General features: G+C 35.7%; 7 protein-coding genes and 1 pseudogene across 27 annotated transcripts in view; 4 read left to right on the top strand and 4 right to left on the bottom strand.

The window, feature by feature from the left end:
- The window catches only part of LOC113503543, a 36,854-nt pseudogene extending 30,383 nt beyond the window's left edge, over window positions 1-6,471 (top strand).
- Window positions 6,472-6,615: 144 nt separating this feature from the next.
- Window positions 6,616-8,446, bottom strand: LOC113503515. Its single transcript, XM_026885539.1, has 3 exons — window positions 8,098-8,446; window positions 7,764-7,982; window positions 6,616-7,363 (listed from the first exon to the last, which is right to left on the bottom strand). The coding sequence occupies exons 1-3, from the start codon at window positions 8,296-8,298 to the stop codon at window positions 6,665-6,667; spliced, it is 1,119 nt and encodes a 372-aa protein (XP_026741340.1). The 5' UTR covers window positions 8,299-8,446; the 3' UTR covers window positions 6,616-6,664.
- Window positions 8,447-10,772: 2,326 nt separating this feature from the next.
- Window positions 10,773-31,222, top strand: LOC113503314 (alpha-tocopherol transfer protein-like). The gene is made up of 7 exons (XM_026885170.1): window positions 10,773-10,804; window positions 22,246-22,331; window positions 25,846-26,005; window positions 26,430-26,685; window positions 27,882-27,992; window positions 29,285-29,421; window positions 29,830-31,222. Exons 2-7 carry the CDS (start codon window positions 22,250-22,252, stop codon window positions 29,957-29,959), a joined length of 876 nt encoding a protein of 291 aa, XP_026740971.1. The 5' UTR covers window positions 10,773-10,804; window positions 22,246-22,249; the 3' UTR covers window positions 29,960-31,222.
- A 67-nt stretch (window positions 31,223-31,289) lies between these two features.
- Window positions 31,290-45,847, bottom strand: LOC113503315 (alpha-tocopherol transfer protein-like). Of its 3 annotated transcripts, none has more exons than XM_026885171.1 (7): window positions 45,470-45,847; window positions 40,969-41,047; window positions 33,740-33,899; window positions 32,875-33,118; window positions 32,428-32,538; window positions 32,014-32,147; window positions 31,290-31,568 (listed from the first exon to the last, which is right to left on the bottom strand). In XM_026885171.1, the coding sequence occupies exons 2-7, from the start codon at window positions 41,045-41,047 to the stop codon at window positions 31,457-31,459; spliced, it is 840 nt and encodes a 279-aa protein (XP_026740972.1). In that variant the 5' UTR covers window positions 45,470-45,847; the 3' UTR covers window positions 31,290-31,456. The 3 variants fall into 3 exon arrangements, with proteins under 3 accessions (XP_026740972.1, XP_026740974.1, XP_026740975.1); XM_026885173.1 differs by lacking the exon at window positions 45,470-45,847 and adding an exon at window positions 45,276-45,431; XM_026885174.1 differs by lacking the exon at window positions 45,470-45,847 and adding an exon at window positions 45,301-45,431.
- Window positions 45,848-50,714: 4,867 nt separating this feature from the next.
- On the bottom strand, window positions 50,715-73,082 carry LOC113503419 (alpha-tocopherol transfer protein-like). 4 transcript variants are annotated; one of them, XM_026885383.1, is made up of 9 exons: window positions 72,949-73,082; window positions 72,039-72,203; window positions 71,685-71,850; window positions 61,799-61,897; window positions 58,654-58,813; window positions 54,665-54,914; window positions 52,317-52,427; window positions 51,712-51,848; window positions 51,016-51,129 (listed from the first exon to the last, which is right to left on the bottom strand). In XM_026885383.1, the coding sequence occupies exons 4-9, from the start codon at window positions 61,887-61,889 to the stop codon at window positions 51,033-51,035; spliced, it is 846 nt and encodes a 281-aa protein (XP_026741184.1). In that variant the 5' UTR covers window positions 61,890-61,897; window positions 71,685-71,850; window positions 72,039-72,203; window positions 72,949-73,082; the 3' UTR covers window positions 51,016-51,032. The 4 variants fall into 4 exon arrangements, with proteins under 4 accessions (XP_026741183.1, XP_026741184.1, XP_026741185.1 ...); XM_026885384.1 differs by lacking the exon at window positions 72,039-72,203; XM_026885382.1 differs by lacking the exons at window positions 71,685-71,850; window positions 72,039-72,203; window positions 72,949-73,082 and adding an exon at window positions 68,232-68,433 and having other exon boundaries at window positions 50,715-51,129.
- LOC113503417 (casein kinase I) lies at window positions 70,175-102,566 on the top strand. Of its 15 annotated transcripts, none has more exons than XM_026885367.1 (15): window positions 70,175-70,271; window positions 70,954-71,260; window positions 77,977-78,134; window positions 82,253-82,363; window positions 83,568-83,731; window positions 84,871-84,985; window positions 87,193-87,312; window positions 87,506-87,654; window positions 89,024-89,194; window positions 92,513-92,593; window positions 93,308-93,373; window positions 95,007-95,144; window positions 95,804-95,857; window positions 97,295-97,419; window positions 98,445-102,566. In XM_026885367.1, exons 2-15 carry the CDS (start codon window positions 71,199-71,201, stop codon window positions 98,518-98,520), a joined length of 1,590 nt encoding a protein of 529 aa, XP_026741168.1. In that variant the 5' UTR covers window positions 70,175-70,271; window positions 70,954-71,198; the 3' UTR covers window positions 98,521-102,566. The 15 variants fall into 15 exon arrangements, with proteins under 15 accessions (XP_026741168.1, XP_026741169.1, XP_026741170.1 ...); XM_026885368.1 differs by having other exon boundaries at window positions 70,177-70,263; XM_026885369.1 differs by lacking the exon at window positions 70,175-70,271 and adding an exon at window positions 70,278-70,475.
- A 552-nt stretch (window positions 102,567-103,118) lies between these two features.
- Window positions 103,119-124,184, bottom strand: LOC113503416. Of its 2 annotated transcripts, none has more exons than XM_026885364.1 (8): window positions 123,870-124,184; window positions 121,773-121,951; window positions 112,617-112,855; window positions 110,944-111,402; window positions 109,621-109,885; window positions 107,588-107,687; window positions 105,811-106,000; window positions 103,119-104,233 (listed from the first exon to the last, which is right to left on the bottom strand). In XM_026885364.1, the coding sequence occupies exons 1-8, from the start codon at window positions 123,990-123,992 to the stop codon at window positions 103,731-103,733; spliced, it is 2,058 nt and encodes a 685-aa protein (XP_026741165.1). In that variant the 5' UTR covers window positions 123,993-124,184; the 3' UTR covers window positions 103,119-103,730. The 2 variants fall into 2 exon arrangements, with proteins under 2 accessions (XP_026741165.1, XP_026741166.1); XM_026885365.1 differs by lacking the exon at window positions 123,870-124,184 and adding an exon at window positions 123,195-123,787.
- A 6,109-nt stretch (window positions 124,185-130,293) lies between these two features.
- Window positions 130,294-132,046, top strand: part of LOC113503415 (furin-like protease 1) — a gene marked incomplete at its 3' end in the record, with an annotated part of 160,866 nt that continues 159,113 nt past the window's right edge. The window contains 1 exon segment of the mRNA XM_026885363.1: window positions 130,294-130,525.

Below are 132,046 nucleotides of genomic sequence, written 5' to 3'. Positions count from 1 at the left end.
GACGACGGACACGCCGGACACACGTAACTAGCTAGACATGTAGACACACACGCGGGAGGCGGGCGGCGAGGCGGAGGCGGGCGCGGCGCTGCACGCGGCGTGGCGCGCGCGCCGCCGCCAGCACCAGCGCTCGCGGGCGCTGCAGGCGCTGCTGCTCACCGGGGACGACGGACACGCCGGACACACGTAACTAGCTAGACATGTAGACACACACGCGGGAGGCGGGCGGCGAGGCGGAGGCGGGCGCGGCGCTGCACGCGGCGTGGCGCGCGCGCCGCCGCCAGCACCAGCGCTCGCGGGCGCTGCAGGCGCTGCTGCTCACCGGGGACGACGGACACGCCGGACACACGTAACTAGCTAGACATGTAGACACACACGCGGGAGGCGGGCGGCGAGGCGGAGGCGGGCGCGGCGCTGCACGCGGCGTGGCGCGCGCGCCGCCGCCAGCACCAGCGCTCGCGGGCGCTGCAGGCGCTGCTGCTCACCGGGGACGACGGACACGCCGGACACACGTAACTAGCTAGACATGTAGACACACACGCGGGAGGCGGGCGGCGAGGCGGAGGCGGGCGCGGCGCTGCACGCGGCGTGGCGCGCGCGCCGCCGCCAGCACCAGCGCTCGCGGGCGCTGCAGGCGCTGCTGCTCACCGGGGACGACGGACACGCCGGACACACGTAACTAGCTAGACATGTAGACACACACGCGGGAGGCGGGCGGCGAGGCGGAGGCGGCGCGGCGCTGCACGCGGCGTGGCGCGCGCGCCGCCGCCAGCACCAGCGCTCGCGGGCGCTGCAGGCGCTGCTGCTCACCGGGGACGACGGACACGCCGGACACACGTAACTAGCTAGACATGTAGACACACACGCGGGAGGCGGGCGGCGAGGCGGAGGCGGGCGCGGCGCTGCACGCGGCGTGGCGCGCGCGCCGCCGCCAGCACCAGCGCTCGCGGGCGCTGCAGGCGCTGCTGCTCACCGGGGACGACGGACACGCCGGACACACGTAACTAGCTAGACATGTAGACACACACGCGGGAGGCGGGCGGCGAGGCGGAGGCGGGCGCGGCGCTGCACGCGGCGTGGCGCGCGCGCCGCCGCCAGCACCAGCGCTCGCGGGGCGCTGCAGGCGCTGCTGCTCACCGGGGACGACGGACACGCCGGACACACGTAACTAGCTAGACATGTAGACACACACGCGGGAGGCGGGCGGCGAGGCGGAGGCGGGCCGGCGCTGCACGCGGCGTGGCGCGCCGCGCCGCCGCCAGCACCAGCGCTCGCGGGCGCTGCAGGCGCTGCTGCTCACCGGGACGACGGACACGCCGGACACACCGTAACTAGCTAGACATGTAGACACACACGCGGGAGGCGGCGGCGAGGCGGAGGCGGGCGCGGCGCTGCACGCGGCGTGGCGCGCGCGCCGCCGCCAGCACCAGCGCTCGCGGGCGCTGGCAGGCGCTGCTGGCTCACCGGGGACGACGGACACGCCGGACACACGTAACTAGCTAGACATGTAGACACACACGCGGGAGGCGGGCGGCGAGGCGGAGGCGGGCGCGGCGCTGCACGCGGCGTGGGCGCGCGCGCCGCCGCCAGCACCAGCGCTCGCGGGCGCTGCAGGCGCTGCTGCTCACCGGGGACGACGGACACGCCGGACAACACGTAACTAGCTAGACATGTAGACACACACGCGGGAGGCGGGCGCGAGGCGGAGCGGGCGCGGCGCTGCACGCGGCGTGGCGCGCGCGCCGCCGCCAGCACCAGCGCTCGCGGGCGCTGCAGGCGCTGCTGCTCACCGGGGACGACGGACACGCCGGACACACGTAACTAGCTAGACATGTAGACACACACGCGGGAGGCGGGCGGCGAGGCGGAGGCGGGCGCGGCGCTGCACGCGGCGTGGCGCGCGCGCCGCCGCCAGCACCAGCGCTCGCGGGCGCTGCAGGCGCTGCTGCTCACCGGGGACGACGGACACGCCGGACACACGTAACTAGCTAGACATGTAGACACACACGCGGGAGGCGGGCGGCGAGGCGGAGCGGCGCGGCGCTGCACGCGGCGTGGCGCGCGCGCCGCCGCCAGCACCAGCGCTCGCGGGCGCTGCAGGCGCTGCTGCTCACCGGGGACGACGGACACGCCGGACACACGTAACTAGCTAGACATGTAGACACACACGCGGGAGGCGGGCGGCGAGGCGGAGGCGGGCGCGGCGCTGCACGCGGCGTGGCGCGCGCGCCGCCGCCAGCACCAGCGCTCGCGGGCGCTGGCAGGCGCTGCTGCTCACCGGGGACGACGGACACGCCGGACACACGTAACTAGCTAGACATGTAGACACACACGCGGGAGGCGGGCGGCGAGGCGGAGGCGGGCGCGGCGCTGCACGCGGCGTGGCGCGCGCGCCGCCGCCAGCACCAGCGCTCGCGGGCGCTGCAGGCGCTGCTGCTCACCGGGGACGACGGACACGCCGGACACACGTAACTAGCTAGACATGTAGACACACACGCGGGAGGCGGGCGGCGAGGCGGAGGCGGGCGCGGCGCTGCACGCGGCGTGGCGCGCGCGCCGCCGCCAGCACCAGCGCTCGCGGGCGCTGCAGGCGCTGCTGCTCACCGGGGACGACGGACACGCCGGACACACGTAACTAGCTAGACATGTAGACACACACGCGGGAGGCGGGCGGCGAGGCGGAGGCGGGCGCGGCGCTGCACGCGGCGTGGCGCGCGCGCCGCCGCCAGCACCAGCGCTCGCGGGCGCTGCAGGCGCTGCTGCTCACCGGGGACGACGGACACGCCGGACACACGTAACTAGCTAGACATGTAGACACACACGCGGGAGGCGGGCGGCGAGGCGGAGGCGGGCGCGGCGCTGCACGCGGCGTGGCGCGCGCGCCGCCGCCAGCACCAGCGCTCGCGGGCGCTGCAGGCGCTGCTGCTCACCGGGGACGACGGACACGCCGGACACACGTAACTAGCTAGACATGTAGACACACACGCGGGAGGCGGGCGGCGAGGCGGAGGCGGGCGCGGCGCTGCACGCGGCGTGGCGCGCGCGCCGCCGCCAGCACCAGCGCTCGCGGGCGCTGCAGGCGCTGCTGCTCACCGGGGACGACGGACACGCCGGACACACGTAACTAGCTAGACATGTAGACACACACGCGGGAGGCGGGCGGCGAGGCGGAGGCGGGCGCGGCGCTGCACGCGGCGTGGCGCGCGCGCCGCCGCCAGCACCAGCGCTCGCGGGCGCTGCAGGCGCTGCTGCTCACCGGGGACGACGGACACGCCGGACACACGTAACTAGCTAGACATGTAGACACACACGCGGGAGGCGGGCGGCGAGGCGGAGGCGGGCGCGGCGCTGCACGCGGCGTGGCGCGCGCGCCGCCGCCAGCACCAGCGCTCGCGGGCGCTGCAGGCGCTGCTGCTCACCGGGGACGACGGACACGCCGGACACACGTAACTAGCTAGACATGTAGACACACACGCGGGAGGCGGGCGGCGAGGCGGAGGCGGGCGCGGCGCTGCACGCGGCGTGGCGCGCGCGCCGCCGCCAGCACCAGCGCTCGCGGGCGCTGCAGGCGCTGCTGCTCACCGGGGACGACGGACACGCCGGACACACGTAACTAGCTAGACATGTAGACACACACGCGGGAGGCGGGCGGCGAGGCGGAGGCGGGCGCGGCGCTGCACGCGGCGTGGCGCGCGCGCCGCCGCCAGCACCAGCGCTCGCGGGCGCTGCAGGCGCTGCTGCTCACCGGGGACGACGGAAACGCCGGACACACGTAACTAGCTAGACATGTAGACACACACGCGGGAGGCGGGCGGCGAGGCGGAGGCGGGCGCGGCGCTGCACGCCTCGTCACGACGACAGACATGTGTGCAGACACAAACTATACATATACTACTTCAATGTCAGTTCGTCCAAAGTTGATAGTCCAATGAAACGGAGCGACTATCAGAAAAGATACGGAAAGTACAACAGGGTTGCATAAAGGGAGGGCATCGAAGATTTAATATAATGTGGTATTTCTCAGTTTCTCGCTTGCTTCGTTTCAATAGACAGGCAACGTAAGACGGGGAATCAAAACTTGTGTGGTAATTGGGCATGGTTTCGTTTTATTTTATCTTGCTGTTTCGAATAATGATTATATAGGATCTTGTTTCTTATATTACAGCGTGGCCCTGGCTGTTCTCAACGGCTTGCTGAGCAACGACCTAACTGACGGTCTGCGTAAACTCTCCGCCTGGAGAGAAAACACGTGCAGCAACAAGCGTTACCATTCCTTCTACAGGTAATTACTCGATTTATATACACGGTCAATGTGTCATTTGATAACATGTCTAAATTCATATTATTATAACACAGAGACGTGCTGTTCCTGGCGATGGCAGCACTGGGCGAGCATAACATAGATTTAGTCGCCCTACAGCGTGAGTACTCGCGCGCGCTAGAACAGTTGGGCGGGGCCCCGAGACCTCAAGACCTGCCCCCCACCCCCACCGCGCTCTGTTGCCGACACTACTTCAAACGCCTGCGTCTTAAAGTCGATGACTGAACAATAACTATCTGTATTCCTTTAAACAGCTCCGCTAGCATGGAAACTGTCCTCAAAACACATCAAAATAACACATTAAAATATCACCTAAGCCGCCTTCACATCAGCTGCACAGTAGTTACTTCAGCGTAGGCATTCAATGAGCGCACGACAACGAAACGCCAGTGTGAAGGCGTTACAGATGCGTCTACGCATGTTTGACCAAATTTGGATGCGACTGTTCAGTGGCCATGTTATATGTTGCTTTTGTTTATATACGTAATGTAAGAGCAATCAATCTGCGTATTTACAGACTGTACAGATGACAACTGAATTATTCATTTCAACAATAAAAATGATGGTATATTGACACCATTAGTTATAGTTTTCATATAAGAAATGAAATGGTAACTGTCGGATTGTGATCTTAATTTTTAATAGAGATCCATTTGATGCTTCTTGTCATCAAATAAAGCTTGAAAAATTAGTTTACGATGGGCTCAAACACGAGTTCCGGATCCCTAAGCCTTATTTTCATGCAATATTAACATTGAAACCCGTACAAAGTATGTGTACGAGTAGAAATGTATTGTTATTAAAAAAGAGTTATTATTTTTTCGTAGTTTAGTTTTGAGCGTTTTGTTCATTATACAACACTTGTAGGGTGTACCGTCCATTTTATTTTAGAACGATATAGTTTATCGAAGCATTACATTCGTGTATGGCTAAGACAAATCGGAACTTGACGAACTTCTTAAGCCCGTCCAAACGGGATCAAGGTATGCTTGATTCAATATTAACTATTGTATAGTTGAATCTATTAGGTTTCTTGGCCGCAAGGTCAGGACTATAAATAGGTGGAATACTGTGGATAAATTGTGGCCTAAGCTTCAATAATATTGCCCCAAAGTAAAATATTTTGATGTATCATTCACTCATAAGCAATCTTTGTAATAAATTCACCTTTCGGCATATCCATTAGTCTAGGATTGTGGGTGCTAAGTTAAGTAATCGGGACGGTGACCATAGTAACGTATGTACATAGAGTTGTTGTATAGAGTAGGTGTAAGGCCACGGAGAGCGGTATGTAATTGTGCTTAATTATGTGATGCCAGTGCAGTGATACGGTTGAATTCGTAAACGAATTGTATGAAGAGTTTGTGTGAGTGTTTACATAGTCACATTATTTATGTCTCGTGCACTCAGTGTGATTCATAATTACGACACAGTTTTTCAAACTAGAAAATGCAATCATTTATCCACACCAATATAATAACTACATCTTACAGAGACAGTAAATAATGTGACTGCCAAAATTCAAAAGTATTCATGAACGTGTCAATATAGTTAGTTAATATGATAAAATCATATTCATTTATTGTATTATCATACTGTTACTTCAACAAAACTTGTATGACTGCAATTTGTTCAGAGTAGCCTTGTAAAATTTAGTGATCTGTAGCTCTATTCAATTTGAACATATATATTATTATTATGTTAAATTAACAGTACCAGCAATTCATAGTGGACAGTATGAATTAAAAATAACTTGTATCTTAACATTTTTTTCCCAATTGGCAGTAGATCTATACTGCAACCAAGAAATACTCAGGATACTAACAGAAATATAATAATTTGCATTCAAAGTAATATTCAACACTATTTATTGAAACTAACCCTAGTTACTATGTAAACTCGATATAAAAGTCAATGAAACTAATTTGCGATCAAATTCTAGTGATTTTTTATTTATTTGAAATTGTGATTCTATAAATGTGTTACTGAGTTTTGGCTCATTATTTCTGTATCCAATGTATTAATGCGTAATTGTTTTGTGTACACCCATGATCATGTACAAGCCATATAGTTAGTTCCATATAATTGTACAATGACCTATGAAGCCACAAGAAGTATTTAAAGTTGTAAAATATTCATCATAAGCAAAATCAAAACTTATTTATATTACTACATAGCTACAGTAATGAAATACATAAAAATAACTCGAGGAAGTTCTGTTATTAAATAAAGATTATTTTATTTTGACAAGTGTAATGAAATGCATATAATTTTTTATAAAAAAAATATATAAGGCTTCAATATCAACTGTTTTATTTATCACCTAAACTAATACATTATATCTTAAGACATACCTAAAACTCTATATAAAAACTTGCCATCATGATCATAAAAGCAATCATTAACTTTGTATGTTGCCCCTTTCTTGTAAGCTTTCTTTGGGATTCTAATTCTTTCAGGGTAATTCATGATTTCTTTTGGGTCCTCAGCTTTATTCTTAAACTCTACAACACCACTTTCCTCATATTTATCATTGAATACTTCCATTTCATTGACCATACTTACATTAACAGCTTTCTTCTCTGTGTTAACCGAACCTGCTATCATTTGGTCATTAATATCTACCTCTCGACCTTTATCTAGTCTTTTTTTTATTCGCATAGTGAGTTCTTCTAATGTTACTACCTTGGAGTCTTTCTTTTTACTCTGTATAAACTTTTCATCACCATCAGAGGATTCTGCATTTAATTTCGCAAGTATATTTTCATTCTTATTTGCAGAAGCGTCAGTTTCCTTTTCTGCACATTTTCGGATTATCCTCTCAAATTCGCCAAGATCTTGACTTGGTGTGATATCAATTTTTATAGACTCTTGTTTTAATGGAGGTATCGACCTGTTTGAGAATTTAAGGAAATGTTTTTGAATTTCTGGCGGCATGCTTGATGTGCCTTCTTTCAACTCTTTCCAATTTCTCATGACAGACGCGTCGTGACGTGCGATGCGTTCTGCTGTAGCTGGTTTCCATGGATACTTAAGTAGTTTCTGCAAAAGAACAAAATAATTTAATTTTTAGGTATTTGCTGAAATATTTTGATTTGCAAAAGTTCATTTTTAAAGTTTGACATGTAATAAAGTTTTATTAAGAAGTTTCAATTATATCCTACTACAAAGGTAGATGCACAAGCAACCGCAATTAAATTAAAGGAATATTAGCTCATCTTTAACAAGGTTTAAGATGAGCTGAAAGTATTATGGTTGGAGTGCAATCTCTTTTTCACACCTGCAACAATATAACTTAATGAACTATAACAACATGAGGCCTCATGGGCTGACAAGCTTGCTAATATGTATTGTGTATGGATAGATAGCAAGACAGATTGAAGTCAAGTCTAGTCTCCAATTAATAATGATAACATATTCACACTAAACTATTTCAGCTAACCTTTACAACAGGTACTGTGACAGGAAAGCTCTCAGCTATTTTCTCCGGTGTCCACTCATCTGGTTCTGTATTAGCCAAATGCCGTATTTGTTCCTTCTCACTCCAAGTCAACAAGTTCGGCATGTTCTCTTTGAAGTACTTTTCCTTAACAATGCGATGACGGAGCTCATATTTACCCATTAAAGTTTCATTCATGTGGTCATCGTAAACTTGTCCGACCTGGAAAACGTAGAATGAACTGTGTTCTAGATTATATATAGTTTATGACTCTATATTGTATCAAAAGAAACGGTGGCATTACAAGTAACATGATTGTTTTGTCATGAATACATACATTGTAAAAGTCACTCTCAGACGACTCAACGAATTCTTCTAAATTTTCTTCTTTTACACGAAGACCGTCTTTCTCATAAGCTTTTATTTGATGGCTTAAACCTGGATTAGCACTTTTAGGTTCTAACCTCTTATTTCTAAGGGTACGTATAATGGCTTTGTCACATGTGCGATAAATCTGCCTTAAATGAAATGCAAACATGTTTGATATTTTGTTTTAGATAATCGAACATAAATTGTATTGTATTAATTATTTAAAACACAGAAACTATAAATTTTTGTAGTAAGCGCTTCTTTTTAAAATTCTTGACATTGACATTTGTCGAAATAAACATACGGCTTTGACAGCAGATAGACAGTATTGCAAGGGTCAAACTAAAAAACTGTTTTTTTTTTATAGGAAACTATTTTCGATAAAACCTAAACTTTTCCAAACCAGTACCGGAATGGTTTACAGAACCTTAAAACGATGTTGAAATAATTTGTGTAACTACCGCTGATCAAAAGTACTTAGGTGTTGTGACCTTGCTTTAGACGTATCGCTTCTTTAGATAGTTTAAAATATGATTTAAAAATCATCTAAAATAGTACATACATTACATAGCATACGTTACATTAAAATACATTTAAAACTAAGGACTTAATAGGTTTTTTGTAGTTAGTAATAAGTTATAAGAACATTGTTACTTTAAACTACCAAATACCGTCTGCCTCAACCATCTCAATCAGAATTTAACAAGTCCATTATTAGTAAACCACAGTTTTCTCCCAAACTGTACCTCATTAATATTCATTTACAAAACAGCGCACCGTTCCCTTACACTCACGTGCCGATCACCTGCCCTACTTAGCCCTCGGACCACATTCACACAGAATCAGGTTTTTTCTCCGGCAGCCGGTTGCAACTCACGTTTCTGAATACTCTTGCATTACTTTATTGTATGTCTTTTTATCAGCTGTTACGTTGTCAGGTTATTTCTAAACATGTCTCCAGCAAAATCTCATATATTTGCTCGTAAATACGCAAGATTAAGAGGCGTATCGTAATAATTTTTACTTAAATACTTACGTAAATATATATGTTTTGGACAAATAGGTATCAAAATAAGCATCCTCAATAATAACTGTTCAACACTGCTGACCTGTTATCCCTTAAAATCAATCAGTCAACGGTTCAGCCAACTGCAGGACATAGGTTTCCTCCTTGTCTCGATGTGTATTGCCCATTTGTTACCTACTAGATATGTGCAATAGATACTAGAAATTTACATCAACATTTTCTTAGCTTGGGCTTGTTTCATTGCCTCGGTAAAAAAATGGTCAATTATTGAGTATAACTATTTTCGCATCGCAATTAAAGAATAAAAAGTAGGAGCATAAGGAGGAGCTCATGGCTAAGCTATAACCGCATAAGTGATTCGATCACAGGTTAAGCTATGCTTGACGCGGTTGGTCCGTAGATGGGTGACCATCTATGCCATAACGAGTTCCTCCGTGTTTCGGAAGGCACGTTAAATTGTGGGTCCCGGCTGTTATTCCTACATCTTTGACAGTCGTTACAGGTAGTCAGAAGCTTGAAAAAGTCTGACAGCCAGTCTAACCAAGGGGTATCGTGTTGCCCAGGTAACTGGGTTAAGGAGGTCAGATAGGCAGTCGCTTCTTGTAAAACACTGGTACTTAGCTGAAACCGGTTGGACTGGTAGCCGACCCCAAAATATTTGGGAAAAGGCTAGGCCAATGATGAATTAAAGAACAAAAAGTCTTCACAAAGTAGGTGCCAGCTTAAGTATGTACACGATACTCATAGTCATAAATAGTTTAAATCGTTGAATATCCACAGTTTTTCTTACCCAATTGTGGCCAAGCCGAAGGGACCTTATGTTTTGGATTTGATGTACAAATTAACGTTGTCAGTTACTTTACTTAGTTAGTTAATCGGTAGAGTCTAGACAGTTTATTATCTGAACAGGCAACAGGTGATGCAAACTTACGCAAGAGGCTGATATTCAAGTGATAATAACGACGTGACAATAAATGTATTAATTAATTGCATAAGTTAATGTGCTAAGATTACTGTTCACTGCACTGTTAAGTACGTTCAAAGATAATTTCAAAAGTTAGAAGATGACAAAACCTTATATTTAGTATCTAGAAACTACACGTAGACTTATTAAAAGACTATTTTAAAGTTAGTAAGACGTAAAACCAAATGCCTTTGCGCAACTCGTTGCAGGTTCGATTTTCATGTCAGATGTTTCGTTTCGTCGAAAATATTGCAACAAATGTTTGTGCATGTTTGCAAATAATTTTAATCACAAGATATAACCTTCACAATAGTACCTACACTGGCATAAAGTCCAGAAAACTTGTCTAAATATGTTTCAAACTCTTTGTGGTACCCTATCCCAATACGACTCTGAAATAACCGATTTTCAAGGATGTATTGACATGTAAATAATAACATAATATTTCAAAATAACACTCGGACGTACAATCAGCGATGAAATCAGACTTCGGTGTCAGAAATCGCCGTCGTCAGTTGGTCGCGACTGTCCGCGACTATACGACGCACTGCGTTCGCGATACAGTTCAAAAAACAAACCAATCGCGCCGATCCGGTATAATAATTATTCTATTCATTGAAAAATAACAACAAAGAAAAGATTTTCTTTTCGTTTGGTTTTCAGTGATTCTTTTGATTTATTAACGTGAGTATTTTTTTTCGTATAAATATTATTATAGTCTATATCAATACATAGATATAATTTCGTATTTTTGTTATTTTTTTTTTAAATAATAGATACCTATATTGTGCTGCATCATCAGAGAGATTGAGATCATCATTCATCTAAAATTCTTAACAATTTATAAATATTAAAAAAAATGTAAAAGCGAAATGTAACTTTTTTATGATTTATTAACACTGGAAAGTTGTCAAAATCTATAAGTTTATTCTTAAAATAATTTCAAAACTATGTAGATATAGCATATAGCCTAATTCGTCTCTATTATCTATCCGGTAAATACCTATACACTAAGTTACAGGGTTAATCGTGGTTAAATATTTTGAATATCAATAAAAATAGTGGTTTCTTAGGTTTACGCGAATGTTAGACATTGAAATGAAACTACTTTTACGGATTTTATCGCGGTTTAATTTTGTGTCTGCCCGTGACCAAAATACCTGCAAAGGTGTCGAAACGTCGGGAACTAAAATCAAAAATTAAACCGCGATAAAATCCGTAAAAGTAGTTTCATTTCAATATCAACAAAAATTTAAACGGTAATTACATTATCCCCTTTCCGTTTATAATGAAATTACATTGAACCTTTTTTTTAAACAATAGGTCAGGTAGTTTTTAAACAAAGCCTTTCGGAAAATTTTATAGAGTAGAGCAGAACAGCTTGTAGGTATAATTTTAGTTTAACAAAACAAAAAAAAATAAGAATGACTAAATTATGCTAATTTTTGCGCTTATTTTGAAACAATTTCGCATTTACCTTTGCTTATTATATTTTTTAATAATTTTATAGTCTGTTTCTTTCAAGGTTATTAGGCAAAAACAAAAAAATAAACGTCCTTTTGTGTAATTTTATTAGGTAAGTTAGTAGTAGTAATCTACGTTTTAATTTTTTCAGCATAATTAATTTATTAATTAAATCAAGGTTTTAAATAGAAACCTTATTGACCTTAGGCGTAGAAGCTTAGACAACCAGACACAAAAATCAAAATGCATCGAAAATGGTTTGTGGTTTAGTAGTGAAAGCATAACAGAAAGACGAAAGGTTAACTACTTTCATATTAAAATATTCAATCAATTCGGATGATTGCCAATTTGTTACAAAAACACAAGCTCTCATATCAATCCACTTACTTACTCTCCAAAAAAAGGGAAATTTAAATAAAACTAAATTGAGTTTTAATGCTTAATTTGTAGATGAAATTAAACTAGAGCAGTGCGTGATACATCCCAATTACGGTCATCAATAACACTTGTATTATCGAAATACTTTCTAAACGTAAAACGTTCATGTTTTATGGAGAGTCGATTGCTCTGCGAAAGTGCAATTGAGCGGAAAAGTGATGCCTAATATATTAAGAGCATAAATACCTATTGTCTACACATAAACATAGATGAATTGTAGTGTCCGTTTGTAATATTGAAATAGCCATTGGCTACTTACTACATGCATATGAATAATAAAAAAATGACTGTTTCTTACGGCTAATCTCTGAAAAGACTTGATCAATTTTGACAGGCCTTTTATTGGCAGGTAGCTGATTTATGAAGGAATAACTTAAGCTACTTACATATTTTTAAGCAAGAAAGTATTCTATTATTATTCTACTATTTATTATATAATAACAAATGCGGCCAATTTAATTTTAACCTAATATTACCAGCATTTATAAATGAGGACGTTTGTAAATCAGCATCTTTAAATAAGTTATATTTCGACAATCGCTAACGTCAATAGAAAACGTCTTCGTTTCGATTATTAATGTGACTTGAAGCTGTCATTTTTACAGAGTTTTCCAATCACGCTCACGATTAACTCTTGGCCAGAGAGCTTTAGATAATATAAATAAAACCTCGTATGTGTATTACATATCGTAGCAGTTACTCTGGCCCATAACTGAGGTCATCGATGTGTTGACTTCATAGTATGGAATTTTCCGAAGTTAAAAATGACCATGATGATAAAACGATTCCATGGTATCGATATATATTAATACGTTTAGACATCAACATATTAGTATAACCACATCAGCCTTTCACCGTCTCAAAAAGCAATTTTTTATTGGTCTTTTCGTCAGCCTGCATTGGGATGCCGAAGATTTAAGAAACATATGTCCGATGTTCGACAGGAGAAATCGTTTTCTATAGTCGTTTGATTACACTGGGTACGGGATAATTCTGCAAAACTCAAAATTACCGTAAGAGCGACGTATTGCATAGCCATGGAACAACAATACTAAAATTTTAGCATTCAGGCAATAAAGATAGTAGTTTTGAATGTTTTTGATATTTTAATGAAGTAATTAAGTAAAAGCTTATTTAGTGACGTATGCGGGAAGTCCCCGAATTCGGGTAAACGACCGATTTATCGATTCTTCGTATCGATTTCGTCTCTTCCTTATACTACGAGAATACTTGTTTTTGCGGGTTAAAATATGGGCTATAATTTTTTCGTGGTACGAGTTGCCTCCATCCAAATTTTTGTCTATGGAGTGTCATAGAATGTGGAGTAAACGTGTTAGAGTGAATGTTAAGGATAAATGTGTATCAAATATTGTGAAAACGATTTGAAAATAGTGGTCGAATGTCACAATAATCCACCGAATGACCATATACTTATTACTGCATTCGTATGCCATACGAATAAAAAAGGTGTAAGATATATGAATTAAATATTTAATCAAGCAGCTCCACCCGCTGAAAATCGAAAATGATCCCGCTGCAATATAAAATTGAGGTGAAATTATCCTATTCTGGTTATAAACTATCCGTGCACTAAATTTCCTCAGAATCCGTTTAGTCGTTTTGACGTAAAAGAGTACCAAACATCCATCTAAATTTACAAACTTTTTTGTTTTATTATAAAAACGATTTCACACAGCCAACACTTAAAATCGCTACCAGGAAACATGAAATAATTAATTTAAATATACATAAATATAATTACATCACTTTATGTTCTCATATCCTATATCTTCTTATTATTGTAAAATAATTACGGTGATTTGAATGCAAACAGCAATATCCGTGTGATTAAAGATGTTTCAACAATGAACTATTGTAGTAAATTGTATTTGTATAACATTAAATTATTATTTTAATTGTGTTGTCCGGTTCACTAAGATAAAATCTTATTTAATTTTCATAGCCATATTTTTTTTTCTCGACGATTAACCACGTTTTTTTGACATTGGGTTCAATTAACCAAGCAGGGCCCCAATTCTGCTATTTACAATGGCCGATGAATGAATAGCAAATTGATTAAATTTGAAACTATTCCAATGCTCGTAAGCATTTTACAAACACAATAATTGGAAATTCATTGCGAGTCTTTGCTGCGATCTGAATTTTCAATTATTGTGTTCAAAAATACTTAGGAGAGTACGGATACTGTGATTTTAAGCCAATTTACATTCATTCATGTGTAAATAGCGGAATTTGGGCCCAGTTCACACAATTACATATTAACTGAAAAACAAAAACAAATCAAATTCAGAATCACTGCTTTATGTTCAATTGTTCTTACTATAAAATCATTATAAAACGAGTTTTTTATGTTAAGTTGAGTATTTAAAGAAACGTTATCTAATTTTAGAACAATTGAAAATATCTGTATCTGTGTAAATAACCTTGTATTTACCAACATGAAAAACGAATTTTACTAACTGCACATAAAACTGCTATTAGCAGTAATAAAACTGAATAATTTAAAATCTCGTCATGCCTAATATTGTGTAGTGACCTAAATATGAAGCTAAAACGGGTTTTCCATAAATGTCCTTACAATCTAAAAACTTTAAATTCACATCCATCGATAGACGATAAAGATGAAGTTAATTTAAACAGAAACCAATACACGCGGCTTCGCCTATGAAAATCTTTCTTTTTCTTTCCATACGGTTGGTGTACAACGAGGCCCACTATACCGCTATTTAACTTGCCAATGAATTCATAGAAATTGGTTTAAAATTTACACTATTCGTATTCTCTTAAGTGGAGTGATGATGTGCGCAAGATGGCTGGCAGGTGCTGGATGCGAGCCGAAGACAGATCTCGATGACCTGCAATTGGGGAGGCCTATGTCCAGCAGGGGAAGAATATGGGCTGATGATGATGCTGATGTATTGTCCTAAGCATTTTGCCAACACAATAATTGGAAATTCACTGTATTGACAGTGGGTGTTCCGCCCCGTACTGAATTGCATGTAGTAATTTGCAATTTGGCAATCGTAATTTGTTGGCAATTGTAATTAATTGGCAAATAACTGCAATACTATTATTTAAAACGATAATTTCTTTCGAGCTTTTGAACTAACTACATTTCGTTTATTCCAAAAAAAGAAAATTGTTTCTATATTTTACAATTATCTGCGCTTAATAAAAGAAAAATTGTTATATTGAGAAGACGTAAATACAGGATACATGTTTATATAGGTACACAAGTTATCAATAAAGGAAATAAACCAGACAAGTTCAACCGTCAGTTCACAATGTAATACAATACAATGGCGAAATTAATCGCCGCTCACAACTACCAGTACCTATAAAAAAAAGATTAAACAGCACGTTTCTGATGTGCACAATAACGTGATAAACATCATTGTTATGATATCAAGCTGAATCATAGTCCAGAAGTAATTAAAAATAATTATAATCCAAACTACAGGCATGTTGAAGTACATAGATAGTATCTATTTTCATGACCTTCGGTGAATTAAACTAACTATGCATGTTGGATGAGTCGATTAATTCACAGAAACTCTGGTCTGGTAATTTGATCCATTATTATCTTCTAGGAATAGATGTATAGATGTTTGTACCTCTTTCACTTAAAAACCACTGAACGGGTTTAGGTGAAAGAGTAGTACTCAGATAGTTTATTACCGAGACACATAGGATAGTTTTTATCCTGATTGTATGTTCCCGTGGAATTATTTTCTATTTGTAGCGGGCGGGCGGCAATTGCTACTCATAGTAGAGACGGACACTGAAAAAATATATTTATTCATCATTATTGTTAATGAAGCAAAAATACAGTTTATACAGTGTTATTCCCTTGACTTGATCTGACCTGATCTCTTGATCGAAAAAAGAACTCATTTCCACAGACAATTACCATCCACTATTCTAACGTATTATACGTAAATGAATGATATTAATTAACAAAGTTTTTCGCGTTGACTACAAATCAATTTTTACAATCCAACAGTCATATTTTAAAAGCTAGTGTTAGGTCCCCTGGACAATAATCTATTTTAACAAGCTAGGTTTCTCAGTGAGGTCTTCCAATTGACTTTTAAATTTGGCAAGAACTCTCTCTCATTTATTAATAGATATACCTACGTAACTCATGCATACATAACAACTTAAACACTGAGAAAAAGTCGATGATCGATTTCAACAATAATAAAAAGCTTAATAAACCCCCAATACACGTGACTTATGACGTCATATGTCATGATAAGTCCCTATTAGTTAAGCGTCGTATTTATTTTCGTAGAAATATTTTAATTCCTTGACTTTGACCTCGCGTTTAACTAATAATACTTATTTGGGGATTTCCGATACATAATATTGACTACGTGAATAGGTAAACACTTGACAGATAACCACTCGTACCATGATTTAGGGTTCCTTATGATGTTTAAGAAATCTTTTGGGACCAGTCAGTTTAGTTAATCCGTCAGTTAATTTTAACCATGAACTCTATTATCACAGATTTCAATTAACAAACAGAAAAGGATTTATGCTGTACTTATCACTTTCATTCCGTGGAGTGTTCTTATTACAGACATCAGATAACCTCATGTAGAGGGGCAGAGTCATACAACTTCTAATGCCCTTACATAATACTTCTTTTCCTGTATTGTAACACTGCGTTAAGGCCTCTCCTAAAATCCTTCAAAAGATCTTCATTGATTGTACCTCAAAGATGGCCTCTTGGTATGTGTGTAGTCATCCCACCAACCCTCCCTATACTCATTCTTTCGCTCAGCCAGGCAGGGGCCGGCAGAAGTCCGCAATCTGCTTATGAAGAATTGCCACGCGACCGACACCAAAACGCGGATAACGTATCAAGATGGCTTAGGTTTAGTCATTGGGAGTCTGACACTACCTGCTTTCTCCGCCTAGGAATCCAAGTGGCCACCTCTACGAGGATTCCTCTGCCAAACCAAAATAAAAATACAACGTGAATCATTCAAATTCAATTGTTATTAATCAATTTTTAACGTTCAAGAGAAGTACCAGAAGTATAGAAAAAACATAATTTAAATATTAAAATAAAATATCCATGTAGTACGTAAAACGTGTACCACAAATATGTACGCGCGACTACCACTGACATTTGGTCATGTTTACACTCTGTCCACTACGGAAACTATATATTTACGTACCGTATTTATATTTACTATACATGCATAAGTATTATTTGTTATTATATCGAGAATTTTAAATGAGTACCATTCATCAATACGCAATGTCAATATTTATATCCTGATTCATGTTCGTTCGATCTCAAAACTTCTGTTGTGTTATATTTATTCAGTTGTTTTTATAACAGGATTGAATGTTTAAACGCTGCGGAGAAAGTCGTTGTTATAGTCAATCAATTGTTTATTGATTTCCATTCTTCTTATCGTGTGGTTGATGCTTAAACGTGGCTTAATAGACACTTATCAATTTTATTTTTGCAGGTTTCTTTACAATTGATACTCTAGTTCACCGATTTTTAGCAAATTTGTAAAAAGCTTTAACGTAAAAAAAGTAAATAGTCCGAGGCGGGATTTGCTTTAAATTTGACTTTCATATGATAACGGTTTACTCACGCGTATTTATGGGGATAAACCGACTAGTTTCCAGTTAAACCAAACCTCGAAGATCAACTCGCAAACCCGTCGCCATCAACTTATGATTAATGACTCCGGTTGGGTCAGAAACTAGTCGGGATAAACCACCAAAAAAGTAATAATTATAAATACGGGTCATGAAAGTTTTCAAAAACAATCATATTTTATTTTTAAATCGTTACTTCTATTTTATTACAGAAGTGTTTTTTGCTGGAAACACAAATGTATCTTCTGTAAAAAAAAACAATTTAGTGGCCTTTAAACGACTTCATTCCTTCTTACCTCTATTATAAATATTTTCTCTATACATTCCCCAAACACTCGAAAACTCTCTTCTGTTGACAGGATTGAAGGCCTATTGGACAAATGTCCACGCATACATTATGACTTTGTGGAAAGCAGCCATCTTTTGTCCGGACTTTAAAGTGATTTAAACAAGGCACTTACCTCTTGGAAAGTTTGAATGTAAAGTGGTGAAAATCGATGACAATACATGTATGAAATACTAAATCTATAACCACGGTAGTTACCATAGCGGAATAATTGTAATAGTGTAAATTGTGAAGAGTGAATAGTTTTTAATCTGTTTAAAAAAGGAGGAGTTCTTAATTCAGCGTGTCTGATGTTATATATGATCAAAAACAGCAGTATAGATGTTAGATACGATTTTAATTCAAAAGGAAAAAGGTTTTCCACTTTGAAGATTCAATTAGGTTAAACGTCGTAAAATTATGGTCTGGCTACACTGTTGATTGATTAATAAAATATAATCGTTTTTTCTGAGTTTTTTATACTCTTCTATTCATATCAAAATATTTTTTATTTTAAATTTAAATAAAATTATAACAATGATGATTGTGAAAACAAAAACTACATATTTATATTCACTAGTAAGATCTACTGTAATAATTTGATATACGAATCTTATAACTGATATTTAACGGTTTAATAACTCGAAATAACGTGAGATAAAACTAGAAGATTACTAAACCAGTTGTGATTAGTTGAGCAAACGATTCGTAACCTTGGTTAGCATTCGGTTCAACATGCAATCGGCTAATTGGTATGTTATAATTAATGTTTGGTAATTCGCTTATTTTGAGATTAAATAAATTATGTTACTTTGTCTTCCGTGTGTTTCTAGACGTGTTTAATTAGATATTTAAATTTATGTTTGGCAAAAAATAATTACATATAATGCTAAGTAAAATAATAATGTTATTCTAGTAACATTTTGTTTAGAAATGATTTTAATTTGCGCAACTAAGAATTATTTTGATTACTAAAATAATAATTTTATTCTAGAAATACTATTTAGAGACAATTTTAATTTGCAAAGAAACTTTGTAAATGTTATGCATACTTGGCGTGTTAAATGACAATAAAATTACAATTACATTTGATATTATGCTATTCAGATCGATAATTTATTTGCGAACACTTTATTACGTACGTTTATAAAATACCTAATAATTAAATAATACCATCCTATAGACAACCCACTGCTGGACGCAAGCCCACCCTTCCATGTACGGGAAAGATTGGGGCATTGATGTCCACGCTAGCTCACTGCGGGATTCTGATTTCAGAATTCATTGTTTGGAATCCAGGCTTTCTAACGATATTTACCTTAACCATTTATGAATGGTAAATAGACTAATTAAGCAAGTACATAGGTATTACTTTGAAAAAGTCACATTTACACTCGCGTTGGGATCGAACTCGCACCGTCTCGCATCCAAATCCCTGCATAGAATCGCAAACCAGCACGACATCAAGTACCTCTTTATCAAATTAGATAAAATAAGACATCTTAATGGTTCTAAAGTTGTGGTAGAATATATAATTAAGAAATAATGCACACAAACTTCGAATTATATGTACAAACCACTTAAAACTTTAGAATACTTTAAGTATCATTCACTGTTTGCTGTAATTGTAGATAACCTTAAATAAATTGGATGGATATGTTTATACGATACGATACAACGTGGTACATATTAAGAGCGGTTTAGCCTTCACTTGTCCGGTTAGCTTGTATCAGTTAAGTAGCGGAGTAAGTTTCGTCAGATGTTCGAACGGCAACATGACAGTTACTAGGGCCCAAAGTACATGAGGCCACGCAAGTATCCGATACGGGACGACTTGGACAAATAATTTTGAACCAGTTTAATCTGAGCCCAGACGCTGACTGCTTTGGACTGTTTTACCTTCTTATACATAGAAACAGGTTGAGTAAATTTTAGTGAAGAATTTAAAGGATTAATATAATAATAATTACATAATATACTCCACAATTTTCACACAACTCCATCTAGTCTCAAACTACAAAAGTAACAAAGCTACTAAAGTAACTAGACGACCGAGAAACTATACCTACTTACACACGTATTACAGAGAAATTACACCTATATACAGAATATATGTACTGTTTTCACATAAGTCTCCTTCTCTTCTCATGATTGTAGATATGGTGCCTCAGACGTAGTTTAGCAAACTCTTCAATAATCTGGGGTCTGCTGGTTTCCTAACGATATCGTTCGTGTCTCATTCGCTGGTTCGATTATTATCGTTTGTTACTTCGAAACTACATTGGTGCATGTCGGAGTTTTGTCAGTCCATCGTTCAAGATCACTGCTAAATACATTTTGCAAACAAATGCAAGTGGCACTAACGGCAAAGATACAAAGTATCTATAAGGGCAAGTGCTTCAAACAGGACCACTTGACATTAAAACACTTTTCATTTTATCCAATAACCAATTCTGTAATACTTTAAAAGAGATCTCAAACAGTCCGCTTAGCTCATTTATATCTAATTTTATATAATACAGTAGTATTATAAGGTACGTTGTATTCATAACATGTATGAGGTCTCACGTACTTGGTGATGCGACATTAATCTCTCGTGAACTTGGTTTGACTGCGTGTTGGTATGGTCGAGGTAATATTGTCATATTTTGTACAGTTTTGCCTCGTATTATAACAATGCAGTTTGAAGATGATAAATCGTATCAAAGATGACATTGGCGGACATAACATAACAATGGCGGATGAATGAATTGCAATTGGATTCAATTTGAAATTATTCCTATTCTCTTAAGCATTTTACTAATAAAATAATTGAAAGTCGATTGTATTGACCTTGAGCACAAAGTCCTGCACTGAATTGCCAATAATTGTGTAGAAAAATGCTTAAGAAAATGCGAAAATTGACATTTTAAGCCAAATTTCATTCATTCATCGGCTGTTGTAAATAGCATAATTGGGGCCCTGTTGTGTTGTGCATATATCAGTGAGATAAATTTATACAGATTAAAGGTTAAATCCAATTTAATTTCCTATAACCCTTACGAAAGCTCAATTGGCATCTAGTCTTCTTTGTTACCCATACGCTTAGGTAAGTATTTGGGCGTGCGTTTTGTCTTGTGCAAATAGTGCATGTGTGTTTACAGTAATTTGTTTACTGGACTACAAATAAACTTATTACAACGCTTCAATAAAAAAATAATATAATTGGATTTGAATAAATACTCCTTGAATACAAGTTCAAATTGTTTCCTCATTACTATGATGTTTGAACTTGATCGGTCATCGAGGTCGAAGTAATTAAATAAGTTAAAATACATTTTGAACAATAAATTTAACTTAAATAAAATAAATAACTTGTATGGTATTTTAAGATTTTTTATACTTGTAAATGTAAATAAATGTCCTGTTAATTAACCAAAACTATCGGCCTGTACGGAAAAATTTACTTAAAATATCAGTAGCTAACAATAAGTGAGTTATAAAAAGACAATATGACATACTTTGGTGCGTCGCCATACCCATAATTACAGGAACAATGACATTATGACAGCAACGCCACAAATAATTGATATTCGCAGACCATATTGCTCAAATGATACGTATCGCGCAATGAGTTGAAAATGACTTAACAAAAGAACAAGATTAATATTCTTACTTATGCTTAGGTAATGTTGGCCTGTAAACGACTTAGAGGCCAAGTACCGTATCAACCCCTTGTCCATTATACAGAAGCTAAGGCACTTGAGAACCCGCTAGCTCATGGTGGCTCGTAGTGGCAGTTTTCGAGCATAATCCTTCTTTTTACCGATTTTTCCCTCTGGTTTCCTCATAACATATCTCGGAAGTAATATCAGTCAGTGGCATTCGCACATCCACCGTTATGGGCTGGGTGGGTATGTACACAACAATAATTTAGGTGCAGCGCATACGGCACACTTTTTGTGCGATCGAGTCTGCCGCGCTCAAAAATTCTGCATGGCGCGCGTGTGCGTTACTGCTTCTAGGTTCTATTTTCACAAACTAAAAATTGCGTCGTGAATAGTCTGTCGTATGCGCTGCACCTTACTAGTGAAATTCAGATTTGACAAGATCGAAAGAAAGTTAAACGGTATGCATCCAATTCCTGAGGCCTGATCCCCAAAGTCGAAATCCGACCTGTACTGGGCCATTTTCGGCTACCGACAAACTGTTAATTTAAATGGTTATCATTATTTATAATTGTTATTACAAAATATCTTTATTGTTACAGAAATATGCCTGAAGTAGATGAATGCAGAGAGCTTGCGACGATCAAGGATTGGCTTTGCAAGCAGCCACATCTCCCCAATGATGTCGGTAAGATCTTAGAACTTATTATAACTATTTTATTTCAGTGGATACCCAAAGACTTGTGTTGCATTCCGTATTGGTACATTCGGTATTGCGTAGAGCACACTCTTTTTTAAATAGCAAAATAATTATTTAATACTAAAAAGTAAAACGTCTGTAGTTGTTTCGTAACTTTCAAAACATTTAAGAAGGAAGTCCTATTAGTTATCCTGGGCATTTATTCCAATTGTTTCTTTCTACACGGTAAACTACCTTGTACTATAAATCTAAATAATGATTTGTCTTTTAAAACAAACACATTAAATAAATAAACGACTGATTTATTTCAGTGGTAAACTTTCGTTTTTATTTCTAAACTGAGTTTTTTGAAAGAGACACACCGTCTTAACAAATGAAGTATGACATACATATAAATTGCAGGAAATCCATAACTTTGATTATGAGATCCTACAATTGTATACTACGTAATAACAGTTACTTAATTTCCTCTCTTTGTACAGATAACGATAAAAGTCGATTAGCATTGCTGAGATTTCAACAGAAATGTTTTGTAAGATTTTGACTAATCGATATGGCAATGACAACACGTACAAGAATAATTTATTGACGTATTGATACTTTATCCGCAATTTTTATTTAATTATTCACCAGACAAGCATTTTTGTGATCCACGAATGGTTGTTCTGAGTCTGGGTGTCTCAGAGTATGTGACTTATATGTTTGTGAAACCCCCTGCGATACGAGGACTTAATTGCTCAATGCGGTCTTTTAAAAAACAAACTATAACATATCATGATAAGGACATACCTAAAAACTAAGCGTATAAAAGCAAAACATAGAATTCATAAACTTACAGTATAGCATTATGTAAACAGGCAAATAGTCTTTAATTATATATCATAGAAGAAATTGACTAAAATCTTAGCAGCTAAATGTCGTAATAACCGCATACCATAATCTTGAACGCATTCTCTACGGGAAGAGTCATTTATCATTTCAGGTTTTAAATATATTTCTAAATAACTTGGGTCAAGAAAGTATTGCTTTATCGAGCCAAAATAGGTAAATTTTACTTCATATTAATTAATATGTATCTTATTATAATAATATCGTAGGAAGTGAAATGTATGCATCGATTATTTTAAAAAGTTATCTAAAACTGCCTGTCATAGAACTTTAAAAATGGTTAAATGCATTGTGACACATGTGCCTAATAACTGTGAAATCTTTAGATTGAATGTAATAATTAAATTCGATGTGGTAATCATTGAGATTAATCGTTTTAACTAACCTTTACTAATACTTACTGCTAAAGAGAAACTATTAACTTTCAATAGGTTTTTATTTGTTTTGTGACCTTCTCTTTTGCGTGTATCGTAATTTCATTCGCATGAAATAATGTCTATGACCTGTATTTTTTGCATGTATATAAAGTGGATTAGCTAGTCCTGAAATCATATATTCATCGATTTTTACCGTTACTAAAATTCGTCTCTATTTACCTCGCCAACAAAACTACCTTTTTATCCAAATCCGTTACCATAGCAACGCCAAAGTAAAAATTTACCATAACAGTTATGGTTTATTCTCGTACCTTTTCGCAACAAAAAGTAAAAGTCGTTTTCAATTCTATAGTGTGTCATTAACCTCTGCATGGGCCTACCTTCAAAGTTTCGAAGACAAAAATATGTCGCAATACGTTACAAAATAGGTACAGACATAAATAGGTATACAAACTCTTTGTTGAGCGACATATGACGTCACTACTTGGTATATTAGTAGTCAAATCATGTACAGTCTGACTGATTAGCTTCGTGCAGTCAATGTTACGCCTCTGCATGAAGCAAGACGGGTTTCCCATTTACCTTTGTAATTTTATTGAATACTTATGCTAATTCATAAATTATAGACTGTCTGAATTCATAAAACATAATGCTTTTTAATGCTGAATTTACATTTTCGTCTTATCATTAAGTTTTGCAACCTAATGAAAAGTTGGGAGGCTATGGAATTGTAATGTCTACTACAATTCCATTTACTATCTTTGCTTACTATTTTTGCATTGATCAAATTGAGGAAGGAACAATGTAACAGGGTTTTTTGGAAAAGCTAACAATTTAATTAAACTTTTCTTAATAAAAATAATGTATAAACACTACCTAAATAATGCTAGGGAAGAGAAAAGTAACGTAGGTAGTCTACTTTTAAGATAAAGGTTTTCTTGTAAGATTCTTAAAGTTAAGTTATAAAGAGTATCTAACCACTTCTAATGAACATCATTCGTAATACTTTTAACAAACGGTAAACACATACATCTACTAAGTATTCCATATCAACAAAGATTGTAATCTCACACTCTTGGTATAATTTACGCTTTCTCCCTTGACATGCATGTGGTACGAACGAACTGCAAATAGATAGATCTCGCTGACACACAAACAGACAAATGTGATGAGTAAGCTAATAGCAATAATATAATGAATACTCAATATTTTGAAAATGTGTAGAAATAGTTATCATTCGATATGGATAAACAGAAGAAAAAATACCACCAATGAAGTAGTTTTCTTTCTCCTAATTATCCCTCGTCTTTGATTATTACTTTTGCCTTTTTTTAATCGCGCAAAATTTGCTCCTACCGAATGAAGTCCATCCAAAGGATGCCCGTAAACGATTGCTCTCGATCTATAAGACCGTACATTGTGGCATCATGTTACTATTTATATTTGTCGAATCCTATCCTTATATCGTGCGCAATAAAGAATATTTCGTTCTATTGGTTTTCTATTGGTTTTGTACACCTCCATCAAACTTAACACAGATTTTTTATCCAAGTATCTTTTTATCACCCTCGTTTACGGAGTAAACTCGTACCCGATCATAACCTTGTGTCTAGATTTTTTCTGTAATTCGCATGAGACAGAAAATAGATTGCAACAAAAAATGAACATGTTTTTATTAGTCTACGTGCGTAGTTTCGAAAAGTATTTTTTGCTATCAAACTTGTAATTCGTTTATAGTGCTTAAGACTGGTTTTTCTCTGCTTCTATAGCCGAAAGTTTCCATACATTCATATTCTCAGAATTGGGATCTCTTATGCAATGATTGAAGGCTCATTATGTGTACAGAATGCCATACAGACATGTTGACCTTTGTCGTGACCTAAACGGCAATACAACTTGATGGCAAGTTGGCTTATATTCGTGCGATGAGTTTTATTGCACCTTGCAGTTTTTACTTGCAATACATGTAAAATATTGTAAACGTTAGCTTTTTGTAAACGCTCAACACAAAAGAGGGATAGTTTAAGAGTGTCGGTATAGGTCTACGACATTGCATGCTTTTAAAACCAATCAGTTTTTTTCCGCTAAATTAAAAAGCCAATAGTACATTTTCCGCGACTATAGTCTTATAATCATATTCAAAAATCAAAATCATGATAATTGTAATTCTTAATAGTGATAATTAACTTCATTCGAAACATATTTTCCTAAATTCATACGTTCTTTTCTTCTTCCAGATGACATCCTACTCCGTCGCTTCCTGACGAGCTGTCACTTCAGCCTGGAGCGCGCGAAGCGGTTAATCGACCACTTCTTCACGGTTCGCGCCAGTGCTCCCGACCTGTTCTGCAAGCGAGACCCCTGGTCGCCGGAGATCAAGCGAGTGTTCGAGATCACGTGAGTGTCCGACGTTACCGGTAGGATTGTAAGCGAATGATGTAGGGATGTATAGAAAAATTACTTAACAAACACAACATCAACAGGACCAATAGACCCAGCTAAAGTTGTTTTTTGGTATGGCGTGGTAATCCTCAGGATATCCTCTAAAGACGGAACGGGTACATAATATCAGACTCTTCCTGATAAAACTTAATGGGAGCTAAGAGCCGGCCAGAAAACTTCATGCTATTAAGAAATTACCTTTTTCGAAAAAGAGAAATATTTGACATAGTTTACCATGCTTGCTCATTTGGAGTAAGATTCTGATTACAATAGGTACCTTAGAATCTTAAAGAAAGCTTATCAGTACCAACTACAGAGAACAGAACAGCAAGTCCACTACGGCAATAGCAACCTTCAAAAGCTTTATCATTAATTACAGGGACATGCTGCCTCTCCCAAACAAAACACAACAGAACTACAAAGTGTTCATCTACCGCCTGAACAACCCAGACTTGGATCTCTTCAACTTTGTGGACGCTGTCAAAACGTTCTTTATGCTGGCTGATACCAGGCTGACAGAAGACAATGATATACCGACAGGAGAAATCCCTATCTTCGACTCAGCGAACGTTTCTCTCAAGTTTATTAGCAAGATCAATCTCTCTGCTCTCAGAAAATACATGATCTACACTCAGGTATGTCATAAATACTTTCTTAACATGTTATGTTGTTTAATTTGTAAATCGTTGTCTATTATCGGATTATTATATTGTTAAGAAAAAGCTTCAATTAAAAATTTAATGGATTTTGACTTTTTTTATCTGATTTCAAAATTAGAGCCTTACTTAATTAGGTATTAAACAAATAAGAAGTTTTAGAAGTTCAACTTTTAATGTGTAGGCAGGCGTTTACAAAATGCTGTTGAAAAAAATATACTTATGTTACTAAACGTCTCAAACCAGCGTATTACGTTAGTTGTCACGGTTAGCAGTCTCTTGTCATAAATTGATTAATCACGTTTGTTGCAAATGTTTCTCAAATTAGATAAACATTTATTAGTAACAAGTTACATAATGTTCTAAATCTATCTAAGAGCTTACCGCTAAAGTATTGCTATTGCAGTTGTGGAGAAGAGACGCCACTCTACGCATTGTAGCGTAGTCTCGCTTTGACAATTGCTACATTTCTTCGTCTCGGCCGCAGGCGGGTTATACAATCTACACGTATAATATTTTGTAACTAATACCCAGTGCTGTAATTGATTTACAAAACTCTAAATTATATGCAATTCGTCGTGGTAATTTTAATTTTAGATAGCACGATATATTTGAACTCTAATAACAGATGATTATCTTAAAAAGTTTGCAACCGCAATTTTTAATGCAATTATTTCGAATTGAATTACAAAACTAATCGCGTAACCGTCCAAATAGATTTCAGAATGCATTGAAATGAATTATGGAAATTGCTGAGAAGTCTTGTTGAAACTGAATATTTCGAATTATTTTATACTGTCCATTCAGTCGGCATTGCAGAAGCGACAATACACACCACAGACCACATATAGCGGTATTTCGCTTTCTCTCCTGGGAACCAATTCTGCTTTTTACAATGACCGATACATTAATGGAAATTGGATTAATTTGACACTATTCGTAATCTCCTAAGCATTTTTCCGACACAAAAAATTCACTGAGGATCGGAACGGTCAATACAATGATCAGCCAATTCATAGGCCATTGTAATTAGCGGAATGGGGGTCCTCTTGGCTTACTGCCTTACTTCCGTCATTTGGGATGACGAGTTCTTTTTTCAGTGTCCGTATTGTAGTTCAATGCATTATGCAGGACCAAATTATGTTTTGTTTTAAGTCATTGCCAATTGATTCCAGGAAGCGATGCCGATCCGACTAAAGCAGGTCCACGTGATCAACGCGCCGTCCTACATCGGAAAGATCTTCGCTATCTGCAAGCCATTCCTGAAGGCCGAAGTCTCCAAACTGGTTAGTACATGTGCTACATTAAACGTTAAAAGACAAGTAACAAGTTTTACATAAGCGTGCAAAATTACATCTGAATTGAAAATCTGGAAGTGATTGAAATCCGATTTTGAAGATTTGAATACAGACAACGGGACAGCTGAATTAACATAACATAATTGAACATAATATTTTTTTAAAGGTCCAACCTATTTCACTTTTAATGAAAGAAGTAAAATAATAAACAAATTCGGATGATCCTCTCCTAAGTTCAGAGTTAACAAACATGAAAAAAAATCTTATGAATTAAGAACCTTCTCCATTTGAATTCGGTAGAAAACCTAAAGCAACTTGCGTCTAAAACAAAGTTCACAGAATCAAATAGTCTAAAAGCAACTAAAAGGTACTAACAGTAGCTAATGCTAATGTATTCCGTTTTACCACAACAAGATAGGTTTACGAAAGCAATTATCATATTTTTGAGAGCGTCAGTAATTGGTTTACTGTATTATTCTGACGTTAACGGTACCGCATTCCAACAGTTCGTGTGAGGGAGATAGTATGTTTTTTTATAGTACCTATATCAAAAGTACGGTCAGCATCAAAAGTCGATGAACAAAGTCGCATTTAAAGACTCCCCTTAACTTTAATAGATCTTTATCAATAGCTGAGTAATAGGTAGCAAAGAACCCAAAGTACGCGAAGTGTCGCGGGTTTGATCCCCGCGTAAAGCAACCGTTTGTGAGATCAAAATCTGGGAGTATTTGTGATGATACGAATGTTTGTGGAAGCGTAATAATAAAAAATAAGTTTTCGGACAATTTCTGGTTTCGAAGATCTCTAAGCTTGTCCAATAAGTCTTTGGTTGCTGACTGTACGTCTTTTCCGAAAGTTGAACTTTTACTGGGTCATCCTTACATATCACCGAGAACCACACGTCTATTGGAAAGTAATGTTTCTGATTGACATATAATGACGATTTGCTTGGCCTCATAGGAAATGTATGAAATTGCAGAGAATTGTAGAAAGGTTCTATTTGTTTTGAGTTATGTAAATTTGTGTTTTCCTGTTTATATGTAACAAGCATGTATATTTCGTAAGAAGGTTTTCGTAGTGAAATCAGTTCACATGTTCTATTTTGGCCTTACTCCATTTATTTAAGTACCTACTTGGAGAAGTGTACAATACTTTTGGTGTGCTTTTTAAGCAATGTCTCTTCGTTAGAGGGGCAGTACTTAGTTTTTGTGTTTATTAGCTTTTAGTGACTGTTAAATATTAAAAAAAAATCTTTATCCTATTTTCCTTTATATTTCCAGATAAAGTTCCACGAGCCGAACTCAGACACGTTATACAAGGACATTCCTCAGGAGATCCTGCCGACGGAGTACGGAGGGAAGGCCGGCTCTATCGAGCAGATCAAACGGGAGTGGATCAAGAAGATGGAGGCCAAGAGGTAATAATGGTATACAATAGAATACATTTTTCTTTCGGATGGGAAATCATAAAATTACTCCTTCCGCTTTGGTTTGAGTAGAATTGAGTGTCGGATTCCTACTGACCACTGAATGAGTCAGCCGATTGGTATAAGTCACCAGCCCAAACCCAAAGCATGCGACCTGTCGCGGGTTCAGTCCCCGTGTCGGACAAGCATTTTGGGATCTACGAATTCTTGTCCTTCTCAGGGTGTAATTATGCATTTGACTTAAATGTTCGTAGAATCCCCGCAACAGAAATATTAATTCCCTAGTGCGTGAGTCGTTTTCTTTTTAAACTTCTCTTCACTTCTCGTTTTAGCACGAATTTTCCTTTACAAATTAATTTCGCCCATTCCTTTAACTACATATATACCCTTCTTTTCCAGGGATTGGTTCCTGACAAACGACCAGCGATGGGCAGTTGACGAGTCGCAGAGGCCGACAGGGGGCCATGACGACAGGATGGACAAAGTCAGGGAGCTGCCCGGGTCATTCCGATCACTCGCTTTAGATTAACTTTAATATAGTGTGTGTTTTCATTTGTTATGGGCAAACAACTTGGGCATTTTCGTGTAGTAGCTAATATGGGACGGTTTATTTGTACGATGCTTTGAAAATTGGCTGATTGCATACATTATGAATATTTGGCCCACATGGCACATAGACTTTAAATATTAATTTGCGGGACTGACGGTTTGGTATCCATGTTCCATCGACTATCAAAGTCGTGTGATATGCTGTGCTAGTCTTGTGGTAAGACCACAGGACTCTCAAATCACAAGTTTTGAGTTCGATCCCAAGGTACACAACGACTTTTTGAATATTATGGACGTTCTAGCTAAAATATGTATACTTAACATTACTCAAGTTGTTTGCCTCTGGATAAGTAATTCGAAAGTATTGCTCATTTATTATCACCTCAGAGGGATAGAATATGTTTTAAAGGATAGATATAATTAGTTTAAAAGTAATGTAAAAGGTTACAGCGTTTATTGTTTGTTTTATCACGTCGTAATAGCAATGTAAAGTGGTATATAATAATGTAGGGTTGCCACTTACCAAAATATGGTGATATTTGTTACAAGAGCCAGTTCAAAGTTTCAAATGGGCATAATGCTGATATGTAATTAAAGACTTACTCTAAGACAAGATATCATGAGATTTTTGATAACGTTTTTTTAAGCAGTTACAAATCGAAGAACTAATATCTTTTTTAAAAATTGCTGAATGTAACTGTTGAGTTACTTTGTTAAAAAGCCTCATGCCTAATACCTGATTAAACTTTCTGAAAAAAAAAAGAAATAATATGGTGCGGAAAAGAAATAACCTGTAATAAATAAATAAACTTTGAATCGTAGAATCCAGTAAGAAAGAATTCCAAAAATTAAACCAAGTTTCGTTCTTCAGAACAAGTGCTGACCATTTTCCGACTTTAAGAGAAATTAGAATTTTAAATAATGTTAATATATTGTAATATACCTCGTAGTACGGTATTTTACCTATTTGCATGTGATATTTTAATTTACTTAATTTTTATATGGTTATGATATTAAATACATTTTGTAACATACAAAGCAGTTTAATTTAGCTATCGGCTGATGAATTAGGAAAAGGTAAATTAAATTAAATTATTTTAAGGGACCATTGAGAAACGGTAAAGTAGAACCTGGATTCAAAAATTTTAATTAAAAAAAAACCTCCCCGTGCACAAACCTGTGTCAAACATAGTCTGTGTCCACCTGTGGGACGTATGTATTCTGGTATTATTGTATTATAAATTGACATACACTTATAGATTAAAAAAATATTAAGAAAATCATCTTCTTGTATTAATAAAACGCAGACGTCACATAATAGCTTTATTAAAAATCTTAACTATAAAAATATAACTAGCTTTATTTATTCCGTTATGATCTTAAATATATAGTTTTTTTTTCTATTTGTATGTTAGGTATAATACTCGATTCCTTAAATATATTTTGTGCAAATCTTATTTCACCAAATATATTTAGCTTAATCAATAGCCAATGCTCTGAAGGAACCGCTCATCGCAGTATCCACTGTTCCATTCTTTGCTTTCTTGCTGAGATCCGCCTTCCATATGGTGTCGTCAAGGTAAGTTTTTCTGTAACAATTAATTCTGACGTAAGACCAAAAGATGAATTATTGAGAGGTAGGAAAATCAGAAACATTCCTCGAAGGCTACGGCGCGCGGCGATGGTATTATCAGTGTTCATCTGTATCTTTATTGATTAAAGTAATGATTTGGGTTAATTTATTTTTTAAATAAATACATATTCTTGGACCAGGAGATTATGTGAAGGGGTGTCGATAATGGTTTGTTTCAAAATTTTGAACGACTGCACAAGAAAAGATTGTAATGTCTTTCGAGTATATGTATGTACGTAAATAAATTCTTCTTTACGTAGATGCAAAGGAATTGATTTTTTTTCTTCCAACGCAATTAGTAAACGCCTAAACCGAACCAGCCAAAACAACCAAAACTAAGTTAAGCCTGAGTTAGAGTCCAACTCACTGACATTACAAATAACATTGAGTGCGCAATTTACCTTAAAGCTTTAATGTCTTCGATCCACTTCAGACTTTGTTTGATCATCTCTTCCGCCTCACCGCCGTAGTCCGAAGGCAGGTACTTCTTGTCGATATGCTGGTGCAGGCCGTTGTGGTCAGTGTGGAACTTGATCTGGAAATATTGCATTTAATTTTATTTTACTGATCAGGCTTTGAGGAAATCAAGTAATGAATTTTCTTCCAATAGCATACAACGTCATGCATTGTTTGAATTATAATTTCTTATAGAAGTTTTAAAAATGATACTATTTTTTTCAAGTCAAAGCAGGACGCATGATGAACTAATGATGAAAATAATCTGTCTGTAGGGTGTGACGCGGATGTGAGGAGCAGATCATAGCCGGTTTATGCAAAGAAACATATGTACGCTAAGTATAATGATGTGCACTTACCAGATCTCGTATATCCTGTGGTAGAGCCCCTTTCACAAGTCCATACAAGTAGTCAATGTAGGATGGACAGTTCACGACGTGCACTTGCTTCAAACGCACCGGCATGCCTTGCTGTCAATAAAACAAGAATATAAATAGGTATGAGTTCTAACACCATAGGGCCCTATCACCTATAAAAATTAGACTCTTACTGTTGCATGAGTGGTAAGGCTCTATTGGACGTGAAGTAAACTGTCACACTTTAAAGTAATATCTAGTGCTTTACAAGATGGCGGTGGGTTGACCCCACAGCATTTTGAATGGGCATAAGTTACACGCAAATCATCTAATCCATAAATAGATAATCGCTTAAATACAATATAGATAGGAGGATCAGGAAGTTTCATTAGCATAGAATATAATGATCCCCAAAACAGTTTTTATAGAATTTTCCATAGCAAATCTTACCAACAAGAATATCAGGAACTTTTGGAAGTAGAATATATTGGATTTCGAGATGATAGCAAGCGTATACTCCTTTATATCTAATACGATGATGTGGTTTTCCGGTAGCGTATCCCTTTCAAGTCTGATCCATTGGTCGGCTTGTAACATGAACGACTTTATGAGATCGTAGAACTCGAAGTTTTCCGTGCTCGTTAACTTGTGGATAAGGATTTCGTCGACGCCGGCTAAGTAGGTGGTGACACACCTGAAATTGTTAAAACGGTTGCTTAAAACTTGAGTGGGAAGTGTGGAAGGTAGATTGATAAGACTGCTTGGTTCCATCTTAGAAAGCTCTGCGTGCATTCTGATCCATAATACGACACTGCTCAAACATATCATTACTGTAATTAAACAGATATACTTAGGAGTGGGATAGGTATGCTTTTAAATCACTGTGAGCGACGCATTGCCTCGTCCTATGTAATGGACAAAGTAATGAGTGATCTAAAATGCTACTTCTGATAGGATATTCTTCGTGCAAGTAACTAGTAAAGATGTGCGTGTGATTTGAAGTCATGTGTTTGTGAATCTCTCCGCGACACTGGGATTGGATCGTTGTGTGGTACTCGGATTTTTTAATTAACCATTGGCTGTTTAGTCAAAGGTGACAGGTTCAAATCTTTCTTTTTTTCTTCTCGACGTTCCAACGGCTTTTTAAATTGATGTACGTAATAGAAAATTCTTATCACTTGCTAAAAACATGAAAAGGAAACGTAATCAGAAGATCAGCACTTAATCCACTTCAAAGGCCAACTGGGACGAATTTGAAACTCTGACATCAGGTTGTACGAGAACCATATGAAAAGGAGAAAAAATATAAACTTACGTATTAGCAAAAGCTTTTTGGAGTTTTGGGGATAAGGGATCCCTGTCGCAAAATACCTCCGTCATGTATGCGCGAGTGGTGCAGAACTCTTCGATACATCTCTTGGTCCTTTCCAAACTGTTATTACAACTGAACAGGAATTTTCTTAAAGCGATGTCATCTGGAATAGTATGTGAAATGGGTTTTAGTCAACAAGGCTTTACAAAATATTATATGTTTGCTGAAAAGGGTTAGAAAGATATAAGAAAGGGTCACTATCGAAGAATCAAAAATTCATCCTAGTTTTGTGTTTGTGAGTTTTTATGTACACTAACTTAACGGCTTAAGTGCTTAACGACATTTCAACAAAATAATAATACAATTTGAATATGTTTTTATTAATAAAGCGTTTCGGAACTTCCTATGATATAAGCTAACACTATGAGCATGAGCGTGTTATATGTAGGTTTTCCAAATAACTTTCTAAGTTTAATTTAATCTTGTCATTATTTTCATATTGCATAAAATATATAAAATATATTACTTATTCAATATTTTAATGCTGTTGTTATCTTAACTGCTTTACGAGTGGCTGAACACTTGACGCTTGCTATAAAAAAGAGAAAGCTCTGAATCATATACTTGTTTGTTTGTGTTATGCATGGGGGATTAATCACCACCTTAAAGCGAGATGTTGGACTTGTAAGAAGGAGACATAGCTCTAAACAACAACACATCTTGTATGAGCAAAAACAAAATCAAAAGTTTTTATTTCAATTATTCCTGGGTCATTTTCCAGGCCCTTTCAAAACGTTGAATCTAGGTTAAGAACCGACAAAAACAAAGTTTTTTACTTATTGAAGGCTATGATAGTATCCCTCTATTTCCGTGGCCAGTAACACCTTTATATTCTCTTGTTTTCGTTTTCTCTTAAAAATAATAAAACTGGATTTTATATCATGCCTTACTTATGAGGTGGATCCCAAATCGGTGTAAATTGATCGATTGTGCGGACCTCGAATATTCAAACCTGTTTTCACAATCTTGTCCTTTGATGGCAAAAAAGTAAAGGTCACAAGCATAACATACAGCTTTTAATGTGCCCTTAATGTCAAAGTTGCATTAAAATTTACTTTTTACATTAGCTTTGCACGATTAACTATTATGCTCTGTCCGTTATAAGAAGGTTCTTCTCAGAATACACAAAACGGACCAACAAGAACGAAAACCACTTTGCTTTGCTTTCCAGATTTAAAGTGAAATTTAAACCAAAATTTCAACCCAAACACGTATTTTTTTTTATTGAAATCGACTTAGAAAAGTTGTTCGGGACTCTTGTCAGTTGTATGGTCAAAATGTGCTTGAACAGAACATTCCTATGCTTTTGAAGTCACATCGGAAGTACTCCAATTCTGTAAAATCAGCAACAGTAATAAAACAACCATCCATTTGTTGTAGTTACAGCCGATATGATACGCTCATATTCTTGTTGTTCTCAAAACAAATAATATTTAAGTCGTAGGTAATTACAATAAGTGCCCATGTTTTGAAATCTGATGTCTCATTGTTCATTTTTCATGTTACCTCGACCATGACGAAATATTTTTGCATATTTCCGGTCACCGCAAATTGTTTTTCAGGTTACAATCAGGTAAGAAATAAAAATGTAGGCAAAAATCTTGAATAAGCTAAGCTAAGCTAGTGTTGCTCGCGGGACCGCTACTAATTGAAAATGATTCCACGAGAAAACCAAAACGGGATAAAACTATCTTATTTGTTAATCCCGTTGATAAACTATCGGTGTACCAAGTTTCGTCTAAATCAGTTCAGTGGTTTTTGCGTGAAAGAGGAAAAAGCATCCATACTTCCATACATAAAAACTGTTGGGTTTGTAATATATTATTAGTAGTAGGATAGTGACAGAAATTTAAAACAAGAATGTGTCGAAGTCAGGCCGTCTGCCACGGCTAAGCGGTCGTCTAAGCGGGATGGATCATTACACGTAGAGCACTATCTCTCGTACACACCCGTAATTCTTACTTCAAGTACTTCAGTAGAGTGTCTGTAATAACTAGATTGATATGATGGATTGAATGTCGATTATAATGAACTGAACTTGATCTGGGTCTGGGTTAACAACATCGTAAAGTAAGGTGGGATACTAATTCTGATATTGAAGTTAAGAGTAACAATCTCGCTATTGTGGCGATATGTGGGGAATGGTACATATATATGGTAGGTTTGCAGTCGTAATAAAAAGTTTTTTTTGTTTAGTTCTCCTTTATCCAGATTTTTCCACTAAACTAAGGTCATGAACAAGTTGAGAGTCCCTAACACATTTGTTTTCCGGATAGGGCCATCAAATAACTTTGCCCCTTATTAGGGGTAGAGTCAGACTTTTATTGACTAAAACCCAGCCATGTTCCTTATTTTACCCTTTGCGTTCCGGGGCCGCGGTAACTTTCGGACAATCCAGGAGGTATCAGCCATAATTAGCTCCCCTGAGAGACTCTGACACCTGAATTACAAAAACAATTTTAAAATGTACCAGAGCAGTGGAAAAGGAATTCCAATTCCAAACAAGTGAAAAATACCCAAGGATGTTTTTTAGCTGAACATACTTTATACGACGACATTTTATATGATAAGGGGCTGTCCATTAATCACGTGATCTTTTTTTAGCTTTTTTTACCCCCCCTCCCAAATTGGTGATACGTAGTGAGGTTTAAGACTACCCCCCCTCCCCCTTCTCAACATCACGTGTATTTTTAGTACCTACAACGAATCTTAAAATTTTCTGAATATTATCTTAATTTAAATACAGGTATAAACTATAATCTTTTATTCTGAAATTAAGGACAATAATAAAAATGTCTACACCAGGTTGCAAGTTTTTTTTTATTGCCATAACAATAATAATAAACGAAGAGTGTAATCATAGGAAAAACATGTATTGTACTAGTACATGAATATATTTAATGTATATTGTCCTCGGACCACGGATTAGCAAGACATTCTTCAACACTAACAACTGGATACGCATCTTGCAGGTCAGTTGTTGGCACTGTGCTTTGTTGAAAATCAACATCGGTTTCATCAAGCCACTCGGTGTCATCATTTTCGCGCACAACGCAGAAATAAATACACGAGATATCTTACTACACCCCCCCCTCCCCCTTGTGTTATTTTCGTGATTTTTATCAAACCCCTCCCCCCCTTTCAAGCCTCACGTGATTAATGGACAACCCCTAAGCAGAAAGCGCTGTGAAGCAAAAAATGTTTGCCAAAAAAACAAACTCCATAATTAGTCCTAATACCTGCAACAAATACATTTGGATATCAGTCGAACCCATCTGATACAATCATTTTAAATTAACCGCCGGCTCATATCACAAGGTCCTAAGCTAATACCTATATACGTGATGTGTTTATAATTAATGTATGCGTGAACACGCACGAAGACTTACTACAAGTACTAAATACTAATTTAGTACGCTATGTGCCTAAGGTCACAGGAGTTGGCAAGTGACTTGCATATAGCAAACACAAATTAAAACAAATGAAGTAATTCTGTTAGGGTTACGATTGTTACGAATCCAAAGGGTAAAAAGGGAATTCTATTTTACTAACGCCGCTCCACTGCCTGTTTGTCTGTCCGTTTGACCGTATGTTTGTCATCAGGCAGTATCTCATGAACAGTTAGAGATAGACGAGTTTTTCTGTTGCCGCTATGAAAACATATAATAAAAATTAGGAGTTCGAACAACGGTTAGTATCTAAAGTCAATAATAAAAAGGCTAATTGACCATTTCATAAAAAATGTTTCATTGTACCTAATGTATGATTGAATTGATGAATCAAAAATTACTTTTAGCATAACGAGTTTGCCGTTATTATGAAGACGAATTTGGTCATTCATTTTTTACTAAGGCGTTAATTATAGAACTTAAATAATTCGACAAATTGACATTAACATAGAAGCAATTTTTTTAAATATAAGTTCTTGAGAACTTGGAAATAACTTGTTAATTAATAATTGCCGTTGCTGAGAGCCAAGGACTGTTGGGACGATGACATGTAGATTCGAAGTCACTGACTATTTAATTGATTGAGCAAATATTATCTGAACAAATGCGTACATTTGTTCATCGTAAGGTACTTAAATAATATTGTTATATGCCATTAGGCTTGCTAACGGTTAACACGTCATCGGTAAAATTAGCTACTTTGCTATTGGAATGCTGTATTTTCAGGGCCTTATAGAGAGACCTTCTTTCTTTTTTTTCCGGGGTGAAGCGGCAATGACTTAAACTCACGACGAACGCATTTGGTTGGATGTCTTCCTTTAAGTACCTGGGCTGTTATCGGGTGAGAATGCGGATGTGAGAAAGACACTGCTCTTTTTTTAATCCTTACGGCGCGGAGGGTTTCACAAGTATTCAAGTCACATGCACAAAGACACCCACTCAGGACAAGAATTCGTGGATCACACAAATGCTTGGCCTATACGAAGATTGAACCCGCAACATGTCGCGCAATGAGTTTTGCGTGGTGACCTCAACCTCTCGACTATCCGGGCAGTCACGCCGCAGCTCTACGTTTCTAAAGTTTCGTTTTCACAACAACATAAATTTTACTTTAGACGTAAACCTTCTAACTCTTACATAAACCCTTTGTCTGCCTCAGCGGTTGACGAGTCATACGTTTCTAGACATATTGTTCACCTATGCCTAAGGCTTGACTAACATTCACCGAACCGATATCAATTGCTCGTAAACTTTCTAACCGCCGCTCAAACTTGGTTTCGTAACTAAGCACTTGTTTTTTTCGCAAAACTTTCCAAATAAACGATTATCACGTACACGCGAATAACGTATTAACATAGTTCGTGCTATTTGAAATCAGATTGCGCATAAATATGAAACACAGAAAACCAAAAAACCAGATACCTACTGGAAAATTAAAAATTTGGCCTTGATTATACTAGTTGGAATACTGGAATTTAGGACAAACATTAAAAATTCAAAAATCTCAAGGATTTCAAAAAAGTTTATCTCTATTTTTAACTATCACAAAATAAGAAGCATAACAACTCAAAGAACGACTCTACATCAGGATATATTTCAACTTTATTTCTGAACTAGCCTTTGTCCGCGACATCGTCCGCGAAATTCTCGAATATAAATAGCTTATATTCTTTTGTTGCAGTTCAAGCTATCTGTAATCAAACAGTTCAACTTGTTTCAATAAATTGTATGTACACATTCATGTGGATAAGAAGCATGGAATCACACTAAATATTCTAAAATGCGAACTTTTTATTTTTGTTTGTGTTTCTTTTCTTCCTCTAAACCTTCCTACCTCTTCACGCTGAAATTGACCGATTTCAATGAAATTTGGTACGGAGCTAGCTGGCAACACAGATTAACGCAAAGACTTGCACAGTTTAGCATAAAGGATTTGAAAACAGACATTCTTTTGCATTTATAAGATTAGTACGGCTTATTGTGTTACAAAAATGTATAGGCTATAAAACGCGCCGCTGGCGATACAGAATGGTATTGATAATGAAATAAAATTAAATTGTATTGATAGCTTATAAAGTCGTAAAGCATTTGCATGAATTATGCAGATTTGGTTCGAATGTAATAATCATATCGCTTATGATAATGTCGTATATGTAATACGAGAACAAATTGACTGTGATAATTTGTCTTTTGTTTTTACGTTAACATGATAGTAACATTAAATCATTAAAGATTCCAGCTTAGTTTTAAAAAAATCATTTGTAGAATGCGTTTTGCTTTTTGTTGGCAGCTTCTGGCTAAATTAATGCTGCACAAGTTGATCGATCACAGGTTAAGCTACACTTGATACCGTCGGTGGGTAGGTTGGTGACCATATATGTCATAGAGTTCGTAGGTATTTTGGAAGGCACGTTAAACTGCTGGTTCGGGTTAGTCGTTACGGGAAGGCAGAAGCTAGAAAGTCTGATAACCGGTCAGACTAAGGGGTATTGTGTTACGCAGGGTAAGGTTAGGCAGTCGCTCATTATAAAACACGGGTACTTAGCTGATGATGATGCTCGGATGATGTTGATATTGCTCTTAAATAATTTGGGAAGAAAATAAATGGCAGTAGGTTGTATTTTAAAAGATTTTTTCTGTAATCAGTTGTTATCAGCAATGTCCCATGTTTATAATTACAGTTCAAACTATCCCATTTTAAATATTTATATTAACGCTTGGCCGGTTCGGTCGTGAAAGCGTAACAAACTATTACGCAGATAACAAATAAATAGACATAGCTACTTTCACATCCATAGTAATATTATAAGGTGAAGACTTGACTAGTCCGATGGCATATTACCTGAGGAAGGCCATAGGAGATATACCATCACGCCATGATTGACAGGAGCAGAGCAGTAATAAATTATGTTACGAAAACGGGTTGAAGTTGCGTGCATACAAAAAAATTCGTAACTTAAATCTTCAGACAAAGTCCCGATTAATAGTTTCTTTATAATATAAGTGTGGATGTAAAAAAAAGATTAATTTAAGTTTAGTTTTAATAACGGTATTTTAAAACGAAGAAATTTTCTTGGAGCTGTGAAGAAAATTCTAGTTGCATATTATGTAATTTCTAACAAGTTCCATGTTTTTCTTGTTTGTCATATATGTTGTTGGCCTTGTAAAAATGCAGTATGTATTCATAATACTAAGTGTACTATATTTAAACTAAGTAAATAAGTGTATAATTGTAATTGACGTCAAAGACGTATTATAGCTCTTTATCGGCTCTATCCTAGCGTAGCTAAATAAAAACTTCTCAGCACCAAAAAGGTTTTTTTGCCATCTATATTTTTATGAGTTTATACAATTTATTTTTTCGTGAGGCTGGTCAGTTAGTTCTATTGTCAAATTAATTAAAAACAGTCATTGGTCGACCAATTACTTACAAACAATCAAGTGTAATTTCGGAGAGGAATATACAAATTTTGTCCAGATCAGCCCTTTCTCAAAATGAAATGGTGCTGCAGGAGAACTTGTAGAGTTTTTACATCTGGAGAATTACTTTACGAGATTAGGACAGAGCAGCCATAAAAATAAACATTATATAATAGTATGTATAAATAAAGTAAAATTTAATAGTTGAGGACCGGGTCAACCGGGTGTTGTGTTGCAAGTTTGGTTAGACTTGTTTCCAACTCAGAACCCCGGTAGGATAGTTGACTAATAATAGTGACTTACCCATATGTTTTGGTAGGTAAGGTTCTTTAGCCAGCCAGTCCTTTATCGCGTTGATATCCTTCTCGTTAACTTGGGCCATCTGAAAATTTCAATTTAAATGTACATAAATGTATGCCTTTACAAATGTTTGATAATTATATCTACATACATAAGATTTGGTTTAATATAGCTTTTAAATCCCACTAGCCTAGCATATAATACTGGCTAATGTAACTGGAAAACTCATTATAGAAACAAATAGAAGATGAACAAGAAATACATTTCAAACTGAATTGACATTTCATGTGCCATTCATCTCAGTGCCGGCGTTAGGGGGGGGGGGCGTGATGGGGCGATGGCCCAGTGCGACAAATTCTGGGGGGCGCCAAGGTCTGAAGCTGGAGTCTCTTGCCTCTCCTGGCGCAAACCCTCAGAACTGTGCTCTACGCTAAAGGTGGAATACTTCCACCGCCAAACGTAACGCTAAAGGAAAGATGAAATTCTTAATATAATTTTACTTGGGATCAGCAAAAAACTAACACTTGATATTGCTTCCCTCAAGTGGGCGCCACAATATTTTCACCCGGGGTGTCAGTGGCCCTTTCGCCGGCACTGATTCATCTTTTTTTTGAAATAACTCACTTGCAAGTTTAACGGACTTCCGAAATAAATATTGAACAGATTATAAGAATTAATAAGCTTTAATATTATTTACAATTTGACCTTCAATGATTAAAAAAAGCTGGGGGCTTCCGCAACTTTTAATATTTTGCGGATGTAGAAGAAAGATGCCGATTCACACACAATTTAAGACGTGGGAAAAATTAATCAAAATTAACTCTGACTTTATTTTTAGATTTTGAGTACATTGTGCGAAAAAACAAAAAAATAAGTTGTTATTATTGTAATTAAAAAAGGCGATACAATTAGTGATTCAGGTATATTTTTTAAGTCGATTCAGGTATGCGCCTACATAATTATATCGTTATTTTTAAATAACCTACTTAGAAAAATCAGCCCTGAAAAGTAATAAATAACTTGAATGACCAAAGATATAATCATATCAGCTAGATATTGGCTGGAATCGGGGAATCAATATTTTTTTTTACAGGTTCAAATAACAGCTATTCAGCACGATTAAAAAAATAATAACGTAAATCGAATCAGAAAACTTAGTTTCATCGGTGTACAATCGAATTTCAACGCCCAAATTTTCCTTTTGAGACCTATTAAGAAAAAAATCACATCTAGAGGTCAAAGTCCTAGCACCCTTTGCCATACCTAAAGGAGTTTTTGTAACGTTACTTGGATAAAGATTTCTTAGAACAATGATTTGTCGTAATTTCTATGGTACTTTGATTTCACACATCTTGCGATACCCATTTAGTACCGAGGTATTAGTTATCATTGTTTAAACTTTTCCCACAATTCCCACATTAAAATTTATACGTTTGCAGGTAGTTTATAACCATATATCCCTACTAGTTATTCAGCTTGAGTAACTGAGTAAAATGTGTTTTGTTACTGTTCAATAATTATCGCAGGACTGCTATTCTAAAGTAAAGAATTTTAATTTAAAATTGCTAATTATGAATGATTTTAAAGTCATAGTTTGAAGAATGACTAATATGATTTAAAATTATTAATTATTAATGGTTTATAAAAAAAGTATAAAGGTATACCACTGAACACCTAAACTATAACTACAGTAGTATAAACAAGAAATAATTAGTATGTATTTTAGAATGAATGAACTGTGAAACAAATGTATAGCCAATAGACATAAGTCAATATCTAAGCGCTTTGCTTAGATATCGTTTCTTAAAATAATTTTTATACAGTTACATACTTTGGGTTTCTTTGGGCCTTATTTGTTTAAATATATTTTATTTCAAGTTATGAACCAATATTATAAAAACTATCAGGTTTCAATACAAAAGATTGTTGTTCTAAAAAGTATGTTCGTAGTTGGAAACTTACAAAGGCTACTTTTTTGTATGACTGTATTTGTGATGAAAAACGCTTTCGTACTGATGCAAGTTTTTATAACTTAAATATATATTTTTTGGTTGTTTACAACTTACCTAATAGAGTACAATACTACATAAAAATATATACTTAGATCCATTCACAATGCGAATTTTTAAGACATGTTTTATTCCTTGTCTGTGGGTCTACAGTGTGGAAGCGAGATGTTAATATATATTGTAGAGCAGTGTCGTTTGTTGTTTTCTACAACTGCAATGTATTACTCCTAGAGGTGGTACTATACAGAAATAGAATGACATTTGTTAATTCATATTCATTACTTTTTTTACAAGAAAAAAGGATTTCCAAAAATAAGGGAACCTATAGTGTTACCTAAAAACTTCGTCTCGTGCGCATCTATTATTTAGATTTAGACTGTTAATGACTAATAACAGCATGTTTAAATAAACTACTTGCTACATCTAACAAAGAAAAAAAAGTTTTTAAACAATTAAATAATTAATTAATATAACAACAAGTCAAAGACAATATGACATAAAACATTATACTATGTCAGGGTGGTCTGACTCACATACCTATTGCAATTAATTCAACGTAGGTACCTTCTAAGGTGTGTTACGCAAGTATATACTAGCAGATAATTATTTTTACTTAAACAGTTACTTTTATGGGGCAAAGTCGCCTAACATGTCCATCATTCGAACTCCGGTAAGGTAGCGTCTAATGATCATCAACAACTAAGGGAAACAATTGACTCTTTGAATAAACTACGAAATAAATGGGAATAGACGAGTGGTTGAGTTCACCGCGTCAAAACCACTGTGCACGACGTGACGTGGGTTCGATCCCCGCGTATAAGAAGAGTTTGAGAGTTCAAACGCTTGTCCTGAGTCTTGGTGTCTCTGGGCATATTCAAAGCCAGCAAGAGAGGGAGGGAGGGTGATCTAATTCTTGTAAACATACCTGTCGTACATAATCTTAAAAAGGACGCACCGTTTTAAGTTGAGAAAAGAATTAAGACCCTTTTTTGCCAAAGGGCTCTAAAAATATTCTTGCCCGCAATGTCAGTGACCCTAACTGAGAACTGTGTATCGAAAACAGGTTCTTCTATAACAATTTTGAACAGTTGATTGCAATTTTGTGTGTATCTAATTTTAGGCCAATTTTATGGTTGATGTCAGATTTCGACTAAATATGTTCATATGATATTTCATACTCAGTTTGCAGCTATGTATGTATGCAGTATAACTTCGGGTAAGAACACACTGACTGTTTCATTGGCCTGTACTTTTTCGTGTTTCATTAAAGATTTATAATTATTGCCTTAAAGTTTGTTTTACCATGATAAGTATAATGTCAAAGATAATGATAAAAAACAGGTGAGCGGAAGAGCAAGACTTTCACCAAATTTGACCTACCATAAAGTTCTGCGAACTTAGTGCGACAAAAGTTTAAGGTAATTAATTATCTTTTTCCGCGTATTTATCCATGTAAGCATATATTGCATTAAAAAGATAACCTTTGTTCTTAATTGTTTAAGGATTACGAGGTAAGTTTTTTGATAGATTTTTTTTATCTGTGCAGACAGGAAGTATTTTGCTACGAAGAATATCATTGCCATGGACTGATATCAAATCATGGATGACGTAGCACGACAGTTTTCGGTTTAGTCAGTAAGTGAGTCCCGGGGAGCTGGGTCCGTAAGGATTCCCCCAAATTACAAAAACGATAGGATTACTTAGTTTGCTGTTTGAATTAAGTCTCGTTCAATTCCAACATTAGTGCTAACATTGACTTATAAATAAGCTATGTAAGTACACGGTCGACGCTCAACAGATCGTAATTATTAGTAAATACCATGAATCATGTATCTCTCGCTCGGATTATGTGTAGCATACAATATTTTCATATGGTACCAAGGCCCCGATTCTGCTATTTACAATGGCCGATGAATGAATAGCAATTGGATTAAATTTGTAACTATTCCTATTCTCTTAAGCACTCTCTTGTGTTGGAAAACTGTTAGCCTGAATTCGAATACTGTCATTTTAGTCCTATTTCCATTAATTCATCTACCATTATTAATAGCGGAATTGGGGCCCAGTAAAAATAATGGCGGGACATTTAAAAAAAAAACTAAACACGATAGCTTATCTTGATGTGCTATTATTACCATAATATTATAAGGAAAATATCTGTACGGAAAATTTATTTTTATTATTATGATTATTTTAATTGTTCCGATGTGGTCTATTAAAGTTTTGTAGATTTAATTGATTGTCTATTCAGTATCTGTGATGCTATAACGAAACAAGATATAGGTAAAAACTTAAACTTACTCGATGTATTAATAAGACGACTTACGGATTTTGTTCCTTATTCATTTTCAATTCCACTTACATTATGCACTCATTAATGATAATTTATTACACAAAAGTAAATAAAGACCATTTCTTTAAATAAATTATTATCTTCATAGGATATGTTTTTATACACGGGCCTACGTAAGACGTCATAATAAAAAAAATCTTACCTTTGCAAAATCGGGTTACAGAAACAAGACACGGAATACTCAAATTACACTCACAGCAAAATTAAATAAGAATTATGATTAAACAATTAAAAAACCATAGTCATGAAAAAATAAATAACGAGCGAAAAGAACGATTTGACGCGGTCGATTCGCACAACGGCCGGTACAGAAATGCCAGTCAGCGTAAGCGAATGTCGTAAGACCAATTTAAAAATGAAATCTACCAAAATCTCGCTAGTATAGATGATGTAAGTGCAATTACGTGTTGTGAAGGCAATAAAAGTACGATGGACCAGTGAAAAGCACTTTTACTATAAGCTTGAAGTGTGTTCAAGAAATTTATTTTGGGTCTAAGAGAGTCAGGTTTTATCTGTTACGTATGTACAATATTTTTGTTATAAACAACTCCCTTAATAAACAATTTAATCCTTGTATCGCAGGGGTTTTAAAAACATTCAAGTCTCATGCACAAATACTCCCAGACTCGAAAAGGGACGATTGTTCCTTTATAAAAAAAACTTGTCAGAAATAAATTTGTAACTATTATCATAAATGGGATTTGATTTAAGTCTAGGTTAGCTAAAGTCCTAGTGTATGAAAGGCATGGACTGAATGAAGCTTTTTAAGTTATAATATGCAACAAAAACAGTGATGAGAAAAGGTCTTAGTTCTGCGTATTGCCGTTTAGGAGAGCGGGAAAAACAAAATTCGAACTGGGCCCCGATTCTGCTATTTTACAATGGCCGATGAATGAATGGCAATTAAATTAAATTTGAAATTGTTTCTATTCTCTTAAGCAGTTTGCCAATACAATAATTGGAAGTTAATTGTTGATTGACCTTAGGTGTCCCGTCCTGTACTGAATTTCCAATTATTTTGCAGGAAGAAATACAAAAAAATTTAATTTGAAGCCAATTTTCATTCATTCATCGGCCATCGTAAATAGCAGAATTGGGGTCCAGTACCTATGGTACAGTAACTATAAATCGTCGAAAAAGTTGTCATGACAAATTCAACAAAAATGGACAGAGGAAAAATATTAGTTTTTCTGAACTATTTAATACAGGCACGTGTAAAATGAATTAAAGTGCCGATTTGATCATACATCCGTAATGCAAAGAGCATTTAATTGTTTGTGTAGCTTATAATGATCCTAAATACTCACAGAATTATCCCATAGTTTAGCTACAATTTTGTTGCAATTGCATTCTAATTGTATATCTATGGCCTTTATTATCTTTTACATTGTTTGATACAAAGTAATTTATGAGTTACAAACATTCTAATTAGAATAATCAGAGTTGTTGAGCTTTTTCTCTTCCTTTATTCACAAACAATTAGGTAAAAATAGGTATATGAAGAATTCGAAAGGTGACTGAGTGAGTTCCATAGTCTGACTGCATGCAAAGAAAAGGAATAGGAGTAGAATTACCTGCTGTGAGGATTGAAATTAAGGAGGGTTTTGAGGTGGGATCAGCACACCGTGTCAGAAGTTCATTTATGTCGCGTACATTAGGTTAAGCGCGGTGGCGTAAACCGCTCGGATATGCATGTAAAAGTACGAGGTACATTCTGGACTTAACTCCATCTATTTCCAGATTCTGCTACCACTGGGTTTCTCACAAAAAAAAACGTAATTTGAAGCTACTTTCTTATGAGAATAAAGGTAGGTAACATTATTACCTACTGGAATAGCTAGTTTTATTATACGTGTTTATTATTGAGTCACTCCTCACCTATCATGATTGCTCTCTCGAGATCAGCAACGAGACACCTTTGTCACATGTAATTAGTAAATTGCTTGTAAATGTATTGTTGTGTAACTTGCTTGTCTGACGAAACATTGTCTTTATAGTGTCTTTGTCATAAATTAGGTGAATCATCAAGATAATCTTGTGGAATTTATGATCTTTGAAATAGCATAACAATTGTGACTTTTTTAGGTTTCTGTATTAAAAAACTAAAAGCGAAACCCTGTTACTAACGTTCCGCTATCAGTATGTCTGTTCCACATCTGTTCGTCCGGCTGTCACCAAGTTTTATCTTATGAAACGTAATTGCTAATGTATTCCCGGACTACACTTTCACAGATAACTATGTCTGCTGCCGCTATAACAAAAAAAAATACATAGATTTGATGGGTGACCAATTTAGTGTGCTAATTTGTCATATGTGCTTGTTTTCATTTACATTTTTTATACTATTTGAGTCAGATTGCTTTTGGTAATGCGGTCAATTCTCATCAATATCCAACTCCTCAGAGAGGAGAAGCAGATATTGTCAGACTCTTACTGACTAAACCTGACCCAGGAATATGGTACCTAACGAAAATATTTTTACATATCTGAACTAAATTGTTGATTGTTGAATAGAATAGCCTTAAAATGTAGTACTGTAGAAACAACATACAAAATTGTAATCGGCATTTTAATTCTCGATGAACTCGACCCAAGTATTCATAATTATATAATTCATTTATGAACTTCACCCCAAGAACGTAATTGTAGTTATGTTACAAATAGTGACAACGTTACAAAATAATAACTGCATACTTCATGTAATTTGTTACCAACTACACGCAAGTAAAATGTAAGTCCTTTAATTATTGTTTTCATTAATAAAAACTAAATTAGTGATGATTTAAGACAGCTCTGGGTTCTAAATTGTAGGAGTTATTTAATAACATTGTCTTTTAGTCTATTTAAGTCATATTTGCGCATGGTGTTGTGTGTGGGTAACCCTTATAAATATACAGAGACACTGTTAGCTTTCATTAGTGTATGTCAATCACAGAGTTAAAGTATTATTACGGTATTGCTGCAAAATCTTAGAAGATGTGTTATCCAAGGTGTCAGTTACCTCAATAACAAAGAGAGATAGTATATACTCACGTTCACACACACACATACATACTTGCGCAGATTATCAAGTGTATTTAATTTAATTGATATAACATGGCAACATGTTGTATGGACACTTATATAAATTAGTTTTGCTAGTACTAAGTATTTAATTTGATATTCCTATTAGTATTTATTGTATGCGAAGTATTGTAGTTCCGGGTTTATAAAATTAGAGGGGATTGAGTGATGATTTTATTACTGAAAGCTATAAAAAAACACTTAATTTTTCCGTACAATAATGTAATGAAGTTTTCGTTTTGACTTACCTCATTTAATACTATCAGAAAAATCGGTGATTTTCGATTTTAAATACTAAACCAAAAATTTGACAAGCGTATGAAACCATTGTGACTACACAGATATAGTCATAAAATATTACAAGTTTTATCTTTTGTCTGTTCGTTAGGTCAAGAGGTAAATATTTTTTTAATTAATTTAACTTGTTTTTGGCAGAATAACATTTCAAGTGAAAACGTTTGATTTAAACTGTTGTCACTGCAAGACATGGCACTATGCCGCGCATGGCGTGTGGCAGAAGACAGTACTAATTCAAGATTGTTCATGAGTAGATATATCATGATTGAAGCAGAATTAAGAATTAAAATTAACAATCCTCTAGGGACTGTTAATGAGTAATATTATAAGGATAATAAGGAAACCAATGTTCTTAAAAATATTTTTTATTTTTTCATCAACATTTTGTTCAAATATAATTATTTTTGTACAAAATTATTCCTATAAGTGCCCACACATGGAATGTTGATCTTATTTTAACTAATTATATACTTTATGAGTTTAGATAATTATAAAAAGGTAAGTATACAATATTGGTGCAGTTTTACACACATACACAATTAGGTCGTCGTTTTGATTCAACAACTTAATAGTTGTTTGACACAACAACATTAATTACCTTTATATGAGAATCTAAACCAATGAAGTGTCAAATTGAAAAGTGACCAATAACATAAAAACTTACGTATCTCTATTTTGTAATAACTAACAACAAACATATGTCAAATAATTTTCTGTATGTAGTAACAATCAACAATAAGCCAAAACATGAAGTTTTTTTTACTTAAAAACTGATTTTACACTAAAACAGTGATGTAACAAACTTTACCACTGTTAGAAAATTAAATTAGGTACATGTGAGGAGAGTAACAGGATATCGCTGTCTTTATCCCACACGGCATTTCGATATAATTGCGTCTCGCTCTAATTACCTTGTTGCTCTTTTCAAAGTAGGTACCTAATTTACTCTGAACTATAATTTTTCATACAATATTCACGTCAGTATATGGGCCTAAAGATGTGCTATTACTATTATCCTCATATATTATTGTCAACACTTATATTTATTAAATTGTCATAAATGATGAGGAAAAACACAGAAAAAGTATAAAATAAAGAAATAATTGTTCTATTAGTGAAATAATATAGTTTGTTTAGATAAATACACCATTTTAAATATTGCTAAGTAAAACTGCGTGCCTGAAAACCAATATACCAAGGTATTACATTAACCATCACTTATCATACAAAATGCTTATTTTAAAATTCAAATTGCGACATAACCATATTATTTTAGAAAAAAAGAACACATGTGAAACAATAATAATTTCTTAATAAAGTGTACCATACGTTTTCGCAAGATCACGGCTACATATATTTTCTATATAAATCATGCAAAAATAAAAACACAGCCAACTATACTAACAAGAATATACACGGTGATTTTTTAGTCGTCTTACAAAAGCAGCCCAGTTCATGTATCCGACGTAAAATACCCCTAGGCGCGAATATTATTTTTTTATCATCAACTAAGATAATAAGTACGAAGAAAATTAAACAAGATAAATCTGAAACATACTCTTAAAAATGATAAAAACGCCGCCGCCCGCGCCCCTCACCTTTGTTACAAGGCTCGGACCGCGCTCGCAACAGAGCTGTGTTTCTAAAACTACGAATTGCATCATAATAATGAATAAAAATTGCATTTTATATTTATTCAAATCTCATTAATACCTATTTTTTTTATCATGAACGTGTTCTAGTCATTGGATACATGAACTGGGCTGCTTCTGTAAGACGACTAAAAAATCACGGTGTATTATAATAAATAAATATTGTACATATTTATAGGTACTATAGATATTGCGCTACATATAAAAATTGCAATGAAACAAAATAAATCTTCACCTAGGTTTTACATGTCCTAAAATTAGTTAATTCATAAAAAAACATTCATTACTTCTCTATTTTGTTTCAAAAAAGAAAAAATACAAACCCTGTTTGTATATTTAAATACCTATTTCATCATATTAAAAAAAAAGACTCTCTTAATAAAAATGTATATTTCAGATGCATCGACATTTCGTTATTTTAACTCTTTCTGATATTACATTAGAACATTTGTTATCTAAAAGCAGTTAAAACATTCCTTTTTTGTTTTTTTTTTATTCCAATTATGTATTTTGATACACAACATAAATACATAATATATATTATATGAACATAGAATCCCAAAACAGATTCCCTTCTACAACAACAAATAGGCATATATAATTATGGAACCCTGACCAACGGTAATTATACTAAAACAGAATATTTATAACGATCTCTTAAACATAATTGTGATGAGAATAATAACAAGAACATTAATCTATATCCAATGTCCTGAATGTGGCGACCTCATTTTTCGTACCTTTAGACTTCTTTTCTGTCTTCCAAAAGTTTTCGTCCAAGAAGGTTTCTCTGGAAAAACACAAAAAAAAGTGACTCTGAAAAAAATTATCACTGATGACCTAAAAAGGTAGGTTTGGGCAAAACTTCGAGGGCCTATGCTCGCTGTCGGCTTCGATAAGCTGAGTTATGATTTAGGTCACTAAATACAACAAACTGTTTTGGTGACGACCGTTTGTATTGCTGATTCCAGGGCATGGGTAATGAACAACTTGTTACTGGAAAACAATAGGGTATTTCTAAAAACTCTTCTCTTCCAATACAAATGTTGATCAGCGACCGGTCGTCTTTTGGTGAAAATTACTAGTCACACATTAGCATTTAATTTTGACAACAGATTAATTGATCAGCTTTTCACAGTACATCAATAACTCAAATTAAAAATTATACGCTGACGGGTGCGGGAGTTTCAAATACAAATATAAAGAAGTTAGAAACTTAATAAAACAAAGATTGAATGGCGCTAGTAGCGCAGTCTCACGGCAAATTTATTGAAACAATTTTAGTTCCAATTTCCGTCACCGTAAAAAAAATGACAGTTTAAATGGTAACCTTTACTAGGTGGATATATTTATTGTAATGTATTTCCCTTACCTTTGTTCCATGACGATCCTTAACACTTCCTTGTTCATTTCAGCCATTGAGGGGCGAGTGCCGCCGTAGTCTTTTGGTAAGTCTTCTTTGCTGAGGTATTTGAATATCGTGTCCGACTTTGGCACGTGGAAGTGGACCTGTAAATAATATTCCATATGTATTGACTAGTATTGGAGGATTTTGTAGGTATATCAAGATTGAGATCTAGGACCAAGTCCAGTATGCAAGTGATATTTCTGGACTTAGTTTTAATGACGATGCAGATCACTTAGATCAACGAAATGGCATTTCTTTTCGACAAGTCAAGTAAGTTTACATGTTACTTCTATAAGTGTCCTTTCGGTTCTATAATAACGAGATGCAGGTTTCAGGTCCACGAAAACATCGTTCGGAAACCTACTGGAATCCGAACTCGAAAACCCGCAGTAAGACATTGTGGTGATCAATGGTCTAACCTAAGATGCCTTTGTCCAGCATTGGGCCATATATTATATTGTACGTTACTTATTTTTTAGTAAATCATACGGAAAATAACGATCAAACTAGTCACTGAAACAGAAGCAACTCTTCACTGGGCATTTTTATCAATTATAAATTTTACCAACCATAGCAGTAATTTCTGCTTTCAGGAAAGGCTTCATGAGTCCAAATAACTTGTCTATGAAGGGCGGTGCGTTGAGAATGTGGATCTGCTTCAATCTGATCGGCATCGCTTCCTGAAACACGTAAAATGAATGTTAGTGAAAGGTTAAACAAATATCGGAGATCGGAGTGATGTAGTCAAATTAGTCGACGTTAGTGATAAAATTACTGATGATTTCCTAATGACTGTCTTTTTAATGATTCTATCATCATCATCATCAGCCTATCGAAGTCCACTGCTGGACATAGGCCTCTCCAAGTGCACGCCACTGAGATCGATTTTCGGCTTCTCGCATCCAGCTCCTGCCAGCCGTCTTGCGCAAGTCATCACTCCACCGTGCCTGAGGACGTCCTACACTACGTTTGCCGAGGCGTGGTCTCCACTCTAGAACTCGTTTACCCCAACGGTTATCGGTTCTTCGGCTAATATGGCCAGCCCACTGCCACTTCAGCTTGCTGATTCGGTGGGCTATGTCGATGACTTTGGTTCTCTGACGGATTACCTCATTTCTGATGCGGTCCCTCAGAGAAATACCGAGCATAGCCCTTTCCATAGCCCGCTGAGCGACTTTAAACTTGTGAACCAGCCGTACCGACAGTGTCCACGTTTCGGCTCCGTAAGTCATGACAGGTAGGACGCACTGATTGAAGACTTTTGTCTTTAGGCACTGTGGGATCGACGATGTTAGGACTCGACGTAACTTCCCAAATGCAGTCCAACCCAACTGAATTCTCCTATTCACCTCGTCCTCAAAGTTGTTTCTACCTAACTGCAATGTCTGCCCGAGGTATACATATTTCTGAACAACTTCGAGAACGGCGCCGTGTATCGCAATCGGTTCCGGTAGAACATGTTCATTGAACATGACCTTGGTTTTGTCCAAGTTCATCCGTAGGCCGATGCGTAGAGAAGATTCAGCCAGGCCGTTCAGCATCTGTTGTAGGTCCTGCAGCGTTTCCGCCATGATGACAATATCGTCAGCAAATCGCAAGTGAGAGATGTGTTCGCCATTGATGTTGATGCCGCGTCCTTTCCAGTTCAGCGTCTTGAACATATCCTCCATTGCATTAGTGAACAATTTCGGGGAAATAACATCCCCTTGTCTCACTCCTCGATGCAACGGTATGGGCCTTGTTTGCTGATTCTGTACTTGGACGGACATTGTAGCGGCTTCGTAAAGACATCTCATCACTTGGATGTATCGCCAATCTACTTGACAACGCTGCAGGGACTCCAGAACAGACCAGATTTCAACCGAGTCAAAGGCCTTCTCATAGTCCACAAATGCTAGACACAGGGGCTGATTATACTCTTCGGTCTTCTGTATAATCTGCCGCACTGTGTGGATGTGGTCTATGGTGCCGTATCCGCTCCGAAACCCGGCCTGCTCCGGCGGTTGGAATTCGTCGAGTCTTCGCGCAAGTCGGTTCGTGATCACTCTTGAGAACAGCTTATAGATGTGGCTTAGGAGGGAAATGGGTCGATAGTTCTTCAGCTGGGTTTTGTCTCCCTTTTTGAAGAACAGGACGACAACACTCCTACTCCACGCCTCTGGAGTTCTCCCTTCAAACAGGACGGCATTAAAAAGCTTTTGGAGCTCCCCTAGTAAGGGGTTTCCTCCTGCTTTTAATAGCTCTGTTGTAATGCCATCCTCGCCAGGGGCTTTTCCATTTTTGAGCTGTCTCAGAGCGATCTCGATTTCGCCACTGCTGACTTCTGGCAGGTCTTCGGTGAAATGGCGTGTTAATGTGGCTCTGGGATCCTCATTTCCGGGATCAGGTCGAGATGCATGCGATGCGTATAACCGGCCATAGAAATTTTCCACTTCCGTAAGGACTGCCGGCACCGAAGAGACGACTTCTCCACTTGTTGTGGTCAGCTTCGTCAAGTGGCTTCTTCCAAGAGATTGTACGAACACCTTTGACCCCCGATTCAGCTCAATTGCTCTTTCAATGTCTAGAGTATTGGAGCACCGGAGGTCGCGTCGTACGTGCTTGTTGATCTCTTGGTTTAGAGCCCGCTTAGCTGACGAAGTGACAGGCGGGTTTTCACGTCGTTTCTTCATAAGCCCTAATGTCTCTTCCGAAAGCTTTGATTTCCTGCCCTTACGCTGCATGTTACAGAATCTCGAAGATATTAATATATAATGATTCTATAACTGGGAATAAGTCAGAAATTTGTCAACAACCGACTGATCACACATTGAGTCAATATCTTTATATTATTAATCTTGAATTGAACAAGGGAGAAGTCACAAATTGTAATCTTCTAGACCCTAAATTTAGAAAGAGAAAAATTATATGAACTTACCTCCTGATATTTGGCAATTTTCCTTGCAACGGACACATTGAACTTAGTAATGAATTTAAGGTTAATATCCTTAGTATCTAAAACAACAATATCTTCTTCAGCGAACTCCGTATTGTTGAGTATCCAGGCATCGAACAGCATTATGAACATTCTGGCGTCTTGTAAGTGATCGTACTGCTCTAAACCAGGATCGTTCAGTTGCCAAAACCAGATATTCCTTTTCCCGGATATTTCGTATTGCGCCAAATTTCTGCAAACATTTTTATCTTAGTCACAAACAATACAGTCTTATCTTAGACGAAGCTAATACATGAATTATTACTAGTTTTCTTTGGTATCAACATCAAAACAAGCGGTTGTAATTAATAATATGTAGATATTATTCTTGAATGAATTTCGATCGTAACGAAAACAGGCCATTTGTTGTCTATCACAGATGTGTTGCAAAAGTGATAAATCAAGAGATCGCTCGAGCGTTTTTAATATAGTATTAGCAAAGGGTTTTTTCTTTGGCTTCAATTAAAGAAGAATTACCGAGCATTGAATGTCAAGTAATATCTTTTATGTGCTTCAATTTGTTGCGTTTACAAAACTAGACCTCTAAAGGAAGAATGTGGCAAAGTCTGCTAGTTCTGCTGAAATTCATAAAACGATTTTGCTAACTCTATATGGAGACTTTGTTCAGATTTTAATCTCTATCAGTGAGAATTAAATACCTTGACAGAAACATAACAAAAAACACTAAGTACCAAACTAGTAAATTATAGGAAACATGTTTTCACAAATCACTCAATCATTCTTATTTGCAAACGAGTTTAAGTATGTCATTGAATCAATTATGAAGTCCCGGAAAGTACAACATTTGAACAAGACTGCGAAATAGATTATTTGTCATTAAAAACCAGTTAATTGTGACCCGTTTTAATAAGCGTAAATTGACCTATTATATTCTTGTTTTACATTGATTTGATATGTCATAACACATTATATGTTTCCTCGATAATTAATGGGGTATGCTAGAAGTAATTAAAATAATTCAACAACATTCATTATAATTATGAAACTGCAAGGCAAAAGGACTATTAGACGAGTTTTTGTTATTAATCAAATTTCGATAATTCACTTTGACCTGTCATCGATATAAATTCAAGCGTTTTTATTGATGTTACGATTGTAGAAATGTCATTTGGCTAGAAGGGTATGTAGGCAAGTATATGACTGTGTTATGTATATTATGTAATATATGACTCAACGAAACGGGAAAGTGACAACAACCCAACAAGAGTAATGAATCAAAGAAGAATGCAAGTTAGGAATCTCTAAAACCCTTACTGATAAAAAAATAACCAGAAGTGACTAAGTTATTAATCCTTTTGATATTATATCCAAGCAGTTAGTGCTAGGAGTATTTATTTGCTCCACCGTAATGCTGTAGGTATTATTTTTCATCGCTTTCCTATATGAGACAGTGAAACCAGTTTATAACGATTGGGCTGCCATAAATAAATGTCGATGGCATAGTAAAGGTCTCGGGTCAAGTTTGGATGCGGCTTGCACAGGACCATAGAAATTGGCACGAGAAAGGGGAGGTTATGCCCTGCAATGGGACGACAAAGGCTGTGGATGAGAATGAATTAAATCAACCGGATAGCCGAAAGGTTGAGGTCACCACGCCATACCCACTAAGTGTTTGTGAAAACCCCCGCGACATAAGGATTAAATTCCTGAATGCGGAGTCGTTCAAAAAAGCAGTGTGCTGTCGCTCTTGTAATATAGTGGCTTTTAGAGAAAAGTAAATGATTAAGCCTAGCACAGGCGTCAGGGTTACATTAATGCTGAACTGTATTTTTATGTCAATAAAAACTTTTATTTCCATTTCCATTCCGTTTCCCACAAACTATTTACTCCTCAAACTTTTCCCATTATCCTGCGGTCCATATAGAACAATACAGAAGTAGGTCAGAACCGCATATTGGCCAATACGTTCAAACTGCATTGTATGGCCGCAGTGTCAAGGACAATTGAACTCGAGAGCTTACCTTGGCATCCGCACTCGTTACAGTTCGGTCGAGCGATAGACACGAATAGGGAATCCGCAGATATACATAATGTATGTATGTTTAGTATAAAAGCGGTTTAGGAGCTATGAAGATAGGGACTTTGGTTAAAACGATAATAACATAGCAAACTTACAAGGAATCTATAATAACGTAAGGTCATTTGCAAGGTGTAACGATACCGAAGCCAAAACTATAGTTTTTTCGATTTTTGTCTGTATGTCGGTTTGTTTGTGTGTATGTGCACGCTAATCCCGGAAGGATCGTATCAGATTTTTACATGAAAAAATGCTGTATATAACAATAAAAATAAATAAACACGGACATATTTTCTTATACCTAACAGTGTCTCTTTAGATTATCAATTTGTGTAATCCTCAAGTGGTGGTATCCTATCTTTAATGATCAATTACTCACCAATTAATATCGAATTACAAATAATTATTATGTGTCATATACCTATTTATTGAGATAATAACAGCTGCAAAGTTGTTACTACACAATTACGTAAATAATCATGAACCCGATACAAAATAGTTTTCATACATTGTCGCAGACACTGCAATAAATACAAGCAAGTTTAAATTCCAGTGTTCTGACGATTTATTGCGGAGATTAAACGAATTAGTTACACCCATAAGGTCGCCCTAGATTACCAGCGGCCGGGACCGTAAGTTAAACCTTGCAGAATTTTCATGTTACGAGTTTCTACACAAGAGGGATGGTAAACGTAAATAGGAAATACTAGCTTAGGAACAATTTGTATTCTAGAAGCAATTAATTAAATTTTGATTTATCTATGTTTCATAGATGCAGATTAAATGTTATTAATGATTAATGTGACTCATCCACACACGTGTGATACATTAATTATGGAATTACACGGATAAGACTAAAAATAAAGCAAGGAAAAAGAACCCACAACTATACCTACTTCTTTGTTTTTTGTATCTACCTAAAAAGAGGTAAACGATCGAACGAATGGTGTTCTTTTGTCTAAAATTTCAGTTTAAAAATAAAACGGAACTAAAAAACATTACTTTGTAGTCGGTTATTTATTTAAAGTGTCTGTATAAAAGATACACCAATATTGTTTACCTGCCAATTGCCTAATATAGTAATAACCAATGTATTTAATTAACCCTAAAAACTGGGACTGAATAGGAAAAAACTGCCGCATTTAGAATGACATTTTGTTCTATGTCTATTTATCACTACATCCCAATTGGCAATAACAAGTACAACACGACAGTTAAGTATGGTCTCCTCTTTGCTTATTCGTTCTTGATTAGAGCCGTTAGCATTCCCATTACATAATCAATAAGGTACCTATGCTTGGCACGGTAGTAAGTGAACTTTATATAAGCAAAGTTCAAGGCAGATCAAAGCTACAGCACCTTATGCGGATACATCGAGCTTAGCTGTTTAGTTATGCATGTATTGAAGACTTTATTTAAAGACCTATATTACTTATTAATTTTCCTCTACAGCTGTACCTACCGGAAACAACATTATATTTAGTAACAAGTTATTTCTTTGACGTTGTTTCTTCAGATAGGTTGAGCGCAGGCTTTGACTGTCACCGGACTTATACATTTTAGTTTGAATGTTTAAAGTCATAAAATAGGGTGTTTTCGTAATCCTTATCGTCGGTTCGATAGGTCGAGTAGCCTCTTAGTGTAAGAATATTGCAATTGAAAATGAGAAGCACGCCATGCCAGCTATCGCCTTACTCTGCATTAGGCATTTATTCCTTGTGTCTAGAAAGAAGGGGTCACAAAAATGCTTTCCCTACGTGGGGATCGAACTCTTGACGGTTCTGCATGATGAACTCCACCACTCGACTAGCTTTGCAAGCAGTAGACCAAAAAAAACCAGTATTATTTAACGCAATACTTTACAATAATTACGGTATAACAATTTTACACTCACACGATTTTCAAGACTTTCTGCATTGGCGGTGATAATGGATCTCTGTGGTTGATGAGCTCTGGCGACGTGTCTCTTAGCCTAAAGAACAGCTCAACTGTGGACTTTGTCTTATCCATGTCGTAGTAGCAGCTGTGGAGGAACCTTCGCGCTATCTTGTCCTCTGAAACATTTATAACGGGTAAATATATAGTGTTTATTGTAAAACATTTCATTTTTTGTTCTTCGTATTTTTAGGTAGTTGTATATTTTCATTCATTGTGCGGTAAGATTGTAATGGACATAATTGTATGTTACTCGAGTATTACCTTATCGAATAATATGAATAATACTTTCCATGTAATAGAGCTTTTTACATAATACTACAGAGCTAAGAGTGACTGAGAGTCGTAAGTCATCGACTAGAATGTACTGAAGTAGTAGTAATCAAGAATCATTCAAACAATGATGACTATACTAAAATCACTGAATGCGTCAAAGAGCTATTTATTTAAGTATTTTTTCGTCTACAAGTATAGCTTTAGCTCTAAGAGTATGAGAGGCATGTGGGTGTAATCGAAACGCAAAATAATATTAAGGATCATTAAATAACATCTCATCACTCTCTGGCATTTAGATTTAATTTAAAGCCTAACATCAATGTATGACTACCGTAAACAATAGCTAATAACCAAGCCATAACTAGCTGCCTGAATGGTCACAAAACATAGCTTGGTACATAGGAACAGTTCCGCGTAACAATAAAAACGAAAACCACTCTTACTGCGATAGAAATAGAGATGAGCTGGTAATGTCTTAGTACAAACGCTGACGTGATACCGCCCTAACTTTCCAAGTTACTAAACTCAGTACGTGTCTTTTGTGTGGAAACGAGAGAACTTAATTAATACCAAGTGATTTATATAGAGCGAGTTTTATACGCTCTTGGAAACTATAGAGAACATTTTCTGACTGTATATTGCAGACAAAGGCATTCCTAATTCTGGAATTCTTTTGTACTAAAGTGAAGAAGATTTTATTTCAAGACTGCAATTTCTTTTCAAGAAGTTGTTGCTGCGGAATTAGTCTTGAGAAAGTCGGTCTGGCATTCGGCTTATCATGTAATGGTAAATTGTATTCTAGTCTGAGCATTAGGTAATTCTATAGTGTTTCTAAGACAAGATGTTTTTGCTTTTTTCAGATACTTCACCAAGCAAAGACGAATGGAACCGATCACTGCGAGTTAAAAAAGAGAAACAAATGAAAGAATATATCTCTGTACGAGTTTGGCGTACATCGAAAAGACTTCAGATATCTAACATTTTGGCAAAGACTGGAATGGTTCTATTTTAGATATACCAAAAGTTACACTTATCCACTATCTAAGCAATCTTATCGTGTTAGTTGTCACGTATAACCATAATAAATTCGCTGATAGTTAAAGTATCTATTGTTTAACCTCTAAGGTTATATATAAAAATAATATAATCACAACTCGATTCAAGACCAAGGCAACTTTGTATTCATTTTATTGAACCGGTTTCTCATTCCTCGTTACCTTCTGATCAGACTTAGTTGATTATAAAAAATGTAGAGTCAGTGTTACATGATGGTAAAACACGTTTTGTATCGTAAAGTTATCAACTGTTGGTTCTTTTACTACTGTTAAGATATCAGAATGAAGATAAGTCATATAATCGCAAAATAGCACTCATATTCTATAGGACGATCCGCTTCAGAACAATTGAAATGCCATTGCAAAAATTGTTTTCTGGACCGTATTGCAAGTGGGTTTAGGTCGAAAGTCCAGTATATGTTTGTAACTATTGTGAAGAAGTTGGTGTACCAGTTGTAGAGACGTAACAACGGGTCCCTATTCATTGTACGTCCAGCGATGCACGCTCAATGCCTCAATGGCCTATCGGGTGGCAATTATTCTTTGTGATACTCGGACGAATCAATAACAAGAAGGTAGCCTACTGCTTCTTTTAAGCGATGTACAAAAAGGTTCTATCTAGGCAGTACCTATGCCAGACTGATTGTTTTATAACATTTCTAAGGTCTGAACAGAACGAAACATCCAAGTAGGTTTTATTGTATTTGAAGCTAGTTGGGTACAGGTCTATTTTTCTAAAAAAAATATCAATCTTCTTCATTAATGTACATACTCCGTATAAACACCACAATAGTTATTAATGTAAGTATGTAATAAAATGTGTTTTTCCCACACACTTAATACTCATTGTTTTCACACGATAATATCTGATATATGTCTGAAGACTCGCAAAAAAGGATATTCACAAACGTTATTATTTAAACCGTTGGGGTCTGTGAAAAAGTTTTTAAACATACTTAAACTTTAGTCCCAACCCGGATGCTTATGTCTGTTATGAGTCATTTTTCACTCTCTCAAAATATTAGTAAATCAAATACATGTTTTGTAGTTTTCTGAATTCGAATTTGAAACTCCTAGAAGAATCTTAATCCATCAAAAAACTCTCTTATCCCTGTTTTTGCCAAAGTAAAGAAGACTGCAAGTGGAGAATCAAATTCAACTATAGCATTGCGCGATACGTTTTTTTACTACGTTTGTACGATACGGTAAAGTATCGTACAAACGTAGTATTTAAATATTCATCAAATTATTAATATAACAAGTTTAAATGTCGTCAAGTTTGGCTTACTCTTTAAATCGGCCTGACATTATTCAATTTCAAATCTTTCATTAGCATGTAAATTTTGCACTTTTGCGAAAAAAAACTAAATACCTTTACATTGTATTTGACTTTTTCCACCGATACCGGGATCTATTCAATTTCTGTGGTCTTAAAACTGTTGTCATTCTTTCAAAAGTAAACGAAAATTACAAGTAATGTTCCCCAAACCAAAATTACATATCGGACTCGATCCAGATTTTTACTAAGGAATCTCGAGATGATATTGCATTCGCAAACTAGTCTTAATTGTACACAAACGAATCTTTTAACAATATGTTTTTACGAATCAATTTGAGTGATATCAAAAAACAAAGTACAAAACTACAGACAATATATTAATATTCTATTTCTAGCTACTCAAATATGTCATAAAATTATAAACATAGATATCTCGGGTACTATAGAAGAATGTTATTTGATCTTGTATGTGTAGGTAAATAGAGTTAGCTTACCAATATCCTTCGGCAAATGAGGCTGCTTGTTGATCCAATCCTGAAGTTGTTCCACTTTCTTTTGTACCTCCGGTGACATTTCCTCGCCCATATTGACTTCTGAAGCAAAAATAGTTTTTTCAACACACATTACGGAATACGGGAGTAGTAAAGTACTTAGTGCTAAGGTACGATCGATTGCGCGTCACTGACATCGGAAATTAATCTTCCTACCATGTAATAAAGTTTTTGTCACTGATAAAGTGTATCCATTGATGTGCTTTCAACCGTATGGAGGCCACTATTGTTTCAATACCTATTGTTATCAGCCAGACTTTATTACCGTTTATTTTCGTAAATTCGTTTAAAATGTCTAAAATGCGTGTCTATCACATGACGTGCTTCGTCTCTCTGAAGATGTGCCTTAATAGCTTTCAGACGATGTGGGTATGACGTCACTAGAATTCGATCACTCTTTGTCATGGTTATAGGAATAAGTCTAGCCTTAGTATCCATAATAATTATAATGATAGAGCTCTATGTAATATTTTGTGATAAAAATAGAATCGTTTTGTCCAGAAATGAATTTCGGTTCGATTTCTGATAGTAATAAAGTTGTTTACGTATAAATATTTATGTTAATTCAAATTGCGGCTTTATTTTTTACATATGAGTCATGTCTTCAGAATCGTGACTACAAGCTTAAAATGTAGGTGCTGAAACATAATTTCCAAAAATAAAATCTCTATGCAAATATGTTGAAAGATTCCGTTATTTTGGAGTCATCGTACCTCGCTCTGATAGTAGGCCACACGATTATTTTTTAAAGAATAAAATTATACAGAATAATGCTGCAAGACTTGGTTTGAACAGTGGCATTCTAAGCTGTTAAATGGAAAACTATAAAATACCGCATTGAGAACGCGCTATCAATCATTATACGCATATTTAAGTAAGTACCTAAGTATTGTAAAAGAAACCTCCTACTTCTCACAATGTGATGTAGTTTCTACTTATTTAATTTAATGTTTAAAAAATTACACTTAACAATGGATTAGGCCCAAATTATTTTTATTGTAAAATTTGCGGACATATCCATAGTACGTAGTAATGAGGTCATATCTTTACCAAAAAAAAACAATTGCTTTTCTATTGGTAATTCTTTGTTTTGTCCGCTTAGGAAGAAGAATCTTGCACAATATCCTGTCGACAGTGACAACACCTTGAGACCACAAGTGCCGCTTTCAAAGTATGGTGCAAGAGCAACAACAGAGTGCAAACCAGCGCAGTAGCGACCGACAACTTATTACCCGTAAATTAAAGTTAATTATTAGAAATACAGTTATTTAGAGGAACCCGGTTGCCTTAAAGTACAACGTCAGGTTAGCTTGTCAGAGGTAGAGGAAAAAATCAAAGGAGACAAGAATTCAGCCCTATTGAGGAAAAAAGCATTGCCGCATCGATTTGGTCATGCGATGCTGATATAATGAAGGGACAGTAAAAACTTTAAAATTAACAAGTGTTGTGTTAGTTAATAAATTACCCAAAGTAGAATAAGAATAAATATAAATAAATAAATGCGGACAACATCACATACATTGTTCTGAACCCAAAGTAAGTTACTAAAGCACTTGTGTTATGGAATTCAGATACAACGAAGGTACCACAAACACCCAGACCCGAAACAATGTAGAAATGTGAATTTTTACATTGACCCGACCGGGGTTCGAACCCGGGACCTCAGAGCTAGCGACACCTTGAAACCGGTGCGTACGCCACTCGACCACGGAGGTCGTCAAGAGTAAAAGTGCCAAATTGACATTTATTAATATCTAACTTGACCTTTTCTATCAGTTATGTAAAGCTCTATGTTCTGAACTACGATGATCAAATAAAAACAGACGACTATTTTCAGTGTAAGGTTAAAAATAAATGTCTACATAAATAAAATAATCTGTGTTATAATAAAATATACGAAAACAATAACGTTATTCAATAAGCTATACAAGCTTATCACTGTAATGCTAAACTGGTCATAGATTGTTATCTCTATACAAGTATCGAGGTACTTCAACGATTACCACTACGTATGATTAAGCTAACCGCACGTACGCCTACAGTACGATAGGCAGATAAACTTCGAACATGTTTTTGCAAAATATGAAAAAAGAAAATTAGTTTTGACCGTCATTTGGACAATCTGGATAATCAATGTGGTGTTCATTTTTTTGTAAAATTGTAGCCAACGTTATGTGAGATCCTTATCATTTTTATGGAAGTCCACAAAAATATTAAGATCACAGTTTGGAACATTAAGGGTCTAAACAGACGGACTGCATTTCAACTGCAGTCGGCGTGCAGTCTTGTGACGGTTGCTATAGCGGCTGGTTTGCAGTTCTATTGCAGTCGTCTCAACTGCATCCGAACTGCAAATTTGCTGTTGGATTGCAGTTGAAATGCGGTCCGTCTACTTAGACCCTTAGACTTTTGATAGCTGATACTTTAATGTGAATATCACTACCATTAAAATTCTCACATAAAAATATCGCTGTCTGATATTGCTAACTGATACTGAAATGTCATTTCGTTCCAGAAGGTCTTAAAAGATCACTTCTGCATGATACGGAACCACAGCGTAATTGCACGGATGATTTATAATGGACGGGGGCCCAAGTCAATTGGAACAGTCGTTGTGCTGAGGAATAAGGGTCATTGGTGTTATGACGGGGCCATGAGGGCAAGGTGTACTTAGGTTGCGAAAACTAACAATATAATGTGTTATTTGGCTGCTCGTTGTGTTTAAGGTCATTCAATATAAGAGATAGGACGATAGATAGTTACAAACTATATAAAGGGTAAATTAAGGCTAAAGATGAGTAAGGTAATTAAATCATCATCATCGGCCTAGCTTTTTCCCAACTATGTTGGGATCGGCTTCCAGTCTAACCGTTTTAGCTAAGTACCAGTGTTTTACAAGGAGCAACTGCCTATCTGACCTCCTCAACCCAGTTACCTAGGCCACACGATTCCCCTTGGTTAGACCGGTGTTCAGACTTTTCAAGCTTCTGACTACCTATAACGACTGTCAAAGATGTATGAATAACAGCCGGGACCCACAATTTAACGTGACTTCCGAAACACGTTAATTAAATATTAAACAATTTAATAAAATATTGCACGATATAAAATAAATATACGTAAAATGACTTCTTGTTTTCGATATTCTTAAATAAAGGACTCTCACGCTCGATAAGGAATCTGATCAAGATAAGAAAGAAGGTACTGTGCTGTGTGTAGGTTAAACTACAAAACTGTAAAACAACAGTGTAAGTTTAATATCTTCCCTAGATAACGAACTTAGATTACCTCCAGGTATTTTCCAACGCTTTATCATTTAAATATGGTGTTATTTTAGCGGGCCAGATTACATGCCGCAATAAATTTAATATCCTGAATCATCTATTGATAAGATATTTACTGATTTCTACGTCATAACGTAATATTATGTTGTATGTATAACCGGTACACCTTCAGAAAAGTATTATATTAGAGAATACACGCGAATTATGGCTGACATCGTTAGATGCATCTTTAGTAAAAATAAACAATTATATTACTGATTAATTTTCGTCAATATAAAGTCAATGTTATTACTATGACTTGAAGGAATAAAAAATTACGTTATTGCATGTCAACACTTTTATTGGAATCGTCATGAAAATTTTAACGAGTTTCGGTCCTTTAAACTGAAAAGTAAATGTTATCTGTATGACCTGTCATCCTCAACACAATCAGTCAGGCAACACGATACCCCTTGGTGAGAGTTGAGACTGGTTATCATACCATCTGGCTGACTACCCGACTGTCATAGATTTGCTAATAGCAGTCATCCCATGTGTCAATGGCAATTAACAAAACATTTAAAACAAAATGCAAACGGAAAAATACCACAGTCATTTAACAGTTATTTTGATAAAACCTATAGTAAAACGCGTAAGATAAAGGGAGTTATAATTTCATATCAGTAACATTCACATTATCTTTGGTGATGTAATGATTTGACACAGTTTTTCTTGACTTGTCACTTTATCTTGGTAATCGCGTGTTCGGGAAAGTATCGTGTATCTTAACCAAGGGCATGACTTTAGTAGATGCCATAAACCAATAAATGAATTTATTCAAAGAAACTGGTTACTTAAAATGTCGTCTCTAACTTTCTACCGAGAAGCAGCTAGGCACCTGATGAATAAAACTGACTCTGGCACGAAAATTACAGTGGAACTAACATTTATTTTGTGAAATTACTTCTACTATCAAGCTGAAAAACGCCAAAGATATTCTTAGCTCTTCACGTCTTATTAGTGTGTGTATTTTAGGACCTGTGACCTAGATTGGAAATAACAATTTGATGTCCTAGTACTTATTTATGGTTCAACGCTCATGACATTCAATTCAATTTAGTACGGTCAAAAACAGCTTTACCAAAACGAATCAAATCTTTGGGTCTGAAATGGATATCGGCTGGAAAAAACAATAGTTGTTAGTCTTTCTCATGTAGTTTAATACCTAGTATCTACGCAAGGCGGTCGTGATGTCTCTATCGTTAAATGGGGACACAACCAAATCATAGCTGAATAAAACCCTAGCTTAATAAAGACTAGTAATGGAGTTGGAATTGGTTAAGTTCTAATGACCTAATGCGGGATTTTTTTGTATCTAACGAACGAAACGAAAGAGACTTAGGATGAAAATTAAAAAGCAAAATTTGAAAACTTTAATTTATAACTTTTCCCATTATTATTTTGTTTTGTAACCGCTTATTCTCTCTCTGACTTGACGATGAAAATAACGTTATGAGAATCACGAATTCATTTATTTGGGTCAAAATAGTAAACATTGAACAATACATTTTCAATATCCATTGTTTAATTTCAGCGAGTTTCGTTTTGGAGTAAGCCGACCTTTTCAGATAATAATATCATTCACGTTGTTCTATTCATGTGGGAGAATATCTGATTGCTTTATTTATAAAACAAACGTGACTATTGAAAAAATACTGGGTAAGGATAAGAAGTCTCAAGATTTGAGTATTTATTTTATAAGTCAGACTGTATTGTAACAAATATTTTTGCTGTTGCCGGTATATTTAAACGGAATGCCCGAAGTTTTACTGAGAGTACTACAGAGGCTTTCGGCCAACGACAACGAATAGCCTCATGTTGCATAGGCGATACATAAAGAAATCTATGCTATGAAAATTCCAGATTTTTTTTATGAAGATATGCGAAAACTCTTGAATTGCAGAACAAATATGGGGACCGGCCATCGACGAGCGCCGACGTTCGACAACGTTTTTCTAAAACAACGTTATTAATAAATGCATTAACATTCAAATAAATAGAATAGAAAACGCTTAATGATTAAGTATTAGTATAAGTATGGTTCACTTAGGATTATGGTGATATACATTTTATAGCATCGTTCTTGCCAAGTATGCTTGCCAATTTCAATTACCGCTACGGGTAATCTTTAGTAAAGAATAAAGTCTTGGTAAAGTAGGTATAAAGCCTTGCTTCATGCATGCTTAGCTAAACAATTGCAGATAGTCAATTTTTTATTTTGATCTTTTAATCTTTAGCCCGAGCTAGATCCCAATAATGGACAAAGGCTTCCCCCTTTATCCTTCAACCAGGGAACGGAAAAAAATAACTCATAAAATGTCAGATGCCGATAACTTAAACCATATTTATTGAAATTGCAGAGTGATTGAATTTATATTTTGTTTACATACGTAGATAATGTAGTTACTACCATGTAGCCTCAGCACTATCTGTCCAAAACTCGGAACAATAGATGAACAAGGTCATTCGTAATGTTATCTAACTTTTAATTACGCGATTTTTGTTATTAAAACCGCTTTAGGAAAGATCGTTAGGTTTTCCTGTTAAACAAAACTATGTAATAAACGTCAATATCAATTCCAGTGTTATGGCAGATTACAGAGGTACGCCTCACGGATGTGACTTTACGTTTTTGCGCTTGCACAAGTTTCAAGTACCAAGTAATTAGAAAATTCATGTATTTTTCTTATCTTGTGATCTATGAACAATATCATTTTGTACATATGATTTAACTTGCGAAGACTTTGTAGGCACAGCTGCAAATTATAACAATTGGTAAATTCTAATGAAAATGTCCAAACATTTAAATGAGTAAAGATGATTTTATACCAAATTTTCCATATCTCAGTAGACGTACTTCAAAAACGTAAAAAAGAAGGTACAATAAACAACTAAAGTGGCATAATGACATCATAAAGTAAGTGCATGAGGTATCATCGCAGACACTCATTTTACTTTTTTAAACCGAAGCACAGATAATAACATGAGCCCTTTCTATATTCTATAGGGTCTATACCTCTATGGGGCGGAAACGTATCAAGAATTCCACTTACTTTTGTTCGGCAACAACTCGAATTGTTCAAGGATTACCGGTACACGATAAGTAACAGCTGTTTATAAAACACGTCTCGAGAGCGGCGCGCACGCTCGTACACTGGAGTTGTGTTTGGCTTAATGGCCGTCAGAAACGGTAAAACCGCGGCTTCGTTGATACGCGAAATAAACGATGAATTCGACGGTCGACGGCGCAAGAGCAGGGCCACGATACATACTGCCTCGCAACTGTCATTTCGAACATGTGGGAAACGTTACAATGTTTGCAAAAACACTTTTATATTTTTCTGTAAATAGCATAGAAGGTTGTTTGCCTTCTTACTGGCCAATGCGCGGGTTATTATTAGATTTAGTTGTACCATTAAGTCTGACTGTAAAATCTTCCTGTGGGTAATTGACCACCACTGAGGGTCTATTCTTGAACATGCAATCCAATCATTGAAACCAAATTAGCTCAAGGTAGATCACTAAGAACTTCCAGAATAAATCAATGAACGTTAGTTACTTAAATCCATTAAAACTGTTCTTTATTTATGCCATTAGATATTAATATACTTTTTTAAATAAATTAAAACTAAACGGATTGTATCAAGGTTTAATTGATTAATGAAATTCATACTCTTTGGATTCTTAGAGGTCGTCGCCATACTTAGGCTAAACTTTGAAGGTTAAAATAAAGGACAAAATAAGAAGGAAATAAACTCAACCAATATTTAAATCAAAGAATTAAATCAGCCTAGATTGAACTATCGATTCACGATACAGGATTCTTTTGAAAGTAGCACTGTTACCTGTAAAACTCGTTTTCTCTTTGTGAAAGGTTTTCATTTGAAACTTTTTGCTTAAGTTACTAACAAATCATCAAACTAAAATAAATCATCTATGAAAACCGGCCAGGTGCGAGTCGGACGGGTACAAAACGTTCTAGGAAATAGGATTAAAACATATCTATTGTACGGGCTCTATGTTTTCGTATTTAAATAATAGAAATACAGCATCTGTAAAACAAAACAGTTGCCTAACTAACACAGTTCATACGAGACGGATAGACAGCAGATTCTTAGTAATAGGGTCAGTCTTACCGTCTGGATCGCGACACTTAAAACGAAAAAACACTATACCTACAGGTGGATATGCTACACAAATAAGTGCTGTAATGTAAGCAAAAATACAAGGTTACGATGTAATCTATAACAAAGTTTACTCTTCCCCCTAACTAAAATCCGTAAAGAAAAATTTAATTATAAACGATTTCAATCTATCTACTTCCACCCTATACAAAGATATTTTTTTTTTCACAACCGACTTTGTCACTCCAAGCTAGGTGTGTCAGATAATAAATATTCTACATAGAAATGAATAATAAAATGTATGTTGACTTACGTTAACACAAAAATATTGAAGTAAATACATACCTCAGGAGTGTGTAATAAATCAAATCAATATTAAATCTGGCGCCATTTGCACACATGTTTATATGTCAACCGGGAAAACCAATAGAAATGCGTCATAGCATAGACTGTAATAATGCTGTCACCAAAAAGCTATCAAAAAACCGAGAATTATATATGAAACCCTAAAAATATACGGCGTGAAACACTTAAAGTAATAGAAAAAAAAATACAATGATTATATTTGTAATTAAAACATGTATGGATATTCGTAATCGTTAAATGAAAAAATTACTTAGCTTCGCGTACTCGTGTTTAGTGAACGCACCCATATTTTTTTACTTTTAATACAAATGTTGCCATTGCTATAAAATTTGAGAATGTGTATTTTAACTGCATTTAACATCGGAATGGCTTTTCATCTAATATTTTAAAGCAAAGTAATGACAGTACACTAGCAAAAGTACTTCAAAGAAGCTAAATAAATTAAAATAAACATAGGTTTGCGTTTACTAGTATTCATAATAGAATGTAGTTAAATAGACTGACAACACAAACTGCTGCAAGTTTGCGCATGCGCCGAATGGCGAATCAGTGACTATTCTTTGAGTTAAATATTTTTTAAATAAGAAATTTTATCGTTAGTTGGTAATATATTTATGTAAACGTGTAATTTATAAATTAATTTAGACTAAAACTTTCAGTAATACAACTCTTATATCGCAATTTATAAAGTGATAAAGTGTAACATTGGTGGCCATTACAAAACCTAAACTTTTTATCAGAACAAATGTCCATTTGATGTTTCGGCGACGTTGTGACTAATCTCACGGAAAGCTAACTAAAAATCGCGTATTGTGCTTTTATTTACTGCATATAGGAATCCTAAAGTGCTGTGAACTTAATTATTGAGAATCCTTGTTGTAAATTATTTCAAAACGTTTTGTGCCGAACGACAATTATTGGGGTTGACTTCTCACAAGGAACTGTCAATTGTTACATTTTTTCGATACATTCATTTCTTTTATCGACAAATATTAATTAGCCGAACACGTATAACATTAGTTACCCGAAGATTGGCTGTCTGCATGGCGATTTTGGTAATTTGACTAAGTTGGACACCCACATCGCTTGTTGTTACTCTTCAATGAACATAACATTGGCACGGCGACCTCTATTCACTCTCGCTCCCTTTCTGAGTAAAATCGTGTAAAATCATTAATTTGAATTGTGTACCAAAGAAACTACAGTTATCATTTTGAGATTTCCGATACGAGTCGTCAGGTGTCGCCGAAACATTTTGTGTTCACTTGAAAAATTGTGTTTGCAGTGTAACAAAAATGATTTTGAGATAAATTGTCTAATAGTGCAGTGGTCATAGTATTGAAGTGAAGAAAAAAATAGCAATAATAAAAAAGTGACAAAAGTGTTGTGTTGGATTGTGTTATGGCGACGCGTCGCTGGCTGGTGTCGTGGAGGCTGTGGTGACATGGGCTGCGCTGCGGCCCCGACAGACGCTGGGAACTGGGAGTGAGCTAGTGCTGGGCTTAGAGCCTGCACAACAAGTCTTGTATTATGAATAAGCGTGACAGCAGTAAAGACAAAGAACGACAGAGTGACGACAAGAGAACATCTACGTAAGGAGCTTTACTATTTCTTGTATCAGTATCTGCTTTTCATTACATCATCATCAGAGAAACAAGCAAGCAGGTTGGTCAGCTGTAGTACTCATCATGGGCTGTGCTTTGCTTGATAATGCCATGACTAAACCATTAACATCTTACAGCTAACGCTTGGATCATGCTAACTTGTTTTCCATAACACTCAACTTCAGTTTGTGATGTAAGTTTATAATCTTATAGTCTGTAGTGTAGCTGATTTTCTATTTTAAAGTAGCTCCATTTGTTTTATCATGTTTCTGATAATGTAAAGATTGAATCAGTTAAGTAGAGCACATACTCTACATGTAGGGTGACCAATGATATAGTTATTTTGATTTATGATAAATATAAATTATCTTGATTCTTAAATACATACCATTGAAGGCCTTTTTATAATTACTTTCAACTGTGACTCCAGTTCAAGGAAGTATTTTGTTAGAAAGCTTAGTAATGCATTTACAATAATGATTTCCATTTAGTATCCTGTTATTTTGCCCTTAATTTCTTGCTATGATTTCAGTTTAAAATAATTTGTGCATCAAATTCAAGTTTCTCTACTCAATCATCTGAAATGTTTAAAAGAATTTACATTATCAATCTGTACAGCCAATATAAAAGTGTTTTATATATTTGTATATGCGTACATTATTGTAATGTTTCTACTAATCTACTATTAAGCATATCTAAATTACATATTTGATTAGACAATCCATGACTCAACCAGCATTCTATTCCAACTTACTTATTTACATACCATTCCTTATACTGTTAGTTAGCTTCATATCCAGTCTATTTAGATTTTCCTTTGGCTACATGTTCTTAACAGATGCAAAAACCTGATCACAAATAGCATGTCAATGATCTCAGCGGATCAATGTGAATGTAAACAAACTTTTTGATGCCAATCACATGTTTGTATCTAAAAGTGGATTTTAGCTTTAAAACATTCATTTTTTTTGATGGAAAGTCATACTTTTTAATGAAAAAAGGGACAAGTAGGTTATAACAGGTCTGCTTCAAATTTATATGAGGAAAGACAGGTTTTATTAACAAAACATTAATTTGAGCACCTTTCTCACTCCAATACTATATAATATAATAATATCAGTTAGGTGAGAGAAACATGAGGCCAGATGTAGAGGTACATTTATCTATCAATTCATTTTCTACTTTACTAGGGAATCCCTAAGGTGATACTAAGAAGCTTAACAATATTAATACTAAAATTGTAAAGAAATGAGTCACAGTAGGAGATAAAAATAACACTGTAAATATGACTTAAATTCAGTGAATCATCAGAAATGTTAATGTTTCAGGAAAAGTTGGTTCCCACTGTTTATAAACAATACACAGTTCAATAATACTTGAAATTCAATAGACCCAACAAATATGTTAATCATTTAATTAGGAAACAAGGTTATTTAGCCACTAAAGTCAAGAGAAATTCAAGACTACAACTATGGGCACATATCTTACATAAATTAATTTGCATCAATACATAATACTACAAAGGATAACAACCTGTTTGTTAGGAAACTATTTGCTCAACTAACCAAAGCTTTATTATGTCATTCTGTGTAAAGTAACAGAATATAGTAGCTAACTTATACCTAAGTACTGCAATACTGATGAATCATTAACATCTTGTATCATACAATACTTACTGCTGATAATATTCTTTATAAAAACAGACCTCAGCATAATTTATAGCCACAATCTTTGTCCACTGCAATGCATTGTTTATTGGTTGAATGGATTCAATAACAGTACTCAGTCTCATCATAAAAATGTATTTCATTTTCGAATATTTATTTACAAAGTTACATTGTGAGAAGAGTGACATTCCTTAACTGACTACTGACTTGACCAACTTTGTTGTTTTCTATAGAAATCAAGAGTGCCTTGCTTGTATGTCACTCAAAATTGACAAGTGAATTGTCTCTTTATGTGTTGACTATGTATTTTTTTATATCAAGTAATGATGCATATTCAAAGTGACCGTTATTGTTCTTTTCTAATTAAATGCTACAATGCATAGGAAATAGTGAGTATTAATAAGGATTTAATTTAAATAAGAAATTCTATTCATCATAAGTTGAGTTATTTCTTATAGTTGATGCCACAAATAGTGAAATAAATGCACACAGTATGATTCTACTGCATAATATTTATATCAAAGGTTATATTATAGTGTTGTTTTAATACATTTTGCTATAAAATACACTTTAGCCACATGTTTTGTAACATTGAAAACCTATAAAACTCCAAAGAGAATGTATGTAGTTCACTTTAAAGTGTATTATAAATATGAATATTTAGAAATTCTCATAACAACAACAATTTTAATTAGAAAATCAGCATTCAGAATAAAAAGTATCTGCATGTTACTTGCACAGCTAGATAATTGTCTCCTTCCATGCTTTCGGTGGTTGGAAGTGCATTGTAACTTTCACTTTTAAACTCAATGCCAATAACGGTCGGTATGATTCACTATAGCTGCTGTGTTTTGATGTAGCATGATATGAAGCATCTTATGAATTATGATGTGCCATTTTGAGGAAGTGATAATGTTTCCTTAACTTGCAATTGTTGATGTTACTTTAGAAGTTTCATGCATAAACAATAAGTAGATACAGTTTTAAGGTCAGAGTTACTTTTTTAGTAACAAACTTTTTAGTTCCTGTTTTTAATTTCGGAATAAAAATATTAAGGTGTAAGTAGATTTTTGTATTGCTTTGTATTTTTTTAAATACTTAAGTAGTTAAGGTTTTTTAACTACTGACTTTTGTCACAATGTTCCTTAAATACTTTAGTTCATTTCTATTTGAACCTGAAGAAAGGATAAAATGGTGTTTAAAATAAAACTTATCAAATACAATATTAACACTATTCATAATAATGGGAATTAATTCTATTGTTGCTGTATAGTGACATTATAGTTTCAAATAATGAACCATTATACCAAACATTATTTTTATTAATTAGTAATTGGCTATTAAATTAATTTAGTGAGTATTTAACATAATATGTCCAATGTTATTGTATATTTTTTTTATATCAGTCCATAACAGTTTTATGTAGTTGTAGCTACACTATGCATTGATTAATAATCTAATCCATGTATACATTATATACTATGAGTCATTAATACTGTGGTAATGTTTGTGATGTTGTATAGGCAATCTCAAGAACTACGAAACTGATTTTAAAAATTCTTCTCCAAATGACAGGTGTGTGGTGTTAAGGTTTCATAGGCTACAAATTAATAATAAAAAACTACCCAACAGAAAACACAGGCAGTTAATAAATAATCACTCTATTTACGTATGACAAGTTCACATTAATTAAATTAGGCACAAATCACAAAGGAAGGAATTAGAGTTAATTTTCTTCTATGATAATGGGTTTAACTCTTACTACTTAAAACACGGGTGTTATACATATCACGCTAATAAGATTATTGAACAGATTAAGTATTTAGTTATACTAGTACATACAGCTTAAGAATTGGTGAGCTTCACAACAACCCATTTACCTAATGCTAGCTGAGATTTATTTAGAAGGATTTGTTCTTTTCCAGCCTCTGATTGTGTTTAAAAAAGGTTTATAAGGCATAAAATGTGTTTGTATTAAGACCTACCTTGACCTTAGGCCGCGCTAGTTTTGTTTAAGCTCGTTTAGTTGCAGCTTTTCTCATAGAATTATGGTCTAATTGTAATTCAGAATTGCTGTGTGATCTTGGACTCATTATGTCGAGAAATATTTCGTGTCTTCCTAAATATAGTGTGAAGCCGTCGAGACTTACGATATTGTAATGGAACTGTAAATCAGATATTTATCTTAAGGTTAAGCCTTCTGTTCCATTGAGACTATTCTGTTAGATTTATAGACTACCTTTAACATACCCACAATATACGATAGAAATTAAGCGCTCTCTATAAAATGATAGAAACATTTTAAAGGATAATACCATATCCACTTAAACATACAAATTGATAACTTCCCAAAGATCCATTCATTAAACAAGACAAATCGTAGGCTTTAGACAAGCGCCATACACGTTCCGTTCGCGTTTCACGGTCGATACAAATGCATTTGGCACTAGAGAGATTTAAATTTACTACTATTGACATTATAACCTTCTCAGAGTAATCCGTCATCGGCTCGCACGCTTGCTCGTACAGACAGCGACGTAAGTCGGTTAACGCAAACCGATTTTTAAAACGACTCTACACAATCACATTCTATTGGTTAATTATGTGCTCTTAGGTAACGAGACAGGTTACATCTAGTTTAGTTAAAATATTATATTAAAACACCAATCCGTACATGTCATTGAAAAATAGTGGCTTTTAGTAAATCGAAACTGTTGCTGACTGTACCACGATTACGAGTTCGATACAGGTGTGTCTTGCGTTGTTGAGAATCCTGTCTTAACGAACGATCGACGGGTTTTTTTTCTTCTTTATGGCATTTCTTACTCGCCTAAACCTTATGAGTCATTTGTGATAGAGATTGTCTTTATTATGTGATACTATTACTAATGTATCAGCCGTCAGCAGATTATCTTACGTTTTCTTAGTACTTTTAATAAAGTAACCATAGCCATGTGATAGTCACTTTTAATATTCGAAATATGGAAATCCACAAACCATCATTATGAAGGGTATGATTCCGTAGTGTAGTAGTGGTTGTGGCCATATTTAAAATGGAAAAATAAAGGGTTGGTTTAAAATAGGGGTAAGAAGATTATTTAATGATTAAAACTATTTCCGTAAATGATCAGCGTGGGTAGGTAACACAGTATCTTGTTTGATGACCGTTTTATCTTCTAACACCACACAGACCAATTCCCTTTAAATAGTACCTATTCACAATGACAATATCGTTACACCAACTCTAGGCGATAAACAGTATTTCAAATAAAAGACAATGTTTATCTTGTCATTACATATTTCATAACACAAATGCAAATCAGATTTTCCTATTGCATTGTTGTAGGCTTGCGAAATTTTATATATCTGTCTCGTGTTGTACCTATTGTTCAGAATTATCTGTCCGAATAAACTTGTAGGAAATACGCAATGTTTCTGTGAAGAAAACAACATTTTCGAACATCCCTGTTAAGTAGGTAAAAACCTTTTTTTTTTATCAAGATATCGGTACTCTCGATCTCTGCCAGCGCCATGGATTTTAATCTATGTAGCACCATTTTCGCAATTTTACTTTGTATCTACAAAAAGCTTGTTTGCCCAAAGGTTTCCTTCCCAATATATGTCAACATTACGCTACCCCAGATCTCGTGTAATTTCCGTTGAAAGGGATCATTCCTTTTTATTACTTGTCATAAGCTGTGGTCTATGATATTTAAAACAACGCGTGTTTTCATTGGAATATAGTATAATTGAAAGTTACGACACGGTTTTCTTCAGGTTTACGTAAAGGTACAGTTCAATCGTATTATATCTCCTGTAAAAGCTACATATGATATATCTAGGTTGACTGACTTCTCAAAACCAAGAAATTCTCCTAAAACTGGTTTTCCGTCTTTAGTTTCCTAGCTGTCTTAGAACAAATTCAATTTCATACAAGTTGGTATTCAGGACGTCTTTGTTAATTTTTGCCGTCACCGGCCAACTTCTCAGGTACTCATATACCTACAACTGTATAAACATAAAACCGCCCAAATTCTCCCGAAATGAGACGAAATAAAGTTACCTCCCTAATACTTTAGCTTGACAAACACATAATCTGATTTTGGATGCCATTTGATCTAATATTTGAAAACATCTTGTAAACAGACTTGAAGGATGAACAATATTATGTATAATTTATGTGCTTTTTTTCCTAACGTTATACGTTTTCAATGAAATTTCTTATAGAACTTATCCGTATTATGTATAAGACAGGATTATTTTACCTAATCGGAAAACTAGTAAATTTCCCCGTGACCGGAGATTTTGGCCCATCCAGGCGTATTTAACTCATTAAATATTGACCTGTATCTTGTAACCTCTTTCTTATATATCTTGTTTTTTTCGTCTCTATGTACTTGTGTTGTATGTTTTCTTTATTAAATGTATGTTTTCCGTGTCCTGTTAGTATCTTTAAAAAAGGTTGAATTATACCGTATCCGGAAAAACATTTGATAGTTTTCACTAACAATAGAAAAAAATATATACGTATTTACTTGGTTTATCGTAGATTAAACGTCAACTGTGGTTATTAAGAGCTTTAATTTAATTAACGGTAAAAATGTACAATCAATTAGCAAATATTTAAACCTAAAATTAGTATTTCTTTAAGATAACATTTAATCAGTCGTAGTTGATAGGCAATCTAAAAGGAATCCTTCCATATCCTACGAATAGGTAGCATGTTTTAGTGTAGATAAATCAATTTAAAATCAATTAAAGCATTAATCACCACGCTTTTTAATCCATGCTTGCTTGAATTGTGGCTAAATGACACCTCATAGTTCTTATTCTTGTCTAGTATTAAAATGAAAATGCCCCTTAGATAAAATGAATAGATGTTTATATTTAGATTCTTAAATACTTGTCAATTTCAGCTTCCATTAGTCACATTTTTTCATTTTCTCCGTTTAAATAAATAGATGTCAAATATCCGTTGCGTGTTAGATATTAAGTATTGCTTATTTCCGTTGTTAGAGTGTCTTTACGTGATTGCAGCGCAACCGGTGCGGTGGGCGGGCGTGGTGTGGGCGGCAGCAGCGCAATGCATACGTCGAGGCATTCCGTCACCTCGTCTTCGGGCGTCCTTATGGTGGGGCCCAATTTCCGCGTCGGCAAAAAGATCGGCTGCGGAAACTTCGGGGAACTCAGGCTCGGTAAGTCAACTAAACTCTTTTTCATCATACTACATAATTATGCCGCGTCCAGCATCATAATTACACATGCCAGGGTAACTGAGAGAGACTAAATGCTTTTGGTAACATAACTGGAATGCCTTATCGACTTCCTCCGTTTTATGGACGATTTCCCAGATTCCCGTCGGATTACGTCCATACTTTTTCAAAGGAAAGAAGACTGAATGTTGACTCCAGCAAATAAACCTTCAAAGTTTAATCGACAGCTGAATTAGCACAACCAATAAGTGGTTTACAACTAGACATCGGAATTTTACATCTCATATCATCATGCTTCGCAGACAGATTATCACAATTGATTGTAAAACAGATAGGGTATGCTGATAACCATGCACTTGAATTCAAAACGGATTTAAGTATACCTACCTCTATAATAAGTAAAGGAACAGGCAACATAACGACATCCGTATCTAACAGCTCTATTTCTGAAGTATTTCCAAGTAAACGAATAAAGGTGTTTCTGGTTATTTCCTATCAAGATCTGTGTGAATATTTCGAGTGGGTGGAATAGATATCTTGTAATTGTTATATTTATTCGGACATTGTCTCTCGAACCGAGAAGGGTTTTCGTGTTAGTCGGCCATCGCGAATAACCCTTCAGGTAGAGCTATATCTGAAGGTTTCCGATTAAATTGGCACGTGTCTATCACTAGTTCTAGAATGCAATCTATTTTCAAACTCAATTATTTTGAACTTTGATTTGATGAGTCAGAAGTGATTGGTTTTCTCCTCTTTCGATGGTCCGCTTTAGTGTTGACTAATGTGAGAGTTGCGACCACAAAAATTCAATGCAATTGGTTTTGCTATTCATGTTGAACCTCCAAGGAACAGTGTTGTTTGCCGTTAATTCAAAACATTAGTTGCCTACATAGCTAATGTACTTAACTCATTCAATGACATGGCCGTTACAACGCTTCTTGCCGACCTTGCGCGCTTACTGAAATATGCAAAGCTATTAATATTACTCATTTAGGCGCACCCAATGTTCAACTAAGATAATAAGCACTGGTTTCCCTGACAGTCTTATGAATTCCAACAAGCACAACAAACAATATTCCTTCAAAGTCGGTGCGGTCATTTTCAGCAATACGTAACAGTCTCTTCCGAAAACGCGGTGATTTATGTGGAAATTAAACATCTGGGTTTTACTATCGGCACATTTTGTGTTACAGATTTTATCATTTCGTCATACGCTAAAATGAACAGTCATGTATTCAAATCGGTTCTCAAAACGATGTGAAACATATATTATGAATGAAGTACCTACATAGTACCTAACAGTATTCACACTGACCATTAGCTTCATAGATAATTATATACCTAATGTTATGATGACGAATCTCGTTGATAATGTCAACAAATCGTCGTGACATCCAACGATCCTTACATAGTAAGGTCAACTCATGATTGTCGTAAGATGCTGAAGTGATAGAAATAGAGTGAATCGAATGTAAATGTTCCCATTGTTGTTACTGAAGGGAAATAGGTCACTATGTTGTCTGTTAGCGAAAGGCAAGCTTTCCATCACAATACCTGCTACATATAAACTTACCGCGCCATAGATACAAACATTTTGTTTATGGCGTCTGGCTCACAGGAGGAGAAAGCGAAACTAATGTTTACAATATGTATCACAAATGTGTTATACTATTAAAGAATTCGCGAATGCTATAGTTACATACAAGTCTTTTCAATCTATTCTCACGATAAGAGGTCTGAAAATCTGTGTTTTTAGGAATGAATCTTGCATCGTGGTTTAGGGAAGGATTTCATTCAGTCGCTGCAAAATTAAATTCTAAGCTCATTCATAAGGTTTAATAAAGTTGTTACTCAGCTTATTTGTTATACAAATTACTTCAATCTAGATCTAAGAAAAACTGTTTAATCTAACTACACGAACATACCTTTAGAACCTTGTTTTACAACTATGATTAATTAACCTCGATGTTAACAATACAATTATGTTTTTACTTTTTTAACCTAGTTTATTTTATTAATACTACGAGTATATTCTTTTCCTTAAGAAGAAACGACTCCCACACTAAGGTATTCAATCGATTCGAGCTATTTCACATATGTTGTGATACAATAATTAACACCTTAAGACTGTAAGGTCTGTTGATCTGGTGTCAAAAAGGTTTGATTTAAAAGGTGTCCTTGTGGTGTGGACCTAGTATGTAATTATATTCACACTTTTAAAATAAGAGTATGAAATAAGGAGGTTTTATGTTAATCATAGCCCTGAAATAATTTCTCATTTCGATTCACACTTACAATAGTAAAATTTTATATTTACTTGTCTGAAAGTATGTTTAACAGAAGTGCCTTGGAAAAATTACGAAATGGTTGTCTTCATTTAACTGACTGTCTATATCTAATATTACTTTTTTTCATTTATTCCATTCTGACGGACCTCAAACATTCATTAGGGAAAGATTTACTGGTTGTAATATTCATGTGCTAACCGGCTAGTGACTTTTGATGTATTCTAAATCCCAATTCCGATTAAAGCAGTCATGGTCTTGATCAAAGGACAAAAAAACATCCGTTCGGACCTCGAAACCCAGTTTTACATGCGTCCGAGGCCATTCAAGCTCAATGTCTAATTACCACTCGACGTTTTGCTAAATTGCATGTAGATACTTGTTTAAATTATTCCGTAAATCTGTTGGTCCATGTGTCTTATCTAAGACTCTTAGCACGAATATTTCTCAAAACTAATACATTTAAATATGCATGCAGCAGGTAGAAACGGAACGATGTAACAAAGGACCCTTGTATAATGGAAGACTTATGACTCATTCTTTCGCTGTCAGTATTCGGAAATGCTCTTTCAAATGAGCCTTGCCCGGCGTTCACACGTGCCCAACAATATGTTTTACAACTATCACGCCATCTTCAAACCAAAGTAGTTAAGTAGGATACTTGCGATTTTTTTGAAAGGTCAGATCATAGGCTCAACACGTGACCCTTATTCCCTTGGCAGTAAGGTTTCATATGGATGTACTGTCTGGGTGATTATATGGCTGCGTGCGGATGAGAATTGGATTCAACCTCGCGTCACTGAAAATAACATTATTGCGGACACGTGCGTGAGGTGATTAAGCCGATACATACATTATTTACTTACCGAGCCTCATATTTAAAAATGTGCTTTCTTGGTACTCGGTTGTTAATCAAGTTAAAAGGTCCCACAAATAAAAAGTACCGTGTAACTCCTGCTTAGTTTCCTGTGTGGGTTTTTAAATTGTTTCCTCCATTTAACATTTTACCGTAACGATTGTAATCTAAAGAGCAATTAGAATTAATAGCATCTTGTTAGGCCATTAGTGCTTATATCGCATACGTACTCATAGAATCGATTGTTCTACTTGTTTTCCGCAGAAGATTTCTTCGAATGTTATTGACTATAATTCTTTCAATGAAACAAACGTAAAGCTTAAATATACACGTTATCTTGTGTCGTGTTTACAATACTCGAAATAATCTATACCATGTTTATTTTCGACTATTTTTGTATTGTGACTTAAATCGCCGTTTTACTTGTTCGTGTGTTATAAAGATGTTACAATAAATGAAACAAAAGCTGAATCACAAATAATACACAAATGAAATCTGGTTGTCAGGTACACAATATGATTTGTCCCGGGCGACGTTACCGTACGGTTGACGCGAGGTAGCGTCATTTGTGTTACCTAATTTAATTTCTGTGTCACCGCCACACTTAAGCTTTATATCAACAGCGAACATTATTCCTCCATTTAATTTGTCCGCCCTGATAAGATATTGATTATTGAGATCTAATTCTATGTTGATACGGAGGTATGACGATCTTTATGATCAGTGATAACGATTGATAAGGCAACACGCTGTCAGTGACGTTGACAATCAAATTGGAATAATCTTGAGTATCCAGAGCAGACCGTATGGGATAAAAACATATTTTATTTTTAAAATGTTTACAGCGATCCGTTCGACCAGAATTGTGTCAAATCGTATATCTATATAAATATGACCGAAGTTCGTATTGTTTGTTTTTATATTTAGTACATTTTTATAATTAAAATTTTCTTTTTCAGGAAAAAATCTCTACAACAATGAACATGTAGCGATTAAAATGGAGCCTATGAAGTCAAAGGCTCCACAATTGCATCTAGAATACCGATTTTACAAGTTATTAGGCACGCACGGTAAGTTGAGATGATTTCATCAAATAATAATTAACATTGACATACAACATGTACAATTTTGTCCTATAAGTAAATTAGTTTGCCACGGTTCCATTACGTTTTCTTGGATATAGGATACAGCGAGATTGCCTATTACTATTAGAAGTAATAAGGATTTCTTTTAATTCTTATTGAATGAAGTGATTCTGAAAGTTGATTCTCCTAGGTACTGTCGAATAAGTTTTCTTTTAATACTAAATTAGTCACCAAATTCGAAACGCGGTCACAAAGACCTGTTGATCAAAGATACGATAACGTTTTGCTCTTAATATCGGTCTACAACAGTTTAAACTGCGAATCATGATCTTCGGATCGAGGTAATGTTACGGGTAATGTAAGCACCGTTTTGTAGCGCTAAAATAAATAAAGCCTTCAAGTTGAAAACTTTCCGGTTCAAAATACATTCATTGATAAATTTACATTTTATCTCAATCTGATACGGGCGCATTAGTCGTGGTATTATCACAAATAGTTCAGCCGCTGACGTTTTGGTTCTTGTTTCATTGGCGATTATACGTGTTTGTATGTAGGTCGCTAGGCTGTTCAGCACAAACGTCATTCGCGCTACAAACTCAATAACACCTTATATTTTATTTTTTTATGAGGATTATTGACGTAGTTAGATGATAATCCAGATAATGACAATACAATTTGCTCAGAGGGCATACCAAAAGTGTACTACCTGGGAACTTGTGGCGGCCGCTACAACGCCATGGTCATGGAGTTGTTAGGGCCCTCGCTCGAGGACCTGTTCGTACATTGCGGCAGGAGATTCCGACTGAAGACGGTCCTTATGATTGCTATGCAGCTCGTAAGTGCCGTAATAATTCTCCGGTAGAATAGGTGAATGTCTTTTTGACACAACACCGTAACCGATATCGAAAATATATAAATTATCGTAATATCCGAGGGTTCGCACGCCGTGGTCATGGTCGTTGTTGAGGCCCGTCTGTTTCTTTTTGTTTTCGTTATGTTTTAATATATTAGGCAGAACACCCAGCAATGCTCTCGCGTATCCTGTCGTATTGACTTATATTAAATATCGGCTACAGTGTTGTGTCGTACAGGTGCGTGCGAGAGCAATGCTCGTGTGTTGAAATGTGAGTACTAAATTGTGTTCGGTCTGTCTCCCCCTTCCTACCCCTAATTCCCATGGCTCCTGTAGCGCCGTCGACAGCGGAGGGCATACCGGAGGTGTATTACTTCGGTCCTTGCGGTAAATACAACGCACTGGTGATGGAGCTACTGGGGCCTTCGTTGGAAGATCTCTTCGATCTGTGCGGCCGTCGATTCTCTCTAAAGACTGTGTTAATGATCGCTATGCAGTTGGTAAGTAAAACGAGTGCACGCGTTTTTTATACTCAAAATAACCCATTATTTTTATAATCTGAAATGCTTTTTTAATCAATTTGTCCAAGTCATTGAACCTAAATAACTGTATTGACTTGGAAATACGTCAAAGAAATATGATTGTAGAACGGTTTAACTGCCAGACTATTGTGACGTAACTGATGCAATGCGACGAACAAACGCTTGCATTTATAAACAAATCAGTAAGTTATAAATTAAAGTCTCAGGATTTGAATTGAATCGGGCGTTTTATAAATAAGTACTTATGAAAGATGTTGTTTGTTCGCTTGATCTCTCGGTTAAGAAGATATTTTAAAAGTCGACCAAGCAAAAGAAAGAGTTTCTATTTTTATACGAATCCTTCGAGTAAACTGTTTTGGGTAAATTCTTTAGTCCTGTGTATTGTTTTTAATATTTTTGATAACATGTTTTACAAAGAAATTACCTACTGTTGTTTGAACGAAATATTTGAATTGTTATTATGAAACAACAGTAGGTATTTTAACAATTCAATTAGTAAACACCATACCAATACATTCTTTACCTATTCACTATGTTTACAACAATAACTCAGCTATCAATATAAATAGTTGCTTATTAATATTAATTTTATGTCATTGTCCTATACTAAGCTTAAGACATGTTCTCTATTTCCCCTACTCGGAAATATTTTCCTTATTATCCAGGAACTATAATAAGAAAGTATTTTTTAATACAGGCTTTTTTATTGAAAACATATCAAGTGATCTCACCGCTTAGTTAAAAAAGGAGTTATGAAAATGTTATTCTTGATAAATGACTCAGGTTTTCACCTGAACCAGCACTCATCACCAATAACAAGTTTTATTATAATTAATAGAGTGCGCTTTTAAATGCTCTATAACTAGAACTGACTCAGTTTTTTCTAACTGAGTATCTCTTTATTCTGTCCTTCTTCATTCCATAACTTCTTGATCACAAATAAACAATCGCTTAAACATTACCATTGACCCTTATTGCCTATAATTCGATGTATCTAAACAATCGTATAACACCATAGCCTTTGGCCCTTCAATTCAAACCATCCTACCACAATTGTTATTGACATGTCACTAATCAAAGAACCATCTGTATTTCAGTTACATCGTATCGAGTATGTCCACACGAGACATCTAATATACCGTGATGTAAAACCGGAAAATTTTTTAATAGGTAGAACTGCAACAAAAAGGGAAAAAATCATTCACATCATTGGTGAGTCACGTTTTTCTCTTATTAGCGAGTAAGCGACGATATTGTATTGTGTACCGAAATACATACAATATGTTTACCAAACGACTATTCTGGGAAACATATTTTTGTAATCTTTATCCAGTGGACCATGAAGGTAGAGTTATAAGCTTGATATAATCCTCTAAGACATCTTTTTATGAGAAAGGCCTTTCCCATATAGTGAGTCAACAAACACACTACAAATGTACAGGTATAGAACATACTTATCAGTTATAGGATAAATAGGATAGTGACGTCATTGAAGTTATAAAGAGGTCAACAACCTGAACCTAATAAATAAAAACCGTTATTGACGCAGCTGTATGTATTACCATTAGCTTTGATTAATTGGCGAATTCCTACAACAGTCGGTCAGAGAACTTCGAATTATCTATATCCTTATTCAAGGTTCATATATTCTAGACCAACTTGTTTAGTCTTGATTCTTTTATTGCTATCATATGTTCTGTATTTAGTACGTGCTAGGTGTATCTTGAAACGTTCGCAACCGTTTCCATGTTTGTCATAACTCTGTTTCGAGTAATTATACGCTTAATTGTTTATTCAAATTACGCTGTCATTATAATTCGATTGAGTCATAAGTTTAAAAATGAAAGTCGTTGAGCGGCCGATTGTGAATTGGTCCGTTTAATTACCTCCTTCCTTGTAGGCGAGTTAATTTTAATCGAGATATGGAAGAAATTATCGAAGCGAGCCGCTTTACGCAAATCTGTAAATCAATTCTTAAATACTTTTATTACAATATTTCCGTTCGCCTAATATCGTCATAAATTCTCGATGTTCATATCTTTGCTATCTCAAGCTCGCCACTTCTATCTTTTATTACATATCCACTGAAATATAATAAATTCTCGCCTTGAAACTTCAATTATGCCCATTGACATTTTAAAAACAATTTAAATTCACAATAGTCGTAAAGGAATTCTTGAACAATAATTAACCTAGTCCGTTATTACTCTATTAGTTGTTAGTTGTTCATGACGTGATAATGAAACTAGATAGCATGATACTGGCCATCTCAATGGTTAACTATTTATGCAATAATGTGATCTCTAAAGTCAACACGTTATTAAAGCACGTGCTGTGCATGGACTTGCGTACTTTGTGTTGACATCGGACTCGTTCGACCCACTGCGGGGTAAACGAGCGTGGAGTTTTGAACACTGGAACTCGGTGGCCGTAGTACTGATGTCAGGCGACGGCGCGACATCACCGCGTGGTGTTACGTACTAAATTATTACTGAATGTCGTAGCGTTGCGTCGCCATGGTACATATTATATATCTCATGCTACCTACGGTTAAATGCCGCAACGAATCGAACGTCACAAGCTCAACATCACAAAATATACACGTCTTATTTTATTTAACCTTGCTACGGTATTACTGTTCTAGGACTAGACTATTGTCTGCAAATCTGCCAATTAATTTTAAATTTGTATAATAGAATTGTTTAGAGTTCCCGACAAAATGAAACTTGGCAAGCTCTAAAGGAAACCGACTGGAATTTTCAAGGAGATAACTTTAAAAACAGCTAGATTGCAGATGTCGGTCAAACTTGAAGCTTCACATTTGTTTTCGTTTCTAGTTTAGAAGCGAATTTTTATTACACATCTATGTAATTATCGGTGGCGGTAAAACTCACGTTCGGTGTGCTAATGCAGAAGTCATGGCAATTATAATGGGCAGTGTCAACGAGTCATTTGTGTAATGAAGCATTACGCTGGACATCAGCTCGTTTCGCTAAGTGATAAAGTCTCATTCATGTACATTAACGTCACGCCGATTAGGTAACGAGATATAACAATAGTAGAGTAATACAATCTTCGAATGAGGTCTGTGGTTTACAACCCGACTTCTTTGAATGTTGTAGTTTTTTTCTATATGCCGGCTACTGGCAGGTTTTAAATATTTATGGTAATGTATGAGCTACGGGAACTTTGTAGCACCATTGAATGGTGTGATTTGATTACAAATCTTGCCGTGTGCAGTCATCGTTATAACCGCCGTTGTATTGAATATATATTCTTCAACTGATCGAATTGAATGTCAAGACGAGGTCAATGTATTTAGACGTAGAAATGCGCAAATTCAAATATTTATTACTTTAATTACTCTATTATGCTTAAATTATGTATGTAAACTAATTTCTTTATCTATTGTATTTCAGATTTTGGTTTGGCCAAAGAATATATAGACTTAGAGACAAACAAACATATTCCATATCGGGAACACAAGTCACTTACCGGGACTGCAAGATACATGTCAATAAACACACATTTAGGAAAAGGTAATGTTTGAACTACTTACTTTGTCTAATGACCTTCCAACCTCCTAAAGTTGAATGACATTCATAAAGCAGTAAATACTTTAAAATTACTTTTAGAGTACGTTCTAATTTGTATTCAGCATGCAACATGACCAATTCATACTTAGAATACGCTACCAGTCATAACCTGACGTGTATTTCTTTATATTTTCAGAACAATCTAGACGCGATGACCTAGAGGCTCTTGGGCATATGTTTATGTATTTTTTACGTGGTTCCTTACCCTGGCAGGGTTTAAAAGCTGATACACTTAAAGAGCGATACCAAAAAATTGGTGACACCAAGCGAGCGACGCCTATTGAGGTATGTATGGTGATATTCCACATTTTGTGCGAAAACTAAAATTTATTTTAAACTTTTTTCTTTACACTCTACTTTCCAACAAAGTTCACGTTATCCTATTCTTAGATTCCACCCTTTTTAGGCCACTTATATTTATCACACCAATGTTTAAAACATTCATTAAAACATTTCCAACGACGTACAAAAAGACATTGCAGCAAGAATTAAAAATTGTTTTTTACTAAGTAATTATTTCCATATCAAATCGCCCGCATCAAAAATCAAAGACAGCAACGCTTTTCTTAAATGGCGCCTACAATCGAACTATTGATTCGCATTAATTTATTAACATTGTGTTGCATTGAGGTCAAGACTAGGTTTTTAGGGCGATACGTCCTCGCGCTGTTCGCGTTCAAGAAAATGTTAAGACTTAATTATTCATTTATTGTTTCCTTAATATAATGAGGAAACATGGATTTATCCTTACCTAATTGTAGTTGACCGCATATTGCAGGTCTATTTTCATTATTTACTTCAAATTAAGGCGCTTAAGTATGTTTTGAAGTTATAAACTTCCTTTACTCACACATCCTCGATAAATTGTTGTTGTTATTGAATTACTCTCTTTAGCTGCAATGAGAAAATCATGGTCATTGCTAAGTTCATTAAAAACTCGAAACAAAGCAATGACTATCAGAGATTAAAGTAAATTCATTGTAATATAAAATCGGTAATAACTAAACGCTATGGGCTTTAAGCATGAGTTATCGCCAGTGATGAGTAAGTATTGTTTGGCGTAATCAATGTTATCGGTAGACATCGAAATACTTTGTGCTGTTATAAAAGTACGACCTTGGAAGGACACCTGTTTTATTCCTACAATTTGACAGGTGCTTATTTGGTTGAAATAGGATTTCTGACTTTATTGCAACCAGTTAAAGCTTTTTAGAAAAGAAAATGCCCTAACTGGTATTACACCTATAGATATTTGTTTTAAACTGTATGTGTTAATCACACTACAGAAGAATCGCGATTAAGTTCGAGACCACGACAAGAATAAAATGACCGACAAAACTACTAAAAGTCTACTTTATTGCAGTTGTGAAAAAGAGATGCTACTATACGCCATGTAGTGCGCTGTCTTACATTTACGCTTACGATTATTAAGCTTTACATTGCGTTAAGCAGTTAGTCTTGAGTTTCCATTACAATTTACCAAGTTTTAAAACAAGATTATATCACTCCTGGTAGAGACCTACCACCAGTTGGAATTTAGTAGTGCAGATAGTAAAGATAGGGATTTTGCCATAAATTAGCACGAAAAATCTTTACCTGTAAAAAAATTATACATATCATTATAAGTGTGTAATTGAATGTTGTTTGTGTCCAGGTGCTGTGCGAAGGGCACCCCGAGGAGCTGGCGACGTACCTGCGCTACGTGCGGCGGCTGGACTTCTTCGAGACGCCCGACTACGACCAGCTGCGGCGGATGTTCCGCGACCTGTTCGAGCGCCGCGGATACGTCGACGACGGCGAGTTCGACTGGACTGGCAAGACCATGGTAAACAGCTCTGTAGCATGATCACCGCTGCTTGTTATGTCTGACCGAGGGCGTAGTCGGGACTCGTGCCCAGTACGCTCGGGGTTGCCAACACGCACGAAAATGTTGTCATACTCAATCATTTTTACGAAAATCCATTTTTTGTACGAGTTTGCAATCCGAAGCGTCTAGAGCTGCTAGGAAGAAAAAAATCTAGTCTGCATTGCTATTACTAGGTTATATCGCAATATCGGGCTACGCCTGTGGGCCCGGTAGTGAATTGCTCTTTAAAGTTACATGTTATATGTCCTCAATACCGCCGCCATGTTTAAAACGATAAGTGGACGCTACTCGACTATCACACTCGCGATCCTCGGTATCACTACTTAATTAAATTCATAACTAGCGATTACGGAGCAAATATTTAATCTATATTTCAATTTATTGACGTTACAAGTTTTAAATAAGATATTTCTACCATATTTTTTAACAAAACAATTTACTTATAATTGACGTTCTGAGCAAAGTATTTTTTCTTTACAGTAATTAAAAAGTTGCGACTTAAAATTACCAACAATAACAACTTTCTGAATCTATTCGAACACTTCAAAAACATTATGTTAGTTCCTGATAACATTTATACAAAAATAAATGTTCTGGAATGAACAAAGTGATACGCAACGTCTTTACATAACAAATTGTTTGAAAATGTGATAAAATACGACATTTGGCACAAACTATTGGCACAATAGTTATATCATAACTCATAGTGTTAACTGCCATTTAACACGGTAAACTAACGTTACAGTTCTTCGAAGAAATAATATATTCACGTAGAATAAGTATTCAATAATACCGAACAAGAAATGCTTTGATTTCAAGGAAACATTTAATTCACTTTCTAGGTAATAAATTAGGTATTCTAATGTATCATTTCGATTCCAAACTTGGATGTGACAATTCACACTTTTTCCGTTCACATCACATATGATGTTTTCTTTGTTAAATATATTGCAAATCATATACTTGTTGAAATTTATATAAACTATATATGTGTATCCGAGCATCGCGTGTGTGAAATCATTAATATTCCTGTAATGTCTTCATAACCTAACCGTGACTATCTTGTAACAAACTCATATTCCTATGCTTTTTGAATGCAAGCTTTTTCTACTTCACAGTTCCTTCTTGGTTTCTAACTCATACATTTTCATTTTGTCATCTTAAATGAGGTTAAACCGTAAAGGATCTTACAACCGTACTCAAGAACCACATTTCAAACTGTTTTCTGTTTTCGTATACATGACAATTCAGTATTACACTGTAGGCTCATTTAGACCGGGCGAGTAACATCGAGCGACTAGCTATACATTGCCGACTGTGATATATACCTCGTGACACTAGAGCTATACGACTGGTATCATAATTCTTGCATCGTCCAAACGAGGCTTTACATTTCAGACTTAGCTCAGAGGTGTTCTTGAATACGGCTGTTACATTTGTGTGTCCAAGCACTCTCCCTAGTAACCTCGCACAACAGATGCTTTAATGGGTGTCTTAGTATATTATTCAACGTTACCATTTTTAAAACATTCTACCAAACGACTTATGTTATGATGAGTTAAGAAATTAGTGTAGTTTTAACATTGAAGTCGTTTCGTAGAGTTTAGTTCTGCGGGTATTGTAAACGCACAGATAAACCAAAGATACTAACTTTTCTGTAGATGTCTTGGTTTGATAGTAATAATAATACTTAAAATAATTCCGATTGAAATTTGCATGTAATTGCTTATTTTTTTATTTCTTCTTTCCATTCTGTATTTTTATTTTAGTAACATAGCGCTTAGTCAAAATAATGTTAAATGCTTTGATGTTCGCTTTATTACTCAATACGGCAGCATCAACTGTATATCGACCTATTTAATTATCGCATTTGAATAAACGATTGATTTTTTCAGTAGAATAATAATCTACAGTTCTAATACCTAACTAGATGATCAAACTTTAATAAGCCTTGTTTAGCGTATAAATAATACGTCAATTAGATATAGTCGCGCCTCAACTCAATGCAATCTTTAAATGCGCACCTATAGAAAGAGAAAGCACAGATTAAATAGAAACCAATCCTGTTGTAGACATTTTCCATGGACTTGCTTATAGTCTGTGCAAAAGTTGACATTTGATATTTGGTCGCCATTAACTGACTAAGCTTATGCCACGTTGATCGCATGCGCCAGTTTCGATCCACATAAAATACAAAAAAAGACATCAAAGTGTTATTGTAAATACAAAATCATGGTTCCGAACATGTCAGCTTTTGCCATATTTTAATGAACCCTTATTATTACTTTAAAATGTTCTGGTTTTACTAGTTCTTTTGCTTTCACATCTGTACTTACCATCTTATTATGCCTTAACTGCATCAAACGGCATCATAATTTATTAACAATTGTTCTTTGGACTTTAATTTTTGTTAATATTTTTTCTTTTTTTAATCTAACCGTACCATAACGGATAACGGTCTAATTAATGAAATAAAATAATTGTTTGAATTATATTTTCTTAGATAACATCGCTAATGGTAGAAGTTGCATAATTTATTATATTTGTTTAATAAAATAAAAATTTTATGCCCTTACCATTGTGTTTTTGTGTAGAGATTGTATATAATTTCTTTGTTCTTTTGTGATTGTATAAAGCATGTCTTTTGTCTATATACAACGCTACTTAAAACTATTGTCAAGTTAGCGTTGTGTATGGTTCCTTCATTTGGTTGATGTTTGCATGCATGCTTACGCTTTTGTCCGTTGCGCTCCGGACAGCCATCGAACATTCACGCCATGCGCATGTTGCGCAACGCACCGCCTTCTAATGTGGTTAGGAATAAGTCCGACAAGGTTAGTGGTGACGGTATCCTATTCTCTTATTAAAATGTTTGTGATCACTGACTTGTTGTAATTAAGTTACATATTGCTTGGTCATTGCTTGGTGTTTCTCATTGTAAGATTATCATAATTTAGGTATAATGTTCATCAGTAATCTACGTGTTTTATTATATTGAAAATCTCTATAGAAGGAAAAAAGAGGCCGTTATAATATTGTTTCCGAATCTCCATATTGATAAAAATTGCTGAAAATGTATATTAGTATAAGTATGGACGTTGTCCTTTTGCTAAATGTGTGTTTTCCACGTATGCATTTAAATATTTGTGCAGAATTTACTTAGATTAATCTTTTGATCTCAGTCATTTATAAGCCATAGTTTTCAGTAATAACGCTAGAGTGTTACCTATCATAGTATGGGAATGTATACTAAAATTGTTATTTTTATGATTCCAGTCTACCCCCGTGGGTTCGATACCGACCGGTCATGAGATCGTTGTATCACCAAACCGAGACAGCCATCAGCCCTTCCATAAGGTAAATACAAAGTTTATATATTAATTAATGTTTATTATTAGTGAGGGTGAATATTTGTTATTGAATAAGTTTAAAATGAGATCTAGAATAGTTGTAATATGATGATTTAGAACATTCGTAAGTTAAGATATTTAAATTGTTGAGTATATTGAAGGGAGACCGTTGCATAGCAGTGGACATGCATCGTCGTCCGAGTTTAGTAATTTTCTTCATGAATTAGTGAAACACTCATTCAAATTATGATCTAATTTCAAGCTTATTTAAAAACAAATACATATAGGAACAAGGAAGTCTGTTGTCAATAAAAATACAAGTTAATCATAAGGACTTTCCAACATTAAATGGGCAACGGATTTCATCGTTACTTTTATGACTCTTTTACTATGGCGAGTGGAGCTCATTTGAATGCTATTTTTATTTCAAACATTTTCAATATTATTTTATGATAAACATAAGCTTTTGTCATTTCAAAGCACTTCACATGTTTATGCTCGCCTCTTTTCGATATTCATAAAATAATTGTTTTTTTTTTATATTATATGTATCTTCAATCTATCTCAACTATTAACAGTTTAAAATTATAGTATTATTAAAAATTCTATGTTCTCTATATTTTCTTTTCTTATATTATTTTCTTTTTATTTGTTTTTCTGTCTTATAAATTGGAGTGTGAAGCTGATACCGCCAACTCATACAGCTTTTTTGTCGGTGCAGGATGATTTGTGTGATTATATGATTGGTTTGGTTGAGGACGATGAGGCGGCGCTAATTTCCGGAGAGGTTTGGTCCGCTTTCACAGTTATTTCACATTATTAGCACCCGCTGACCTTGATGCTAGCAAATCTCTCCATGACACAGTACCAAAAATCTGGGGGCATAGCACAACGTCGAAAGTAAAGGCTCATTTAGACTATCAGAAATATCGTGCAAGTTCTGGAGCCACGTAGCTTGTGGTATCGTCTTGCACCATATGTATCTCGTACCGTCTAAATTCGCTTTAAGAACGTTGGAATTGTTCAAGCGAGACGTATTATCTTTCTTTAACGTTTCACGTCTCTCTCCTATAACGCCAACAGTTCTATTTTCTCAGATGGTGGTGATACGCCCCCAGAAACATCCGCAGAAATTTATATTGTCCTTGATTGTCACCCTGTGCTGCCATCTGATGTTTTATTTTTACATTTGGAAGCCCCGTTTGTGTGTGATACCTGATTTTTCATATTTGAAATAGTTTTGTTTATCAAATTCCAAATCATGCTCATTAAATGTTAATAAAGAGTGCAAATTACAATTACAAAAATGCAGAAATAAAATGATATTCGCTGCCATAATGTTTGCAGTCGTTATTGTTTAACGATTTTTTTTTTTCCTCAGTAGTTCCTTCTAACATTGTGTTTGTGTGAATTTTCAATATTACTATCATGCAAGCGCTTAAGGATAGCCGTAAATGGATTTATTCATCAAATGCTTTATTTAATATACAATGGGCTATTTAACGGGAAACATTTATGATCTCAGTGAGGAATGTTCAGTTTAGGCTATAGCCGCCGCTATGAATGTTAGCGTGTTAAGTCTTGAAAATGTAATGTTTAAAGCATTTTTTCAGTTCGTGGCATTGAATTTTAATGGCATTAATAATATTTAATTCTTTGTCAATTTTAATTTGGAGGACTGTCTGTATATATTGCAAATAAAACTGCTCAAAATTATTTTTTACATTCCCGCTTACTAATCAACCAGAATTAACTTTTTTCTTTGACCATGCATTCAAACTTGAATGGCGAACCTTTCCATTTGTGTGCGTTTGTGCGTTCCCAAAGTTGTGCTAAAACTGACTGATTTTTTGTATTTATTTTTGTTTCTTTTAAGTTTATTATTATTTATTTCATTATTTATAATGTTTGGTATTCTCTCTCCAAGGCTATATAAAATATTATATTTATGTATATTACAAATATTAACTAGCTATTTTATTAGAAAACGTAACACGCGATGTAACACAAGAATTAATATGTAAATTGCATACTATAAAGACTACTATTTATTATGTAATGAGTCATGTAATGCTCCGTTGAAGGGCAATAGCCTCCGCGCCAAGAAATCAAGTTCGACTCGCCATCGCTTGTTCATATTATATTCAAACTCAATAATGTGTTATAAGGCCTCGTAATAAAGATAAAAATCAAACAAAAAAGTTTATATCATACATTTTCAATGAACGACGAACGTACGTCCTCTGTTCCATTACTTAAACTTTGCTGTGTCCGACAGGGTCCATAATTGTTGCTAAATTTTATTTTATCTATACCACCTGTAATCGACATTATGGATTGCAATAAACAATTTTGATTTGATTTATAGGTGTTAAAACCCTGTGTTTTATGTATAACTAATATTAATTCCACATTCCCAGATGACAGCGTTGGCGAAGACGAAGGATTTCGGCACGGGCGGCACGGCGAACACGGGCGGTAACTGGCCGCACAGTGGGAAGGCCACGCCGCTCAACACCGGACATCTCACGCCCGCCGACAGGCACGGATCTGTGCAGGTCAGGGACACACACATGATGTGTTATGAAGTAGCGATAAAGTTAGAATTAAAAGAGATTTTAATAAAAAAACAGTGGATTGTTTGTCAAGTAATTTACAGTCTTTCTTGTGGAACGATAAGATGCAAGTTCTATTGTGTCCAGGGTGGGCTTTAATAAATACTTTAGTTGGATACTAAAAATTAGGAGTAATAAGCGTCAGTTGCCATTGTCTGTGTAAAAGAAGACAAAGGTGGTTGGAACAGAAATTGGCTATTTTGTGTTCTGATTTTTTTATTTTACTCCTAATTGAGGTGTATGGTTACTCAAGCATTTATACCCATATTTTTATTGCGAATGAAATATGTTCATTGTTTATGTGTATACTACAGTTTTTGATTTTGGAATGCATTGTGTTCACATATTTATGTAATTCCCTTAGTCATAATAGAAAGATAAAGTTTTAGGGGATGGGCATTCAATAAGTATTTTCTGTCTTAATATCTCATAGGAGTAAAATATTTAGCCAACCCATACACTAAGTATTTAGATCCTATTCAACCTTTGTAGTAATTACGTTACACCCACTTGCATGTCTTTTATCGTAATTAATTATTATTTTTCGCATTATTATTATTTTACGTGAATTGTGAATGTATATTGGTGTATTTATTTTTTAGCTATTGAAGAATAAACATTTTCGGTATGTGAAATTTCCCGGATCGGTATCCACGGTCAGTTTTGAATTTATTGCGACAATCCTTGTGTGACTGTCTGCATGATGCTTATGATGTGCCAGTTAAGCCCTATGTTAATGGAATACTTTTCTCTTAATACAAATATTTCATAACACGAGTCTAAAAAAACCAATAGACGTCTTTATCTTTTTATTAGCTTAAAAGAGTATGTCACATTTCTTCTTCAATTGTTAGACATGAAAATTAAAGGATGTATTAATAATCTCCGGTTTCTAAAAGGTTGACCAATTTGACCTGTTTGTTGTTTGTTAATTTGTGTTTCGTTGACCTGTAAGCTAATTGATCCCTAATTTGATTGATTTGTCTTAAATAAAATTTTGATTTATTGATCTTAAATAAAGAACCTTATGAAGACATAAGGTTTTTTTATGAATTGATTGGTCTTTTAGAAACCAGAGCCGAGAATAAATCTAAATAAATTTAATTAAACTAAAAAAACCGAAAAGAGAAAACTATTTTATACATGTCAGGGCCTGCTGAAGCTTTAAACAGAGCACTGCCAATATTCATTCATAAAGTAATGTACACTAAAAGGCTTTTTAATTAGGACGCTATTTTATTTATGTTTTTTGTCAACACTGCACGCATTTACGAAAATCGATGTTGCCCGTGTTTCACTGATATTGTTTGCTTTTTTTGTTTATTATAAATCCAGTAGATGGTGACATTATCCAAGAATATTATTAACCTTTATAGAAGCGTATTAACTTATTTTTTGGACCTTCAAGTTATTTTTTTCGTCGACGAGAAAAATGACGATTACTTTTGTTTTTTGAAACAGTAATTAGTAATTGGGTAATTATATTTTGGGTTTAATAATTCACATTAAAAAGCTTAGTTTTAAAGCTTGCGTTCACAACGATGTAGCATATTTGGGGGCTATGTAAGTAGGATAAGCTCAAGTAGATAGGAACATGATCAATGTTGTAAGATAAAGTGTGTTATATAATGTGTGTATATAGCTGAGTTTTATTCCCAATTATAGTCAGTTTTAGAGTAAAATGCAGAACTCCTTTGTTCTTTGTGCTACCTTATTTTAATATTACAGATTACTAGTGACTGCAGTAACCTATAACCTCGAAATTCCAGAATTAGTTTTCAAATATATCGTATTTATGATGAACAAACTAAAGGACTTGCAAACACACCTACACATTTTAAGAATAAGTCGTTAATGTCAATTATTCCCCATAAGAATATACAATCATTACAAATCGTAGCAATACCTAAAAAATACCACGAAGATTGTTATCCTTTTTTAAGTAGGTACCCTAATTTAAAAAGTATTTTTTTCCCTTATAATTTACATGTCCCACGTAACCGTTTAAACGGTTTGACCTACCTCAACTAACGGACTATAGTGCATTGAATGCTGCTGTCATTAATACAAAAAACATATTTCCAAATTCGCAGGTGGTAAGTTCAACGAACGGCGAGCTGGGTGCGGACGACCCGACGGCGGGCCACAGCAACACGCCCATCACGCAGCCCCACCACGAGGTCGACGTGGTTGACGACACCAAGTCAGTGTTCCAACTGTATGCATACCCTTTTATTTCTTTTATTTTAGTTGTTAAGACGCTTGCTTTTAAGGTTCCCGTTCACTTTCATTGCCATTACAGATTAAAAAATAATAATAGTAATTAGATTAAAGTTCTCAACAAGGCCTCTGCATGTTGGACCTGTGATAGGTATACGTAGTTAAAGTATTAAAATGGGAAGTTAATATTGCGGCATTTAAGAAGATAAGCGATGTGAAATTAAATGATTTCCAAATAAGTAATCATGACATAATACATTCAATTCAATTATTTATTGCATACTGTAAAGTTACATTGGTCATTCTAGACCCTGTCTGGTACAGCAAAACTAGGAAAAAATAGGAATATAATATAAAATTGGGTTTATGATTGACAATCTAGCAATCTAATCAATTATTAAGACTGGAGTTGAAAATTGTATTTAGATTCGTAATAATTTCTGTATTACAGTGTGAATAATTGTAACTTTAACGATTTATTTATAATTGACAGATAGCAAAAATCATTTTACAAGTTAACCTTTACTCTAACAAGACTAACAACCACATGCTTGCTACTAACTTAGAAATAAAGAACTAACTTTATTGCCATCATCCGAGGGTTCATTTTCATTTGGCATCACCACTGGGACACGTACCTTGCACATTCCAAGCAATTTTATTATGAGCTTGTGTTAATATGTGTTCACTCACACTTACTTTTGTCACTTGTTGTGTGTTTCCCTTGTAAAGGTGTTGTGTCCTAATAATAATTTATTTTTTATAAAGGGGTCTGCCCTGCAATGGGATACTATGAAGTTTTGTGTATTGGTGTTTTGAATTTAAGATCTTAGCTGTGATACATTCATATGTTAGATATGTGTGATACATATAAGTGTAAATATAAAAAAGATTTTCAATATTTAAATTGTACTCATTAAGAGTTACTTTAATCATGTTTGTAAGCTGTGACGAGTATATCTCAGCGTGTACCCGTACCAGTATCAGCTAGTCACCTGACAGACTCTGTAAATCGTCATGCAGGCAATCTGTATATTCCAGATGCTGTTGTTTCTTCAAACGCAAAAAGAAGAAGTGCGCCGCGCGCGCCGGCAAGTGACGCGAGAGCACGTGACCTCCCCCCCCCACCCCCGCACACACACACACACCCGGTTGCTCTGCACACACACACACAGCTGGCGCGACTCTGTCTACGTACATGTACTCTACGTTGGCTACCACCCTCATTTCAAAACCGTTTATTGATGGTTTGAAATCATGCCACATGTTTATGTTTTTGCATAAAATCGTGTGAAACGTGTACCCCCAATACGCGCTCGTCACGTTGTCCTAACACGGTGGTACTTATAGGCTTCACACGGCCGCGTTTTATTAAGGCGTAATGTTACAGCCGCTGTTGATTAGACTGTTTAGATGCTATTTAAATTATAGTGACGACGAAAGAACGCGGTTAAAATATTGTAGACATCATTTCGGTGAATGAAATATTTTTGTTATATAGTGTAAATGTTGACAGAAGTTTTAAGGCAATAAAAAGAGGGATGAGAAGTACGTTGTTATTAGTTATAAAGTTGATATAATAATATTCTTTCGTCGCACTATAACTTAACCGATATGTTTAGAGCAACTGGGTTTTTATGTACCAAACATGTATTGCAGATTACTTTAACAATCGTATGCTACCCGATCCTCGATAATCAGAATTTTTAATCAATATTATTTTAGATTTTGTAATTTGAGTAATCCATAATGCTAACTCATTATACGAAGCTATCATAAGGTTTAGTTTCATTTTGACCTTACGAAACAAAGGTGCATATAAATGTATTGAGTGGTTGGCAATCATATATTACAGAACATAGTATACAAAACGTTATACTCGTATGTACCCGTTATATACATTTATTACGTTAATTGTTAATATATAGAAAACACTTCCATTCGAATAACAAACATTACAATTTTCTGTTGTCACTGCTGTTGACATTGTACAATGGTTGGTTAAATTTCGTATGACTCTCACTAGAAAATTGATAGTTTGTATTAGTTATTCTGATACGGTAGATAAATTATACATTCGTCGGAATCCCCACTTGAGTGTTATGGGTGGGGTTCTGTGGAGCGGTCACTGCTAGGCCCGGAGTTGTGTTCCGCGGGACTGTCCCCGGGCCGCCCTCGGCTCGGTCAACTGATGTCAATTCAATCGTTGTCTGCAACACCCTACGTATCTCCCCGATTACCACTGTAATTAACTGTAACGTTTTAAGTTAGTGAAATAGGGTCCCCCAAGCTAATACTGTTGAAACGGGCGTTTAATGTAAGCAATAAAATGTTTGAATTGTTTGCCGTGTGCGGTTGGCATAAAGTTTATATTTTTGTGTTCCCGTCCGTAGTGAATTACGTTTAATTTTTCACCAAAACTTGTAAATTGTATGTTGTCTCTGGCGAGACGTGAGATTTACTTTACCTCATCGACACTCGCATTACGTCCATGGCCACTCACTCGCATCGCCTCGACGATGCCCATTCCAGCACATAGTTCGAACAAATCACAGATTTGTGCATTAGCTCGCTCGTTCATTATTCATCAACACCCGTAGTTTAACAAATACTTACTGAGTAGTTGTATATCGCTTTGTTTCCGTTATTAATGAAGCAGTGAAATATTATTTTTGTACGTTGTTCGTGTTCATTACTATTGTGGTTGACTTCGATACGTGCACGAGTAATGGATAAACAGCCAATATTGTGACTTTATGATAAGTTTGTGTGTTGATGAATTACGTGTTTCGTCCGCCGCGGGTTGAATGTGGCGCTCGCGTCCGCGTGCCTGCAGGTTGTGATTAACGAGTCCGCTGAGGTCATCGATACTGTATTGATGAAGTATTAATGGCTATGTTGCAATATGCAAGCCTATGGCCCGATATTTGTTTGAGAGGTATTTACAACAGTTTCTTCGTAGGTTTAATTTTATCTTTCGCTGTCTCCGTGTCACGTGACGCGAGGGACCATTCAACCCGCAGCTCGTATGAGTACTTTTAGATTATAACTTTATTTAGTCATTGTTTACCTAAGTTCGATTTGTATGGAAACGAATATTTAAATTGGCTCCGTTCCTATAGTGACGCCACATAATTTCCTATCTTTATTTATATCTATTATTATAGTTTTTTAAGAGATAACCAGAAATTTATTAAAATAAGAGATAACGTGTAAGTAACGGTTTACTTTTTCAATACATGCTTTTGTGACAAACATGACCTTTGACGGTTGATTGATTCGATAAATGTTATTATTAAGTGTGCAATAATTTATATAGAAAATCAATACAATAGTGTTAAAACGTAATTTGTTTCAATCGGTGTACCCCGTCGAGTCCCGAGTGAACCGGCTTCTATATTCCTACAAGACTGAATGAAACATTTCACCTTGTGTACAAATAAACATACGTGACTCTGGGCTCATGTCAATTTGTATTGTTGCAATTCACTTTTGTTTGATTGTAAGTCTTATGACAGAATATATCATTTTGATTAGACTAATGGAAGTATTGAGTAGTCAGCGTCGGAGTGTCGTGTGGGCGTGGCCGCCGCCCTGCAGTAGTAGCGGGCAGCGGGGCTCGCGGGCAGCGGCCCAGTTAATTATAGGCGTCGTATTGCGACGAGACTGAGATCATGCGTAGCGCGGGCCTCACCCGCCAGAGTGCAGCCCGCCATCCCGCGTTAATGTTATATACGAATTCAAATGTCACGAGATTCATGTGGCCACACGACTAGGGCGGTCGCTAACATGGTGTATAAATTGTACAGCTTTAAAAAAAACATTTGTATATTTTTGCTTGGACTGGAAGCGGCAAGGTTTCGACAAGCGTGATTTGCATAGGAGTAAGATATTTGTAGGTGTCGCTGTCATCGACGCGGCGCCGCAGCAACATGCCGAATTGTTTTCATATAATCGTACGTAAAGTGCGTTGCGGCGCTGCGCCGGTGGCTCCGACATCAGCGTAAGGTATTTTGAATTAGTCACGGATATGTAGTCATCACAAAATTGTATCCAATGCGTTAGAAGTTATTAATTTGGCTAAGTACGTTTGAAGTGTTTTATAACATAAAAAAATAAACATCTTGTTGTGTCGTTTTCATATTTTTTAGAAAAGTATAGATAATGCGAATATTGTCGATATGTAAAAGGAAAATTTTTAAATCAATTCTTTAATAATGGTTTTTGATAAATTATTGTAAACAAATTGAAGTATTCTTCTTGTTAAATGGATCGTTAATTCTTATCGTACAACCATTGCAGTATAATCGAGTGTAATAAACCTTAAGTCTTAATACATGATTAATACCATAATTGTACCTAATTGTTACTTTCTATTTGCTAGATAGAATAATCAAATTAGATTGGGTATTAAAGTCGAAGTGGAGCGTGTGATCTGCAGATTTGAACGAACGAGCTCTTCGTGTGTGTATAGTGAATGTTATAAGTAACAAATTGTTGGTAAAGAGAGACTATGGTAGGTCGCTGTGTCCAGCGAGCAGGCGAGAGCGGGCGGACGCTTCACGTAGCCGTCTCGAGTCCGGGAGCATTGTAAATTAACACTAGCATGGTACGTGGTGACGTGTGAACTGTCGCTGATCGCTTGAACATTCACAACTACTATCGTGACTAAAATGTATTCGAGAGTAATAAATAACTACATTAAAGTGCACTTTTTTATTTTATTGCATACTTCGAATTGAATTTCTGCTATGTAAAAATAACATGATTATTTATTGTAAAGGGCGCACGACGCGTGCGGTGCGTTGCCTCTTCCTCCAGCGCTCGCGGTAATCACTTGTAGTTAATTTAATTTTAATACTTCGCTTACTAAGTAAGTCTTGTTCAGTCGGCTTGTGGACGCACGAGGAAGATTATTGAATTGTAGTTATTAACGTTTATGTATTATACATGCTTTTCCAACAGAATTGAATTGAATGTAAAAGTAAGTATAAAAATAAAATTCATATTTATAGAAACAATTCAGTGTTTATTTTTCTGTAAGATGGTAAATATGGGATATGTATTCAGTTATGTCACAAACCTTGTTCGAAATTACGAAAATATTTGTTAATTCATAATTAAATAAAGCTTATTATAAGATAATCGTTTTATTTTTTTTGTTTACCAGTTTTTTTTAGTATTATACGTTGTAAGTACATGTAAGATGTCATTAATTATCCTTTATAAGTACTTCATCAGACTGACATCCTTAAAGGTTATCAAGGTCCTACGACACTACTTCACCACTATTCAACACTCAAACTACCCAGATTTATACTTGTACCGTTATAGAACGGAGTTTTAAGCTCTTGCACGTTACGTGGGTGCTTACCTACATAAGGCAATTATCATATACGTAAGTGCGGCCAATACACAAGTATGTCAGACCGTTATTTGCTATATTGTTCGAAATTATGATACTTATTGGTGAATAGTAATGATTAGCGTGTGTCGCGTTCAAATCGTCTGTGCGTATGAAACTCATCGCGTGCAAAAATGCAAGGCAACTCTATTTGTCTTGCAACTACCAACTCATACAGAGATAGTTCTGACGCAAGATTTACAACTCTTTCATCGCTAACTGTTGTAGTTTTACCGGTAATGTCTATCCAGGTCAAGGTATGAATCAAGAAGGAATCTTTAATGAAAAACCAATTTCTTATACAATTTATTTCGAACCAACAATCGTCATTGTAGTCCATTTGTTTAAACGCTTACACAATAAGTAGGTAAAACCAGCTAAAACTAATGCAAGTGAAGTACTTAAAATCAAATTCTAGCTAAAACTGAAACCTCAGTCACTAATATAATTGCACCAAGTCATAACAGAGAAATGCTTAGTAAATAACTTATACTAAACCTCTTAATAAAGTATGATTCGTAAATAAAAAATATATCTTGATTTCATTATATATTAATTTTGATTTCTCAAATAAATATTCAACAACTTTCATTCCCAGAAACTGACACACGGCCGCGTACTTTTTTCTATATAATACTTAAAACTAAATAAAATCATTCATAGCATTCTCACTAAATAAACATAATTATTATGTTTAACCTAAGGCTAACTGCAAGGGGTAGTACAGGTCCAAGGAGCCCGCACTAAACGACCATTCGGAAACAGCTAACTACGCGCGAGGAATAATTTGTTGAAACTATATAATCGTAAAAAATACATTCTGTGTAAAATAATAGTAAAATAGAAATCTGAAAGGAAAGAAGGAATTGTAAAGCAATAAAAATATAGGTAGAATCTGTGCTAAGCTAGAATTCATTGAGAGTGCCGTTGACTACGAAGCTCTTGACTTCGGTGGTGTTGCGCGAGTCGTAGTCGGAGATCTCCTCGATGACGAGCTCGTCGCTCTTGACGGGCACGGGCGGCATCAGCTCCAGCAGCTCGCCCAGCTTGCGGCCCGTGGACAGCAGCGTGTTGGTGAGGAAGCCTTTGTCGTTAATCATTTCCGTGTCATCTTCGGTCTTGAACTTCTTGTCTATTTTGTAGAAATTCTCGTAGTTTTCCTCCTTGATGACGGGCGGCATGTACTCGCGGGCGTCGTAGTCCAGTTCGTGTTTTTTCATACGTTTCTTGAGGTTGGGTGGCCAGTCCTCATCGATGGGGAGGTCGATGTATCCGTTGGCCAGCACCTTGTGCGGCTCCACATTCTTGACCACCTGGTAGTCGTGGTCGGAGTGCGGGCGGTTGAAGGTGATGAGCTCATCCATATTGAATTCCCCATCATCGATGACTGTCTCGTCGAGCGCGATTTCTGTACAACAAAATAAAATGGGTTAGGAGGGTTCTATTTGCACATAAGTTATAATACAAAAAAGTATTCTAATTGAAATTATCTTAATGCTAATGGTACTTAAATCTTTTTCGATTAAATCTACATTAAATGACATGGCGTAACGCAAAAACTATCTCTTCGAAATAACAGTATAAACCAAAATTCGTTACAGTCAATTCGATAAAAAACAAATTGAATATTTTTTGTAACCAAAAGTGCATTAAAAAGTTTCAATGTGCTATAAGTAGTGCAGCCGATTATGCATGGAGATCGAAATGTTGCAACGTGAAAGTTGATTCGCGAATCCAACCATAACGAACATCGGAAATTGTGTAATACAGATTTAAAAGAGGTGTTACCTAACTGACAATTTTAAAATAAATCGATATCAAAATGAACATCTTACTTTAGTCACGATCGAAGATTTTATTTTCATTTCGTGCATTTAGAAAGGCTGAAATTGTTATCGATACCTTCTGTCTACTATCCTTTCCAATAATACTTGAATGCTTATTTATTTACTTTTTTATTAGAGTTTATTCGTCTTCTATTTTTTTTCTTTCTGAATTACAAAGAAGAAATTCGTAGAATAGGAGTGTCGGTCCAACCCGATTTAACCAGTCCTTTTAACTCATATTTATCCTAGCTTCTTATGACTTCAGTTTTACTGATTTTTATTCATTACGTTGAAGAAGATTAGTATGAAATAAGCAGTTATTGGCTTAATATTAGCGTATTTTAACTGACATTTCACCTATTACGAGTACTACCAACGTAAACAGCTTAACTCAAGGACGTAAGGTCATTATTATAGCCTTCTAGGGCTTCACGTAACTACGCATAGTTGTTTAACTAAACCATGTTTCACAATTTCAGCTGATAATTGGATTTAAGATAAAATACGCTATCGTATTCTCTGTTATATAACGAAGTTAACTTTTTTGCTAAGCATATCACAACTTATCACTGACATTGAAGTTATGATGTCAAGTTCATCGCTAAGTTCATTATACTTAATTTGTATAATTTAATATTCTGTATCTGACTTTTAAAAAATGAATCGCGATTCATAATAATTTTAAATCTAAGGCTAAGATTGTCGGGTATCGCAGGCTTGCGTCGGCTCATTTATCAAGGTCATGAGGGCCTGAGCTATCGAGTCAAAATTAGAGACTTAGATATTCGTATATCTGATAGTAATCCGTTATCGTATTCTATTACACTAGGGTCATTACACTCATTACGCCAGCGTTCTGTCTTATATCTGACAACACGGGTACACTACGCTAAACCCAAAATCGATCCTTGTCGCATGTGACTTGAATAATCTTAAAACGCGACTCAACAATTAATTTGAGCTCCACAAAGTATATTAAATAACACCGGATACCTACTCTGATAAATATTAAAGGAATTTCAAATTGTCTTAGCCGTACATAAAAAAGATGGACTTGTTACGAGTAGGCGAAGATTAATCTTGATGGCATACAATTGGCGAAGTTCGTGTGCAGCAATGGACGTATATAGGCTGATGATATAATAGATAGTGTACATACTGTTAGCGGCGGACAGTAGCGCGCGCGTGACGGCGGGCGAGCCGGCCGGCGCGTCGTGCGGGCGCGGCCGCATCTCCTCGCGCATGGACGGCAGCGCCACCAGCGCCACGGACAGCAGCAGCACCAGCAGGCAAGTTGCTGGTTGGGCAGACTTACTGCCCGAGCCGCCCGTCACACCGGTCAGGACGTTCTGGAAACAAGAATAAGTATTAAGTAGACGCTTGTACAAGGACGTGTTTAATAAGATTCTTTTTCATTTCTAATTGACACCTTGCATAATAAAAAGTGATTGAGAATGAATTTAACCTAACCAAATTATATTGCACTGAACTTAATCAGTACTGAATGATTTCTATTAAATGAAAACAAAGACATTTTTTGAAGTGAAGATTACCCTTTTTATACGATACCTATAAGATTTTACTCTCCTAAGGGTGAGCTAGTTCGTGCCTACGATTCGATGCTTAAAAATATAATAAGTAAGCATACAACACCAATCTCAATTGAAATCATAATATCACTTTCTCCAAGTAAGTGCTGCCAATCAGCATTGTTCAGAAACAAATAATAATACTCCGCAATCTATATAAAGTAGAGAAGCGATCTCTAATAGATTGTCTAGTAATCATGAGGTTCAAACACTCCCGATAACAGTAACAATAAGCTATTAATACTCAATCAGCAGTCAATAAATGTTTCTGACCTAAATAATTAAAAACATGAATTGTATTGTATTGATTAATTATTTATGAATCAGTACAACAAGAAGTTGAATTGTAATTTGGAGATTCCAATAATTTGTTATGTTAAGTATAATCCAATTACTTTACTATAACAGGAAAAAGTAGTAAAGATACTAATAAACTTAACACTGTAATGCTAATAAACGGTTTGATCATTGTGAATCACAGATATTTACTCAAATCGATAAAAACTTGCGAAGACAGACAAACAAGGGGGCTAGTGACGTCATTTGTCGGTTAGAAGTTTACTGATAAGTGACGTCACGAGATTTCGAATTATTGTTTTATCTTTAAATAAATTAATTTGGATTTACACATTTTGGATATATGACGGACTACCTAATTAGATTTTAAAGTTAAATATTCAATCACATGAAGAGATATCGGTATCAACTTAACTGATAACGTCAATCAAACTTAATATATTAAATTAAAAACATTGAGATCACCTTTATTTCAAGACATATTTTTTCCTGATGTTTACAATTGCATTGGTCCGTTGTGCATAAAAAGATAACTTGTCACACTACTGGGGAACTACACACAGAGGGAAAATCCTTAACGTAATATTGACGTATAACATTTATAAATAGATTGAATAAAGGCGCCGTTAATAAGATGAGGTAAGAAATATCGTGCAAGTTGCAATACATTAAAAAGCCACGTAGGTCTGGGGACCTATTGAATATTGACAGATTTAAAGGTAATAATTATTGCATTATAATTATTTAAAGAGCTGATATACCCCAACTTTCACACAACGCCGGGACTAGGGAAATCCTGTTTAGAGTACTAGAAAAGTGATAAACATACTTATATATTTACAAAACAGAACAAAATAAATAATCGTGGTTAATACACAAACATTTGTCTTGAGTGGGAATCGAACCCACGACCTCTGATATAGCAGGCAGGGCCACTAGCCACTAGACCAACAGGTTATTAAAAACTGCCGGTTTTCAACGTAGTCATCTTGCACGAAATTTGTCGCATTATATAAATGAGGTTTTAATAATAACTAAAATCATATTTACCTGTAATCTCTTTAGCTGAGCGCTCAAAGATTGGTTCTGTGATTGTAGGATCTTTATCCTTCGAATCAAGGTCTGATTTTCCGCCGTACATTGTTTGACTCTGAAACAATAATTCAATGTTGTTATTTCCTTGAAGGCACGACTAATTAATGCAAGTAATTGACGTATTGTTTTGTAATTGTATTAATAATATCGGTTATTATATACCTGAGGTTGAATTCTGTGTTTTATTACAGGAATGTTTATGGTATAAACTCTTTGTTATGTTAAGTATGGCCTACACCATAAATATTCCGGTCATAATTAGAATATTAGAGATATTCTATTATTAATATAGAGATATTAAACATATTTTTTCTCAATAAAGAAGCAAGTATATGGTCAGTTACAAATTTACGTTTAAAGTGATTTCTTTGAAAAGCTTGCAAATAAATGATATTAACATAGTTTAATCATGTGTTTTTCACCAATATTAATACAGAACAAAATATGTAACTACATCGCAACATGCATTTTAAAAGCCTAAAACGCATTTTACATAATACGCCAGTCATTTACAAAATAGCTTCCGTGTAATAAATAAAACTTAAATCTTTTTTCACAAAGTTCCGTTATTGCAATATTGCCTCACAGTATGAGTCAACTTAAATAGCGTATTATCGATATTTTTGAGTAGGTAATTGGCACAGCCCGCATTTCGTGCACTAAAGCCTTGATTTTAAAACAGTCTGTTGACCTATGCAGACAAATATCGTTATTAAACTGCCGTCATATGGCTACTACTTTAAACCAACCTAGTTTGGTGACATAATTAGTATAGACATAATTTTAATTTTACAAAAGAAGTCTTACTCAGATTTTCAACCGACTTTAAAAACGAGGAGGTTCTCAATTCGCCTTTATTACCTTAGTACTTTGGACTGGATGAATCGATTTTGTTATATTTTTTTAATTTAATGTAAAATAGCTGTCACTTTGCTCCTATTAGGTTGGGCGCAGTAGTTTTTATTTAAAGTTAAATATATTATAAACTTTTACCTTGGTTTCGAAGAATACGAGAACATGATTTTATTTGATCAAGTGTAACTCTATTAGGTACTAAGTTATGTAGTTACATACATACTATGTATATTACAAATATGTATAGAATGATACAAACTCGCGTCTTTTCTACATTAAATACAGCGATGACACATGTAGATAAAAAAAAATTGAACCAGTCAAGGCATATAATTTATCTATCCTTTTCATAATTGTAAAAACCGAAATAATTACATAAGCATTTGAGTTGTTCCGAATTCGATACGGGTATCGTATATTGATATAGATAAGTCAAAACAAAGTTGATATCCGGTGATTATGTTTACTTTACGGATTCTTTAATCATAGTAAATTAGATAAAAGATAAAAAAAATACTTATAGTAATATAAACAGCGTAGTTTTTAATCACGTGCCTGAATACACGTTTTGTTTATCCATATAACTTGATTTATTCCTCTTAAGGTATGGATTACTAAAGAAGGTATATTTTTAACCTCAGCAAAAACCATGTTTTAAAGTTGGCAGCCTTGGTTCATGGCGACCATTGAGACAGGTCTGAAAATAGCAGTTTCAACAGAGCAAGCCTTAATGACAATAATCAGGTTTACTTTTTTGACTGTTTTCCGTTGGCAAGGTTGTTTTTTTGTTGAGCTGTGTAAAATATATAGCTCGTGGATCGAGTTATAAGCCAGCAATGGTCTGTTGCAACTATAATTTTCAACATGAATTGTATGGAATTTTAGACAGAAGACTTATTTTTTTTGTACAGATTTTTTAAACATTCTTTCGTCGCTTGAAACCAGGCTTTATTTGTTTATATATTATTGGTATCTTCTGAAATTTCTCTAGAAGTTTAGTTAACTGGGAAAATGGTTTTAAATTTTCCCACTGATTATCTCTTTAAATGACGAACTACAATTTTGTAAAGGGCATAAATCTCTACTCATGCAATAAATTACAGATGATGTTTTAATATAATCATGTCATTTACCTGTCCTCAAGTCCATCAACATACTCCTTCTTCCTTTTCCTGCTGTCTTGTGCTGAGATCTTGTTCCTGATCTTGCGGCGGATTCTCTTCAGCTCTCTCTCCTCGTGTTTCGTGAGGGGATAGCTGGTGGGGAGCGCGATGCCTTCCTTGGCCAATAGCCTTCGTTCCTCAGCTGTTAGTACGAGGCGCGGATAGCCGTTCTTGCCATCAGGAACGGTTTCCTTGTGGTCATCCTCGTCATCACTACGCTCGCTGCCCGAGTCATCTAAGGATGATAAAGAAGGATTTTTATTTTGCCTTGTGTAACGGTATATTACACATATAGGTGACATAGATATTAATTTGCTTTTTACCATAAGACTTGAATATTGCTGTAGGATACTACGTATTTTGAATTAACCATTAGTTAAAGGGAATATTCATATACACTTGATGTTTATTAGGTAATTTGACTAATAAGTGTCCTTTTTAGCCTATAGACAGAGACCTGGACGGCGTATGGAGAGGCGTCTGCCCATATACGAAAGGTTAATCAAGTGAAATAGAAAATCATTATGAAGAAACTACATAACAATGAAAGGAACACAAAAAGTTATGAATCATCAATATTTCTCAACATCAAACTGTCAACTTAAAGAATTATCATTAAATCAATCTATAAATATCAAAGTAACTTTCATGAGAGTAACATTAGCATACGAGTTTATATCTATGCGACATTAAGAAAGTCAATATCGAAACGGGTCTGAGTCGGACTGGTTTGTTATGTCACTTTGTCCTGGCAATTGATACCAATCAACCAGATCGAGACCGAATGTTGTACCTATTGGAGATTATGTATATGTATCACTGCGAAATTTTGATAAATGAACGTTTGAATATCTGAGAAAAACTCTTGAAAATTTTGAAGAAGCGTTGAGTGTTAGTATTTTCAGCTTTTAGAAGAATTTTTGAGCGTCATTTGAACATGCAATCAATTCGCAGAACTTATCAGAATAGAACGGTACAAGCTATTTAGGTACGTTTCTAAGCGGGCATTATGTCATGAATATTATAATAAGCCACTCGCGACATGCAAGTTTTGTCTACGTGACTTTTTGACGACTACATTACGAATGTGCTGTGCTGCTTACGTTGAGTGTCACCGTTTAAATCCAAGCGTGGAAGAATACCTCTTTCCCATTCTAAAAATACCCCATTTTACGTAACACATTAGAAGTATTGTAATGTGTACGTGTAATAGGGAACAGAAAGCCTAAGATTTATATAGGCTCTATAATTGTCAGTAAATACAGTTGAAGTAAGTAAAATAACTGTGCTTACCACAATTATTTCCGCTGTGGTCATAATCATAATCACTCCGGGATTCCACCTTGATGTCTTGTAGTTTACTCTGATGCAGGAGGTTGGCGGCGGCCAGCTTGATGTTCGACGCATTCTTAAGGTCAGCAGCATTGATTATCTTGATGGATTTCAGGTCCTTCATGTCTTTTATGGTGACGGGGAGGAGAATGGACCTCGGGTTGCCGGCCATAGGGGCCACGCGGATCACGCGTCTCTGGGGAGCCACACTCTCCACTGGTTTTGAGTAAACTTTTGTTTGTGGGTTCAGCACTTGTATGTTGGCGACTTTGACGGGTTTCTGCGGCTGAGCCTTCACTACAAGCTGTGGTTTCTGAGGAGTGCTGGTGCTCGCTGGAATTCTGATGGTGGGCTTCTGGACTTTAGGCTGGACGGCGACTTGCGGGGTTTGGGAAAGGCGCCGTTTTCTGTTGCCCTTGCCTATGACGAAAATACCCTATTTAAATATACGCCTGAAGACACATATGTACCTACCTAGGTACATTTTAAAGCCATGAATAATAGATATGATTCAATAAACGAGACATGCGCAATATCATCGTTGTTTGATCAACTGCGTAGTTGTACCATGCAATCGCTAGTCAGTAAAATTTAAATGGAATGCTCCGTAATGGACGTTTCACACAATTACCAAAAAAGTATGTATAATTTGAAATTATTTATACAAGTGTCGTATTGAATACGGATCTGAAGGTCACAGTTGAAATTTGATAAACGAGAACATGATAAGTTGTAATAAATTGTTAAAATAATGCAGTGAGTCTCTGATAATGGTGTATGCCTAGTTTCATAAGATATACTTGTTTTTCGTCGACAACAATCTTCGCAATCACCGGTAGGTGTAATTAGTGGGTTTCGATACTGTGTCGTATTTTTATCGATGCGCATACATAAATAAATGAAAATATATTTACTTTGTTTAAGTACGTTTGCAGTGAATAAACAAACGAGGTTGCATAGATACGAAACTTTTTGTTATTTTTAGAGATGCAATAGTACAATGATAAAACTTCACATTTATCAAATGAAGTAACTACTTTTGAAAAGACTGTGCGAGCTTCACTTAAAAACCCAATTCGAGAGAGAATTATTTTGCAACAAAATAATTGTTTCTATTTTTCAGTTCATAAATTCTGCAGACATCAAGTAACTACGATTTATTTGTGAACGTTGCACATTTAATTTGAAATTTTATTGTTAGCAACAGCGCATATAACCTACATAAACGTCACAAAAATTAATTACACTTGCAATGTTGGGTTTTGGACTTTTGCACTGCATTAATAACTTTTATTGCATTCTACAATCATGAAAATCACGTTTCTAAGTACCTACTTGTTAAACTCTACTCCTAAGTGAGGTAAATCTTTCGGCTAGCCAAGCATTTTAGAAGGAATTTTTAAAGGAGTTAAACTAAGTATTCGAATGAACTAAGACCTGGGATCCTGGGGTCCTGTAACAGTACAGTGGCAGTTGTGGAAGAGAGACAACAACCTTAACCTCTAGGGCATGGAGTGAGGCGTCTCGATTCGAGTATTACAACTCAATAGTAGGAGGGCCCAGCTAATTGCATTTCAAAGTATTTGTGGACGTCACAAAAGGAGAAAACCAAGTCAATATAAAGCAACACTCACCAGGGCTTTGGAATGTATTTTTGTTGATGAATCCCGGTACAACGTTCTTCTCAAAGTTCAGCATATCGAAGGCATCGTCGACGACTTCGCTGGAGCTGTTGGACACGTCGCTCGAGTCTTGGATGATGACGTCTTGCACGTTGCCGGGGCTGGTGGGCTCCAGGCCAACGGGGGAAGCGCCCGCATCCTCGTCGCAGGAATTTTGGATCAGGAATGGGGAAAGTTGCTGCTCGAAGTCGCTGTAAAGATAATAGAAGTTAAGAGAAAATCTTTTTTTTGTGATACACTTAGAGTTCTTTTAAAAGTTAGGAGAAACGAATACATAACACGCTTAATGCGGTTTCGAAGGATAGTCTTAGTGCGCATGCTTCATTTGAAGACAGAGATTCCTATTAAGGTTTTCTTTCTTAAGGTACTACAATATGAGGCACTAAACACAGGCAGTTGAATAACGGATATTAAAAGGATCTCGAGGCACAAGTGTGTGAGCCGCTAGTCTTGATGCAAGCGTTCATAGGGGTAGCAGCTTAGTATGATGCTGGCCGTAAGCCTAGTTACAACAATAATGCCTAAAAGTACGTGTCAGAAAATTGTTTACTAATTCCAACGTTGCTATGTCGCGCCGAACGTTCCGGTGAATGCGTGAATAAATAGCTTACATTAAGATAAGCGAAAGAAAGCCTAATTCAACCTTGAATTTCTAATAAAGTCAGTGTAACGAATGAAACATGTACTTAAGTTATTACTTTGTTAGTAAATTCGAAGCATTTACTACTATTACTCTTGAAATCCATGCCGGTTAATGGAATTTTATTTTTATGCAAGTTTCGTGCTTATAATGCGGGTATATTATATGGGCTTATTATAATGATAGCGGTAATATAATAGCCGAAATAATAACCCATAAAATCAAACAGTCATTTTTATGTTAAACTCAATGGCAGAAGAGCGTAGTCCCAAACTTTTTACAGTTTTTAAAAGACATTTTGGCTATAGTCCTCTCCTGAACAACCAGTCAAACCTTTTGGGGAACGAATTACTCTACTATTTCATCTATTCATAATTTCTACCCAAAATCTGATCACTTCTAGAAAGATCGAAAAAGAACAACTCATTCGGTATATATTCAATGATATCCTGCCAAAGAAAACAGGTAAGCAAGCTACTTATTACCATGTTTTCATTGTTATCATAATCCTAATCATTAGTGGTATCAGTAGACGGAAACGGTATCTGGTAGTCGTGTACATTTGCGATAGGTATCAAGGCCAAGCATTATATTCGTCCTCAGGTAAAATGAATGAACATTTTATGACTATTGAACGCTGAGCACTTGACACACATTTTAGGATCGATCGCTTGTTTTATTATTTAAAGTTTTGATAGCTTATGCCATCGGCGTAAATATCGAACCGGAAGATATTTAAGTTCTATACAATAAGGTATAAGTAGGGAAAGTACATCGTCGCCAAGGTTCGCCGCGGCGAAGAGTATAAGAGGCCCAGCATTGGGATTTGACATAGGCTATAAAAAAATTGTGCTGTATAAAAATGTTTTTAGGTACATCTCCTCTTGCGAATGTCAGAACGTGGGCAAGTTAACGAAGGCATCATTAGCGTGGTTACAGGCCATCCAATGTGCAAGTACACGAGCAATTAGAACACGCCAGAAATTAGGCGAGTTTTGTTCAGAAACAACCACCAGTCTCGTCCTGACTCAAATTGTGATTAAATTCACAATTTGAGTCTATTTAGCTAACATTCAAGGTCCATATTACAGATAGCGACGGTAATGACATTTGAATTTTTTAGTTTTTCGATAAGAAAAACCCAAAACATTTTAGTTACTAAGCACAATCTTACAAAAACATGTTACTTATCTGTGAGTATGTAATATGTATAATTTCGAGATATCGATAGTCATGAGTGCTTGTGACTAATATTAGGCAAGTAATACTAGATGGTATCAAGTAAAGACCAGCTCTATGAACTAACCATTATAAATCTGTTTATCCTTAAGGAACTGAGTAATAAAAGTATTCAGATATGACTAGAAGGCCAAAGTTTGGATACAATATCTAATATTTACAACGTTTATTAGTTAATCTGTTTATCGGGTCGTGGAAAGATAAATACTAGTGTTGTTTTTGTATCAGACGGATACTTAATTACCTACACACAACGCGATAATCATTCTCCCTGTTATTTATTTGGGGTCGGATTAATGTGTTTTTCTTTCGCTTAATCTTACTGCCCGTCATTCAAGCGTTTCTTTTCTTAGTTGGATTTATTATACCAAGGTAAACTGCACATAAATGGGTATGATATTAAAAGTGCTTATGCCTGAAATTCAAAATGAAATTTTGTTTCCGGGATTCGTTGATATTATATCCATTACAAGCCTTTTTAAACAGTAATTTCACCGAAGACCGATAGACTTTTACTTGAAACATTCGTTTGGTAGAGAAAACCACAAGGCAGAACTGCCAGAATCGAATCACTAACAAGCATGAGTCAGTCCAAAATAAAAGGACGAGGAAAATGTGAATGAACTAAGCTTAATACCCGTTCAAGTAGTAACGTAATCAATGATTCACCACAACACTGCGCCAAATCCATACGAAATCAGATGGATGACAAATTAATGAAGACCACGGAACTTGGGCACAAAATCTAAGAGAAAATTATTTTCATTGTCTTTAGACTTTTACTTTAACATACCGAGAATAATGATGAAATATGTGCGTGATTCAATACATTTTTTGCTTATCGCAAATTACGCACGGCATTGAGTTTTTAATAAGCGTTTACAATCAAATATATAGGTAGTTGTGAGCCGGTATTTTATGACTATTGTAGTAAAAAATGAATTCACCGTTCACCGCTGAACAAAAACTTGATACCTACACTGACATCTGAGCCTTTCTCAAATTTTGACGGAGTTGTCCGAGTGAAAGGCGTTGCAAGATCATATTTTCAGACTGGCTCAATCTAGTTATTTCCAGTGCGATTTAAACAACGGTGCAGCTCGGACATTTTATTTTTATAGTAACTATCGTCAGAATGATGCAACGGTTTACCAGTTCGACTCGCAACCCCACTGTAGCTCATGATTAAGGACTCCTGTTGGGTCCGAAACTAGTCGGGGCAACCCGATAATTAAACTTGAGTAAGCCGTTGCATCATTTAATAACAGATCTTTTATATTTATAAATTTTATGCGCGTACTTGCATAGTGATAAACAATGCATACATGGCAGTTTGGGTATTTAGGTTATCAAAAGTATTGCGCAGATTGCTGCTACACTCAATTAATATAGTCAGCACTATCATTTGAATGTTTATGTTAAGGAAAACATAACTCGTACCTATAAAGTAATATAATAAAATTTTTTCAGTAATATCTTACAAATGAGTATAGCTGCCCCTAACTTTTTTGCCGATAACTGAATTCCATTTACCCATTTAAGACTTTCAACATCAGAAATTTTACAAATTATTTCGTCTTCCTGACTTTTTTTAAACTCCACGACAGACTGTATATGGATTTTGCGGAAACAAGATAAATTGTCCATAATACACCCATAATATGAGAGCACGGAGACAAGTAGCATATTGGTTAGCCCTGAATAAAGGATAACAACCCAAGAAAGGTCAACTAAAGGGCGTTGCAACTTTCTCGGCATACCATCTTGAGACTGAACAAATAGTACGTCTTATCTTTATGATACCGTTTCGTACAGCACTATAACATAATGTGTCATTATCAGAACAAAATGGTTTATATTTATACTCTGCTATCAATGTTTCAGAAGAGACGGCGGGTTAATTGGGGTTCGGTGGTAAAAAAGGGGCCTGAAGAAAGCCAAACGTCCTAATACTGATTTGCCTTGAGAGGAGTAGCGAGGAGACTCGACCAGAAGTAATAGTAAAAGTGACAAACAATCTCAAAAAGACGCGAGGTTCTTGTCAAGTGTTTAAACAACCCACCTTCAGGACTAGCATTTGCTCTTCTACATTTTATTGAAGTTTGATGTCGGATGGGAGGAGGCTGATCAAAATGTATTCGAGTCATAAAATTCTCTATCACCGTCGGCAACGTCGCAAAAAATCAAGTTTTACTACGCACTTATTGTGCTATCTACAATATTATTAACGGTATATCTGTGTTTAGTTGTAAAAGTCCAATGTGAGAAATCATGAATCATCGTCAGATCGACTACTGTGGTATCGGTTATTGTTGGATTATTTATAGATGGTGGATTTTATGATGGGTTGCGGACATGTCCTTAGAAAGATATCTCATGTATAAATTGTGCTGTTATAAAAAAAGGAGTTATGAAAATGATTGCGGGAGTTATAGAGTCAGTCGCTCCATGCAAACACAGTAGTTAGGTCTTATTGCATAATTGCTAATTTGATGTCTGTTTCCGACACTTTTAGGCATCAAACTTTAAAACATATTAAAAAGTATTACTACTACGAGTATATGACAATGCACAGGACGCATGAAATAAAGGAATAATATCTGATAGAATGTATTACGTAGTAATTACAAGGCAAACAATTCAAGAGAAAGATCTTGAGAGATTGCACTCACGACCTAGCCTTGTTTACTTATTCTGCCCGATGAGCGTGCCAGAAAACATATTTTTGTTACTGTCTCCATTTTACGACTGATTAACGTCAAAGAGATACAATACATAAATCCAAAATGACCTTGACCAGTAATGAGGTTTTAAATATTTCTTTCTCTCAATCGAAAGTGGTGTAGAATGTGCGCGAATGCCATAAGGTATGTGAGAGGCTTGAAGAACGTCATAGATTGTCTTTTGCATAGGTTCAGGTTCAGAACCACCACATTATTGTTTTTTCTGTATGCATTACTGTATCACTACGGGGCTTCTTCTAACCATAAGTTGTAGTTAGCCAATTCTTAATTCCTTATATAAATATTATAATTCAAAATTACAACTTGAAAACTGTCCTTAGCGATAAATTATGCGTAAATAGCTTATCAGTAGGACAGGTCGATTGACATAGCGACCGAGTTGATTTGTGTGCAATATTTGTTTCTATTTCGAGTATTTAATCGGCGATATTCCTATCTTTAGAAAGTACTAATTTATAGATATGAAGAGAAATACACGCATCGTCTTTCTTTTTGATAAATAAAACGACTCACTCACTGAATAAATGCATTGTTTTATGTACGTGTGTAATGTTGTTTAACCTAGATACGTCCTTCGCAAGTCCTGTAAAACAAGGTGTATTTGTATTGCGTGCCTTTCAAATGTTACACGGGTCATTATATAAGTTATTGATACGTTTTATTTACATAGATGGTACACGTGTTGACCTCAATGCTATGTAGTTCAACCTTTTTACTTTGTTTTCTATAAAATTATCAGGTCAAGTGATTACTAGTATCAGTGGTGATATGTTTTACACGTTTAAGTTACATATTAATAAAGGTGTACCTACAGTCAACTGGACTTTGGTGGACACTTTGGTATTAAGCTAATAGAGCATTTATTACTAAGTATTAAGATCGATTTTTATGTGATGATCTTACTGGTGACAAGGACTTTATACCTATTTAACACGTGTAACTTGTTAACCCATGTTAACTCAACCATTTTTTTTCATGATGACAGCAAGATTATATCCTCCTAGAGTTCAGTCCTCAATTCAAGAATGGCTGCAGTACGTAAAAACAATATTATTCCTCTGATGAGTGAAGAAACTGTGTGGTACAAAGCGCGGGAAAATAAAGCAAATCAACAAATATTTTGGATGGTTAGCGTGTCATAGAAGGTATGACACATTTCCGCTAAAGTATGCCGCTACCCACGCTTTGTAGTTCAGAAACGAATTTTGGGTGTGGCAGACATGAAAGTAGAATGTACGTTTGACAATTAATAGATATATGAACAATGTATATCAATATTAGGAAACAAAGGACGTAATATAATGCGTTTTGCTGTGCTGCAATATTATTGTGCGGTTGCGTATTTTTAATTTCTTGCATATTCGATTTCTGAGTCGGTTCTTTTACCCATTTTACGGTCATTGCTCTTTTCTTAGTGCTTATGTGGATATTTATTTAATACTTATATTATGTCTAGAAGATGTAACTTCATAAATTACGTTTAATTTTATAATATCACTAGCTGACCCAGCAAACGTTGTTTTGAATAATAAATTATTTCTAGTTGTACGGGTGTTTTTAATGCCACATTATAAAAAAAAAAATTCGTCCTAAAAATTTAATCATTTTTTTTGTGTGAGCAACCCTTAACACTTAGGTGAAAAATGATAGATGTTGTTTTATTCTCAGACCTACCCAATATGTATACAAAATTTCATAAAAATCCGTCGAACCGTTTCGGAGGAGTACGGTAACTAACATCGTGACACGGGAATTTTATATATTAGAAGAAGATATAAGTAGATATGTAGCTGCTAACAAGTCAACTGTAACGGTGGCAAATTCTTTCCCACGTTTCGATATCCTTTTCAAAGTATGCATAAACAATAAAGGATGCATTAAAATACTGGCCACAAAAAAAAAAACTAGCTATTAAAACTAAAAAAGAACATAACTTCAAGTTGAATGCATCCTCTGTCATCACAAAACGTCGGACATTGCCAGCGTTTGAAAAAAGAATTCTAATCGCGTGCGTTGTGACTTACAGCACTGATTAGAATACTAAACATTGTGTCGCTAACATTTTACGCTTGACCAAAATAAATTGGTCACACGCGTACCAATTGCATCAACATAAGAGTCATTGCCTTCTTAACGGGCCTATGATTGGAGGCAATAGATAAAATATATTGTTAACGTTTCAGCTTTATGAATGGATGTGTTCTGCGACTATGCCAATACAGTCAGGCGTCTGTTGTCAGTTGCAGTGCAATTATTTTTGTATTACTATTAAACTAGTTTGAGGTTGCGACTGAAAGCTTCATTTTAGTTCGTATTAATAGTGGGTCTTGTTCATAATATTATTTTAATGCGATTTACAGCAACAATGAGTTCAACTGTAGATTAGATCGTAAACAAAAGATGGACAGTAGGAAAAAAAGGAATGAAAGAAATATTGACATGAAATATGAAAGCGTTTTTTTATCAATCATTTATAAACTGGATTGGTTATAACTTGCATCGCATGTTAGCGCACAAAATACATAATTTTCCTTATTTTTACATCACGCTGGTATATTCAAAAACCTAATACTGTGAACATGTTTACGCAACTAAAACTTGACTCACAGGTATTCAAAATGATGTCCATTAACCCGAGAATAGGCCCGACTCGTTTGACCGCTTCACAGTTTGATAATAGCCATTAGCATCGAGCGAAAATGACCTTTATCATACCGTAATAAAGTCCCATGACATTGACTTAGCAAGTAGGGTTTAAGGGTATACATGTTTCCACAGATTAATTACGTTAATAGCCTTAAAATCTTGTAGCCTGTTCCTTACATTATACAAGAATTGAATAACCTAACAATCCAGTCAATTAGTAGGATCATAAGCGCATTGCGTGGTAAATAAATTTTTAATAAATCGATTTACTAATTAGGCGAAATTTCACAAACAAAATTTGCTCTAAAACTAAAAATATACCTTTGCATCATTAATTTAAAGTTGCATTTGAATTGTACATTACGAAAGGAAGTTTATGTTCAATGCTTGTTATCTACGGACATGGGGTAATGCGTTCGAAGTGCAAAAGCACACGACCACATCACGACTATAATCTTGCACTACTCTGAAAGATGACTAAGACGGTAAGGCTATTGTTAAACTCATTATATCGTTGTAGGTAAACGTCGTGTTAACCACAAGGCTGATTTAATGTCTTTGGATAATAGTTAAATACTCGTTTCGTCTGGCCTTTCTTTGACTCATCGAAGGATGTCGAGTTTCATCATCTCTTGCCTATACGATAAGAGGAAAAAGGTGTAAATGGTGACTAGGTATCTAGTAGAGAAAAATATCACCTGATCCTATATGACATTATAAACGCAAAACTTTGTTAGTACCTACGGACGTTTGTTCCTTTGTCACTCAAAAATCACTGATCGGATTTAGATGAAACTTGATGAACAGATAGTTTATAACCAGAATTAACACATAGGATACTTTTTATCCTGATTTCATGGTCGCAGCGGGCAGGCAACAGCTAGTATTTTACACTTAAATTGAAGTAACGCAGATTATCACTAAACCTCTAATTCTTATACTCAGAGGTTCATGAAAGGTTGTAGTGGTAAAAATATATTGACACTAAACATTATGGTCATTAGTCAGGTGTTAAAAAAATATGGTATGCCAAAACGGTTTTGTTAAGACGAAATAACGACCTCTGCGATGGTCAACGATCTCTATTACTTATTAAATAGGCGTGGCAAAGAACATTCATCATACATACTGATATTATTTACACAGAAAATTAACAACTAGAGTAATAATAATGTCAAAAACATCGTCTTAATGTACATTTTTGCAGGTTTCAGCATCAAGAATGTTACGTAATTACTAAACGAAGTCTGAATACAATTCTTATTGCGCACATTTGGCCTAATGAGCTTACATAACGGCATGTACACTTATCAAGCGGCTCAATTAAGTGCTGTTATATTTAGAGCAACAATTCATACTAAATACTAGAACGATAGTAAAATCCTTGATGATTCTGTTAAGACAATCAGTTAATCAATTTACATGTAGGCGTGGACAAATTGATTAGGCCGGCTGATTCATTATGCTGAGTGTTCGTATGCAATTGTAATGTGCTGAGTGAACACCGGTGCTCGAGACCGCTCGGCGACCCCATTAGCTTAGTAAAAGTAGTTAGTGAGGCTCGTGATTCAATACGAGTCGTAAAGATTGATTGGTCGAATTAAGTACCGAATGCTTGATCACTCGATTCTGAGACCATTCGAAAAACGAAGGAGAACTGATCTAACATTTTATATTAGACGACAAACCCAAAAAAGAAAGAAATTTCTATCTCTCATCAATCTTCAAATCACTCTATCACGTTTAGGGACTGAATTACGTTTAAACAGTTGACAAATCTTTAAAAAAGAAGTAGCTATAACCAAAATGTCATCAAAAAACATTATTACTATTACTTACAATTCGGCCTGGTCGCTAGACAGTCCACTGTCAGAGCAAGAGCTGCTGATCGCCTCAGGTTTCGGTATGTTTTCGCACAGACCGAAATCCGGCATGGCCTCCTCCAAAAAGTTCAAGGAGCCCTGCTCCAAGGAGAATATATTCTCCAGCAGGTCATCGGACGTCGGCCAGGAGTCCGACTGCAACAACAGCTAGTGTTAAAAATACCCTGGCAATTATGTTCATGGTGTATTCTAAATTCAAATTGAGAAAAAGAAAACAGTTCCAATGAGACAAATTTATGGCGGTAAAATGAGCTTTTGTTTCATAGAATACAGGTACAAGGTTACTAAAAAAATGTAATTATAAAATTATGTCACTAATGATTAATATCTAAATTAAGGACATCGTAATGTAGGTTGGAGTAATCTATAATGAAATACATTAACTCATTTAATTATCTACCTAATCCTGGAACAATAACTTTTAGCATGATAACTACTGATTAATTAAATAATATGATTGATAAGGAAGTATGATTGTACAGATATTATGATGGTTATCCCATAGCAAGAAAATTCCTTCCAATTTAAAGCAATCCAAACAGTTACATTGCCTATATATGATATTCTGCAACATTAACACAAGTGGGAAAATACAGGTATATATTTCACAGGTAAAGTAGCAATACAAGAATATTGTTGTGCAAAACTTGTATCCTTTAGGCTGATGTAAGAACTGAAAAAAGGTTGTAATCCACTAGGTTTATTCATTTATTACATGTTTATGGAATTGTAGTCATGTTCATTATTTTTTAAGAATACTTAATTTAATACAAATAATTCTGTCTAATAATGTTTCTTATCCTCTATGTTTTTTTCAAATAAAAGCTTTTTTTCTACGATCATACATCCAAAATGTGGTCAGTCCCACTTAATTTGTTGCAGTAAGAAACTAACTAGTTATTTTCATCTACATCCTTAATTCCAATAAGTAATTTGAATATTTAAATCCAAGAGCTAATCATACAAGGAGATCCAAGGTCCAACAAGATAAGTAAACTGTGAGTCAGTAAGTCGCTTTACATTAACTTTATAACTCTACTTTCATTTTCGAGATTCACTGAAGCCTCCTCAAGTGAAAGGAATAACATTTCACATTCAAGTTTCATGCATTACTTTAGTTTATTAAGAGTTAATAGCGTGTGAAAAGCAAGAAAACATTCTCTTATCTTATTTGAGTTTTTAAGCATCGAGTTTCTATATCAGCATTATCTTTTTATTTAGTTGCAGGTAGTTGCTGATAAGAAATATACTATGATTAACAGGTGGTTTTAGTCAACAATCTTGTTGCTGAAACTAATTTGGGTGCTGATAATAACTGAAAATTCTACCCTCATAACAATATAAGCGATAATTTTACAAAAATAAATTCTAATATTACCTCAAAGAGAGACATTAAATCTACTTTTCTATCCATTTTGAACACTTCACGTTTGCATGGATAATATAAATTCACTTAAAACATTGGTCAATCACACAAAATTGTTGTTTAAGGTAAAATATCACTGAAAATTGGTTCGGAGCACTTTTATGTAGACACAGTTTTATCCTATTATTGATAAGTTTCCAGATTGTCTTGTCTACCGGTGTATTTTTATTGAAATTTATGCGGCATATGGATGTGATAGCGACCGCATGGTGCCTAGCTGGCAAATTACAACTTGTTTACGCGGCTTTCGGCCGGCGGCGCGTCGAAACTGACGCACTGCCCTAACTACTGATGACAACAACACAGCACGCACGGTAGGGGAAACCCTCGCACTAATTAGCGGGAATTAACTAATTAGATAAGGAAGACACGGGAATGTTAAGTCCGCGAGTGAGCTACGTCCGTTCACAAAACCAAATGAACGTATAACGGTAAAAGTGGGAGCGTGAGTTCACGAAAGCTGCTCAACGAGGTTCGACAATCGCCGGGCGATCACTGTATTCACTATTACTTCACCGAACGTCTGCGGCAACGCTCGCACACTCTAGGTGCCCGGTTCATCACAGTATCTGCGAGCCGAGCGATACCTTATCACTATACAGATTACTAAATACGTAACATACGAACCATTAGTCCGTCTTGTTGAAAATTATCCATTTTGTTTGGTTTCTTATTCACTTCGTCAAGCTCGTGGTCATTTCTTGTAAGATAGTCCAGGATCTTGTTCATCTCGTCATTGTGAAGAGTCATTTTGACCTGATAAGATACACATTGAGGTCATGGTTATAACTATTAGAATAACTAGCACAGGTTGTTTATGTTTTTAAATCACTGTTGAATGATAATAACTTTATTCTGTATTTACAGCATTTTTACAATTTACAAACATCAGTTTACAAAATAATGAGCGACATGACATTTCTTTACAACTTCCAACGTGGAAATAATGACGTCATGAAAGTAGGACACTTTTCAACATTTGATTGGTTGCTTGTATGATAAAACAGTGCACATCACGTACGCCATCTATGGAAAATCGGTAGTACTATCAGAACGTTTAGTTCACTGTCTTCGGCGCGCTGTTAAAAATGATATAATATTTATTAACAAAACTTTTAGTTATTTTAATCATTACTGTAAATAAGTACATCCACTTAAATATTTTTACTAAGGCAATTGAATGTATTTAAAGTAGAAGATGTTTCGTCTAATCAGAGTAACCTAACGTTTATTAGAAAAATGGCGGCATAATAGCAATTTGTTAACTATTAAAGTTAAAAAAATAAAAAAGCGATTAATCATCTTGGATCATGTCGAATACAATAAAATATAATATAATGAAAAACAGTATTTAATTTTATAGTGGATAATAACTGTATACCGCAAAACAATGATTATAAAACTACTAATAATGGGTGAGTAAGCAGTAACGTTACTTATTAAAATGCCTATTATACCAATTTCTGCCTTTGAATTGTATAAAGCACATAATATATATATTATTATATTAATATGTATCGCTCCATATATTTACTTCATTTCAAAACTACTTATGTCTTAGAGAGTTAGACAGTATAAAGAATTCAGTAGGTGTGTGTTTATTTATTTATTTTAGTGATATTTCCTAATTGCTGTAAGATTTATTTCTTGGGTCAAAACTCAAAACCCAGCGTAGCCACAATACATAAATTAATGAGACACAATTTATTGAGCAATAAATCAATAACGATCAGATTGGTTCAACATTGGTAGATGTCCATCGAAATTTGGCTAGACTTCAAAAGAAATGAAACGGCTTCAAGGTTTCAGTACCTATTGACTAGCGTCCCTTCATTGAATGGATGTCGACCTATTTATATTAGCATAGCATAGTTAGATATGCATAGGTAGTTGCATACATTGTAAAGTGTGAGGTCTGCCATAAAATAGAGAGGTCGAATGGTCCAACGAACGTAAGGCGATAAATCTAAATGACTTATTGACAAACGATATTGCTCCTAATAAGTAGCTAGCTTACTTGTTAGGAACTAATAATAAAGTCAGCTTTTATTAATAATATTGCAGTTGCATGGAACTGAACGTAAGTATGTATTTGTATTTCGCTAGATACGTTGATAGTTTGCCTCGTTACTAATAGATGTCGCTATAGTATCTTCTATATTATGTTTTTTAACTAGTGAAAATTATACAAATATACTCCATTAAGTAAAATAGTTTGTGATTCCTGATACCAAAATAAAAATAATTAAAAAACCTGCAAAATGTTGGGTTTTGTACAGTCAACGGTTACCTTTGCGGTAATTAGGTTTTCTGTTACCTAGCTTGAACATTCTACTACAGTTCCCGTTTTATATAAATCGTGCTAAGTAGGTATTCCAAGATTATATAGTACCTACTCTTGAACTATGACGCAGCAGCACGAGAATTCAAAAACAAAGCAATCAGTTTAATTAACTTTTATGTAACTGCCTAGAAGTACCCGCGTAACCTTTAACCTACGAGAAATCAGTATTATTTTGATTTTGAGTTGAACTTGATAAGAATATTTTATGTCAGTAAATAGGTCCAGGAGATTCACGTTTTCTTTAAGCCTTAAAAGATCTTTTGTGCGTTTCTTTACGGTAAAGTAGTGGGTTCCATTAGTGGAAAACACGATGAAAAGATAGACCGTGAGTGGCACACTTAAGAAGTATACAGCAACCGCATTTAAGTAGTTTATTTACACGAGTTTACACGACCAGTTCCTTTATGCGAAGCTAACCCTGACAATGGTGAGGGGAAACTGGTATGACGATGTATATATCTATTCGTTACGACTAATGCGCGTGCTAACATACTAGCTACTTGCTTACTAAACGCGCCGTTGGATGATTTAATTTGTTGTAATGTGTCGAGTTAATCACAACATAAAACATTAACAGCTTTGTGGAAAGAATTAATTCCGTTCGATTTTTAATGATTTGGCAACATTCGATTTTTTAAAGAAAACAATACTCTAAGTAGGATGTAGAGCACACTGCGAACGTAAAAATATCAGATTTTTAATTTTTAACAAATAAAAAATAATTAAAACTGTTAACGCTATGCTATGATTATTTTAGAACGTTTGTTTGTTCTTACTTTGTTGTTATTACAAAAATAAACCTTAAAATCTCGATAACTAAGCTTCCTTGAAAAAATACCACGAGAACTTTAAAGTTAATGACGTAAATAATTATAAAAACGGAATAGTTCGGAAAACTTCAAAGAGTGCAATTAAGTAAATCTTATACGATTTCTTGTGTTTCGGTGTACCTTTACGAAGCCAATTTGCATAACTATCGTCTATATTGATAGTAAAACATTTTTTTGACAATTATTTGATTGGTATGATGTTTTTTTACATTATACTTTTAAACTTGTGTTTTTTTTTCTATTTCTTATCTCCGGCCATGGACTAGTTACTTTAAGGTTAGTTAGCGGTCTTTTTACATCTTCGTTTTTTTTGTAGAACGCCAGTAGTGCAACTCCAAAGCGTTAAATTGCCTCGTATTGTTCTTAAACGACTTTTTAAAGTGTTCCTAAGGAGGGTTCCACGAAAATGTGGTGAAAGCATTGTATTACTGTGGTTACTAGTAACTGAGTTATTGGTTCTCTTTTGAATAAAACCTAAATTAATTTGAATCAGCACGGATTTTAAATGTGCCAGTTTCGTCATATAGTATCTTGGCTGGTCCATAGTATTCTAGTTGTAATACAATAAGGTCCTTACTATTGATTGCACTGCGTGAAATGTTGTTATTTTTCTACATTATACCTTACAGTTTATAGGTTTAAGCTTAACTTACTAGTCATCTTGCAATATATAAACATTCAAGGCATTGCGGAATAAGGACATATTAAATACTTCTTTAACATTCAGCTGCGCTTCTTCCCAACTCCCAAGCTATATTGCCGTCAACTTCCAGTCTGCCGGTTTACCTGAATACCATATTTATATGGATCGATTGTTTATTGATCGATAGTCTACACGAAATCTATAACCCAGTTTGCCTGGGTGAAAGTTTATTGTGTTTCGGTGGGCAAAATATTATTAAAAAAAGAACATCTTTATACGATCATCGATCGTCAGTAATCAATACTTTATGAGACAACTTAACGGCTAACTGTTGCACTTACTTCGTTTAAAAACAAAGAGATATTATGACATTACCCTTCCTATTGTTTATGTTATTAATTATGCTTATTATGTGAGTGTTAATTATTATACACATATTATGAGTTATTTATTTGACTATGTTGCCGACTTAACTTCTATTCGCCTTATTTATAGTAACGAATGTTTTTAAATGGCTATATTTCTTTTAATTGGTAAATAAATAGACCAGTACTGTTTATTTTTACTTCATGACATGTTGTTAATAAAAATGTATTAAGGTTTTATTTGTACTCCTTTGGATTCCTAACAGTTAATAAATCAGGTTGTATTATACATGTAGATACTCAAATGCGGTTACTACAGAATCTATAATATATAATGTATAAGAACATTTACTCTAAATATGAGCGTTTTAGTACAGAAATCAGAATCAATATAATCATGGCTAGATATTAACTCTTTGAGCAGGTAGTTTTTGGTCTACATAACGGTATTAACGGTTTGCAAAACAAAAATGTATCGTTGTTGCTGAGCTATGCTTCGTTTTGTTTTTATGCTCATTTTTTGCAAACATTTTCGAAGAAATTAACGTACGAAGGTCGTTGCCTCGCTGAGGTTTACTTTGACTATGATGTACATGATATTTGTCATATCTTGTGACGTGAATAAATCAAATATTTGTTTTTTGCTTGATCGTTTGAGGATATATGTGAAGAGATGGAGATCTCTTGTTATTTAAATTAAAAGATCAGACCAAAGTTGTCAGTTTTAAAAATCGGGTACACATATTATCGAGAAATGGGGAAGATTTAAACTTAAGTTGGCAATACAGAATTATAAGTTTTTATCTCTCTTTGTTTATCTTGATATAACGTGTTCTGTTTATTTTATTCTTAAGTTGGTAATAACCGCAAGAATTCCAAATATAGGTCTGGTTTCTATTGTGCCTATTCGTAAAGTACCTCTTGAATAGAACTTTGGCCCTCCTGTTCTGAATATGGCACGTTTTAACCACATTACGATGGCTTCGCGCCCAATATGACATATGACATTATCTGCTTTAATATTCTCAAGGCAAAACATGCCTAGAATTTAATATGAATGTGTGGGTTTTCTCACCGCTTTTCTTTGTTGCTGTGTTATAAATTGAAAATGTTTTCACATGTTCTCATTTATATTTGATTCTCAGGAACATTTGTATTTCAATCCAAAATAACGGTTTCATTTTCTGATTATTCTAAAAAGGTTGTTATCCTTTGCAGTATTGATTAGAGGCGTTTTCGTCCTGCTCCTAATATGACCATACCGTTACTCATAACAATACCGTTTGGTACATTTGTCTGTAACTCTTACGATAAACAAGAGCAAAGTACTCAAAGTCACCATCAATCTTACATGCAACTTCCTATAGTAGCGAGTTCTCATACAAGAGTAATGTCTTCTTGGAAACTTCCAATATTTATAGGACTTGAATAGGTTTTTTCTGAACAGTATACTCATTTTATATGTAGGGTTTGATTTCGGAGGGCTTTGCGAAAGTTTCGGGAAGGACTGTGTTAGAACCAATTACTAAATTAGTTGGGATCTATGAATGGTATGGCCCTATCTTTATGTTCCTCTTTTCGTGTGAATATTACTCTGGCAGATTTTAGATGGAACATTTTCTTTGTGTCTATTAAAGATTATATAAATAGAAATAAAGTTCTAGTAAAGGCCAATTATAAATACTTTTCCACGTGCCTTTAAAGTTGTGTCGGGTCAATGACTCAAACATATTTTTAACACATTTATATTATTTAGTAACTTTAACATGTGTAATAATATCATAAGCGTCTTGTGACTCCGTAAAAGAGGGAGAAAACAATTTTTTACAGGTTGATAGAACTCTCTACTTTAGTCTACCGTAGAAATGACACGGATTGAAGAAATATAATTTGTAAGAGGTGATTTGAGGGAGAAATGACCGAATTTTATTTTTACTTGTAAGAGCTTAGGCCGGTTAAGTACCCATTTGCCACAAATCAAGATTGATGTATCATCGGCTATTGATTATTTCACCCTATTCTTTGGGCCCCAATTTCGAACCGGAATTAAGTTATCTACTCCAAAAATAGCCCTTGTCGGCGCATTGTGTATTTTTGGACCCCTATGTACAAGTATTGTATTATCTATAATTAAAGTTAATTGAAAATACAGTTCGATTTTTCCTACAATATAGTTTTAGTGCTATTTTATATTCTTGGTATTATTAGTTATCTTTGCTCATTAACGGATTTTAAATAATGTGAAATGATTGTTATTTATAGTAATTTAGGTATCGTTTCCATAAAGTGTTTATCTTCATTTCTAATATTAATGTATTAATTATGTATATTTTATCCTGTCACGAATCAACAATACAAAAACGTTTTAACTATAACTCTACATTGTTAATCGATCTTTGCAGTATAGTTAAAATTATGAACAAATATTTTATGTGCCATTGAACGCCCTTGACCAATACTCGCAATAACTTATTCCAAACGCGTTCAATGGGTAGATATAACACTGGGCCTCTACACAGGGAAATAAAGATTTATACCAGAAATATCGACATTTATAGCACCTATAAATACGTTATAGGTACAAAATCGGAGAAAGGTCTTATGAATATTTAAATGAAGATATTCAAACAATGTGTACCTCCTGTTTTAGTAGGAATCTAAACATAAATTCACTAATGAATGACCCGGACGGTACCATCAATTATCATGCTAGCGTAAATTAGGTTATTTCCGATCAAAGTCTGTCCGCGAAATTATTGTTCAGCCATTTAACATATTTTATGATAATTTCCCGAGTTATGGGTAAACTCCCCGACCGTGGCAAGGTAGCGGTCGTCTCGGGCTCCAATCGCTGCGAGCGACCGAGAGCAAAGTAGCAAACCAACCAGTCAGCATCACGTGCGCGGACGTGACGGGCGTGTTTTGTGCCGAGCGGACGGATTATTCACGCGCCATTTGACAGTTATGCCGTGTCCTGTAATGACTGTAGTGCATCACAGTGTAACGTAGTGATCGTTGCTGCTAATAAACACGTGAGGAATTTGTCAAAAAAACCCATTTTGGAAAGCGTAAAGTGATAACAGGGAGGCGGGATGCGAGAGGTGAACGCTCGTCACAGCGGCGCTGACTCTCACCGGCTACTATTGTCTAAGTGCCACGGAATCTTGGTCCTTCCCATCGGATTCCATCGATGAAGCATCCGCCTTTCGACGTGGGCTGCACGCGAAATACTTACGTCGGCGATTAGTCACAAAACCTAATGTTTACATAGCGATCCAATGGAAACAGATAAGATAAAAACTTGTCTTTCGATTGTAGATTGTCTTCAGTGTACAAAGTGTTTTTAACGAAATAACTATGCAAATTACGAGCTAGTTTGGCATGCGATTGCTTGATAAATAATTGTTGATGCTAACTGTAAATAACTCGGCACTAGGTAAACGCGCATTGCCAGCAAAAGGTATGAGTGGCCTACTTAAATTGCTATTATTAAAGTGAGTTAATAAACGACGACAAATTCAGTAAATTTTAGCAAAATAATTGCAACTTGTGAAGTTTGATATTTTCGTAAAATTCAAATTAAGGAAAATAAATTTTCCTGTTCGTTTGATTAATATTAATTCTACTAACAAATTAATGAATGTTATCACGTTATTTTTGGGATTTAATGAATGATTTCACATTCCAAAAACTATCTACATTACATATTTGTGTACACGGCTTCCAACGTATTTACTTTCCATTTATTGGTTATTTAATTACAATATTAAAAAGTACACGTGTCGATGATATTCAGTACAGAGAGATAATCTGTTGACGGTAAATAAAACGACACAAACATAAGTGACTGACATCATCTCACAACAATATGGACAATAACAAGCAAGCATTTAATATGAAATATCTCTTAGCTGGCAAGGAGGTTATCTATCAAGTTACGAATAAATATATTCTTAACTTACAATGATTTAATGAGTTCACGCCTACCGAGTCTATAAGTGCATGAAACGTAATAATATACAGCAGCCAAAAAGTGTTGTTTTATTATTCACCTCAAATGTATGTTCATGAGTAATGAATTTCCAAGTATAATAATAAATATCAGTTCGTAAACATCCTTCAAGTAGTGAAGTAATATATATTATAATACAAGTTTTGATTAAATACCAATTTAGCAAGAATTTCAATATAAAAATGAGGTCAGGTCAAAAATCCAGACAAGCATTTTGTGATAACGCTCGATAGAAAAAGAAATCAAAGAGAAGCAATTTATTACGAAGGATTTTTTAACGAATGTTGAATAGATACCATTGATATAAAAAAATCAATATGGGCTTATAATAATGTAAAAAAGCGTCTCATTGTAAATGTACAACTACCAGTTTCAATATGAGCACAAAAACGCTGACGCTGACTACGATTTCATTCGGTGCTGACAAAAGAAAAACAAACAGCGAACTGAACGCGAATCATGTACTTATACAGAATTATTTACTTTTTAAAAGAGAATAGGAAACCCGTCCAGACTCGCGGAAATGATTCATGTCTTGTTTATCCAGAAAAAGGCAAATGTCAGACAACAATACTTTCGCCAAAGTAGGTTGAAGTATACCCGATGAAAC

Source organism: Trichoplusia ni, chromosome 19 (assembly GCF_003590095.1).
Source record: "Trichoplusia ni isolate ovarian cell line Hi5 chromosome 19, tn1, whole genome shotgun sequence".
NCBI classification, from domain to species: domain Eukaryota; kingdom Metazoa; phylum Arthropoda; class Insecta; order Lepidoptera; family Noctuidae; genus Trichoplusia; species Trichoplusia ni.
This window is presented reverse-complemented; position numbering and strand designations above follow the sequence as displayed.

Excerpts from the sequence above, each read along its gene's own strand:
- LOC113503515 (XM_026885539.1), bottom strand. The coding sequence starts at position 8,298 with ATGTTTGCATTTCATTTAAGGCAGATTTATCGCACATGTGACAAAGCC. Across the intron at positions 7,983-8,097 it reads CTGAGAGTGACTTTTACAAT|GTCGGACAAGTTTACGATGA; the intron begins GTATGTATTCAT and ends TACGTTTTCCAG. Across the intron at positions 7,364-7,763 it reads TCACAGTACCTGTTGTAAAG|AAACTACTTAAGTATCCATG; the intron begins GTTAGCTGAAAT and ends GTTCTTTTGCAG.
- LOC113503314 (XM_026885170.1), top strand. The coding sequence starts at position 22,250 with ATGCCTGAAGTAGATGAATGCAGAGAGCTTGCGACGATCAAGGATTGG. Across the intron at positions 26,006-26,429 it reads AAGCGAGTGTTCGAGATCAC|GGACATGCTGCCTCTCCCAA; the intron begins GTGAGTGTCCGA and ends CATTAATTACAG. Across the intron at positions 26,686-27,881 it reads AATACATGATCTACACTCAG|GAAGCGATGCCGATCCGACT; the intron begins GTATGTCATAAA and ends AATTGATTCCAG.
- LOC113503315 (XM_026885171.1), bottom strand. The coding sequence starts at position 41,047 with ATGGCCCAAGTTAACGAGAAGGATATCAACGCGATAAAGGACTGGCTG. Across the intron at positions 33,900-40,968 it reads TTACCTACCAAAACATATGG|ATGACATCGCTTTAAGAAAA; the intron begins GTAAGTCACTAT and ends ATACTATTCCAG. Across the intron at positions 33,119-33,739 it reads CAAAAAGCTTTTGCTAATAC|GTGTGTCACCACCTACTTAG; the intron begins GTAAGTTTATAT and ends TAACAATTTCAG.
- LOC113503419 (XM_026885383.1), bottom strand. The coding sequence starts at position 61,889 with ATGGGCGAGGAAATGTCACCGGAGGTACAAAAGAAAGTGGAACAACTT. Across the intron at positions 58,814-61,798 it reads TCATTTGCCGAAGGATATTG|AGGACAAGATAGCGCGAAGG; the intron begins GTAAGCTAACTC and ends TAAATGTTTCAG. Across the intron at positions 51,130-51,711 it reads AGGATCGTCATGGAACAAAG|AGAAACCTTCTTGGACGAAA; the intron begins GTAAGGGAAATA and ends GTGTTTTTCCAG.
- LOC113503417 (XM_026885367.1), top strand. The coding sequence starts at position 71,199 with ATGAATAAGCGTGACAGCAGTAAAGACAAAGAACGACAGAGTGACGAC. Across the intron at positions 82,364-83,567 it reads CAAGTTATTAGGCACGCACG|CGCCGTCGACAGCGGAGGGC; the intron begins GTAAGTTGAGAT and ends TGGCTCCTGTAG. Across the intron at positions 93,374-95,006 it reads CGGCGCTAATTTCCGGAGAG|ATGACAGCGTTGGCGAAGAC; the intron begins GTTTGGTCCGCT and ends CCACATTCCCAG.
- LOC113503416 (XM_026885364.1), bottom strand. The coding sequence starts at position 123,992 with ATGACTCTTCACAATGACGAGATGAACAAGATCCTGGACTATCTTACA. Across the intron at positions 121,952-123,869 it reads TTCAACAAGACGGACTAATG|TCGGACTCCTGGCCGACGTC; the intron begins GTTCGTATGTTA and ends CTGTTGTTGCAG. Across the intron at positions 106,001-107,587 it reads CTCAGCTAAAGAGATTACAG|AACGTCCTGACCGGTGTGAC; the intron begins GTAAATATGATT and ends TCTTGTTTCCAG.